Raw genomic sequence first — 144179 nt, 5'->3', positions numbered from 1 at the left:
CGGTTTTTGATGCGATTTTTAAACAAATTCTTTATTTTGGAGTGGGTTTGCACCACATGCGTTATGGGTTAGGGTTAGGGTTTTTTATGCGATTTTCTATGCGATTTTTAAACAAATTCTTGTTTTGCACCACATGCGGTTTTTGATGCAATTTTTAAACAAATCTTTTGTTTTATTGTTGTTTTGCACCACATGCGTTTTTGATGTGATTTTTAAGCAAATTCTTGTTTTGCACCACATGCATTTTTATGCGTTTTTGATGCGTTTTTGATGCGATTTGTAAACAAATATTTTGTTTTATTGTTGTTTTGCAAAACATGCGTTTTTATGCCGTTTTTTATGCGATTTTTAAGGAAATTCTTGTTTTGCACCACATGCGTTTTTTCATGCTTTTTTAATGCGATTTTTGATGCGATTTTTAAGCAAATTCTTGTTTTACAACACATGCATTTTTTTATGCATTTTTAGATGCGTTTTTTATTGCGATTTTTGATGCGATTTTTAAGCAAATCTTTTGTTTTATAGTTGTTTTGCACCACATGCGTTTTTCATGCGTTTTTGATTGGATTTTTTAATGCGATTTTGAAGCAAATTCTTGTTTTACACCACATGCATTTTTGGTGCGTTTTTATGCGGTTTTGATGCGGTTAGGGTTAGGGCTAGGGTTAGGGGTTAGGTATTAGTGTTAGGGATAAGGGTTAGGGGTTCGGGTTAGAGTTGGGGTTAAGTGTTAGGGTTAAGGGTTAGGGTTAAGGGTTATTTTTTTGGGTTAAGGTTAAGTGGTATGGTTAGGGGTTAGGGTTGGGGTTAGGGTTAAGGGTTAGGGGCTAGGGTTAGGGGTTAGGGGTTAGGTTCAGGGTCAATGTCAGGGTCAGGGTCTATAGCAAAAACAGTCACACTATGGAACCTCTACTGTAAGAGCAGTCACACTATGGAACCCTCTACTGTAAGAGCAGTCACACTATGGAACCTCTACTGTAAGAGCAGTCACACTATGGACCCTCTACTGTAAGAGCAGTCACACTATGGAATCTCTACTGTAAGAACAGTCACACTATGGAACCTCTACTGTAAGAGCAGTCACACTATGGAGCCTCCACTGTAAAAGCAGTCACACTATGGAGCCTCTGCTGTAAGAGCAGTCACACTATGGAACCTCTACTGTAAGAGCAGTCACACTATGGAACCTCTACTGTAAGAGCAGTCACACTATGGACCCTCTACTGTAAGAGCAGTCACACTATGGAATCTCTAATGTAAGAACAGTCACACTATGGAACCTCTACTGTAAGAGCAGTCACACTATGGAGCCTCCACTGTAAAAGCAGTCACACTATGGAGCCTCTGCTGTAAGAGCAGTCACACTATGGAACCTCTACTGTAAGAGCAGTCACACTATGGAACCTCTACTGTAAGAGCAGTCACACTATGGACCCTCTACTGTAAGAGCAGTCACACTATGGAATCTCTACTGTAAGAACAGTCACACTATGGAACCTCTACTGTAAGAGCAGTCACACTATGGAGCCTCCACTGTAAAAGCAGTCACACTATGGAGCCTCTGCTGTAAGAGCAGTCACACTATGGAACCTCCACTGTAAGATCAGTCACACTATGGAGCCTCTACTGTAAGAGCAGTCACACTATGGAACCTCTACTGTAAGAGCGGTCACACTATGGAACCTCTACTGTAAGAGCGGTCACACTATGGAGCCTCTACTGTAAGAGCAGTCACACTATGGAGCCTCTACTGTAAGATCAGTCACACTATGGAACCTCTACTGTAAGAGCAGTCACACTATGGAACCTCTACTGTAAGAGCAGTCACACTATGGAACCTCTACTGTAAGAGCAGTCACACTATGGAACCTCTACTGTAAGAACAGTCACACTATGGAACCTCTACTGTAAGAGCAGTCACACTATGGAGCCTCTACTGTAAGATCAGTCACACTATGGAACCTCTACTGTAAGAGCAGTCACACTATGGCTTTAATGCTGATTAATGCTGCGGTTTTTGATGCGTTTTAGGGTTAGGGGTTCGGGTTAGGGTTTTGCTGCGGTTTTTGATGCGATTTTTAAACAAATTCTTTATTTTGGAGTGTAAACAAATATTTTGTTTTATAGTTGTTTTGCACGACATGCGTTTTTTATACCGTTTTTGATGCGATTTTTAAGGAAATTCTTGTTTTGCACCACATGCATTTTTTCATGCTTTTTTAATGCGATTTTTGATGCGATTTTTTAAGCAAATTCTTGTTTTACAACACATGCATTTTTGATGCGGTTTTTGATGCGATTTTTGATGCGATTTTTAAGCAAATCTTTTGTTTTATAGTTGTTTTGCACCACATGCGGTTTTCATGCGTTTTTGATTGGATTTTTTAATGCGATTTTGAAGCAAATTCTTGTTTTACACCACATGCATTTTTGGTGCGTTTTTATGCAGTTTTGATGCGGTTAGGGTTAGGTTTAGGGGTTAGGTATTAGTGTTAGGGATAAGGGTTAGGGTTAAGGGTTAGGGTTAAGGGTTAGGGTTATTTTTTTGGGGTTAAGGTTAAGTGGTATGGTTAGGGGTTAGGGTTGGGGTTAGGGTTAAGGGTTAGGGTTTAGGGGCTAGGGTTAGGGTTAGAGTTTGGGTTAGGGGTTGGGGTTTAGGGGTTAGGTTCAGGGTCAATGTCAGGGTTAGGGTCTACAGTAAAAACAGTCACACTATGGAAAATCTACTGTAAGAGCAGTCACACCATGGAACCTCTACTGTTAGAGCAGTCACACTATGGAACCTCTACTGTAAGAGCAGTCACACTATGGAACCTCTACTGTAAGATCGGTCACACTATTGAATCTCTACTGTAAGAACAGTCACACTATGGAGCCTCTACTGTAAGATCAGTCACACTATGGAGCCTCTACTGTAAGAGCAGTCACACTATGGAACCTCTACTGTAAGAGCAGTCACACCATGGAACCTCTACTGTAAGAACAGTCACTCTATGGAGCCTCTACTGTAAGAGCAGTCACACTATGAAGCCTCTAATGTAAGCACAGTCACACTATGGAACCTCTACTGTAAGAGCAGTCACACTATGGACCCTCTACTGTAAGATCTGTCACACTATGGAATCTCTACTGTAAGAACAGTCACACTATGGAACCTCTACAGTAAGAGCAGTCACACTATGGCAGTCACACGATGGAGCCTCCACTGTAAACGCAGTCACACTATGGACCCTCTACTGTAAGAGGAGTCACACTATGGAACCTCTACTGTAAGAGCAGTCACACTATGGAGCCTCTACTGTAAGATCAGTCACACTATGGAGCCTCTACTGTAAGATCAGTCACACTATGGAGCCTCTACTGTAAGATCAGTCACACTATGGAACCTCTACTGTAAGATCAGTCACACTATGGAACCTCTACTGTAAGAGCAGTCACACTATGGAGCCTCTACTGTAAGATCAGTCACACTATGGAACCTCTACTGTAAGATCAGTCACACTATGGAACCTCTACTATAAGATCAGTCACACTATAGAACCTCTACTGTAAGATCAGTCACACTATGGAACCTCTACTGTAAGATCAGTCACACTATGGAACCTCTACTGTAAGATCAGTCACACTATGGAACCTCTACTGTAAGATCAGTCACACTATGGAGCCTCTACTGTAAGATCAGTCACACTGTGGAACCTCTACTGTAAGATCAGTCACACTATGGAACCTCTACTGTAAGATCAGTCACACTATGGAGCCTCTACTGTAAGAGCAGTCACACTATGGAGCCTCTACTGTAAGATCTGTCACACTATGGAATCTCTACTGTAAGAACAGTCACACTATGGAACCTCTACAGTAAGAGCAGTCACACTATGGCAGTCACACTATGGACCCTCTACTGTAAGATCAGTCACACTATAGAACCTCTACTGTAAGAGCAGTCACACTATGGACCCTCTACTGTAAGAGTAGTCACACTATGGCTTTAATGCTGATTAATGCTGTGGTTTTTGATGCGTTTTAGTGTTAGGGTTAGGGGTTCGGGTTAGGGTTTTGCTGTGGTTTTTGATGCGATTTTTAAACAAATTCTTTATTTTGGAGTGGGTTTGCACCACATGCGTTATGGGTTAGCGGTTAGGGTTAGGGTTTTTTATGTGGTTCTTTATGCTATTTTTGAACAAATTCTTGTTTTGCACCACATGCGTTTTTCATGCGTTTTTGATTGGATTTTTTAAATGTGATTTTGAAGCAAATTCTTGTTTTACACCACATGCGGTTTTTATGCGGTTTGATACGCGATTTTTGATGCGATTTCTAAGCAAATTCTTGTTCTACACCACATGCGTTTTTATGCGTTTTTGATGCAATTTTTAAAGAAATCTTTTGTTTTATTGTTGTTTTGCACAACATGCGTTTTTGATGCGCTGTTGATGCGTTTTTTATGGCGTTTTTTATGTGATTTTTAAGCCAATTCTTGTTTTCCACCACATGCGTTTTTATGCGTTTTTGATGCGTTTTTGATGCGATTTGTAAACAAATATTTTGTTTTATTGTTGTTTTGCACCACATGCGATTTTTATGCCGTTTTTGATGCGATTTTTAAGGAAATTCTTGTTTTGCACCACATGCGTTTTTCATGCTTTTTTAATGCAATTTTTGATGCGATTTTTAAGCAAATTCTTGTTTTACAACACATGCATTTTTTATGCGTTTTTGATGCGTTTTTTTATGCGATTTTTAAGCAAATCTTTTGTTTTATAGTTGTTTTGAACCACATGCATTTTTCATGCGTTTTTTTATTGGATTTTTAAATGCGATTTTGAAGCAAACTCTTGTTTTACACCACATGCGTTTTTGATGCGGTTTTTTATGCGATTTTTTATGCGATTTGTAAGCACATTCTTGTTTTACACCACATGCGTTTTTGGTGCGTTTTTATGCGGTTTTGATGCGGTTAGGGTTAGGGTTGGGGTTGGGGTTAGGGTTAAGGGTCAGGGTTAGGGTTAAAGTTAGGGTTAAGGGTTAGGGTTAGGGGCTAGGGTTAGGGTTAAGGGTTAGGGTTAGGGTTGTTGTTTTACACCACATGCGTTTTTGGTGCGTTTTTATGCGGTTTTGATGCGGTTAGGGTTAGGGTTTGGGTTGGGGTTGGGGTTGGGGTTAGGGTTAGGGTAAGGGTTAGAATGGAATCTCTACTGTAAGAGCAGTCACACTATGGAATCTCTACTGTAAGAACAGTCACACTATGGAACCTCTACTGTAAGAGCAGTCACACTATGGAGCCTCTACTGTAAGAGCAGTCACACTATGGACCCTCTACTGTAAGATCAGTCACACTATGGAGCCTCTACTGTAAGAGCAGTCACACTATGGCTTTAATGCTGATTAATGCTGCGGTTTTTGATGCATTTTAGGGTTAGGGTTAGGATTAGGGGTTCGGGTCAGGGTTTTGCTGCGGTTTTTGATGCGATTTTTAAACAAATTCTTTGTTTTGGAGTGGCATTGCACCACATGCGTTATGGGTTAGGGGTTGGGATTAGGGTTAGGGTTTTTAATGCGGTTTTTTATGCTATTTTTAAACAAATTCTTGTTTTGCACCACATGCGTTTTTATGCGTTTTTTTATGCGTTTTTGATGCGATTTGTAAACAAATATATTGTTTTATAGTTGTTTTGCACCACATGCGTTTTTCATTGGATTTTTTAATGCGATTTTGAAGCAAATTCTTGTTTTACACCACATGCGTTTTTTATGCGTTTTTTTTATGCGATTTTTTATGCGATTTGTAAGCAAATTCTTGTTTTACACCACATGCGTTTTTGATACGTTTGTTTACGCGATTTTTTATGTGATTTTTAAGCAAATTCTTGTTTTACACCACATGCGTTGTTGATGCGTTTTTTATGGCGTTTTTTTATGTGATTTTTCAGCCAATTCTTGTTTTCCACCACATGCGTTTTTGATGCGATTTGTAAACAAATATTTTGTTTTATTGTTGTTTTGCACCACATGCTATTTTTATGCCGTTATTGATGCGATTTTTAAGGAAATTCTTGTTTTGCACTACATGCGTTTTTCATGCTTTTTTAATGCGATTTTTGATGCGATTTTTAAGCAAATTCTTGTTTTGCACTACATGCATTTTTTATGCGTTTTTGATGCGTTTTTTTGATGCGATTTTTAAGCAAATCTTTTGTTTTATAGTTGTTTTGCACCACATGCGTTTTTCATGCATTTTTTAATCCGGTTTTTATGCGTTTTTGATGCGTTTTTGGTTGCGATTTTTATGCAAATTTTTTGTTTTATAGTTGTTTTTGCATCACATGCGTTTTTCATGCGTTTTTTATTGGATTTTTAATTGCGATTTTAAAGCAAACTCTTCTTTTACACCACATGCATTTTTTTTGCGGTTTTTAATGCGATTTTTGATGCGATTTGTAAGCAAATTCTTGTTTTACACCACATGCGTTTTTGGTGCGTTTTTATGCGGCTTTGATGCGGTTAGGGTTAGGGGTTAGGGTTAGAGATAGGGTTAAAGTTAGGGTTAAGGGTTAGGGTTAGGGGTTAGGGTTAGGGGCTAGGGTTAGGGTTAAGGGTTAGGGTTTGGGTTAGGGTTTGGGTTGGGGTTAGGGTAAGGGTTAGAATGGAATCTCTACTGTAAGAGCAGTCACACTATGGAATCTCTACTGTAAGAACAGTCACACTATGGAACCTCTACTGTAAGAGCAGTCACACTATGGAGCCTCCACTGTAAAAGCGGTCACACTATGGAATCTCTACTGTAAGAACAGTTACACTATGGATCCTCTACTGTAAGATCAGTCACACTATGGAACCTCTACTGTAAGAGCAGTCACACTATGGAACCTCTACTGTAAGAGCAGTCACACTATGGAGCCTCTACTGTAAGAGCAGTCACACTATGGAACCTCTACTGTAAGATCAGTCACACTATGGAGCCTCTACTGTAAAAGCAGTCACACTATGGAGCCTCTACTGTAAGAGCAGTCACACTATGGTTTTAATGCTGATTAATGCTGCGGTTTTTGATGCATTTTAGGGTTAGGGGTTCGGGTTAGGGTTTTGCTGCGGTTTTTGATGCGATTTTTAAACAAATTCTTGTTTTGCACCACATGCGTTTTTCATGCGTTTTTGATTGGATTTTTTTAATGCGATTTTGAAGCAAATTCTTGTTTTAAACCACATGCGGTTTTTATGCGGTTTTTGATGCGATTTTTGATGCGATTTGTAAGCAAATTCTTGTTTTACACCACATGCGTTTTTATGCGTTTTTGATGCAATTTTTAAAGAAATATTTTGTTCTATTCTTGTTTTGCACCACATGCGTTTTTGATGCGTTGTTGATGCTTTTTTTTAATTCCGTTTTTTTATGTGATTTTTAAGCAAATTCTTGTTTTGCACCACATGCTTTTTTATGCGTTTTTGAAGCGTTTTTGTTGCGTATTTGATGAGATTTGTAAACAAATATTTTGTTGTATTGTTATTTTGCACCACATGCGATTTTTATGCCGTTTTTGATGCGATTTTTAAGGAAATTCTTGTTTTGCACCACATGCATTTTTTAATCCAGTTTTTATGCGTTTTTGATGCAATTTTTGTTGCGATTTTTATGCAAATGTTTTGTTTTATAGTTGTTTTGCACCACATGCGTTTTTCATGCGTTTTTTATTGGATTTTTAAATGCGATTTGTAAGCAAATTCTTGTTTTACACCACATGCGTTTTTGGTGCGTTTTTATGCGGCTTTGATGCGGTTAGGGTTAGGGGTTAGGGATAGGGTTAAAGTTAGGGTTAAGGGTTAGGGTTAAGGGTTAGGGTTAGGGTTTGGGTTGGGGTTAGGGTAAGGGTTAGAATGGAATCTCTACTGTAAGAGCAGTCACACTATGGAATCTCTACTGTAAGAGCAGTCACACTATGGAGCCTCCACTGTAAAAGCAGTCACACTATGGAGCCTCTACTGTAAGAGCAGTCACACTATGGAACCTCTACTGTAAGATCAGTCACACTATGTACCCTCTACTGTAAGAGCAGTCACACTATGGAGCCTCTACTGTAAGATCAGTCACACTATGGAACCTCTACTGTAAGAGCAGTCACGCTATGGAACCTCTACTGTAAGATCAGTCACACTATGGAGCCTCCACTGTAAAAGCAGTCACACTATGGAGCCTCTACTGTAAGATCGGTCACACTATGGAACCTCTACTGTAAGAGCAGTCACACTATGGAACCTCTACTGTAAGATCAGTCACACTATGGAACCTCTACTGTAAGATCAGTCACACTATGAAGCCTCCACTGTAAAAGCAGTCACACTATGGAACCTCTACTGTAAGAGCAGTCACACTATGGCTTTAATGCTGATTAATGCTGCGGTTTTTGATGTGTTTTAGGGTTAGGGGTTCGGGTTAGGGTTTTGCTGCAGTTTTTGATGCGATTTTTAAACAAATTCTTTATTTTGGAGTGGGTTTGCACTGTCAGGTCCGTATTTCACACCGAATAACCACCTCTGTAAATTGAAAGCTGAAGGCATGCCTGGAGAGAAGTACACCACAAAAATGTCTGAGGTACAGCTTCAATGTCAGCCAGGAGGAACTGAACTTTATTCAGAACAAAGAAACACACACAGAGAAGACACATGCCCCTCCCTATAAGTTTTCCTATACATTCTTCTGCACACTCCTCTTTGCATTCCAGGGGGCGGTGTCTTCCATAGGTGTGTCCGACATGAACAAAGAACTTGTTATATATATCAGTATATTACACAAAGAACTGAAATGTATATACATATGTGTGAGGATAATATTTTTCAGACAATATACATAGTAATGATCCCTGACAGTCCCCCCTAAAAATATTATTCTATCCCTGAGTCTTGCCTAGCAACCTACCACTGACCACTCGAACCAGGCGGGTAGGGGTTTTGGATTTCTTCACCAGCTTGAGACGAGCTACTCCTGATGAGTAACCCCCCTTTGTACCTGGACTTCCAAGGTGTCGGAGTGGTCCTAACTTTCCCTATTCTCCTCTGGATACAGGATGGTTGTCTTGATATAATCTACAAACCGCTGCTGGTTGTAATATATATATATATATATTAATCCAGTCTACATTTTATTAATGGTAACAACTGTCGCCCTGTCACTTACTGTCCTGATGGAACTCTTACCCCTGCAGATATGACAGGTCATGGGCAGCACAGTGACCTTCACCTCACACCTCCACATAAAACTCCTCAGATTGTAATTTGCAGCACCGTGGCATATTTACACACATTATAATTATAAACCTCAGACATTATAAACAATAGGGCCTCAGCTAATAACATAATGCTATCACCAATCTCATGCTATCACCCTCAGGTCTCGGGTCCCATCAGTTCATTGCCAGTCCTGTACACCATCGTCTTCTTCTTCTCCTGTCTTCTGCTCTTCACTGACTGTCACCCTCAGGGTAACCCACACAATTGTGGAGTCAGACTACGTTGGTGTCCAGTGGGGGAGTTATTATTACCCCCTCCTGGTCACTTAATTATCAAAACACTTGATCCTGCTGACGGATTCACTCAGGTCTTTGGTCTTTACTTTGCTGATGTCATCAGGACTTGGTTTGGTCCTTCTCATCTGTCCGACACCGTCTCCTTTAGTTTACGTCATCAGGCTGTACATAGCACCTCATGTTGTGACCCTGGGGTGAGATCCCACGTAGGCGGATTAGTGGAGTTGTATTGTGACTATCAAACCCTCCGCATCTGTCCTCTTCCTCTGGCAAGTTACTTGTCTGGGCGGCCGCTTAGAATTGTGACACTGCCGTCAGTTCATGATAAACGCGTTGTACTGGCTCAGGCTGTGCCTGCCGCATCTCAGTGATGGAGTTCATCGTGTTAAAAGTCTTTTAGTTCATATTTACTGGCACTTGCTGGGGACCCCCAACTCTTGTCAATTGTTAAAATAAATACTAATCTGGTGATAACATCATCCGCATACGTTATAAACGTTGTTCTAAGTACATACAATAATGTCAGGCCCTTAAACAACATCAAACACCTTTATATATATATATATATATATATATATATATATATATATATATATATATATATATATATATATATATATATATATGGAAAAACTTCTCTGTTACAATGGACAGGGCACCTAGAAGATGTGTAATTATTGGGTACATTTCATTTGCACTTGGTGATACCCTTTCAGCAGGATTTGTACCTTGATCTCAGCTGATTGCCTGGAACATCTCCACCTCACAGAAAGATACACAGATTCCACATGTTTATCTGACAAGCGTCTTAAACCTATTTTTCTTACTCTAATCTGGTTCGTTCTACCTGGGAAGGCCTCTCAAGGTCTGTTCTCTTTGTGGGAGGCGGGTATGATAAGGTTGGCACCGGTCTGCCAGGACTGTTCTGTAGGCAAATCAAACAGCTCTAACAGAATTTAGCAGCAACAGCTGTAAAACCTGGGACATACCAATTAGATCTTACCAAATCGATCCTTGCAGTCTTGGGGCATATGTGAGGTCATGCACCATCAATGCAAGTGCCATCAAGAGTGCCTTGGGTGTTACCGGTTCATCTTCCCTTATCCGTCCACATTCTGTTAGAATCTGGTTCTCACGCCTTCCGCTCCCAGTTGGACTCTTCCTGTGAAGAACAAGCTTTTCATAGCCTAATCAGTAATTGATCTTAATCAGATAATTAACTTGAAGGAGAACATTAACAATGACAGATTTATTTTAAACGTTCACACTGGTCAGTAACTAAAACTTACAAACTGATTCTTCTTCTTTATATACATATCTATACTTACACATATACACTGCACAGAATTCTCTGCTCTAAAATTTCCCTTTCACAACAAAAATAAACAAATAAAAATGTTTTCTAATGGGAATATTCTGCTTCTGTACCTTTTATCTGACGCATGACTCTAATAGTCCAATGCTAAGGCTGGTCCAGAACTTTACATAAAACTTAACCTCAATATTTAATATTCCCACAACACTTGTTAAATACAGTTATTAAACAAACTAACCTTGGGACAATGTCTAGAGAACTGCTGACATCTTATCATTGTACAAACACCAGTTCAATACTTGGGATAACATTGTTCCCCCCGTCACTTACACACAAGGTCTGCAGTGGGAAAAATACAGGCCGGGCTTCAGGCCCCCCCTGAGAACAGGTCTACACACACGAGTACATGGTCATACACTTCTACCTCGGGTAGTTGTATGTTCTGTAGTCGCTGGGACGGGTAATCTGGCTGGGCTTCACTTTTCACAGGTACCTTTGCTGTTTTACCTATGTCATGTCGTGCGCACATCATGCCGGCTGCTACAAACCTAGTGGTGGCATTATTGTATTCAGGGACAAGCCAATTTACTGACACCTGGCCGCACATACTCTTATTGTCAGGTCTGTTTTCTCTTGCTCTCTCAATTGGCTTACCCGATGATCCAATAAAGTTCCTACTACCAATGGGCCCATAATTGTGGGCGATGCCAAAAGCGTACCTAGAGTCAGTGTAAATGTCGGCCGTCTTACCTTCTGCCAGGTTACAAGCCTCAGCGAGCACCTCCAGCTCCGCTCCTTGAGATGAACAAGAAGGTGAGAGTGGTTTCTGGGTAATTTACCTGGTGCCTCGTATCCTGTCTTGTACATACTGTATATGATAAAATATCTCTTTATTACAAATTTACATTAAAAACCAATGTCACATATAGATAGAACATCTCAAAGGGGTGGCGTCTTCATTCTCTAAAATAAAATCAAATGTTATACACTTCTCCACACTCATCTGATAATCACGAGCACTTTGAGAATCTCACTTTTATCAGATTCCGCAAATACTTGATTAATACAAAAACAAATAAAAAGAAAACATTCCTAAAAACTTTACATCAAATTAACAATGTCCAGACAATTTTTGTTTTGCCTTCTCCCTCATCTAAATCCATAAAGACTCGTGTGAGTGATGTCACCTCTGCCTCCTGTGTAAATTTGCTGGAGGGGGATGGTCTCTTACACAACCATCTACACAAACCTCAAAATGTATGTTACTCTCATACACATTTAATCTGGATTACTCATTGGGGTCTGTTACACATTTTTAGATCTTCTGAAACCAAATTAATTAACTCAAAAGAAACCAAAATTGTACCTGATCAGTTCCTTCACCCTTCCCCCCTTTGTGGACTCTGCGAAAGTAATGTAGCAGAGTTCAAAACTACATCTCAACATAACACTAATTTAACCCCCTGTAATGTACAACAGCCTGAAACAAAAATGACTTTTTCCTGACGAAAATACATTTGATCTTTACAATGACATAACTCATGTGTGAAATCAAAAACAAAACAATTGTAGTTAGTTATTCAATAAAACAAAAAATATTATCTCTGATAACATTAATTACTGCAAACCAATAAACTGTATATATAAATAGGGAACGGTGGGGGCACATACATTTTCAAAACCCCGTGTCTCACAGTATCTAAAGTTTAATACATCTGAATTAACATCAAAACACATGAAATCTGATCACATCAGAACACATAAATATCGTAACTTTTATAAACAACAGCGCATGCGCAAAAGAGAAGAAATTTATTTAGGTTTGTAGACATTACTGATATATATATCTCAGCAGTGCATATTGAAATCCCTTTGTCCCATCAGCACTGCAGACTGCACCCAGTCAGCCCCCCTCCTCCTCCTCCCAAACACAGCATACTACAGTATAGGGGGAGGGAGGGGGGTCACACACTCATTTCTCACAACTTCTAGTCTCACAATCTTAACACTTTCAATGCCGGCAAAACAACATACATATCTGCAATCATTTATCACACCATCGTATAGGAATTATCTACGTTCAAAACATCAAACATATAATTTGTAACCGTACAATCTGTCGGCCACCATCTCTATATTATGATGACGTGTTGTTTCATCAGTGAACTAGACTGGAACTTCTGTAAATAGAAAAAAACACTACAAATGACAAAATTAACAAGGTGATTATTTCATACTGATTTGGTTGGGCCGGGCGTGGCCACATCAGGGGCAGGGGGGGGGCAGCCTCTCCCATTGGAAACACAGTGCGCAGCTGTGAGGGCGGGTGGTTTCCCACCCACAATGAGGACACACTCAACATGAGGTATGGACACCATTACTGGGCGTCGGCTGGTCCTGTGTTTTCTAATACATACAATACCTTTCTTATTCCTAACTTCCATTCACTTCACCAAATCATGAATAGGATCGGGTGATCCTGATGATTTGAATATGGACCGTAAACCATCCATTCTAACAGTCCATATTATACACGTAATTTATATAACAATTTTCGATCTGCAACTCTTGGTCTGGCAGGAAATAATATAATTTCACAGTCTCCAACGCTAAGTCTCGCCGAAATAGTATCATCTCTAGTCTGCAATGTATTTATTATTACATCTCGCTAGAATTATTATCATCTCTAGTCTGCAATGTATTTATTATTACATCTCGCTAGAATTATTATCATCTCTAGTCTGCAATGTATTTATTATTACATCTCGCTAGAATTATTATCATCTCTAGTTACCCAGAGGATGGTTAGTCAGGCGCGACTAAGGTCTCACAGTTTTTTTTCCTCACAGCGGAAAATATCACCTCTGTCGCCTGAGATAATCCAGGAAATCAACAAAAGGGTTCTACAGATCGCCACAAGACTGCCCACTAACACAGATAAGACGAAGATTTATAAAAATCAATTCGCTTACCGTGTTATTGCGGAGGTGATCAAATTCCTTCAGTGGGCAACTTTGAGTCCTCTGTTTCACCCTGTGATTGTCGATTGTCCGGATTTTGATTTTTCCTCGAGTGAGATCCGGGTTTCGGCACCAAATGTCAGGTCCGTATTTCACACCGAATAACCACCTCTGTAAATTGAAAGCTGAAGGCATGCCTGGAGAGAAGTACACCACACAAATGTCTGAGGTACAGCTTCAATGTCAGCCAGGAGGAACTGAACTTTATTCAGAACAAAGAAACACACACAGAGAAGACACATGCCCCTCCCTATAAGTTTTCCTATACATTCTTCTGCACACTCCTCTTTGCATTCCAGGGGGCGGTGTCTTCCATAGGTGTGTCCGACATGAACAAAGAACTTGTTATATATATATCAGTATATTACACAAAGAACTGAAATGTATATACATATGTGTGAGGATAATATTTTTCAGACAATATACATAGTAATGATCCCTGACAGCACCACATGCGTTATGGGTTAGGGGTTAGGGTTTTTTATGCGATTTTTTATGCTATTTTTAAACAAATTCTTGTTTTGCACCACATGCGGTTTTTGATGCAATTTTTAAACAAATCTTTTGTTTTATTGTTGTTTTGCACCACATGCGTTTTTGATGCGTTGTTGATGTGTTTTTTATGCAGTTTTTTATGTGATTTTTAAGCAAATTCTTGTTTTGCACCACATGCATTTTTATGCGTTTTTGATGCGTTTTTGATGCGATTTGTAAACAAATATTTTGTTTTATTGTTGTTTTGCACCACATGCGTTTTTATGCCGTTTTTGATGCGATTTTTAAGGAAATTCTTGTTTTGCATCACATGCATTTTTTTATGCATTTTTAGATGCGTTTTTTATTGCGATTTTGGATGCGATTTTTAAGCAAATCTTTTGTTTTATAGTTGTTTTGCACCACATGCGTTTTTCATGCATTTTTGATTGGATTTTTTAATGCGATTTTGAAGCAAATTCTTGTTTTACACCACATGCGTTTTTTCATGCTTTTTTAATGCGATTTTTGATGCGATTTTTAAGCAAATTCTTGTTTTACAACACATGCATTTTTTTATGCATTTTTAGATGCGTTTTTTATTGCGATTTTGGATGCGATTTTTAAGCAAATCTTTTGTTTTATAGTTGTTTTGCACCACATGCGTTTTTCATGCGTTTTTGATTGGATTTTTTAATGCGATTTTGAAGCAAATTCTTGTTTTACACCACATGCATTTTTGGTGCGTTTTTATGCGGTTTTGATGCGGTCAGGGTTAGGGCTAGGGTTAGGGGTTAGGTGTTAGTGTTAGGGATAAGGGTTAGGGGTTCGGGTTAGAGTTGGGGTTAAGTGTTAGGGTTAAGGGTTAGGGTTAAGGGTTATTTTTTTTGGGTTAAGGTTAAGTGGTATGGTTAGGGGTTAGGGTTTGGGTTAGGGTTAAGGGTTAGGGTTAGGGGCTAGGGTTAGGGGTTAAGGGTTGGGGTTAGGGTTTAGGGGTTAGGTTCAGGGTCAATGTCAGGGTCAGGGTTAGGGTCTACAGCAAAAACAGTCACACTATGGAACCTCTACTGTAAGAGCAGTCACACTATGGAACCCTCTACTGTAAGAGCAGTCACACTATGGAACCTCTACTGTAAGAGCAGTCACACTATGGACCCTCTACTGTAAGAGCAGTCACACTATGGAATCTCTACTGTAAGAACAGTCACACTATGGAGCCTCCACTGTAAAAGCAGTCACACTATGGAGCCTCTGCTGTAAGAGCAGTCACACTATGGAACCTCTACTGTAAGAGCAGTCACACTATGGAACCTCTACTGTAAGAGCAGTCACACTATGGAACCTCTACTGTAAGAGCAGTCACACTATGGAGCCTCTACTGTAAGAGCAATCACACTATGGAGTCTCTACTGTAAGAACAGTCACACTATGGAACCTCTACAGTAAGAGCAGTCGCACTATGGCAGTCACACGATGGAGCCTCCACTGTAAAAGCAGTCACACTATGGACCCTCTACTGTAAGAGTAGTCACACTATGGCTTTAATGCTGATTAATGCTGTGGTTTTTGATGCGTTTTAGTGTTAGGGTTAGGGGTTCGGGTTAGGGTTTTGCTGCGGTTTTTCATGCGATTTTTAAACAAATTTTTGTTTTGGAGTGGGTTTGCACCACATGTGTTATGGGTTAGGGGTTAGGGTTTTTGATGCGTTTTTTATGCGATTTCTAAGCAAATTCTTGTTCTACACCACATGCGTTTTTATGCGTTTTTGACGCAATTTTGAAAGAAATCTTTTGTTTTATTGTTGTGTTGCACCACATGCGTTTTTGATGCGTTGTTGATGCGTTTTTTATGGCGTTTTTTATCTGATTTTTAAGCCAATTCTTGTTTTCCACCACATGCGTTTTTATGCGTTTTTGATGCGTTTTTGATGCGATTTGTAAACAAATATTTTGTTTTATTGTTGTTTTGCACCACATGCGATTTTTATGCCGTTTTTGATGCGATTTTTAAGGAAATTCTTGTTTTGCACTACATGCGTTTTTCATGCTTTTTTAATGCGATTTTTGATGCGATTTTTAAGCAAATTCTTGTTTTACAACACATGCATTTTTTATGCGTTTTTGATGCGTTTTTTTATGCGATTTTTAAGCAAATCTTTTGTTTTATAGTTGTTTTGAACCACATGCATTTTTCATGCGTTTTTTTATTGGATTTTTAAATGCGATTTTGAAGCAAACTCTTGTTTTACACCACATGCGTTTTTGATGCGGTTTTTTATGCGATTTTTTATGCGATTTGTAAGCACATTCTTGTTTTACACCACATGCGTTTTTGGTGCGTTTTTATGCGGTTTTGATGCGGTTAGGGTTAGGGTTGGGGTTGGGGTTAGGGTTAAGGGTCAGGGTTAGGGTTAAAGTTAGGGTTAAGGGTTAGGGTTAGGGGCTAGGGTTAGGGTTAAGGGTTAGGGTTAGGGTTGTTGTTTTACACCACATGCGTTTTTGGTGCGTTTTTATGCGGTTTGATGCGGTTAGGGTTAGGGGTTTGGGTTGGGGTTAGGGTTAAGGGTCAGAGTTAGGGTTAAAGTTAGGGTTAAGGGTTAGGGGTTAGGGTTAGGGGCTAGGGTTAGGGTTAAGGGTTAGGGTTTGGGTTAGGGTTGGGGTTGGGGTTGGGGTTGAGGTTAGGGTTAGGGTAAGGGTTAGAATGGAATCTCTACTTTAAGAGCATTCACACTATGGAATCTCTACTGTAAGAACAGTCACACTATGGAACCTCTACTGTAAGAGCAGTCACACTATGGAGCCTCCACTGTAAAAGCAGTCACACTATGGAGCCTCTACTGTAAGAAAAGTCACACTATGGCTTTAATGCTGATTAATGCTGCGGTTATTGATGCATTTTAGGGTTAGGGTTAGGATTAGGGGTTCGGGTCAGGGTTTTGCTGCGGTTTTTGATGCGATTTTTAAACAAATTCTTTGTTTTGGAGTGGCATTGCACCACATGCATTATGGGTTAGGGGTTAGGGTTAGGGTTTTTAATGCGGTTTTTTATGCTATTTTTAAACAAATTCTTGTTTTGCACCACATGCGTTTTTATGCGTTTTTTTATGCGTTTTTGATGCGATTTGTAAACAAATATATTGTTTTATAGTTGTTTTGCACCACATGCGTTTTTCATTGGATTTTTTAATGCGATTTTGAAGCAAATTCTTGTTTTACACCACATGCGTTTTTTTATGCGTTTTTTTAATGCAATTTTTTATGCGATTTGTAAGCAAATTCTTGTTTTACACCACATGCGTTTTTGATACATTTGTTTACGCGATTTTTGATGCGATTTTTAAGCAAATTCTTGTTTTACACTACATGCATTTTTGGTGTGTTTTTATGCGGTTTTGATGCGGTTAGGGTTAGGGCTAAGGTAAGGGTTAGGGGTTACATACATAGTTACATAGTTAGTACGGCTGAAAAAAGACACATGTCCATCAAGTTCAACCAAGGGAAGGGAAAAGGGAAGGAAAAATTTCTACACATAGGAGCTAATATTTTTTTCTTCTAGGAAATTATCTAACCCTTTTTTAAAGCCATCTACTGTCCCTGCTGTGACCAGCTCCTGCGGTAGACTATTCCATAAATTCACCGTTCTCACTGTAAAGAAGCCTTTTCGCCTCTGCAGCTTGAACCTTTTTTTCTCCAGACGGAGGGAGTGCCCCCTTGTTTTTTAAGGGGGTTTTACAAGGAACAGGATTTCACCATATTTTTTGTATGTGCCATTAATATATTTATATAAGTTAATCATGTCCCCCCTTAGTCGTCTTTTTTCAAGGCTAAATAGGTTTAATTCTTTCAATCTTTCCTCATAACTTAAATTCTCCATGCCCCTAATTAGCTTCGTTGCTCTTCTTTGTATTTTTTCCAACTCCAGGGCATCCTTTCTATGAACTGGAGCCCAGAACTGGACTGCATATTCTAGATGAGGCCTCACTAATGCTTTGTAAAGTGGTAATATTACATCCCTGTCCCACGAGTCCATGTGTAATGGCCGGAAGGAGGTGAAGGGAAAGTGAGCCCTAATCTACCCTATGCTGTCTAAGTGCACAGGAAAACAAACAGGGAACATGCAAGGGAAGGGGCAGTAGCGACGGAACGCCACGAGGAAACGGAGCGGCGAACGGACAGTCAGGACCAGGACGAAGTGAGTACACCCAAGCGGGCAAGGAGACAGAAGCAAGCCAGGGGCAAAGCAAAGCAGGTCAAGCAGAACTGCAGCAAGGCAGAAGCACGGCAGAAGCAGGCTGGAGCAAGCAGCAGTGGGGCCAGGAATCCAAAAGAATTACAAGCACTGAGGGAGAGAACAGGGCAGGTAATAAAGGACAGGGGGCGGAGCTAACTCCGACAGACCAGGCCGCGATAGGCTCTCCCACTCCTGAGCCTGCCACCCTGGTTGGTGGGAGATGGTGTCAGTCGAACAGGTCTGGCCTCAGGTGTGGATTGATTAATCCCAGGAGTATACCTAGATGAAGTACCTGGCAGATCCCTAACAGTACTCCCCCTTTTATGAGGGGCCACCGGACCCTTACTAAGGGGACCCGGTTTAGTGGGGAAGAGAAGGTGGAACCTCCTGATCAATACCCCAGCGTGAACATCACGGGCAGGTACCCAAGTCCTCTCCTCCGGCCCGTATCCTCTCCAATGGACCAGGTACTGGAGGGAGCCCTGGACCATCCTACTGTCCATAATCTTGGCCACCTCGAATTCCACCCCCTCAGGGGTGAGAACGGGAACAGGAGGTATCCTCGAGGGGGACCAGGACGGGGAGCAGCGTTTAAGGAGGGAGGCATGGAAGACGTCATGTATGCGAAATGATGGGGGGAGCTCCAGACGGAAGGATACAGGGTTGAGGACTTCAATGATCTTATAAGGTCCAATAAATCGGGGAGCAAACTTCCTGGACGGGACCTTAAGGCGCAAGTTCCTGGACGACAACCAGACCAAATCCCCGATGACAAACCGGGGGTTAGCAGAACGTCTACTATCCGCCTGAATCTTTTGTGCGCTCTGGGACGCCTCTAGGTTCTTCTGAACCTGGGCCCAGACGGTGCACATTTCCCGATGAACATCCTCTACCTCAGGATTATTGGAACAACCAGGGGAGACGGAGGAGAATCTTGGGTTAAACCCGAAATTACAGAAAAACGGGGAGACCCCTGACGAGTTACTGACCCGGTTATTCAAGGAAAATTCAGCAAGGGGAAGGAATGAGACCCAATCGAATTGACAGTCAGAGATGAAACACCTTAAATATTGTTCCAGGGATTGGTTGGTCCTTTCCGTTTGGCCATTAGTTTCGGGATGGAAGGCGGAGGAGAAGGACAGATCAATCTCCAACTTTTTACAAAAAGCTCTCCAAAATAAGGAAACAAATTGTACCCCTCTGTCAGAAACGATATTGACTGGGGCCCCATGGAGACGCAGGATGTGTTTCACAAACAAAGAAGCTAACGTCTTGGCGTTAGGTAGCTTCTTAAGGGGCACAAAGTGGCACATCTTGCTGAAGCGGTCGACTACCACCCACACCACCGACTTGCCCTGAGATGGAGGCAAATCGGTGATAAAATCCATGGAGATATGGGTCCAAGGTCTCTGGGGAATGGGCAAGGAACGTAGTAGGCCCGCAGGTCGGGACCTAGGGGTTTTGGACCTAGCGCAAACCTCACAAGCGGCGACGTAAGCCCTAACGTCTTTAGGCAACCCAGGCCACCAATAGTTTCTGGTAATGAGGTGTTTGGTGCCCAAGATGCCAGGATGACCAGATAGAGCGGAGTCATGGTTTTCCCTGAGTACCCTCAGCCGGTATTGCAGGGGAACAAACAGTTTGTCCACAGGGACGTTCCCGGGAGCTGCACCCTGATCAGCCGCGATATCAGAAGCTAAATCAGAATCCGTGGCAGAGACGATTATACCAGGGGGTAAAATACAAGCAGGATCCTTCTCAGAAGGAGGATTGGCCATGAAACTACGTGACAGAGCATCAGCCTTAATATTCTTGGACCCAGCCCTATAGGTAACCAAGAAATTAAATCTGGTAAAGAATAGTGCCCACCGAGCTTGTCTAGGATTAAGCCTCCGGGCCGATTCTAGGAAAACCAGATTCTTGTGATCCGTAAGGACCGTTACCTGGTGTCTGGCCCCCTCCAGGAAGTGCCGCCACTCCTCAAAAGCCCATTTAATGGCTAGAAGTTCGCGGTTGCCAATATCATAGTTACTCTCCGTGGGCGAAAACTTCCTAGAGAAGTAAGCACAGGGGCGGAGATGGGTGAGGGAGCTGGTACCCTGGGACAAGACGGCCCCCACTCCCACCTCGGAAGCGTCAACCTCCACAATAAATGGCTCCTCTTGGTTGGGCTGAATCAGCACGGGGGCCGAGATAAAGCACTTCTTGAGGGTCTCAAAGGCCTGGACGGCCTCAGGGGGCCAATGGAGGACATCAGCACCCTTGCGGGTAAGGTCCGTAAGAGGCTTAGCGACGACCGAGAAGTTGGCAATAAATCTCCTGTAATAGTTGGCGAACCCTAAAAAACACTGTAACGCCTTAAGGGAGGCAGGTTGGACCCATTCCGCCACAGCCTGAACCTTGGCAGGGTCCATGCGGAATTCATGAGGAGTGAGGATTTGCCCTAAAAATGGTATCTCCTGTACCCCAAAGACACATTTTTCAGTCTTAGCAAACAGATTATTCTCCCGAAGGACCTGGAGCACCTTCCTGACATGCTCCACGTGGGAGGACCAGTCCTTGGAAAACACCAGTATGTCATCAAGGTACACAACAAGAAAATTACCCAGGTACTCTCTCAGGATTTCATTAATAAAATTCTGGAAGACAGCAGGGGCATTACACAACCCAAAGGGCATGACCAGGTATTCGAAATGACCCTCGGGTGTGTTGAACGCAGTTTTCCACTCATCCCCCTCTTTGATGCGGATAAGGTTATATGCCCCCCGTAGATCGAACTTAGAAAACCATTGGGCTCCCTGAACCTGATTAAAAAGATCCGGAATCAAAGGAAGTGGGTACTGGTTCCTTACGGTGACCTTATTCAGGTTACGATAATCAATGCACGGCCTAAGACCACCATCCTTCTTCCCCACGAAGAAGAAGCCAGCACCTACAGGAGAAGTCGAGGGGCGAATGAAACCCTTGGCCAGGCATTCTTGGATATATTCCCTCATAGCTTTACGTTCAGGACATGAAAGATTAAATATCCTCCCCTTAGGAAGCTTGGCACCAGGCACCAAATCGATAGCGCAATCGTAATCTCTATGGGGGGGCAACACCTCGGAGGCCTCCTTAGAAAACACATCGGCGAAGTCCTGAACAAACTCAGGAAGCGTGTTTACCTCCTCCCAGGAAGAAATAGAGTTAACAGAAAGACATGACATAAGACATTCATTACCCCATTTGGTGAGATCCCCAGTATTCCAATCAAACGTGGGATTATGCAACTGCAACCAGGGAAGGCCTAAAACCAGATCAGACGATAATCCCTGCATCACCAGTACAGAGCACTGCTCCAAATGCATGGAGCCAACAAGGAGTTCAAAAACAGGAGTATGCTGAGTAAAATAACCATTAGCAAGGGGAGTTGAGTCGATTCCTACTACAGGGATAGGATAAGGTAAATCAATACAAGGCATCTTTAGAGACATAGCAAATTCCGCAGACATGATATTAGCAGATGACCCTGAATCCACGAAAGCACTGCCCGTGGCAGCCCGGCCAGCAAACGAGACCTGAAAGGGAAGCAAAATTTTATTGCGTTTCACATTAACGGGAAATACCTGTGCGCCCAAGTGACCTCCCCGATGATCACTTAGGCGCGGAAGTTTTCCGGCTTCTTATTCTTGCGCCTGGGACAGGTGTTCAGTAGATGCTTGTCGTCCCCACAGTAGAAGCAGAGACCATTCATTCTGCGAAACTCCCTACGTTGTCGAGGGGACATGGAGGCCACGAGTTGCATAGGTACCTCCGAGTCCTCCGTGGAGGGGCGAGGAGACGGGACCTCGGGGGGGATCGCAGAAAAGTCAGAGGGGAGCACACTGAAGCGTTCTAGCTGACGTTCCCTGAGACGTCGGTCAAGTCGTACTGCTAGGGCCATAACCTGGTCAAGGGAGTCAGACGAGGGGTAGCTAACCAGCAGATCCTTCAGGGCGTCAGATAATCCTAACCTAAACTGGCACCATAGGGCCGGATCGTTCCACTGAGAAGCTACGCACCACTTCCTAAAATCAGAACAGTATTCCTCAACCGGTCTCCTACCCTGACGTAAGGTCACCAGCTGACTCTCGGCTAAGGCAGTCCTGTCAGTCTCGTCGTAAATGAGTCCGAGGGCAGAGAAAAAACGATCAACAGAGGAAAGTTCAGGGGCGTCAGGAGCCAAGGAGAAGGCCCACTCTTGGGGCCCTTCCTGGAGTCGGGATATGATGATACCCACCTGCTGGTTCTCGGAACCTGAGGAGTGGGGCTTTAGGCGGAAATACAGTCTGCAACTCTCCCGGAAGGAGAGAAACGTCTTACGGTCCCCTGAGAACCGGTCAGGTAACTTGAGGTCGGGTTCTAGAGGTGAGGTGAGGGGTACTACTAAAGCAGCGTCACCCTGATTGACCCTTTGGGCCAGGGCCTGGACCTGTAGGGAGAGGCCCTGCATCTGCTGGGCCAGGGTCTCAAGGGGGTCCATGATAGCGTCAGCGTAGGAGAAATGGTAGACTAGGTAAGGGCTTGTAATTATGTAATGGCCGGAAGGAGGTGAAGGGAAAGTGAGCCCTAATCTACCCACCGCCCTGTCCCTGCCTACTTGCAACGACTCGCCCTAGGCGACGAGGTACAACTGGGCGGCGGTCCCTACGCTGTCTAAGTGCACAGGAAAACAAACAGGGAACATGCAAGGGAAGGGGCAGTAGCCACGGAACGCCACGAGGAAACGGAGCGGCGAACGGACAGTCAGGACCAGGACGAAGTGAGTACACCCAAGCGGGCAAGGAGACAGAAGCAAGCCAGGGGCAAAGCAAAGCAGGTCAAGCAGAACTGCAGCAAGGCAGAAGCACGGCAGAAGCAGGCTGGAGCAAGCAGCAGTGGGGCCAGGAATCCAAAAGAATTACAAGCACTGAGGGAGAGAACAGCGCAGGTAATAAAGGACAGGGGGCGGAGCTAACTCCGACAGACCAGGCCGCGATAGGCTCTCCCACTCCTGAGCCTGCCACCCTGGTTGGTGGGAGATGGTGTCAGTCGAACAGGTCTGGCCTCAGGTGTGGATTGATTAATCCCAGGAGTATACCTAGATGAAGTACCTGGCAGATCCCTAACACCATGCCTCTTTTAATACACGACAATATCCTGCTGGCCTTTGAAGCAGCTGATTGACACTGCATGCTGTTATTGAGTTTATGATTTACAAGTACACCCAGATCCTTCTCAACAAGTGAATCCGCCAGTGTAGCGTCCCCTAGGACATATGATGCATGCAGGTTGTTGGTACCCAGATGCATAACTTTACATTTATCTACATTAAACTTCATCTGCCAAGTGGACGCCCAAACACTTAGTTTGTTTAAATCTGCCTGTAATTCATGAACATCTTCCATAGTCTGAACTATATTGCATAGCTTGGTGTCATCTGCAAAAATAGAAATAGTGCTATTAATCCCATCCTCTATATCATTAATAAATAAGTTGAATAATAGGGGTCCCAGCCCTGAACCCTGGGGTACACCACTTATAACCGGTGACCATTCAGAGTAGGAATCATTGACCACAACTCTCTGGATACGGTCCTTGAGCCAATTCTCAATCCAATTACAAACTATATTTTCTAAACCTATAGTCCTTAAAGGAACAGTGTCATCACAAATTATTTTTTTATATGTTAAAGATGTTAGTGCTTTATTAAAAACGTTTATATTCATTTGTGTGTTTGTGTTTTACTTTTTCTTATTTTTACACTTTTTCTTCCCTATGGGGGCTGCCATTTTTTGTTCAATTTCTGTCTGTGTCGATTAACGACACATACAGACATGGAATACGGCAGCCACAGTCCCATAGGGACTGTGAACGGCTCCCGTCCCATTGACTTCCGTGTACGGCGTCTGTGTGGGAACTGCGCATGCGCCGCTCCCACACAGTCCAATTCGAAATTGGCGCCGTCCGGCGCCATTTTCCTGTGGACCGGAAGTCGCGGCCGGACAGTAATATTACTACTTCCGGTCGCGGCTTCCGGATTTGTGCACTTGGACCAGCGGCAGCAAACGGAGCGGACGGGCCGGAGGGAGCCGCGGCGGCAGGAGCAGGTAAGAGATTTCAATGTATGTTCGTGTTTGTGTGTGTTTACTACTGTATGTAAACCTACTACGCTGTGTGTTAGCTCAAAAAATGGCGACACACAGTGTAGGAGGTTACACCGTTCAAACCCCTCGTTTATCCCGGCACTAGCCAGGATAAAGGAGGGGGGGATGCTGAGAGCTCACTAGAGCGAGGGCTTTTAACCCAATGTTGCAATGCTGCAATTTTGGGAACTAGCTCCATCTAGTGACCAAAAATGGGTAGTATTATAAATTAGAAATAATTTATAATATTTCCTGACTCGCGAAAAAAAAAAATAAAATTTGAACAATGTTTAATCACCCACACACTAAATGTTTAATTTTTTAAAAAAAAACATGTTTTTCTGGCAACACATTCCCTTTAATTTACCCATTAGGCGTCTATGGGGGACAGTGTCAAATGCCTTTGCAAATGTAATGGCAGGAAGGAGGTGAAGGGAAAGTGAGCCCTAATCTACCCACCGCCCTGTCCCTGCCTACTTGCAACGACCCGCCCTAGGCGACGAGGTACAACTGGGCGGCGGTCCCTACACTGGCTAAGTGCACAGGAAGATAAACAGGGAACACGCAGGGGAAGGGGCAGTAGCACGGAACGCCACGAGGAAACGGGGCGGCGAACGAACAGTCAGGACCAGGACGAAGTGAGTACACCTGAGCGGGCACGGAGACAGAAGCAAGCCAGGGCAAGCAAAGCAGGTCAAGCAGAACTGCAGCAAGGCAGAAGCACGGCAGAAGCAGGCTGGAGCAAGCAGCAGTGGGGCCAGGAATCCAAAAGAATTACAAGCACTGAGGGAGAGCACAGGGCAGGTAATAAAGGGCAGGGGGCGGAGCTAACTCCGAGAGACCAGGCCGCGATAGGCTCTCCCACTCCTGAGCCTGCCACCCTGGTTGGTGGGAGATGGTGTCAGTCGAACAGGTCTGGCCTCAGGTGTGGATTGATTAATCCCAGGAGTATAGCTAGATGAAGTACCTGGCAGATCCCTAACAGTACTCCCCCTTTTATGAGGGGCCACCGGACCCTTACTAAGGGGACCCGGTTTAGTGGGGAAGAGGAGGTGGAACCTCCTGATCAATACCCCAGCGTGAACATCACGGGCAGGTACCCAAGTCCTCTCCTCCGGCCCGTATCCTCTCCAATGGACCAGGTACTGGAGGGATCCCTGGACCATCCTACTGTCCATAATCTTGGCCACCTCGAATTCCACCCCCTCAGGGGTGAGAACGGGAACAGGAGGTATCCTCGAGGGGGACCAGGACGGGGAGCAGCGTTTAAGGAGGGAGGCATGGAAGACGTCATGTATGCGAAAGGATGGGGGGAGCTCCAGACGGAAGGATACAGGGTTGAGGACTTCAATGATCTTATAAGGTCCAATAAATCGGGGAGCAAACTTCCTGGACGGGACCTTAAGGCGCAAGTTCCTGGACGACAACCAGACCAAATCCCCGACGACAAACCGGGGGTTAGCAGAACGTCTACTATCCGCCTGAATCTTTTGTGCGCTCTGGGACGCCTCTAGGTTCTTCTGAACCTGGGCCCAGACAGTGCACAGTTCCCGATGAACCTCCTCTACCTCAGGATTATTGGAACAACCAGGGGAGACGGAGGAGAACCTTGGGTTAAACCCGAAATTACAGAAAAACGGGGAGACCCCTGACGAGTTACTGACCCTGTTATTCAGGGAAAATTCAGCAAGGGGAAGGAATGAGACCCAATCGAATTGACAGTCAGAGATGAAACACCTTAAATATTGTTCCAGGGATTGGTTGGTCCTTTCCGTTTGGCCATTAGTTTCGGGATGGAAGGCGGAGGAGAAGGACAGATCAATCTCCAACTTTTTACAAAAAGCTCTCCAAAATAAGGAAACAAATTGTACCCCTCTGTCAGAAACAATATTGACTGGGGCCCCATGGAGACGCAGGATGTGTTTCACAAACAAAGAAGCTAACGTCTTGGCGTTAGGTAGCTTCTTAAGGGGCACAAAGTGGCACATCTTGCTGAAGCGGTCGACTACCACCCACACCACCGACTTGCCCTGAGATGGAGGCAAATCGGTGATAAAATCCATGGAGATATGGGTCCAAGGTCTCTGGGGAATGGGCAAGGAACGTAGTAGGCCCACAGGTCGGGACCTAGGGGTTTTGGACCTAGCGCAAACCTCACAGGCGGCGACGTAAGCCCTAACATCTTTAGGCAACCCAGGCCACCAATAGTTTCTGGTAATGAGGTGTTTGGTGCCCAAGATGCCAGGATGACCAGATAGAGCGGAGTCATGGTTTTCCCTGAGTACCCTCAGCCGGTATTGCAGGGGAACAAACAGTTTGTCCCCAGGGACGTTCCCGGGAGCTGCACCCTGATCAGCCGCGATATCAGAAGCTAAATCAGAATCCGTGGCAGAGACGATTATACCAGGGGGTAAAATACAAGCGGGATCCTTCTCGGAAGGAGGATTGGCCATGAAACTACGTGACAGAGCGTCAGCCTTAATATTCTTGGACCCAGCCCTATAGGTAACCAAGAAATTAAATCTGGTAAAGAATAGTGCCCACCGAGCTTGTCTAGGATTAAGCCTCCGGGCCGATTCTAGGAAAACCAGATTCTTGTGATCCGTAAGGACCGTTACCTGGTGTCTGGCCCCCTCCAGGAAGTGCCGCCACTCCTCAAAAGCCCATTTAATGGCTAGAAGTTCGCGGTTGCCAATATCATAGTTACTCTCCGTGGGCGAAAACTTCCTAGAGAAGTAAGCACAGGGGCGGAGATGGGTGAGGGAGCTGGTACCCTGGGACAAGACGGCCCCCACTCCCACCTCGGAAGCGTCAACCTCCACAATAAATGGCTCCTCTTGGTTGGGCTGAATCAGCACGGGGGCCGAGATAAAGCACTTCTTGAGAGTCTCAAAGGCCTGGACGGCCTCAGGGGGCCAATGGAGGACATCGGCACCCTTGCGGGTAAGGTCCGTAAGAGGCTTAGCGACGACTGAGAAGTTGGCAATAAATCTCCTGTAATAGTTGGCGAACCCTAAAAAACACTGTAACGCCTTAAGGGAGGCAGGTTGGACCCATTCCGCCACAGCTTGAACCTTGGCAGGGTCCATGCGGAATTCATGAGGAGTGAGGATTTGCCCTAAAAATGGTATCTCCTGTACCCCAAAGACACATTTTTCAGTCTTAGCAAACAGATTATTCTCCCGAAGGACCTGGAGCACCTTCCTGACATGCTCCACGTGGGAGGACCAGTCCTTGGAAAACACCAGTATGTCATCAAGGTACACAACAAGAAAATTACCTAGGTACTCTCTCAGGATTTCATTAATAAAATTCTGGAAGACAGCAGGGGCATTACACAACCCAAAGGGCATGACCAGGTATTCGAAATGACCCTCGGGTGTGTTGAACGCAGTTTTCCACTCATCCCCCTCTTTGATGCGGATAAGGTTATATGCCCCCCGTAGATCGAACTTAGAAAACCATTGGGCTCCCTGAACCTGATTAAAAAGATCCGGAATCAAAGGAAGTGGGTACTGGTTCCTTACGGTGACCTTATTCAGGTTACGATAATCAATGCACGGCCTAAGACCACCATCCTTCTTCCCCACGAAGAAGAAGCCAGCACCTACAGGAGAAGTCGAGGGGCGAATGAAACCCTTGGCCAGGCATTCTTGGATATACACCCTCATCGCTTCACGTTCAGGACATGAAAGATTAAATATCCTACCCTTAGGAAGCTTGGCACCAGGCACCAAATCGATAGCGCAATCGTAATCTCTATGGGGGGGCAACACCTCGGAGGCCTCCTTAGAAAACACATCAGCGAAGTCCTGAACAAACTCAGGAAGCGTGTTTACCTCCTCCCGGGGAGAAATAGAGTTAACAGAAAGACATGACATAAGACATTCATTACCCCATTTGGTGAGATCCCCAGTATTCCAATCAAACGTGGGATTATGCAACTGCAACCAGGGAAGACCTAATACCAGATCAGACGATAATCCCTGCATCACCAGTACAGAGCACTGCTCCAAATGCATGGAGCCAACCAGGAGTTCAAAAACAGGAGTATGCTGAGTAAAATAACCATTAGCAAGGGGGGTTGAGTCGATTCCTACTACAGGGATAGGATAAGGTAAATCAATACAAGGCATCTTTAGAGACATAGCAAATTCCACAGACATGATATTAGCAGATGAGCCAGAATCCACGAAAGCACTGCCAGTGGCAGACCGGCCAGCAAACGAGACCTGAAAGGGAAGCAAACGGGACGGGACCTCGGGGGGAATCGCAGAAAAGTCAGAGGGGAGCACACTGAAGCGTTCTAGCTGACGTTCCCTGAGACGTCGGTCAAGTCGTACTGCTAGGGCCATAACCTGGTCAAGGGAGTCAGGCGAGGGGTAGCTAACCAGCAGATCCTTCAGGGCGTCAGATAATCCTAACCTAAACTGGCACCTGAGGGCCGGATCGTTCCACTGAGAAGCTACGCACCACTTCCTAAAATCAGAACAGTATTCCTCAACCGGTCTCCTACCCTGACGTAAGATCACCAGCTGACTCTCGGCTAAAGCAGTCCTATCAGTCTCGTCGAAAATGAGTCCGAGGGCAGAGAAAAAACGATCAACAGAGGAAAGTTCAGGGGCGTCAGGAGCCAAGGAGAAGGCCCACTCTTGGGGCCCTTCCTGGAGTCGGGATATGATGATACCCACCCGCTGGTTCTCGGAACCTGAGGAGTGGGGCTTTAGGCGGAAATACAGTCTGCAACTCTCCCGGAAGGAGAGAAACGTCTTACGGTCCCCTGAAAACCGGTCAGGTAACTTGAGGTCGGGTTCTAGAGGGGAGGTGAGGGGTACTACTAAAGCAGCGTCACCCTGATTGACCCTTTGGGCCAGGGCCTGGACCTGTAGGGAGAGGCCCTGCATCTGCTGGGTCAGGGTCTCAAGGGGGTCCATGATAGCGTCAGCGTAGGAGAAATGGTAGACTAGGTAAAGGCTTGTAATTATGTAATGGCAGGAAGGAGGTGAAGGGAAAGTGAGCCCTAATCTACCCACCGCCCTGTCCCTGCCTACTTGCAACGACCCGCCCTAGGCGACGAGGTACAACTGGGCGGCGGTCCCTACGCTGGCTAAGTGCACAGGAAGACAAACAGGGAACACGCAGGGGAAGGGGCAGTAGCACGGAACGCCACGAGGAAACGGGGCGGCGAACGAACAGTCAGGACCAGGACGAAGTGAGTACACCCGAGCGGGCACGGAGACAGAAGCAAGCCAGGGCAAGCAAAGCAGGTCAAGCAGAACTGCAGCAAGGCAGAAGCACGGCAGAAGCAGGCTGGAGCAAGCAGCAGTGGGGCCAGGAATCCAAAAGAATTACAAGCACTGAGGGAGAGCACAGGGCAGGTAATAAAGGGCAGGGGGCGGAGCTAACTCCGAGAGACCAGGCCGCGATAGGCTCTCCCACTCCTGAGCCTGCCACCCTGGTTGGTGGGAGATGGTGTCAGTCGAACAGGTCTGGCCTCAGGTGTGGATTGATTAATCCCAGGAGTATAGCTAGATGAAGTACCTGGCAGATCCCTAACAGCAAAGTCCAAAAACACTAAATCCACAGCGGCCCCTCTGTCTAGACTTCTGCTCACCTCTTCATAAAAACAGATTAGGTTAGTTTGACAACTTCTGTCCTTAGTAAAACCGTGCTGGCTGTCACTTATAATGCTATTTATTGTCACATAATCCTGTATATAGTCCCTCAATAGCCCCTCAAACATTTTCCCCACGATGGATGTTAAGCTTACTGGTCTATAATTACCCGGGGAAGACATAGAGCCCTTTTTGAAAATACGCACCACATTTGCCCTGCGCCAGTCCCTTGGCACTATACCAGTCACTAGAGATTCTCTGAATATTATGAAAAGGGGGACAGAAATAACTGAACTAAGCTCTTTAAGAACTCTAGGGTGTAACCCATCTGGTCCCGGGGCCTTGTGCACATTTATTTTATTTAATTTAGCTTGGACCATCTCTACATTCATCCAATTCAGTATATCAACTGATATATTAACAGCACTAGCACCGGCTACATCAGCTGCTCCTTCTTCAGTTGTATATACAGAGCTAAAGAACCCATTTAGTAACTCTGCCTTCTCTTGATCCCCTGTGATCAACTCCCCATTACCATTATCTAGGGGTCCTACATGTTCAGACCTGGGCTTTTTTGCATTTATATGCTTGAAGAATTTTTGGGGATTTGTTTTACTATCCTTGGCCACCTGCCTTTCATTTTGTATTTTTGCTGATTTTATTACATTTTTACAGATTTTATTAAGCTCTTTATATTTTACAAAGGCTACAGCTGTACCCTCAGATTTGTATTTTTTAAATGCCCTTTTTTTGTCATGTATTGCCCCTTTCACAGAATGTGTAAGCCATGTGTAATTTGAGTCGTTTATACTTGTTACCTGTAGGAATAAATTTTGCACTATAATAACTCAAAGTAGATTTGAAAATCTCCCATTTATCATTTGTTCCATTATTTGACATTAGTTCTTCCCAGTCTATATCCTGAATTGCAGCCTCATCCTGGGGAAATTGGCTTTCTTAAAATTAAATGTTTTTGCCCTCCCGGCCTGCGTTTGTTTTTTACAGTATAGGTAAAATGTAACTATATTATGATCACAGTTACCGAGGTTTTCACGAACATTGACATTCCCAACAAGATCTGCATTATTAGAAATGACCAGATCCAACAGAGCTTCACCTCTAGTCGGGTCTTCCACAAACTGGCCCATAAAATTTTCCTGCAACAGGTTGAGGAAGTGTCTCCCCTTTGCAGTTGAAGCCGAACCATGACACCAATTAATATCCCGGAAATTAAAATCTCCCATTATCACTACAGTACCCGCCTGTGCAGCCCGCTCCATCTGTTTATATAGCTGAACTTCCATCTCCTCAGTTATATTGGGGGGTCTATAGATTACACCAAAAGTAATTTTTTCAGTGTTTACCTCCCTTTCTAGTTCCACCCACAAGGTTTCAACCTCCTCACAGTCTTCACCCACTATTGTCTCTTTCACACTCGCCTTCATATCACTTCTCACATACAGACATACACCACCGCCTTTCCTATTTGTCCTGTCTTTACGAAAAAGTGTAAAACCCTGTAGATTTACAGCCCAGTCATGTGACGAGTCCAGCCATGTTTCAGCAACACCAACTATATCTATATTTTCTTCCAGTATCAAGGCCTCCAGCTCCCCCATTTTGCTTGCTAGACTTCTGGCATTTGTGAACATACACTTTAACTTGCCTGTCAGTTTTTCACTTTTATTATCAGAAATGTGATTTGACATTAATCGGGCCTTTTTATTTACACTGATGTTTTGTAACGAAAGGATCTCCTTATCTTGTTGTCTAGTCCTCTCCCCACCGTCTGTTTCTCCCCCCACCAATATAGTCTGACCCCTCTCTAACCTGGCTACCCCTTTTTTTTCTACATTGACCTCCCTCCTCAGCCCTAGTTTAAATACTCCGCCACCCCAGCTAGAATTCTCTCCCCCAGCACAGCGGACCCCCTTCCATTTAGGTGCAAATCTTCTGCAGAATACAGTTTGTACCCCAATGAAAAGTCAGCCCAGTGCTCTAGGAACCCAAATCCTTCTCCTCTACACCAAGACTTCAGCCATGCATTTAACTCCCTGAGCTCCCGCTGTCTTTCCTGTGATGCGCATGGCACAGGCAGTATTCCTGAGAATACTACTTTGGAGGTCCTTCCCTTCAGTTTGTAGCCTAGTTCTTTAAAATTATTCTTAAGGCTCCTCCACCTACCATTTATTCTGTCGTTGGTACCGACATGGACCACGACAGCTGGATCATCACCAGCCCCTCCCAGCAATTTGTCCACCCGTTCCACCACATGCCGAACCCTGGCACCAGGGAGACAGCAAACCATTCGGTTGAGGCGGTCTTGGCGACAAATTATTCTATCCGTCTTCCTGATTATAGAATCCCCTACGACTATCAATTGTCTTGGCTTACCTGCATTACCATCCCGCCGACTACTAGCTGGGCTGTTCTCCCGGCTGTTAGGGAGATCAGTATCCACTAGGGCTGCCATTTCTGAGACTGACACCCTCGCATCATCACCCAACTTGGCAATTTTGCCTGGAATGTCAGAAACCGGATCGGCCTTCCTTGCCTTTGACCCCTTTCTACTGCCCCTAACTACATTAACCCAGCTGCTTACCTGATCCTGCTCACCCATGTCTTCACCCTCCAGTTGTAACCCACTAACTGCATGCTCTGTGAGCAGCAAGCTCCGCTCAAAATTGTCTATCCTCCTCAGTGTTGCGGTCAACCGCACCACCGATTCCCAGACAGTCTCCCACACTGGTACTAGCGAGGCCTTATGCTGTGTAACTTCTGCGATCTGACGAGAGCAGGGACATTCAGCTTACGGTTAGGGGTTATGGTTAGGGGTTAGGGTTTGGGTTAGGGTTAAGGGTTAGGGGTTAGGATTAGGGTTATGGTTAAGGGTTAGGGTAAGGGGTTAGGGTTGATTAGGGTTAAGGTTAGGGGTTAGGGTTAGGGTCTACAGTAAAAACAGTCACACTATGGAACCTCTACTGTAAGAGCAGTCACACTATTGAATCTCTACTGTAAGAGCAGTCACACTATGGAACCTCTACTGTAAGAGCAGTCACACTATGGCAGTCACACGATGGAGCCTCCACTGTAAAAGCAGTCACACTATGGACCCTCTACTGTAAGAGCAGTCACACTATGGAGCCTCTACTGTAAGAGCAGTCACACTATGGAACCTCTACTGTAAGATCAGTCACACTATGGACCCTCTACTGTAAGATCAGTCACACTATGGAGCCTCCACTGTAAAAGCAGTCACACTATTGCTTTAATGCTGATTAATTCTGCGGTTTTTGATGCGTTTTAGGGTTAGGGGTTAGGGTTAGGGGTTGAGGTTGGGGTTAAGGTTAGGGTTTCAGGTTAGGGTTAGGGTTTTGCTGCGGTTTGGGTTAGGGTTAGGGGTTCGGTTTAGGGTTTTGCTGCGGTTTTTGATGCGATTTTTAAACAAATTCTTTGTTTTGGAGTGGGTTTGCACCACATGCGTTATGGGTTAGGGGTTGGGGTTAGGGTTAGGGTTTTTATGCGGTTTTTTTAATGCTATTTTTAAACAAATACTTGTTTTGATCCACATGCGTTTTTAATGCGTTTTTGATGCGATTTTTAAGGAAATTCTTGTTTTGCACCACATGTGTTTTTGATGCGTTTTTTAATGCCATTTTTAAGCTAATTCTTGTTTTACACCACATGCGGTTTTGATGCGGTTTTTGATGCAATTTTTTTAAGCGTGGTTTTGCAGCACATGCATTTTTAATGGGTTTTTTATGCGATTTTTTATGCGGTTTTTGGCGTGGTTTTGCAGCATATGCGTTTTTAATGGGTTTTTTAATGTGATTTTTGCTGCGGTTTTTGGCGTGGTTTTGCAGCACATGTGTTTTTGATGGGTTTTTGATGCGATTTTTGCTGCGATTTTTAAACAAAATCTACGTTTTGGAGTGGTTTTGCACTGTAAGAGCAGTCACACTATGAAGCCTTTTACTATAAAAGCAGTCACACTATGAAGCCTCTAATGTAAGCACAGTCACACTATGGAACCTCTACTGTAAGAGCAGTCACACTATGGACCCTCTACTGTAAGATCTGTCACACTATGGAATCTCTACTGTAAGAACAGTCACACTATGGACCCTCTACTGTAAAAGCAGTCACACTATGGAGCCTCCACTGTAAGAGTAGTCACACTATGGCAGTCACACTATGGAGCCTCCACTGTAAGAGTAGTCACACTATGGCTTTAATGCTGATTAATGCTGCGGTTTTTGATGCGTTTTAGGGTTAGGGGTTCGGGTTAGGGTTTTGCTGCGGTTTTTGATGCGATTTTTAAACAAATTCTTGTTTTGCACCACATGCGTTTTTCATGCGTTTTTGATTGGATTTTTTTAATGCGATTTTGAAGCAAATTCTTGTTTTAAACCACATGCGGTTTTTATGCGGTTTTTGATGCGATTTTTGATGCGATTTTTGATGCGATTTGTAAGCAAATTCTTGTTTTACACCACATGCGTTTTTGATGCGGTTTGATACGCGATTTTTGATGCAATTTTTAAGCAAATTCTTGTTTTGCACCACATGCGTTTTTATGCGTTTTTGATGCAATTTTTAAAGAAATATTTTGTTCTATTGTTGTTTTGCACCGCATGCGTTTTTGATGCGTTGTTGATGCTTTTTTTTTATGCCGTTTTTTATGTGATTTTTAAGCAAATTCTTGTTTTGCGCCACATGCTTTTTTATGCGTTTTTGATGCGTTTTTGATGCGATTTGTAAACAAATATTTTGTTTTATTGTTATTTTGCACCACATGCGATTTTTATGCCGTTTTTGATGCGATTTTTAAGCAAATTCTTGTTTTACACCACATGCGTGTTTGGTGCGTTTTTATGCGGTTTTGATGCGGTTAGTGTTAGGGGTTAGGGTTAAGGGTTATGGTTAAGGGTTGGGGTTAGGGCCAGTGTCAGGGTTAGGGTTGGTAAGGGTTAGGGTTAATGTTAGGGGTTAGGGTTAGGGTCTACAGTAAAAACAGTCACACTATGTAACCTCTACTGTAAGAGCAGTCACACTATGGACCCTCTACTGTAAGAGCAGTCACAGTATGGAATCTCTACTGTAAGAGCAGTCAGACTATGGAACCTCTACTGTAAGAGCAATCACACTATGGAGCCTCCACTGTAAAAGCAGTCACACTATGGAGCCTCTACTGTAAGAGCAGTCACACTATGGCTTTAATGCTGATTAATGCTGCGGTTTTTGATGCGCTTTAGGGTTAGGGGTTGGGGTTGAGGTTGGGGTTAAGGTTGCGGTTAAGGGTTTCAGGTTAGGATTAGGGTTTTGCTGCGGTTTTTGATGCGATTTTTAAACAAATTCTTTGTTTTGGAGTGGGTTTGCACCACATGCGTTATGGGTTAGGGGTTGGGGTTAGGGTTAGGGTTTTTGATGCGTTTTTTATGCGATTTTTAAGGAAATTCTGGTTTTGCATCACATGCGTTTTTGATGCGTTTTTTAATACGATTTTTACGCAAATTCTTGGTTTAAACCACATGCGTTTTTTTATGCGGTTTTGATGCGATTTTTAAGCAAATTATTGTTTTACAACACATGCATTTTTGATGCATTTTTGATGCGGTTATTGTTGCGATTTTTGATGCGATTTTTAAGCAAATCTTTTGTTTTATAGTTGTTTTGCACAACATGAGTTTTTCATGCGTTTTTTATTGGATTTTTTTATGCGATTTTTAAGCAAATTCTTGTTTTACACCACATGCGTTTTTGATGCGATTTTTGATGCAATTTTTAAGCAAATTCTTGTTTTACAGAACATACAACTACCCGAGGTAGAAGTGTATGACAATGTGCTCATGTGTGCAGACCTGTTCTCAGCGGGGCCTGAAGCCCGGCCGGTATCTTTCCCACTGCAGAACATACAACTACCCGAGGTAGAAGTGTATGACAATGTGCTCGTGTGTGTAGACCTGTTCTCAGGGAGGCCTGAAGCTTGGCCTGTATCTTCCCCACTGCAGACATTGTGTGTAAGTGACAGGGGACCAGTGTTATCCCAAGTATTGACCTGGTGTTTGTACAATGATAAGATGTCAGCAGTTCTCCAGATGTTATTCCAGAGTTAGTTTGTTTAATAACGATATTCAAAAAGTTTTGTGGGAATATTAAATACTGAGATTACATTTTATGTAAAGTTCTGGACCAGCCTTAGCATTGGGCTATTGGAGGCATGCGTCAGTATTATGTTTGTGTAAATGATTACTTGCACTGTGAAGAAGATTCCCATTTGAAAATATTTTTGTTATGAAAGCAAAATTTTAGACCAGAGATTTCTGTGCAGTATATATGTGTATGAAAAGATATATACAAAGAGAAGAAGAATCAGTTTGTAGGTATCAGTTTTAATTACTGCCCAGTATGAACATTTAACATAAATCTGTCACTGTTAATGTTTTTCTTCAAGTTAATTATCTGATTAAAATCAATTACTGATTATACAATGAAAAAGATTGTTCTCCACAGGAAATGTCCAACTGGGAGCGAAAGGTGTGAGAACCAGATTCTAACAGAATGTGGACTGATAAAGGCAGGTAAACTGGTAGCATCCAAGGCACTCTTGATGGTACTTGCATTGATGGTGTATGACCTCACATATGCCCCAAGACTGCAAGGATCCATGTGGTAAGATCTAATTGGTATGTCCCAGGCTTTACAGCTGATGCTGCTAAATTCTGTTAGAGCTGTTTGATTTGCCTACAGAACAGTCCTGGCAGACCGGTGCCAATGAATATCATACCCGCCTCCAATGAAGAGAACAGATCTAGAGAGGCCTTCCCAGGTAGAATGAACCAGAGTAGGGGGGGGGGAATTGGTTTGAGACACTTGTCAGATAAACATGTGGAATCTGTGTATATTTGTGTGAATAGGAGATGTTCCAGCTAATCAGCTGAGATCAAGGTATAAATCCTGCCAGAAAGTGTAACACCAAGTTCAAATATAATGTACCCAATAATTACACATTGTCTAGGTGCCCTGTCCAGTGGATAATAAAGGTGTTTGATGTAGTTTAAGGACATGACATTATTGTATGTACTTAGAACAACGTTTATAGTTTATGCGGATGATGTTATCACCAGATTAGTATTTATTTTAACAATTGACAAGGGTTCCCGGCAAGTGCCAGTAAACATGAACTAAAAGACTTTTAATATGATGAACTCCATCACTGAGATGGGGCAGGCGCAGCTTGAGCCAGTACAAAGCGTTTGTCATGAACTGACGGCAGTGTCACAATTCTAAGCAGCCATGCAGACAAGTAACTTACCGGAGGAAGAGAATAGATACGGAGGGTTTGTGGTGTGACTACCACAAACCCTCCGTATCTATTCTCTTCCTCCACTAATCCGTCTACGTGGGAACTCACCCCAGGCTCACAGTATGAGGTGGTGTGTACATCCCGGTGACGTATAATAAGAGAGATGGTGTCTGACAGATGAGAAGGACCAAACCAAGTCCTGATGACATCAGTAAAGATCAAAGTAAAGACCTGAGTGAATCCGTCAGCAGTATCAAGTGTTTTAATAAGGACGTGACCAGGTGGAGGATAGTAATAAATCCCCCACTGGACACCACTGTGCAGTCTGACTCCACAGAAGACAGGAGAAGAAGAGGACGATGATGTACAGGACTTGCAATGAACTGATGGGACCCAAAACCTGAGGGTGATAGCATGAGATTGGTGATAGCATTATAGTATTAGTTGAGGCCCTATTGTTTATATTGTCTGAGGTTTATAATTATAATGTATGTAAATATGCTGCGGAACTGCAAATTACGATCTGAGGAGTTTTATGTGGAGGTGTGAGGTGAAGGTCACTTGTTGTTGTCACTCATATGTAAGAAGTACATGGCAGTAATGAGAGCCCAGAGGTTATGTTACCCGGGTGTCTTTAGGTTTGGGGAAGATGCTGCCCATGACCTGTTATATCTGCAGGGGTAAAAGTCCCATTAGGACAGTAAGTGACAGTGCGACAATTATTACCATTAATAAAAATGTAGACTGTATTAGTTATATATATTACAACCAGCAGCGGTTTGTAGATTATACCAAGACAACCATCCTGTATACTGAGGAGAATAGGGACAGTTAGGACCACTCCGAAACCTTGAAAGTCCAGGTACAAAGGGGGGTAGCTCATCTCAAGCTGGTGAAGAAATCCAAAACCCCTACCCGCCTGGCTCGAGTGGTCAGTAGTAGGTTGCTAGGAAAGACTCAGGGATAGAGTAATAATATTTTTAGGGGGGACTGTCAGGGATCATTACCATATATATTGTTTGCAAAAATATTATCCTTACATATATATATATCAGTGTATTTCACAAAGAGATTGGATCTATGGAACACAAAGGAGTCTGCATGACGGACACGCCTATGGAGACACCACCCCTGGAATGCAAGAGGAGTGTACAGAAGAACTTACAGCTGAGGAGCCAATGGGGCTTAAGCATGTCCCACATCTCTAGGGAGGGAACTTGTGTTTCTTTCTTTTGTTCAATAAAAAGTTCAGTTCACTTCCTACTCGACGGAGGTAGGATCTATACCAACTTGTCTCGTGGTATATTTTCTACATGCATGCCTGCTCTCAGTTTTCAATTTACAGAGGTGGCTATTCGGTGTGGAATAACAGGGAGAAGGAAGTTTAACCCTGACAATAGCAGCCTGGACATGCTGGGAGTTGTAGTGCTCTCCGCTTTTATCTCCTCCTGTAATGTCCTCTGATATCACATAGTAACAGTCTGGAAATGCTGGGAGTTATAGTCCTCTCCTCTTATACCTCCTCCTGTAATGTCCTCTGATATCACATAATAACAGTCTGGACATGCTGGGAGTTGTAGTTCTCTCTTATATCTCCTCGATGTAATGTCCACTGATTTCACATAATAACAGCCTGGACATGCTGGGAGTTGTAGTCCTCTCCTCTTATATATATATATATATATATATGCTCCTGTAATGTCCTCTGATATCACATAATAACAGTCTGGAAATGCTGGGAGTTGTAGTTCTCTCCTCTTATACCTCCTCCTGTAATGTCCTCGGATATCACATAATAACAGTCTGGACATGCTGGGAGTTGTAGTACTCTCCTCATATAACTCCTCCTGTAATGTCCTCTGATATCACATAATAACAGTCTGGACATGCTGGGAGTTGTAGTCCTCTCCTCATATATCTCCTCCTGTAATGTCCTCTGATATTACATAATAACAGTCTGGACATGCTGGGAGTTGTAATCCTCTCCTCATATATCTCCTCCTGTAATGTCCTCTGATATCACATAACAGTCTGGACATGCTGGGAGTTGTAGTTCTTATATCTCCACCCTGTAATGTCCTCTGATATCCCATAACAGCCTGGACATGCTGGGAGTTGTAGTTCTCTCCTCTTATACCTCCTCCTGTAATGTCCTCTGATATCCCATAACAGCCTGGACATGCTGGGAGTTTTAGTTCTCTCCTTTTATATCTCCCCCTGTAATGTCCTCTGATATCCCATAACAGCCTGGACATGCTGGGAGTTGTAGTTCTCTCCTCTTATACCTCCTCCTGTAATGTCCCCTGATATCACATAATAACAGCCTGGACATGCTGGGAGTTGTAGTTCTCTCCTCTTATACCTCCTCCTGTAATGTCCTCTGATATCCCATAACAGCCTGGACATGCTGGGAGTTGTAGTTATATTATTCCTCCTCCTGTAATGTCCTCTGATATCACATAATAAAAGCCTGGACATGCTGGGAGTTGTAGTTCTCTTATATCTCCTCCTGTAATGTCCTCTGATATCACATAATAACAGTTTGGACATGCTGGGAGTTATAGTTCTCTCCTCTTATACCTCCTCCTGTAATGTCCTCTGATATCACATAACAGCCTGGAAATGCTGGGAGTTGTAGTTCTCTGCTCTTATATCTCCTCCTGTAATTTCCTGATATCACACAATAATAGTCTGGACAAGCTGGGAGTTGTAGTCCTCTCCTCTTATACCTTCTCCTGTAATGTCCTCTGATATCACATAATAACAGTCCGGACATGCTGGGGGTTATAGTCCTCTTATATATCCTCCTGTAATGTCCTCTGATATCCCATAATAATAGCCTGGACATGCTGAGAGTTGTAGTTCTCTCCCCTTTTATCTCCTCCTGTAATGTCCTCTGATATCCCATAATAACAGTCTGGACATACTGGGAGTTGTAGTCCTCTCCTCTTATACCTCCTCCTGTAATGTCCTCTGATATCACATAATAACAGCCTGGACATGCTGGGAGGTTTAGTTCTCTCATTCCTTTTCCTATAATGTCCTCTGATTTCCCATAACTGTCTGGACATGCTGGAAGTTGTAGTTCCCTCCTCTTATATCTCCTCCTGTAATATCCTCTGATATCCCATAATAACAGCCTGGACATGCTGGGAGTTGTAGTTCTCTAATTTATTTTCCTGTAATGTCCTCTGATATCCCATAACAACTGTCTGGACATGCTGGAAGTTGTAGTTCCCTCCTCTTATATCTCCTCCTGTAATGTCCTCTGATATCACATAATAACAGTCTGGATATTCTGGGAGTTGTAGTTCTCTCCCCTTATATCTCCTCCTGTAATGTCCTCTGATATCCCATAACAGTCTGGACATACTGGGAGTTGTAGTTCTCTCCCCTTATATCTCCTCCTGTAATGTCCTCTGATATCACATAAAAGCCTGGACATGCTGGGAGTTGTAGTCCTCTCCTCTTATACCTCCTCCTGTAATGTCCTCTGATATCACATAATAAAAGCCGGGACATGCTGGGAGTTGTAGTTCTCTTATATCTCCTCCTGTAATGTCCTCTGATATCACATAAAAGCCTGGACATGCTGGGAGTTGTAGTACTCTCCTCTTTATATCTCCTCCTGTAATGTCCTCTGATATCACATAATAACAGTCTGGACGTGCTGGGAGTTGTAGTTCTCTCCTCTTAGATCTCCTCCTGTAATGTCCTCTGATATCCCATAATAACAGCCTTGACATGCTGGGAGTTGTAGTTCTCTCTTATTCCTCCTCCTGTAATGTTCTCTGATATCCCATAACAACAGAAGTTGATAGGGAAAATAGGGGGTAGGAGGAAACCTCCAGCTCACCAGCTCCACGTTTGTGTGTTCAGGTCTCGCCCAGATCTCCGCTCCGGCCCGCGGTAATAAGCACAAGAAAGAAGAAAGTAGGTTCCAGCGAGAGGAAAATACTGTGGGGAAACTCCGTTTACGCTTTATTCGTTTGTGAACAGCAAATAACGGACACAGGAACAAAATATTGTGGCAAGGTGGTTAAAAATGGCAGGTATAAAGCAGCCTACGCGTTTCAAGCACGATCTGTGCTCTTATTCATGGCTAGTTCAATTGTGCTGCTGTGAGCCTTAGGTGTAGTGATATACAAAACAGATAAAAGGCGGTGCCCAGGTAGTGACAATGCCCCAAGAATATAATGATGCAAGGGAAAAGTTTAACCCCTGCTGTCAGTGTCAAGAAATAACAAAAAAAGGGGAAAAAAGGATCAAATAGTGTGAATAAGTCTGGGCAATAGACGATAAATAGAATGAAAAACTGGCACTGGGAATATTATGGTCCCAGAGAAATAATAATGAGAACCTGAAGGGTGATGCAATGGTACATAAAACAATGTTACAAAAAATGTATAAATGGTAAATAAAAACTTGAATCGGCTCACAGGGCAACACTGATAAGTAACAATGAATAATAAAAAAATAATAAAAAGACAGGAAAAGAAAACCGAGAAAAGAAAAATATAAAATAGAACGAAAGATTGTAAATGGCATGAAAAGTAAATATTAACGATGATATTGTTGAATAGCAGAATACATTCGACACATGGAATAAAATATATGTACTAACTATACATAGTAAGCTGGTTGATATATCACAAAATACTGGCGTCTGTTCGTAACAAGCATAAAACATGACGGTACAAATAGAGTATCTATAATTGTGTCAAAAAAATGATTGAAAAAATATATAAAATAAAACATATGAATGGAAAAATGGGAAAATTAAGTAATGACAGAACAAAATGGATTGCTACAGTGAAAGTTAGTATCAAAAATTGATGATGACAAGCATGAGAAATGTACGCAGTAAAAATGGAGTATCTTTCGTTAATAGCATAAAAACGGATTATCTTCATGTAATGAAGAACTAAGTCTATCTAGCAAGTCACAGGAGAGAATAAAATTAACTATTGTATGCAGGGAAGTGTGTGCATAAGTGGACATATTTGATGATCGATTGGTGGATTTGGATAAGTATGTACAATGATGCACAATGAGTTCAAGAAGATGTGCGCATTGGTGTGCGCCTACAACAGTATATGATTGACAATGTGTGCATTATTTTGCAGAAAGATTGCCTGGATCCAGACAGTCACAACGGGAGAGCAGCCAGTGTGAACAGGACCCGACTGACAGGACAAGGAGAGCAAGAATGAAAAACAGCTACAAAGGTGATAATGCTGTATAGTAGCAAAAATAGACGACAGCAGAAATGTAGAGTCAAGAGATAGGAAATGAATTGTCGTAAGAAGTGTAGAAAATAGCAATTATAGTTAGAAAAGTAACATAGAATGTTAGCTAATGGCTTGCAAAAGAAAAGAAGGGGAGCTTGAAATAGGCTAGTATGTATGTCAATAAAGAAATGAAATTGAAGAGATGTCAATAATGAAACATAAGCTCCTTTTTATGATTCAGACCTGTAAGAAATCTTGTATTAAGGTGGTAGATCCAGAATGCTTCACGCGTTAGTAATCTATGTTTGGCATCACCACCCCTGTGACTTTTAGTTGATTTTTCAATGGCATAGCAATTGAAGGAATTAATATTTCTGTTGTGGCAGGTTATGAAATGTCTGCTAGCATTAGAAAAGGTTAACAATGGCCGGATTTCTTATGTAACTGAAATGCTCTAGGATTCTGATCTTAAATTTCCTGGTGGTGCAGCCAACATATTTCAAATTACAGTTAGTGCACTCAATAATGTACACTACATGGTCACTGTTACAATTGAGGTATCTTTTTATTGGGAAATTGGTTGTACCACTGGAATTGGAGAATTGCTTTGTAGTTTTACTGACAGTACACACTTTACAGGGATGAGACTCTCACCTGTAAAAGCCCGTATAGTGCAACCAAGTTGAAACGGTTTGATTAGGTGACAGATATGATGGGGACTGTAGTGCTATAGGTAAGATCATCAAAAGTAGGTTATTAGGAGGTCATTTCATAACTCCTTCTGACACAGAAGATACAACTGATTTACATAAGAAATGCAGATCTTTGGCCATCAAAGGATGTCCACTGTCTGACAAATGTTTAATTGGCCCTTTCCTCACCAAGGTGTGAGATGTGCTAATTAAGAATGTCACCAGGGCTTGTATCTGGCCTTAGATAGGATTCTCACCCAGAGTTAGAAATGATTGCCCCAAACATCCTGACCAAACATCTAAAGTTATGCAAATGGTTTCCTGGGGTGTGTCTGCCTGTGGACCAGGAGAAACATGTGACAATGGCTTATGTTCAAAGAAACTATGATACATCAAGGCAAACTCCATCATAATTGATATTTGTAGTGACCTACATAGCTAGTTATGATTAGGGGAAATAGCCCTCACATATATGTCAAATTCAAATCCATACGCCCAGAGGAAGTACCTGAAATTGGATATTGGCTAAAAACATGGGCCTATTATAGTGTTGTTTGCTATGCCCTGGTTGGTAAATGTCTGCACAGGTGAATGCAGGTAATATTCTATTTCTAGGGGATTCCTGCAAGGACACATGACCACTTTTATGTTTCTCTATAGAAATACAACTGTGTAATGGGAGGAGTATGCTTCATTATCATATGAACAGCCTCCTCTCAGTGACATCACCAGCCTCTCAGTGACATCACCAGCCTCCTTCCAGTGACATCACCAGCCTCTCAGTGACATCACCAGCCAGTGAACAGGAGGGAAAAACTGGGTTTAAAATGGCAGGAGAATAGAGGGTCAGTGTCGGTCTTTGGGGATCCATATCTCGGTTGGAGTGACTGCCCATATTTTCAGCTGTCCCCACAGCCAGGATATCGCCACTGTACATCAGTAAGGTTTTGTTCTGTTTCTTTTATCCCTTTTATTTTCATAAACGGTTTGATTGCATTGTAACTGTATGTATATTTTTTATCTTTTAATCTGACATCTATTTTATGTATTGCACTGCACTATTGTGTATTAAATTAGAAATATTTATAAGTCTCTTCCTTGTAGTCTTACAGAACTTAATCTTCCGAAGGTGAGGAACGTTACCTGTATTTTATGTTCCATTTAGATAATCTGGTATTGTAACTGGTGTTAAGGGAACATAGAGACGTAAGCCCCTATTGCCTAGATAAGTATAGGTGGTGGTAGCATACTGTGGTATAAATTATTGGGGTGTTGGAAACCTATGTGAGTAATTTAGCATAATCCTGTCATCTAGAGTAGGTGGGCGTGGATTTATGGGGTAAATTAATAAGCTCAGTAGTGTAGTTCACCCCTGTGACGTGACCTGAGATCGGCGATTGTCACAGGGACAAAATGTTTCCTACAATTCGACAGCCATTCTTGAGTATCATCTCGAGTTTAGCATCCTCGAAGAGTATGGGAATATAACAATGTACCATGTCCCTTATTTCGTTAAATTGGTTGCTAAATTGAAGGACAAGTCTGGGTTTTTGTATTCCTTGAGCAGCAGAGTGGTTGCTTTTTGACCTAACATTATCAATAGATAATGAGTCCCTCCTGTCCTTAGAGCAGACTATAGCTTGTGCTCTATTGAGAGTCCACTTCTTGTACCCCCTATTTGATAGTTTTTTTTACAAATTTTACGTTGTTCTAGTAAAAAGCTCTGATTGTTAGTACAGTTTCTCTTTGCCCTAGTCAGTTCCCCGACCGGTATTGAAGAAATGGTGTGCTTGGGGTGACTGCTGGAGGCATGGAGGATGGTATTGCCAGAAATGGGTTTATGAAAAATCTCGGTCTGAATGATTTTACTAACAGTACCCGTCAATGTCAGATCGAGGAAATTGATGGTAGTATGATGAGATGTATGAGTGAATCTCAAATTGAATTTTTTTTTAAATTAATGTACCTCAAAAATTCAGGTATGGCAGATACATCACCTCCCCATATGAACAGGAGGTCATCGATGTATCTGCCATACCAATGGAGCAACGGATTGAGAGCAGAAAATAGAGTACATTCCTCCCACCATGCCATAACCAGGTTGGCTAAGGACGGTGAAAATTTGGCACCCATAGAAACCCCTCTATTTTGGAGAAAAAAGCTACCTTCATATTGGAAATAATTGTGGGTCATTAAGAACTGGAGCACATCTAACATGAATAGCTGTAACGTATTATCATATGAGCTGTACTTGAGTAAATGATGTTCTAGGGCTTGGGTGGCTATGAGGTGGGGTATAGATGTGTATAATGACACCACATCGCAACTAAGCCAGGTGTGATTATGGCCCCAAACTTTATTGTAGAAAATTTGTAAGCCATCCTTGGTGTCTCTGAGGTGACCAGGGGTTCTCTGTACAAGAGGCTGTAACAGGAAGTCGAGCCACTCCGATAATTTTTCAGTCAGTGACCCAATGCCAGAGACGATGGGACGCATAGGTGGGGGGATGATTCCCTTATGCGTCTTGGGTAGAGCATAGAGGATAGGGGTGATAGGATTTTTAACTGACAAGTAATCGTATTGTTTCTTTGTAATTGTGCCACTACCGAGGCCTCTGTCAAGCAGGTTCACAAGGAGCTGCTGGAAGTCAGAGGTCGGATTGTGATCCAATTTAGTGTAGGTGTCAGTGTCAGATACTAGCTCCGTCACTTGGCTGACATATATGTCTCCATCCATGACGGTCACACTACCTCCTTTATCAGACATGCGGATGATAATATTTTTGTTGTCCCTGAGGGATTTAATTGCACTCTTTTGACTTTCCGTAAGATTGTGTTGGAATTTACTCTTTCTGCTGCGACTAGCGATTTTATTTAGTTCCCTTTCTATTGTAGACTGAAATCTGTCCATGGACTCAGTCCTGGACTGGATGGGATAAAAAGTGGGGATTGATGTAGGAAATTCTGCTGCTAGCGGACATACAAATGATTTATCCTGCTCAGCTAACTCTACCAGATTTGACAGAGCGACTTGCTCTTGAAACATAAATGGACGAAATATGTTATAGCTGGTTGAGTTCCTATCTGGGGTTAAAGGATCAATGTCTGTGTGGGCATCTACGTCTAGATAAAAATGCCATTTTATAGTCAGATTTCGTATGAATTTATTAATGTCTAAAAGGGTGTGAAAAATGTCAAAATCCTTGTTGGGAGCAAAATTAAGGCCAAGAGCGAGTACTTCGATTTGTGTAGGGGTGAGAGACAGTTTAGACAGATTGATCACGTCCATAGTATTCGTTAAAGTCTCTGGTTCCGTAATCGGCGTGGTAGTATGGCATCCGTCTTTCCGATGTTTCCTGCCCCCCCCTCCTCCCCCGTTTTTTGAGGGGCCATGTCTGGCAGGAAAAGAATGTCTGAATGAACCCGAATCTCTGGATGAATCCATGTCTGATACCCCCTCTGCTCCGTCAGTTGTCTCCTGCTCTGTGGAGCTTAAACTGACTCTGCGTTGGCTAGTGTATCATTGTCTAGGTCTCCACCGATCCTTCAGAATAGATTTGGCTCTATAATGGGAATTATCCCTCTGGCTCCAGTTATAAACCTCTCCTTTGGCATAATCCTCCGTATCCCTTTGGAATTTAGCTCTCTTGGTATCCATAATGGACTTTTCAAGTTGGTCTACATATTTTTGTGTCCTGGCTTCCAGAGTGCAAAAGTCGGGTGAGCTGGTCGATTTATTGATTTCCTCCTTAAGTTTGTTGATGTCCATATGTAGTTCAGCCAATTTTATTTCCTCATGTTTAGTTAGAAGGTTCAGTGAACATTCAGATAGGATGGTATTCCACTCTTGTGAAAATTCGGCTGAATACTTAAAAGTGGGAATTTTCCGTAGGCGTAAGCCTCTTGGGATTGTGAAGGATGGAGTGGACAGAAGTTAATGTTTATAATAATTTTCTTTTTTTAATAAAATATAGACTTAGGAGTTGTGTACATAATTGTGATGAAGCAATAGTAGGATTAGATAAGTATACGTGGCAAGATGGCCCCTGAACAGGGACTACGCCCTAATACAATAACAAGTCACATCCTGGTATGAACGAACTATGAACTATGAAAACATATCCAAAGGACCATATAAGGGTGAACCTATCCAAGGATGACACAAGTAACAAGAGGCTTATAGTGATACGTGCTTTTATAAAAGTGTGATAACATGTACCCACCCCCAGGAGAAAGGAGATATAGAACAAATGTGTGTAATAAAAAACTGCTCTCCTGACACTGAGTAAGGAGCTTTGTACCAGACTTTGTGTGGTGTGATTCCTTTCGTACGAACTCAGCGTATTATCCCTGCCGGTTGAGACTGATTAGTACCCGAACATTTTGGAGCCCAACGTGGGGCCACACTCGAGGGACAAGCCGTGTCCGTGATCGACGACCCCCAGACGCCTCAACATCGAATCGCCAGCCACGCTCCCAGGAAGTCTGATCAGCTTCAAATAAAACACGGTAAGGTTAAGTTCATGTTTATGAATATTGGCTCTTATTCGTGTGGGAGAGTGAGCAGGTGATAAGGTACCGAGGTATTTGTAGTCGATCCCGGCCACACTCTCAGCGACAGAGAGTTGACCCGCTGTGTGGCTCCAAGAATCATAGTATGAGATAGTCGCGTCTCGCCGGCATAGGTGATAAGTATAAGTGTAATAATTCAATTAGTCGCAGGGTATAGTTTGATACCATTAAGACGACAGAGACAGACAGTCAGTTATAATTGTGTTCAGAAACATCGAGAATAAGGTTTCATTCTCAGGACGGTGTTAGATATAGAACAGTATGTTTAATGTGTTTAAAACAAAGAGACAGGCAAAGGAAGGTGGTCCATTAACCGCAAAAGAGATAGTAGAAAAAAGAGAAGGCAAGAAGAATGTAGAAAATAGTAAGAAAGTTATGCACATATGTGGCATATTTATAGATGGAAGGTTACAACCAGGAGAATGGGCTGCAGCTCTTAGGGAAAACAAGGGAAGATTAAGTGACGAAGGAAAGTTAGATGAAGCATTAGCTTGGCAAAGAACAGCCATAGTCATAACTAAAGACAAGTTTACTGAGCAAGAAATACGAGACAGAAAGGGTAAAATCATCAAATATGTGTATTACAAAGAACGTGTCCAGCCACCGCCCTATAATGGCGACGGTGGAATTCTAACTTCGTGGGAGTGTCCCAATTGTGGTCAACAGAACCCGCCCCAAGTTGAATATTGTGTATCATGTCACTTTCCACGCCCCGATCCTCCCATATATGCCACGCCTTCGGCACCACTCCCCGCCCCAGGAGGCCATCTTGGTACACCTAAACCCGTTGCTCCGTTATGTCCGGTACTCACACAAGAAGGTGGATTTTATAAGCCCCCTCCGGAGGATAAGGTCACAGCTGACGTTCCTCTAATGCCAGTGACCACCCGTAGCGCCAACCCCCTTATATCCACTACACCCATCGCCCATCAATTAGCGGCCAGAAGGAGACGTATCCATCCTAATGATGATTCCCAATCCGAACATTCGGAGGGAGAATGGGGGGAAGAGATTACAATTATAATCCCGCCTGCTATACCTCCTTCACAGTCACCACCTCCCCCTAGTCGTCCACTACCCCTCCCTCTGGCTGTACGGCCACCCGTGGCCCCCCGACCACAATTCCCAGAATGGCCAGTGCCACCCCCTCCACCCCCTGAATCCATTCCGGAACAATGGAATCCCCAGATACAGCGTATGATATGGGAAGGGAATTCACTTTTATCAGTGGGACACGGGAATATGGTCACCCAAAGGGTAGACGCCATAGTGAACGCTGCCAATATGAATCTACAACATAGGGGTGGATTGGCAAGAGCCATCATCGAACATGGCGGTGCTTCCATTCAATCCGATTGTGATGACATTGTCCAGCTTTTAGGGCCACTCCCAACAGGACACGCTGTTCTCACGGGTCCGGGCCTTCTCCCCTGTAAAGTTATTATTCATGCAGTAGGGCCCCTGTACAACACTGCTAAACACTCCGAATGTGTAGCCTTGTTAAAACAAAGTGTCTGTTCAGTGCTTGACCTTGTTGAAAATAAAGTTTTCACTACGTTGGCCCTGCCCCTCCTTGGTGCAGGCATATTTGGATTTCCCCTCTATCAGTGTGCCGAGACTATAATCACCACAATAAAAGAACACGACCCCGTGCGCTCCAATCAAGAAATCCGAATCGTTAGTACTGACCCCTCAGCGGTAGCGGCCGCAGTAACTGCCCTTAAATCCCCATTTTCGCCATCTCTACTGTTCGGGTACTAATCAGTCTCAACCGGCAGGGATAATACGCTGAGTTCGTACGAAAGGAATCACACCACACAGAGTCTGGTACAAAGCTCCTCACTCAGCATCAGGAGAGGCGTCTGCTTTATTACACACATTTGTTCTATATCCCCTTTCTCCTGGGGGTGGGTACATGTTATCACACTTTTATAAAAGCACGTATCACTGTAAGTCTCTTGTTACTTGTGTCATCCTTGGATAGGTTCACCCTTATCTGGTCCTTTAGATATGTCTTCATAGTTCATAGTTCGTTCATACCAGGAAGTGACTTGTTATTTTATTAGTGCGTAGTCCCTGTTCAGGGGCCATCTTGCCACGTATACTTATCTAATCCTACTATTGCTTCATCACAATTATGTACACAACTCTATAGTCTATATTTTATTAAAGAAAGAAAATTATTATAAACATTAACTTCTGTCCACTCCATCCTTCACACTACCCGTAGACCCTCCTTCTAATCCCTGTGATACTCCAGTTCTAGCCCACGAACCTACCTCCCCCGAATGTCCTAAACCTGGTGTCTTGACCCGAGCATCCCCGGTCCCCCTTCTCAATCACATACCCCCAACGACCTATGCCCCGTTCACCCCACCCCAAGTCCAAAGCATATGTGCAATCCTAGAAGACCCAGAGAAAAATCCTATGGGATTTTACCGAAAGCTACGCCAAGTGCAGCAAACTTATTCCCCCACTTGGAAAGATTTGCTACACGTATCCAGTATTAAAGCCGGGGATAGGTTCTGGCCAATCATTAGCTCCGCTCTAGACACCGATAGAGTAGGTGACGACTGTACGTACCACTCCGGTGTTGAATTCACCCGCCAAATAAAAGCCTGGGCGCAGGACAGAATTGGGGACTCTACCACCAATATATCCGATTGCACTCAGGAAGAGATAGAATCTGTCGAGAAGTTTTTTACACGTATCCAAATGCTGTTTCAAGACCAAGGATATGACATGCAGAAGAAAGTACAGAAGACGCTTATCGTATCATCCTTCGTTACAGGACTCAGAGATCCTGTAAAAACCAAACTTTGCACCACCCGCCCAGAATACCCCGACATGGAACCCCGTCAAGTTCTTCTCATTGCCAAGGCTATAGATAGACAACTACAAGCTTCCTTTCAACACCCGACACCCAAGCCCGGACCCCTTATGCTTGCGGACATCGGTCCCCATCCCCTTTCGTCAGTACCTACCCCTATGTATACTCATCCACCACCACAATTTCCTCGCCCATCATTACAGAATTACCCATATTTGCAGGAACATCGCCCCTCACCCCGAAGACGGGATGATATCGTTTGTTACAATTGTGGGCGACCAGGACATTTCCGTAGCCAATGCCGTTCTCCTAGAGAAACTCAAGACACAAGCCGCAACCATCCCCCACCACATAGGTATCCTCGTCCACCTCCAACCTTTAACGGACCAGATAGGCATCCACCACTACAGCCAGACAGACCATAGGATAAAGGCAAGCCCGCAGAACTCATGGCCCTAACCAACCCCCGTATTGGACCCATTTCCTCCATCTATCTCACTGTAGACGGCCATGAGCTTCCTTTTCTAGTAGACACGGGTGCAGCCACCTCCGTAATCAAGACTTCTGACCTACCCTCCTCCTGTGCTCTTTCTGAAGACTTTCTTTCCTGCGTTGGAGTCGATGGAGTCGCCACTACGTCACGTCTTACGCAGCCTCTACCTATTGGGAAAAGTCAGAAATACGTCTCTCAATTTATAGTGTCAAAGACTTGCCCATTAAACCTTTTAGGAGCCGACCTCTTACACAAGCTCAAAGCCCATATTATATACGATGAATTGGGAATGCACCTTTCTACCAGTATCTCTCTTACGGACGAAGATACCTGTCTCCTCCGAACTGTACCGTTGTTTTTATCTCAACTGGCACCACACTCCTCAACCTCGGATATTCCACCGGATGTAGCCAGTTCTTTACCCCCCTCCCTCTGGTCCACCGGACCTGACGATATAGGCAAGCTACCTGTCCCTCCTGTCCGTGTTTTACTCAAAGATCCTACGGTGCCCCCGCCTCGTATTCCCCAATACCCCTTACGTCGTGACCAAGAAACAGCTACAAATCCAAGCCCTTCTGGACAAAGGTGCGCTAGTCCAGTGTATTTCACCAGCCAACACTCCACTTTTTCCTGTCATAAAGAAATCAATACCGGGTTCCCCTACTGTTTATAGATTAGTTCAAGACTTACGCGCTATCAATGCAGTAACTATCATGGAAACTCCAGTGGTGCCTAACCCACACACGCTCCTCAGTGACATTCCCCCTTCACATTCGTCCTTCACCGTTATTGACCTAGCCAATGCATTTTTCAGTGTACCATTACATCAAGACTCCCAGTATCTTTTCGCTTTCACTCATCAAGGCGCCCAGTACACTTGGACTGTCATGCCTCAAGGTGCGCAGAACTCCCCAAATCACTTCACTCAAGCCCTCACGTCTTCTCTTCTACCATGGATAGCTGCACATCCGGAAGCCACCCTTCTCCAATATGTCGACGACTTACTCCTATCAGCACCAAACACCTCCTTGTGTTCAGTTCTCTCTCTAAGTCTTCTCACATTTCTCGCACAAATTAACTGCAAAATCTCCAAAAAGAAACTGCAATGGTGTGCCCCAAAGTTATCTTTCTAGGACACTGTATTTCACAAGGATCACGACATCTCACCTCGGAACGAGTCTCTACTATTCTTGCCATACCTCTCCCTACTGGCCTTACGCAATTGCAGGCCTTTTTAGGAATGGTAACCTACTGTCGACAATGGATTCCCAACGCATCTCAACTCATGCATCCTCTATACGCCTGCGTTTCTGATCCCTCCTGGATGCCCAATCTCCCCCTTATTGCTGTACAATCGTTCCGTGAACTACAACATACCATTTCTACAGCCCCAGCCCTGGGCATCCCCAACTACCAACTACCTTTCCAACTATACATCTCAGAAAACCAAGGCCATGCATCTGCTGTCCTCACTCAAGCACATGGAGGAAAACCTAGACCTATTTGGTACTTCTCGGCGAAACTGGACCCTGTATCGCAAGCCGCACCCATGTGCCTACGAGCTGTGCTGGCTGCACAGATATTACCGGACAAAACATCACCCTTTATTCTCGGACATCCAGTCACCATTTTAGCTCCACATGACTTATCCGCAATCATACTTCAAAGTCAACAAAAACAACTTTCCTTACAACGACGTATGCGTCTTCAATGTTCTCTTCTCCTTCCAGACAACGTCACTTTACAGCGCTGCCATACGCTTAATCCGGCCACCCTTCTGCCCCTTGTAAGGGGGGATCAAGACCAAGAACCCCATACAGAATCAGATCATGCACAATCTCATGACTGCTTACAACTTATGCAGCAGCAAGCAACATCTCCCTGCACGGTATCTGACACTCCACTTGACAACCCGGACCTCATTCTTTTCACTGATGGATCACGTTATGCTGATGAACAAGGTAAATTCCACACTGGATACGCTGTGGTATCACTGCACGAAACCATCCGAGCAGGCCGGATGCCACCCCAAAATCTGCACAAGAAGCTGAATTAAAAGCCCTCACAGAGGCATGCTACGAAGCGGCCAACCACACAGCTAACATATATACGGATTCCAGATACGCCTTCGGTGTGGCTCACGACTTTGGACAGATCTGGGCAATCAGAGGTTTTGCAACAGCTGCTGGTACCCCAATCAGGCATGCGCAAGCTGTGGCTGAATTACTTGAAGCCTTGACTCGTCCAGAAAAAGTGGCCATACTCAAGACCAAAGCCCATGGAAAAGCCCAAACAGAAGAAGCACAAGGAAATAAGCTGGCAGACGAGACGGCAAAATGGGCAGCAACTTACGGAAAAGAGTCAGAAGGGAGTCCGGATAAAACAAGCTACCTTCAGATTATGACTAGGTCACGGGCCAGAGAACAGATACCAAATGTGGAAGGGACCGACGCCATCAACCAAGTTACCATCTTCCAGAACAATAGTACCCCTGAGGACAGACAGCAATGGCAGACGGAAGGAGCAAATGTGGATAAACAAGGAATATGGAGAAAGGACAAACGAGTTGCCCTCCCGAGAGCCCTGTACCCAGCAATTGTACAGTGGGCACACGGTCCTACCCACCGAGGGAAAAACCAGATGGTAACGGCAATCAACAAACTATACCTGGCCCCAGGAATATCCACCCCTGTCACCCAGTATTGCCGGACATGCATAATCTGCAATCGATGCAACCCTGGAAGGACTATGACCACTCCTGCAAAACACCTCGCCAGGACATCCTATCCGTTTCAAAGAATTCAAATAGATCACACACAACTGCCTAAAAGTGGCAAATACGAATATCTACTAGTGGTAATCGATATGTTTTCAGGATGGCCCGAGGCTTACCCGGTCACCAATATGACAGCCAGGACTACGGCAAAGAAACTTATGAAAGAAGTAATATGCAGATTCGGAATTCCAGAAGTAATAGAAAGCGATCAAGGACCAGCCTTTACTGCAGATATCACATCGGCGATTTGGAAATTAGTCAGGGCTGATCTAGGACTACATACTCCATACCATCCTCAAAGTAGCGGGAAAGTAGAAAGACTTAATGGTACCCTAAAAAACAAACTTTTGAAAGCCAGCCAAGAACTGAACATGGCATGGCCAGAACTATTACCTATAGCATTATACTCGGTTAGGAACACCCCTAGAGCCCCTACAGGATTGACGCCTTATGAAATACTATTTGGTGGTCCCCCAAGGTTAGGCCACTACTACCCCCAGCAGCTTAGCATGGGAAATGACAATCTAGTGAACTTTGTAATTGCATTATGTAAGGAACTGACAATAACACATTCTGCAGTATACTCCTCTTTTCCAGATCCGGAAGCAGATACTACCACCCACGACATTAAACCTGGAGAATTTGTGGTAGTCAAGAAGCATGTCCGAGGATCTCTAGAATCACGATTCGAGGGCCCATACCAAGTCATACTGACCACCCCTACCGCTGTGAAAGTTGAGGGTCGCCCTACTTGGATTCACGCTTCCCATTGCAAACGAGTGGAAGTTCCGAAATGATCCAGTATATCCTTTTGTGTGATACAGCATGGGTAGTAACCGGACAGGTAGCGGTCACTAAGATCGACGATATGACTGTCCTCTGGTTTAATTCAAGCAACACCCATGTAGCCACTTACACATTCGATTGTCAAATAATAGACTGTAACCATAGACAGTGGGGACACGGGTTGAACTATGATTGGGGAAGACACTGGATCAAAACCATAGGAGAAGGAGAACAATATATATGTGTTACGGATGATAATTGGGGAACTCAGGGTAAATACTGGGGCTCCGTGGGATGGAACACTGGAAGAGATTGGGGATATCAACCCCCTAGCGCTTTAAACAAAAAGGATGATAGCGGAAAATCTCTAATAACTAGGATGACCCTTACTAAGACCGCATTTCGTAGCCAGTGTCAAAATGTAGGTAGCTGTAATCCACTGATTCTAACAATAGAAAATCCCAAACACACAGAAGGGGGACAGTATTGGCTGTCGTCTTATATAGGAAATCTCGGCTATGTGGGACCTGAGGGTCCATTTAGAATTATGGATATGGTAAATTCCACAGAATGGGAAAAATTGATTATTGAACAGCCAAACCCTGTTGCCCCTAGGATCCGAACCATCTCACAAATAGTTGCAATCGCGAACCCAGGATTCGAAGACACTATGGCTATAGAAACTGGATTTGGGGATACAAATCTATGGTTGGAATGGATGAAATATTCCGCCACTAAAGTAAACAAAAGTAATTGCTATGTTTGTGCTGGGGCTAGACCCCATTTAGGTATGGTACCTTTAGGAATCCCAAAACAAATTCAGCCATGTTTTTTTAGTTTATTCACCAATACTACTACTGAACAAAATGAGTGTGAAAATTGGAAGAAAGAATATCCTATCATAACTGAGACCCCCAAGAATCGAGAGGGACTTACTATATACCCCGGGAACTACACCTGCTATGTAAATTATGAGGGAGAAGGGAGATTTGTAGGAAACTTTAGTAACCAGTGGTGTGGGACGTATAGCTCAATAAATGGAAGCCTCCTTCAGAACCAGGTCCAGTCATTAGGGGATATATATTGGATCTGTGGGGACATGAAAATTAGAACTCGGATCGAAGGGAACTGGAAGGGAGAATGCACCCTGGCGAAAGCGATCATGCCTTTTCATATACTCTCTGAGACCCAAGAGACCACCTCTCAAAATAGTCACATATTAACAAGGGAAGATAGAGATTTGAAAGGAAGTTTTGACCCCCATGTGTATATAGATGCTATAGGAGTCCCAAGGGGGGTCCCAGATGAATTCAAGGCCCGGGATCAGGTAGCAGCTGGATTTGAATCATTAATCCCTATGATCACAGTTAACAAAAATGTAGATTGGATAAATTATATCTATTACAACCAGCAACGGTTTGTTAACTATACTAGGGACGCTTTACAAGGTCTAGCTGACCAGTTAGGACCCACATCTACTATGACTTTCCAGAACCGTATGGCCCTTGATATGATACTAGCAGAAAAAGGAGGCGTTTGTGCCATGATAGGTACTACCTGTTGTACTTTTATTCCAGATAACACAGGACCAAACGGCAAAGTAACCATGGCAATCAAACAGATTGTTTCTTTATCCGAGGAATTAAAACGAAATTCAGGTTTCACAGACCCATGGGATCAGTATTTCTCATGGTTAACCGGATGGCAGAAAATTCTGGCCCAAATTGGGATTGTAATCTTAATTTTTCTAGTGCTTTTCGCAGTTATTGCTTGTTGTGTATTACCATGTATGAAGAAATTAATGACTAAAACTATAACTGAAGTAACTCCCACTTTTATGTTTTCTTCAGAAATTGAAGGACTTTTACCAACTCCATCCATGAAAACAACCACCCTTTATCGAGACTATTGTTCTGAAGATGAATAGATAGTGTAGGGTGTGCACCGACTCTTTAAGTCCAGCTACAAAGGGGGGTCTCCTAATAGGGGAGGCTCGTCTCAAACTGGTGAAAAAATCCTTTTACTCCCCTTTCCCAGAGCACGGACACACTTAGGTTAAGAAATGAAGAAAATAATGATAAAAGGGGGGACTGTGAAGGATGGAGTGGACAGAAGTTAATGTTTATAATAATTTTCTTTCTTTAATAAAATATAGACTTAGGAGTTGTGTACATAATTGTGATGAAGCAATAGTAGGATTAGATAAGTATACGTGGCAAGATGGCCCCTGGACAGGGACTACGCCCTAATACAATAACAAGTCACATCCTGGTATGAACGAACTATGAACTATGAAGACATATCCGAAGGACCATATAAGGGTGAACCTATCCAAGGATGACACAAGTAACAAGAGGCTTATAGTGATACGTGCTTTTATAAAAGTGTGATAACATGTACCCACCCCCAGGAGAAAGGAGATATAGAACAAATGTGTGTAATAAAAAACTGCTCTCCTGACACTGAGTAAGGAGCTTTGTTCCAGACTTTATGTGGTGTGATTCCTTTCGTACGAACTCAACGTATTATCCCTGCCGGTTGAGACTGATTAGTACCCGAACAGGATCATGCTTTTAGAGATATAATTTTGCAATGTAGTCAGGTCCCACCAAACTCTGGCTTCATGAGCGGATAATTTCTCCAATTTTCTGAATTGGTTATTTAACGCTGTATTAAAATTTTTGTGAGAGACTTATGTCTCCAAAAACTGCTGCTGCCCTCACGGCTCTAGATCTAGTGAAGTCCCGTGACATGTTGGAATTCAAAAACGTTCGAAGATAGCCGTAATAGGAGAGTCAATCGCTGACCATACACGTAATGTATATTTGATCCTTTTTCCCCTTTTTTCTTATTTCTTGACACTGACAACAGGGGTTAAACTTTTCCCTTGCATCATTGTCACTACCTGGGCACCGCCTTTTATCTGTTTTGTATATAACTACACCTAAGGCTCACAGCAGCACACTTGAACTAGCCATGAATAAGAGCACAGATCGTGCTTGAAACGCGTAGGCTGCTTTATACCTGCCATTTTTAACCACCTTGCCACAATATTCTGTTCCTGTGTCCGTTATTTGCTGTTCACAAACGAATAAAGTGGAAACGGAGTTTCCCCACAGTATTTTCCTCTCGCTGGATCCTACTTTCTTATCCCATAATGACAGTCTGGACATGCTGTGAGTTGTAGTTCTCTCCTCTTATACTCCCTCCTGTAATGTCCTCTGATATCACATAACAGCCTGAACATGCTGGGAGTTGTAGTTCTCTCCTCTTATACCTCCTCCTGTAATGTCCTCTGATATCACATAATAACAGTCTGGACATGCTGGGAGTTGTAGTTCTCTCTTATATCTCCTCCTGTAATGTCCTCTGATATCCCATAATAACAGTCTGGACATACTGGGAGTTGTAGTCCTCTCCTCTTATATCTCCTCCTGTAATGTCCTCTGATATCACATAATAACAGTCTGGACATGCTGGGAGTTGTAGTTCTCTCCTCTTATACCTCCTCCTGTAATGTCCTCTGATATCACATAATAACAGTCTTGACATGCTGGGAGTTGTAGTCCTCTCCTATCTCCTCCTGTAATGTCCTCTGATATAATATAATAATAGCCTGGACATGCTGGGAGTTGTAGTTCTCTCTTATATCTCCTCCTGTAATGTCCTCTGATATCACATAATAACAGTCTGGACATGCTGGGAGTTGTAGTTCTCTCCTCATATATCTCCTCCTGTAATGTCCTCTGATATCACATAACAGCCTGGACATGCTGTGAGTTGTAGTTCTCTCCTCTTATACCTCCTCCTGTAATGTCCTCTGATATCACATAATAACAGTCTGGACATGCTGGGAGTTGTAGTCCTCTCTTATATCTCCTCCTGTAATGTCCTCTGATATCCCATAATAACAGTCTGGACATACTGGGAGTTGTAGTCCTCTCCTCTTATATCTCCTCCTGTAATGTCCTCTGATATCACATAACAGCCTGGACATGCTGTGAGTTGTAGTTCTCTCCTCTTATACCTCCTCCTGTAATGTCCTCTGATATCACATAATAACAGTCTGGACATGCTGGGAGTTGTAGTCCTCTCTTATATCTCCTCCTGTAATGTCCTCTGATATCACATAATAACAGCCTGGACATACTGGGAGTTGTAGTCCTCTCCTCTTATATCTCCTCCTGTAATGTCCTCTGATATCAGTACGCTTATTTAAATATATACATAGAGTGAAAATCCACACTAAATAAAGAAATTCCTGTTCAGAATGTTTGAGTCAACTTTAATATAGGGCGTATTTGGAATTGTTTAATTTTATTATTAGAATAATTTTCAATGGCGCGATACAACCGCAAAACATTGCGACAAGCACCCCCTCCCCCACGGCGCGTATGTCTTGGGCGTCCTAGTGGAGGGAGCGTCCTGGTGGAGGGAGCGTCATGGTGGGGTGGAGCGTCATGGTTTGGGGCTGCTTTGATACCTCAGGGTCTGGATTCCTGGAGATCATTGATGAAAAATGGATGCTACAAGACAATGCTATAAAGCACACAAGTAAAGAACGGTGGAAAATAAAAATATTGTGTTTTGGAATGACCAAAGTCCTGACATTTCCTGTGTAGTGAAGTCTGTATATGTCTGACCCTGGCCAATCCCTCTTTTATACAGCTGTCAATTGGGGGCTATCCTGGGGACTACAACTTTTAAATTCTCCCTTCAGCAAAGTATACAACTCATTGAAAGGTCAAAGAAAAATTAAGATTACAATCCCAATTTGGGCCAGAATTTTCTGCCATCCGGTTAACCATGAGAAATACTGATCCCATGGGTCTGTGAAACCTGAATTTCGTTTTAATTCCTCGGATAAAGAAACAATATCACATAATAACAGTCTTGACATGCTGGGAGTTGTAGTCCTCTCCTCTTATATCTCCTCCTGTAATGTCCTCTGATATAATATAATAATAGCCTGGACATGCTGGGAGTTGTAGTTCTCTCTTATATCTCCTCCTGTAATGTCCTCTGATATCACATAATAACAGTCTGGACATGCTGGGAGTTGTAGTTCTCTCCTCATATATCTCCTCCTGTAATGTCCTCTGATATCACATAACAGCCTGGATATGCTGTGAGTTGTAGTCCTCTCCACTTATAGCTCCTCCTGTAATGTCCTCTGATATCACATAATAACAGTCTGGACATGCTGGGAGTTGTAGTTCTCTCCTATCTCCCTGTAATGTCCTCTGATATCACATAATAACAGCCTGGACATGCTGGGAGTTGTAGTCCTCTCCTCTTATACCTCCTCCCTGTAATCCACTGACCTTCATTCAGAACCCTTTCAATGAGTTGTATACTTTGCTGAAGGGAGAATTTAAAAGTTGTAGTCCCCAGGATAGCCCCCAATTGACAGCTGTATAAAAGAGGGATTGGCCAGGGTCAGACATATACAGACTTCACTACACAGGAAATGTCAGGACTTTGGTCATTCCAAAACACAATATTTTTATTTTCCACCGTTCTTTACTTGTGTGCTTTATAGCATTGTCTTGTAGCATCCATTTTTCATCAATGATCTCCAGGAATCCAGACCCTGAGGTATCAAAGCAGCCCCAAACCATGACGCTCCACCCCACCATGACGCTCCCTCCACCAGGACGCTCCCTCCACTAGGACGCCCAAGACATACGCGCCGTGGGGGAGGGGGTGCTTGTCGCAATGTTTTGCGGTTGTATCGCGCCATTGAAAATTATTCTAATAATAAAATTAAACAATTCCAAATACGCCCTATATTAAAGTTGACTCAAACATTCTGAACAGGAATTTCTTTATTTAGTGTGGATTTTCACTCTATGTATATATTTAAATAAGCGTACATACATACCCACACATTATATTAAACTCACCCATTACGTATAGACCTATATGCGCACATTCAATATCCTAAGTTTGCTCAGCCCATTTAGTTACACTGTGCACATGAGAAGGGTGGAGGACAGTGCGGCGTGCACAGTAAGCCACCACAGATCTCCCAGCTAATGCACAGATATAGTGCCAGCACCAAGCTCAATACATATATATACTGCACCAGAACCAAGCTCATACATATATACATCGCCAGAACCAAGCTCATACATATATACAGCGCCAGAACAAAGGTGAGTACATATATACAACACCAGAACAAAGCTCAATACATATATACTGCACCAGAACAAAGCTCATACATATATAAAGCACTAGAACCAAGCTCAGTACGTATATATACATCCCAGAACCAAGCTCCTTACATATATACACCAGAACCAAGCTCATACATATATACAGCACTAGAACCAAGCTCAGTACGTATATATACATCCCAGAACCAAGCTCCTTACATATATACACCAGAACCAAGCTCAGTACATATATACAGCGCCAGAACCAAGGTGAGTACATATATACACTACCGTTCAAAAGTTTAGGCGCACCCAGACAATTTTGTGTTTTCCATGAAAACTCACACTTATATTTAACAAATGAGCTGCAAAATAACTAGAAAATATAGTCAAGACATTGACAAGGTCAGAAATAATGATTTTTATTTGAAATAATGATTTTCTCCTTCAGACTTTGCTTTCGTCGCTCCATTTGCATCAATTACAGCATTGCAGACCTTTGGCATTCTAGCTGTTAATTTGCTGAGGTAATCGGGAGAAATTTCACCCCGTGCTTCCAGAAGCCCCTCCCACAAGTTGGATTGGCTTGATGGGCACTTCTTGCGTACCATACGGTCAAGCTGCTCCCACAACAGCTCTATGGGGTTGAGATCTGGTGACTGCGCTGGCCACTCCATTACAGATAGAATACCAGCTGCCGGCTTCTTCCCTAAATAGTTCTTGCATCATTTGGAGGTGTGCTTTGGGTCATTGTCCTGTTGTAGGATGAAATTGGCTCCAATCAAGCGCTGTCCACAGGGTATGGCATGGCGTTGCAAAATGGAGTGATAGCCTTCCTTATTCAAAATCCCTTTTACCTTGTACAAATCTCCCACTTTACCCCAGACCATCACATTACCTCCACCATGCTTGACAGATGGCGTCAGGCATTCTTCCAGCATCTTTTCAGTTGTTCTGCGTCTCACAAATGTTCTTCTGTGTGATCCAAACACCTCAAACTTCCATTCGTCTGTCCATAACACTTTTTTCCAATCTTCCTCTGTCCAATGTCTGTGCTTTTGCCCATATTAATCTTTTCCTTTTATTAGTCAGTCTCAGATATGGCTTTTTCTTTGCCTCTCTGCCCTGAAGGCCAGCATCCCGGAGTCGCCTCTTCACTGTAGACGTTGACACTGGCGTTTTACGGGTGCTATTTATCCATCAATATTTTAATTGAAAATTTTTCAAAATGACAAATATAATACACAATAACCACAAACACATGGTTGTACAAAAACGCAGTATAGCACGTGATATACTTAGTACATAGAACTGGCATAGTGTCGTAAATGGGCAACTCAGAATCATTCTAAGCACCCCCACATTTATACAAAGTACTAACCCTGCGAAGAGAGAAAATACATTAAAACGCGTTGCATGTGGTCAACACGCACAGAAAGGCCCTGAAAATAGGGCAAAAACATATATACAGAAAACCAAAAATAGAGTTTCAGGTTTAAATATATCGGTTTCAAACATGCATTACGGGGATATACAATTTTGAGGAAAAAGATGCCAATTCTTCCAGGTCTCTACATACTGCGGGTATCTGTGATCTTTATATTCCATCATTTTTTCGTAAGCACATGTAGTATTTAGCATGTCATATATTTCCCCCACAGAGGGATGGTTCACCCTCTTCCAATACCTAGTTATCCCTAATTTAGTAGCCAAGAGGATATGTGCCACAAGTACCCTATTTTCTATAGGTATCTTATTTATTCCGAGAAAAAGAAGTGCTAAAGATGGTGATAGCGGAATGACCCTATTGCACAACCCGGAAAGCAGTTGAAAAATCAATGACAATAGACAAGCAAGACAAGGGCAAGACCATAGTATATGTATGAGAGTACCTCTGTGCCCACAACCCCTCCAGCAAAGATCAGAAGAACCCGGGTACATACGGCTCAATTTATCGGGTGTATAATACCATCTGAGGGCTGTTTTGATAGCGGCTTCATAATGAGATACACATTTAAAAGTAGAAACAAGGAATTTCAAGGAGTATGTCCATTGGGATACAGCGAAGGTCTGGCCTAGGTCCCTCTCCCAAGCAAGGAGGGGGGAGGTTTTAACAAACGAGGATTTAGAGCCAATACAGAATAAAGGGGTTTAAGGCGGACTGGGGTATCTGATGGGGCTGACCATAATTGGAATACGTCCGCATTGGCTGAAAGTACGCTCAAATCCATAGTGGGTAAGAAATGTCTAATTCGTAAGTATTTATAAAAATCTCTATGTGCAATACTATATTTATGGGTCAGTTCCGAATACGGGGCTAACTTCCCGCCATCCAATAGATCCGTTAAGTATACTATGCCTCTCTCTTTCCAAGAGTCCAGTTTCATGTCTAGAAGAGCAATGTGAAATATCTCAATAGGCGTTACATGCTGTAAGGAAATTTGGGAAAATTCGCTACCAGAGTGAAATTTTTTCCAGTAAAACAGAGAAGTAGACAAAAAATAGGGAAGACGTGCTGGTAAAGCTATTGTAGTCAGAGCCGCTATTAGTAAAGCCCTCAAGTTTTGACCCAGAGCTAAAAAGGTCTCTTTGTGTATCCAGTGTTGAGACACATCCCCAATCCACCAATTCCTTAATAACGATACTTGAGTTGCGTAATAATAATAATCTGAAATGTTAGGCAAACTTAAACCGCCAAACTTTTTATCTCTGTTAAGAATTGAAGAGGCAATTCTAGGTTTGCCCGGTTTCCAAATGAAGTTGTTTAACAGTTTCTGTATTTTATTAAAGAAGGAGGCTGGTAGACGGATAGGGACGGTTCTGAAGATATACAAAATTTTGGGCAGAATTAACATTTTGAAGGCTGCTATACGACCCACCCATGAGCTTTCAGATTTATTATACAATTGCATATCTTGTTCTATAATTTTCAACAAAGGGATGTAATTATATTTATATAAATCCTGTACCGATTTAGTAACCTCTATACCAAGATACCTCACATGTTGTGACTGCCAATCCATCAGGAATTTAAATTTTAGCTAAGCCAGTGCTTCCGCCTGGATATTAAAAGGCAAGATTTGGGATTTATGCTCATTAATTTTGTATAGGGAGAGAGATCCAAATTCCTTAATTACCGCCATTGCTACCTCCAAGGATGTCTCCGGCTGCTCCAGTGTCAACAAAATATCAACAGCAAATAACGAAATACAATGCTGTCTATCACCTATCCGGACTCCTCGAATTTCTGAGTGTGACCTAAGCGCTTGGGCCAATGGTTCTATAGACAATACAAATATCAAAAGGGGTACTATTTAATGAAGCTGCCAGTTGAGGACCTGTGAAGCGTCTAGTTCTCAAACTAGAGACTCTAATGTACTTGTCTTGTTGCCCAGTTGTGCAGCGGGGCCTCCCACTTCTCTTTCTACTCTGGTTAGAGCCTGTTTGTGCTGTCCTCTGAAGGAAGTAGTACACACCATTGTAGGAAATCTTCAGTTTCTTGGCAATTTCTCGCATGGAACAGCCTTCATTTCTAAGAACAAGAATAGACTGTCGAGTTTCACATGAAAGCTCTCTTTTTCTAGCCATTTGGAGAGTTTAATCGAACCCACAAATGTAATGCTCCAGATTCTCAACTAGCTCAAAGGAAGGTCAGCTTTATAGCTCCGCTAAACAGCAAAACTGTTTACAGCGGCGCTAACATAATTGCACAAGGGTTTTCAAGTGTTTTCTAATCATCCATTAGCCTTCTAACACAGTTCGCAAACACAATGTACCATTAGAACACTGGAGTGATGGTTGCTGGAACTGGGCCTCTATACACCTATGTAGATATTGCATTAAAAACCAGACGTTTTTGCAGCTAGAATAGTCATTTAGCACATTAAAGGGATCCTGTCATCAACATCTTACCTGTCAAACTAGCCTGACCCCTCAATGGCTGCAGCTGTCCAGAGTTCGTTCCTGTCGCTCTTCTTTCCTGAAGTCCTCCTCTGTCGGTAAATGTAGTCGTTTAAACTCTTCCCGCCTTTTATGGTAATTAGTTTTCCCTCTGGGATGCAGCTTCTTAAAGAGGCTCTGTCACCAGATTTTGCAACCCCTATCTGCTATTGCAGCAGATAGGCGCTGCAATGTAGAGAAAAGTAACGTTTTTATTTTTTTAAAAACGAGCATTTTTGGCCAAGTTATGACCATTTTTGTATTTATGCAAATGAGGCTTGCAAAAGTCCAAGTGGGCGTGTTTAAAGTAAAAGTCCAACTGGGCGTGTATTATGTGCGTTACATCTGGGCATTTTTACTACTTTTACTAGCTGGGCGTTCTGACGAGAAGTATCATCCACTTCTCTTCAGAACGCCCAGCTTTTGGCAGTGCAGACACACAGCGTGTTTTCGAGAGATCACGCTGTGACGTCACTCACTTCCTGCCCCAGGTCCTGCATCGTGTCGGCCACATCGGCACCAGAGGCTACAGTTGATTCTGCAGCAGCATCAGCGTTTGCAGGTAAGTAGCTACAGACTTACCTGCAAACGCTGATGCTGCTGCAAAATCAACTGTAGCCTCTGGTGCCGATGTGTCCTCGCTCGTCCGACACGATACAGGACCTGGGGCAGGAAGTGAGTGACGTCACAGCGTGATCTCTCGAGAACACGCTGTGTGTCTGCACTGCCAGAAGCTGGGCGTTCTGAAGAGAAATGGATGATACTTCTTGTCAGAACGCCCAGCTAGTAAAAGTAGTAAACACGCCCCGATGTACGCACATAATACACGCCCAGTTGGACTTTTACTTTAAACACGCCCACTTGGACTTTTGCAAGCCTCATTTGCATAAATACAAAAATGGTCATAACTTGGCCAAAAATGCTCGTTTTTAAAAAATAAAAACGTTACTGTAATCTACATTGCAGCGCCTATCTGCTGCAATAGCAGATAGGGGTTGCAAAATCTGGTGACAGAGCCTCTTTAACACCGGCCACCACCGGCACCTGTCCGGCCCTGACTGGCTAAGGAGCTGTCAATTGAAAAGAAGGAGGTGGAGTCCACTCTGAGACGCTGGAGGAATGAAAATCTGACTCTTTTCAGATGAAGATTTGACTCTTTTCTGCTCATTTGCATACGGCGTGGGACCACTGAAAAACGGAATACTAAAGGTACAGAGCTTACTTAGAACATATTTATAGCTTAGATGACAATGATTTTTCACCCACTTTCACCAGGTATTGCTGGCTTTATAGCTAAAATGCTGGTGACAGGTTCCCTTTAACAATGTATAGAGTGTATTTCTGATTCATTTAATGTTATCTTCATTGAAAAAAACTGTGCTTTTCTTTCAAAAATAAGGAAATTTCTATGTGACCCTAAACTTTTGAACGGTAGTGTACAACACTAGAACCAAGCTCATACATATATACAGAACCAGAACAACGCTCTGTAGATATATACAACACCAGAAACAAGCTCAGTACATATATACATCCCCAGAACCAAGCTCATACATATATTCAGCCCCAGAACCAAGCTCAGTACATATATACACCAGAACCAAGCTCATACATATATACAGCACCAGAACCGAGCTCAGTACATATATACAGCACCAGGACAAAGCTCAGTACATATATACAACACCAGAACAAAGCTAAGTCCATATATACAGCATCAGAACAAAGCTCAGTACCGTCCTGCTGGAAAATGAAATCAGCATCTCAAAAAGCGTGTCAGCAGAGGGAAGCATGAAGTGCTGGGAAATGTCCTGCTAGACCAGACATGGGCAAACTACGGCCCGCGGGCCACATACGGCCCGTTAGGCTTTTTAATCCGGCCCGCCGAACTTGTCCAAGATATATCCGTCCTCAGCAGCTGCTAGTTCGCGCAGGAGGACGGATATATCCGTCCTGTGATCGCGCGGGTACTGACAGTTTACCCACGCGATCAGCGGCAGGAGCACGGCTGTTATACACAGCCTGGCTCCTGCTGCAACTGCCGGAATCGAAGCACGCGCCGATTCCGGCAGTTTAACCCATTAAATGCCGCTGTCAACAGTGACAGCGGCATTTAATGTGTTTGACAGAGGGGGGAACTCCCTCTGTCTCCCGATCGGCGCCCCCGCAAACAAATCGCGGGTCGCCGTCGGGTTTCCATGACAGCCGGGGGTCTAACAAAGACCCCCAGGTCTGTCTTCAGCATCTGCCTGTTAGGCGATGCCAGAGGCATGACCTAACAGGTTGCCTGTCAGTTTTACACTGACAGGCAATAATGCTTTGGTATACGAAGTATACCAAAGCATTATATATGCGATCGGCACATCGCATAGTGAAGTCCCCTGGTGGGACTAAAAAAAAAAAAGTAAAACCGTTAAATAAAGTTTGTGAAAAAAAAAATAAAAAAAATTACAGTCAAAGTCAAATAAAACTACTTTTTTGCCCCAAAAAGTGGTTTTATTTAATAAAACGGTCAAAACAAATCACACATACACATATATGGTATCCCCGCGATCGTAACAACTTGACCAATAAAATGAACACATTAATTAAACCGCCGGATGAACGGCGTCCAAAGAAAACGCAAAAAACAACGGCAAAATTCTCTCTTTTCTCCCATTCCCCCCATAAAAAATAAAATAAAAGTTCATCTATAAGTCCTATGTACCCCAAAATAGTACTAATGAAAACTACACATTGTCCCGCAAAAATCAATCCCACGTACGGCCACATCGACGGAAAAATAAAAAAATTACTCCTCTTGGAACGCGGCGATGCAAAAACAAGTAATTTTTTTCTAAAAGGGTTTTTATTGTGCAAACGTAGAAAAAACATATAAAACCTTTACACATTTGGTATCCCTGTAATCGTGCCGACCCATAGAATAAAGGTAACATGTTATTTACGCTGCATAGTAAACGGCGTAAATTTATAACGTGAAAATTAATGCTGGAATAGCTGCTTATTTTCAATTCTCTCCTAAAATAAAGTTAATAAAAGTTAATCAATATGTTATAAGCATCTAAAAATGGTACAATTACAAAATACAACTCGTCCCGGAAAAAACAAGCCCTTATACGGCTATGTCGACGGAATAAAAAAAGAGTTACGACTCTTGGAATGCGACCGTGGAAAAACAAAAAATAATCCTTGGTCATTAACGTGCAAAATGGCCCGGTCATTAAGGGGTTAATGTGGCGCGTATTTCTCTTTATTTCACTTTAATTTTCACTTCGTTTCACGTCACCATTAAGCCCTTCGGTTTTCAAAGAGTACAATATCAGCCGTCACTTTGCCACGAAGCATGAAAACTATGCTAGCAAGCAGTCAACACAAGAACGGGCGGCTACTGCTCAGAGGTTGGCAGCTCATTTACAGAGTCAACAGAACTTTTTTCTTGATAAATCACAGTGCGTATGTTATTTTAATCTATTTACATTTCCTTCTCCCAGTATCTGCGAAATAGTATGTAAATGCCATATCTTGCATATTCCTTGAGACAAATTTATTAACTGATAAGGGCTATTTTTCACATTTGAAAGACAGTTAATAAATTGGGTTGTAGTGTTCTTACTGTGCTATGAGGTTTGCACACACTACATTTAATGCTTTAGTATATCCGGCCCAAACACTCCCTCCAAATGCTCCTGGCCCGGCCACTCTGTCAAATTTTAGAACCCATTGTGGCCCGCGAGTCAAAAAGTTTGCCCACCCCTGTGCTAGACGCTGCACTGACTCTGGACTTGAAATAACACAGTGACCAACACCAGCAGATGACCTGGCCCCCAACCCATCACTGACTGTGGAAACTTCACACTGGACCGCAAGACACTTGGATTGACACCTCTCCACTCTTCCTCCAGACTCTGGGACCGAGATTTCCAAATAAAATGCAAAATTTACTTTCATCTGAAAACAGGACTTTGGACACTGAACAGCAGTGTTAGTCCACTGTGTTCTATGAAGTCCACAGTTAACGCAGCCGTCAACAAGGACATTTCCCAGCATTTCATGCTTCCCTCTGCTGACACGCTTTATGGAGATGCGGATTTCATTTTCCAGCAGGACTAACCACAGTATCACTGCGCCAGATTGGCCAGCAAACTGGCCCGACCTAAACCCCAGAGAATCTATAGGGTATTATCAAGAGGAAGATGAGACACCAGACCCAACAATGCAGACGAGCTAAAGGCCGATATCATACAACCTGGGCTTCCATAACACCTCAGCAGTGCCACAGGCTGATCGCCTCCATGCCACGCCGCATTGATAACACCTCAGCAGTTCTACAGGCTGATCGCCCCATACCACGCCGCATTGATAACCCCTCAGCAGTGCCACGGGCTGATCGCCTCCATGCCATGCCACATTAATAACACCTCCGCAGTGCCACAGGCTGATCGCCCTCATGCCACGCCGCATTGATACCTCAGCAGTGCCACAGGCTGATCACCCCCATGCCATGCCGCATTGAGGCAGTAATTCATGTAAAAGGAGCCCTGACCAAGTCTTGAGGGCAGATACTGGACAGACTTTTCAGTAGAGCGACATTTCAGTATTAAAAATAATTTTTGAAGTTGAGCTTATATAATATTCTCATTTTCTGAGACTAAGCTTTGGGTTTTCATTAATTGTTCCCATAAACTTCAACATTAACCCTTTAGTGACCAAAAATACGCCTTTTCACGTTGGTCACTAAGGGGCCTTAGGCTAGGCCGTCGCCTTTTCATGGTGGCCCAGTCTAAGTCCTGCGCGGGTGTCCCGTGCAGGCTGGAGCCGGTGCTCTGCTGTCTGATGACAGCTGGGCTCCTGCTCCAACGCCCGCGTTAGAAGTTTATTTCGACCACGGCCGTTTAACCTGCTAAATGCCGCCGTCAATAGCGACTGCAGCATTTAACTTGTTTACAGAGGGAATGAGCTCCCCCTGTCACCCATCGGCGGACCGCAAATGCAATCGCGGGTCTCCGATGGGGTGTCAAGGCAGCCGGAGGCTTGATAAAAGCCCCCAGGTCTACCCTGGACATATGCCTATTAGGACGCGCCGGAGGCACGTCCTAATAGATTGCCTGTCAGATTTACACTGACAGGCAATAATGCTCTGGTATACTAAGTATACCAAAGCATTATAGCAGCGATCTGAAGATCGCACAGTAAAGTCCCCTAGTGGGACTAATAAAATAAGTAATAAATGTGAAATAAAGATGAATAATAAAAATTACAGTAAAAAAAAAAATAAAACCATTTTTTTTCCATAAAAAGTGGTTTTATTTAGTAAAAGTGTAAAAAAATAAATAAAACTACACATATATGGTATCGCCGTAACCGTAATGACGCAATTAATTTTTTCCCATTGCCCCCCAAAACAGTCATAATAAAACTGAATCAATAAGTCCCATGCACCCCAAAACAGTACCAATAAAATCTATGTCTCGTCCCCCAAAAAACAAGCCCAAAAAATCACTACATTGATTGAAAAATAAAAAAATTACGGCTCTTGGAAAGCAACGATGCAAAAACAAAAAATTTTAGTACAAGTGTTTTTATTGTGCAAAAGATGTAAAAAATAAAAAACCTTTACATATGTGGTATCGTCGTGATCGTACCGACCCATAGAATAAAGGTAACATGTTATTTACGCCGCACAGTGAACGGCGTCAATTTAAAACGCATATAACTGTGAAAGGAAATGTATTTTTTCCACAGTGTTTTATACCTACTGTATACCTTATATACTCATATCCTTATATGCTTGTACAAGTTAGTTATATTAGAAGGTAGATGCTCTGGGACTTTAAGGCAGTAGTGCCGTGTGCAAAACACTACGCAGAAATAATAATAAGTAAAATGGAGAATCATAGTGCCGTGTGCAAAACACTACGCAGTAATAATAGGTAAGATGAGGGAACATCCCCTCTAAGAGCCAATTGAGTTGTGGAACTATATCTAAACTTTGACTCATTTGTTATTGTCATTGTCTGACTATAAATATCTGCTGCTGATAAGAATAAAGTAGAAGCATTTCCATACAGTAAACTTTGTCTGTGTGTTTTTGTTACTCCGAGCTGCTCGTATTCATAAATTGATTTTTAAAAGCTAATTTGGAGCTGGATGGAACTCAAGGCGTAGTGGGATGCTAGATTGCACTCACATAACAATGGTGGAATTTCACATTTTTTTTTATAATCCCCCCAAAAAAAGTTAATAAAAGATAATAAAAAAATTATATGTACCCTAAAATGGTGCTATTAAAAAGTACAACTAATCCCGGAAAAAACAAGTTCTCGTACAACTATGTAGACGGAAAAATAAAAAAAGTTATAGCTCTTTGAATGCGACTATAGAAAACTGAATAAAATAGCTTAGTCATTAGGGCCTAAAATGGGCTGGTCACTAAGGGGTTAAAAGAAAAAAACTGCTGGAAATAAATCCATCTGTGTGTAATGAATCTATAGAATATATGAGTTTCACTTTTTGAATTGTATTACTGAAATAAATAAACTTTTTGATGATATTCTTATTCATTGAGGACTAGTAAAATGACCCAGTGCTGATATCTGGGTCTCCGGTACTTCTTTATGCTGCCCTCGGATAGGGCAGCAGTAACCTGGTGACCGTTTCTCTATAATGTCTGTTAAAAACCGGATGTGTTAAAAATATTTTTTTAGCATTTATACAATTTCCAATATTTCAAACAAGAATATAGTTTTGTCTCTATGTAAAATCTTTGATGAGTTTTAACAGATTTTATTGTAAAACATTTTCCACATTCTGAACATTAATATGGCTTCTCTCATGTATAACAAGACGTTATTTATCTAGAAAACATTTCCCACATTCTAAACAGGAATATGGCTTTTCCCCTGTGTGACTTCTTTTATGTATAACAAGTTCTGATTTATTTGTAAAACATTTTCCACATAGTAAACATGAATATGGCTTCTCTATTGTGTGTCTTCTCTCATGCTTAACAAGATTTGATTTTTTTGTAAAGCATTTCCCACATTCTCAACAAGAATACGGCTTCTCACCTGTGTGACTTCTCTGATGTATAACAAGGTCTGATTTATTTGTAAAGCATTTCTCACATTCTGAACAGGAATATGGCTTCTCACCTGTGTGACTTCTCTTATGTACAAAGAGGTCTGATTTATTTGAAAAGCCTTTCCTACATAGTGAACATGAATATGGCTTCTCTCTTGTGTGACTTCTCTCATGCTTAACAAGCTTTGATTTACTTGGAAAGCATTTCCCACATTCTGAACAAGAATATGGCTTCTCACCTGTGTGACTTCTCTTATGTACAAAGAGGTCTGATTTATTTGAAAAGCCTTTCCTACATAGTGAACATGAATATGGCTTCTCTCTTGTGTGACTTCTCTCATGCTTAACAAGATTTGATTTACTTGGAAAGCATTTCCCACATTCTGAACAAGAATATGGTTTCTCACCTGTGTGAGTTCTCTCATGTGTAACAAGAGCGGATTTAGTTGTAAAACATTTCCCACATTCTGAACATGAATATGGCTTCTCACCGGTGTGACTTCTCTCATGCCTAACAAGACTTGATTTATCTGTAAAGCATTTCCCACATTCTGAACATGAATATGGCTTCTCTCTTGTGTGACTTCTCTCATGTTTAACAAGATTAGATTTATTTGTAAAACATTTCCCACATTCTGAACACGGATATGGCTTCTCACCTGTGTGACGTCTCTCATGTACAACAAGGTCGGATTTACTTGTAAAGCTTTTCCCACATTCTAAACAGGAGTATGGTTTCTCCCCTGTGTGACTTCTCTGATGAAACCGAAGTCTGTTTTTAGCAATAAAACATTTCCCACATTCTGAGCAGGAATACGGCTTCTCACCTGTGTGAGTTCTCTCATGTGTAACAAGACTAGATTTTCTTGTAAAACATTTTTCACATTCTGTACATGAATATTGTTTCTCTCCTGTGTGAATTCTCTCATGCCTAACAAGACTAGATTTACATGTAAAGCTTTTCCCACATTCTAAACAGGAGCATGGTTGCTCCCCTGTGTGATTTCTCTGATGACGCCTATGTTCGTCTTTAGCAATAAAACATTTCCCACATTCTGAGCAGGAATACGGCTTCTCCCCTGTGTGAGTTCGCTCATGTGTAACAAGATGTGATTTTCTTGTAAAAAATTTCCCACATTCTGAACATGAAAATGGTTTCTCTCCGGTGTGAATTCTCTCATGTATAACAAGATTTGATTTATTTGTAAAACATTTTCCACATTCTGAACATGAATATGGCTTCTCCCCTGTGTGATTTGTCTGATGAGTCCTAAGTTTGACGTTAGTAATAAAACATTTCCCACATTCTGAACATGAATATGGTTTCTCTCCTGTGTGACTTCTCTTATGTTTAACAAGAAGTGATTTATATTTAAAACATTTCCCACATTCTGAACATGAATATGGCTTCTCCCCTGTGTGACTTCTCTTATGTGTAAGATGACATGACTTTTGAGTAAAACATTTTCCATATTCTGAACAGGAGTATGGCCTTTCTCCTGTGTGAATTCTGTGTGAAAAAAGATCTGAGCTTTTTGTAAACTGTTTTCTACATTCACTACCTTGAAATCTTTTACCCCTTTTCTGACCTGTACTTGTGGTAACAATCTGTAATTGGTCAGGAGAAGGTTCCTCATGATTAGGGGGATTATAGGATAGATCTGTGCTGTGAACTCCTGGATGTACATTAAGGGTAAAGTTGTTTTCTCCTGAAGACTGCTGCATGAGATCTTCATTTTCTACTTTATAATTTAGCGATAACATGAAGCTTCCCTCAAAGTTCTTACTGGGATTTCCTGTAAGGATTAAATAAGTTTTGTTTTTTTTAAAGCCGCAAACTAGACAAATTTAAATCATTCACATTAGACTGAAAACACACAAGCAGTTTTTAATGCAGTCTGATGAGTTTTTTTTTATGCAATTTTTTGAGTTACAACCAGAAGTGGATCTAGCAGGAAGGAGAAGTTCTTCATTTATATTTCCCATTCCTTTTGAATCCACTCATGGCTTTGGCTATAAAAACTGCACCAAAACCCGAGTAATTCTAGCTTTATAAAGCTTTGTATAACACTTTACACCGTATTAATGACAAAGTCCAGGATTCTGGTCTGCACTCAGAGACCACATGTATTAGATAAGCCTAGACTCGATAAAATTATAGAATCTGAACAGCACGATCTTGTCTGACAATCACGCCTGTCCCTTGTCCACACATTTGGGTCTCCACTACCCATTGGGCATCACTTTAATACAACTTCATATTGTTATGGACAATCTCATGATCACCGCAGTCTACCTTATACAAGATATAAGTAGTATGTCATAGGGAGTGGGTCGTTTCTGTGAATTGACTAACCGTTATGTCACGGTGATGGCACAGAGACAGGAGTTGTGCCAGGGCTATCACCAGCGTGTGCAACTTACAGCCAACATTCTGCTGTAACAGTCAGGACTGGAGATAACTCAGATTCCGAACGTTTAACCCATTAGATGTCGCAGTCAATAGCAACCGTGGTACTTCAGAAATTTAACCGGGAAAAGGTTCCATCTGTCACCTCATCAGCGCCCGCACGATGAGTTGCCATTGCAGCCAGAGGCCTTAGGTTATATTCACACGACAGTTAAAAAATGGCTGTGAATACCCTCGGTCCAAAAAATATATATAACATGTACAGTTTTCGGCCGTTTTCCCGACCTGACAACCCCCATAAAAGTCATGAGTCCGATTTTACGGGCCGTTTTTTATAAACCCATTCTTGTGACTACCAGTAAAAACTGATCCTGGCCCTCACAAGGCTTTGTGAGAATCCCCAGCCAAAGCATCGGCAATGCTCTGGCCAGGGATTCCGCTCCTGAAGGAGCCCCTGCAATCACTGTCCATATATGTACAGTGACGTTAAGGGCTTTGTAATGCGAGAATCCCTGGCTACAAGATCGGCAACGCTCTGGCCAGGGATTCTGCTCCTAGAGAGAGTCCCTGAAGTCACTGTCCATATATTGACAGTGATGTTAGGGGCTTCGAGATGCCGAAATCCCCGGCCAGAGCATCATCAATGCTCTGGTCAGGAAATCTACTCCTAGAGGGAATCTCTGAAGTCCATATATAGAGAGTGACGTTAGGGGCTTTGAGATGCCACAATCCCAAGCCAGAGCGTCAGCAACTCATTGGCCGGGGACTCTGCTTCTGGAGGTCAGGGTCTCCCCCAGGAGCGGAATCCCTTGCCAGAGCCTTGGCAACGTTCTTGTCGGGTAATTTGCTCTTAGAAGGAGCCCCTATTGGCGCTATCTACATTGGGCAGTTTGCGGCTTTGCGTGTGGCATGCGTTTTTCAGTTGCATGCAAGTATTTTATTTTTTTATTTCTCTACATTTGATGCGTTAAAACACGGACAGCACACGGATAGACTTCAGTGGGCCCCATTGAAACGCATGGGTCCGTATGCTGTCCGTTATTTTAACGGACAGCAGACGAACGAGGATTAAATTGAAGCTTTTTTTCCCCCAATTTTGTTTATTACACTTTTTGAATAGGGGGCACAGAAATAAAAAGGGGAAGAAAAATGAAAACAAACAAAAATAAAAGGGGAGAGGGAATCGCCAGAAGCAAATTTAGGTACAAGAGATGACAGATGTTATATAATACACAGCAATCAATCAGAACATCTTGTTTAAGTTTGTTCCCCCCCTTCCCCTGACTAATAATACAAGTCAGCCTGTCTCCAGAACCAAATCTCCTGCTGCATTAATGGCATACAAAAAATGGAAAGCGTGCTTCTCCTCCTCTTAAAGGGAATGTGTTGCCAGCAAAACATGTTTTTTTTTTTTTTAATTAAACATTTAGTGTGTAGGTATTTAAACATTGTTCAAATGTTTTTGTTTTTTTTCACGAGTCAGGAAATATTATAAATTAGATTCTAATTTATAATATTTCCCATTGCTGGTCACTAGATGGAGCTATTCCCAAAATTGCAGCATTACATGTGGTAAAGCAACCACATTGCTTTTTGCTGCAAAATTGGGAAAAAAGCACTCGCTCTAGTGAGCTCTGAGAATCCCCCCCCTCCTTTATCCTGGCTAGTGCCGGGATAAACGAGGGGATTGAACGGTCTAACCTCCTACACTGTGTGTCGCCATTTTTTGAGCTAACACACAGTGTAGTAGGTTTACATACAGTAGTAAACGTACACAAACACGAACATACATAGAAATCTCTTACCTGCTCCTGCCGCCACGGCTCCCTCCGGCCCGTCCGCTCCGTCTGCTGCCGCTGGTCCAAGTGCACAAGTCCGGAAGCCGCGACCGGAAGTAGTAATCTTACTGTCCGGCCGCGACTTCCGGTCCACAGGAAAATGGCGCCGGACGGCGCGCATTTCAAATTGGACTGTGTGGGAGCGGCGCATCCGCAGTTCCCACACAGACGGCGTACACAGAAGTGGATGGGACGGGAGCCGTTCGCAGTCCCTATGGTACTGTGGCTGCCGTATTCCATGTCTGTATGTGTCGTTAATCGACACATACAGAAATGGAAAAAAAAATGGCAGCCCCCATAGGGAAGAAAAAGTGAAAAAATAGAAAAAAGTAACACACAAACACACAAATAAATAAAAACTTTTTAATAAAACACTAAACATTAAACTGACATGAAATTTTTTTTTGTGGTGACACTGTTCCTTTAATCAAGGCTTAATGCAACCATGGACAAAGAGATGGGACAGGGACCAGCCAACCGCCCATCTCCGTCCACGCCACTGTAGATGCTGAAGGGACGTCTGAGAGAAGAGAACACGCCAACTGAGTGCACGACTCTCACCAACACCTCGACAACTCCAGAATCCTGTGCCCCCTCACTCTGGTGTGTTTCCTAGAAGTATCTGTTCCTGAAACCAGATAACGCGTGAAAGTAGTTCCTAATATCCGTCCTCACTCTCTGTGGAAGTAGGAGATGAAGGTTTCCCATGTGGCAAAGAACTGCTCCACCTAGATTTCCTTATGGAGAGACGCCTCCATCCAATCCATCTTGAATAAATATAAGAGTTTGTCCAGAAAAAGCCTAAATGGTGGGGCCTGGTCATGTAACTAGGTTTGTAAAATGGCCTTCACACCCGCCGCTGTCACATAATGTAATAGTCTATATGCCCCCTGGGAGAACCAGTGTGTGTCCGGGTCCATATAGCTAAATATTGCCCAAAGTGCTGTGTCAGGGGTGTAGTTCGTGAGGTTCTGAGTTGTGTAAGACCGTCTATGGGACTACAAAATCGGAAAATATTAGGGCAGGCCCAGAGACAATGATAGAGATTGGCCTCCATGGTGCGGCATTTAAAGAATTGGTGTAATGAATCGGGGTAGGGAGACGGACAGGAGAGCCCTAATCTACCCACAACTCAGTCCCTGCCTACTTGCACGGCCCGTCCTAAGTGACGGCGTACAACTGGGCGACGGTCCCTACGCTCAGTAAGTGCAAGACAGACAACACAAGACAAGGGCACACAGAAGCAAAAGGGGGGAGTAGGGACAGTTGCCCATGGAAACACCGTGAGCAACAGGCAGTGGTGAACGAGCCGAATCAAACCAGGAGAGTACGTAGTAGCAAATCAGAGCAGGAGAATAGTCAGGCAAGCCAGGGTCAATAAGTAACAGCGGTCAATCAGGTAAATAGCAGGAATCGCAGAGCCAGGAAACCAGACAATCACAGGCAAGGAACATGCTGAAAGTGAGGGCATAAATAGACCAAGGGTGGGAGCTAGAACCGTCAAGCCAGACTGTGATAGGTTCTCCCTCTCCTCAGCCTCCAAGCCTGAGTGGTAACAGATCGCGTCACTCTAGCAGACCTGGGAGCTGATGAAGGCTGATTAACCCCGGTAGTCGACACAGAACCTGTGTCTGGCAAACCCTTTACAATTGGGAGGTGGGATATAAAACTATTCTGTGGCCTACAAGTGGAGTTAGATAGGATCTGTGTGCTATTTTAAGTTTCATCTCTTAACCCCTTAAGGACACAGCCTAGTTTGGGCCTTAAGGCTCAGAGCCCATTTTTTCAAATCTGACGTATTTCACTTTATGTGGTAACAACGTCGGAATGCTTAAACCTATCCAAGCGATTCTGAGACCGTTTTCTCGTGACACATTGGGCTTTAGGTTAGTGGTAAAATATATATATTGACGATATATTCAGTGTTTATTGGTGAAAAATTGCAAAATTTATAAAAAATTGCATTTTTCAGAATTTAAATGCATCTGCTTGTAAAACAGACGGTTATACCACCCAAAATAGTTACTAGTTCACATTTCCCATATGTCTACTTTAGATTGGCATCGGTTTTTGAACATTCTTTTCTTTTTCTTGGACGTTACAAGGCTTAGAACATAAACAGCAATTTCTCATATTGTAAAGAAAATTTCAAAAGCCCTTTTTTTAAGGTACATGTTCAGTTCCGAAGTGGCTTTGAGGGGCCTATGTATTAGAAACGCCCATAAAACACCCCATTTTGAAAACTAGACCCCTCAAAGTATTCAAAACAGCATTTAGAAAGTTTATTTAACCCTTCAGGCATTTCACAGAAATTAAAGCAAAGTAGAGATGAAATTTGCTAATGTAATTTTTCTTGCTGAGTTTTATAGTTACATAGTTACATAGTAAACTATACACGCCCAGTTGTACTTTTGCAAGCCTCATTTGCATAAATACAAAAATGGTCATAACTTGGCCAAAAATGCTCGTTTTTAAAAAATAAAAACGTTACTGTAATCTCCATTGCAGCGCCTATCTGCTGCAATAGCAGATAGGGGTTGCAAAATCTGGTTACAGAGCCTCTTTAAGGCATTTATCTAGAGTTGTAGTGAGCATTTTTACCGGAGACATACACCCCATAAACTGTAATGTGGGTTCTCACGGGTACGGCAATACCCTACATGTGGCTGTTATCAGCTGCCTGGGCACACAGCAGGGCTCAGAAGGGATAAGATGTGCGGAGTGCATCAGGGTAAGTAAAACTGGCGTAGATTAAAAATCAAGGGATGTATGATATATTTTGAAGCACTCTTTCATACGGTGCCTTAGTTTTTCGGGACACGTGTCACATTGATATATTGTGTCCTCCCTTATCCCCCTCTTATAGCAGACTCTCTACCTCTTTTGATTTTTTCCCTTCTTGCCAGTTTGGGGAACTTCTCCTGGAAAGTGTTGCCCTGGTACGATGCGTGTGACCCCGCTTCCAGAAGTACTGTGTGCCGCCCCCGCTTCCTGGTCCCTAAAGAATAGGTTCTTGATAACCACCTCTTGAAATTCCAGGAAAGTTCCGCTCTGGCCTGCACATCGACGTAGCACGTACACATTGTACAAAGCCATCTGTATGATGTGCCCCGGCCAGCTTCTTATACCACACCGCATGGCGCTGTAGGGCCTCCGGATCTGACAATTCCACCCCTCCCATGTACCTATTGTAGTCCAGGATGCAGTCTGGTTTGGGGGTCTCTGTACTGGTACCTCGTACAGGTACATGGGTACTGGCGTGGCATCTCTCTTCTCTTGTACTTGACACACAATATGTTGCTGCTAGATTGTGCCCTGATCTCACCCCTTCTGAGTGTTTGCCCTGTAGAATCTTAGGGAGGCCTCTCAGATTTCTTCTAGCAGTGCCGCAGGACTTCTGGAAGCGAGGCAGCTGAAGAGTGGGACGCTGGTATAAAAATGATCCAGGTAGAGGTAGTAACCCTGGTCCAGCAGTGGGTGCACCAAATCCCACACAATTTTTGCATTAACTCCCAGTAAGGTGGGGGCATTCTGGGGGCTGAGCACTGGTGAGCTTCCCTTCATATATCATAAATTTGTAGGTACACCCTGATGCACTCTCGCACAGCTTATACATCGTCACGCCATACCTTGCCCTCCTACCCGGCTGGTACTGGCGGAATTGAAGCCTCCCTTTAAAATGTACCAGGGACTCATCAATAGAAATACACGTCTCGGTGGTGTATGCTTGGGAAAACCGGGCACTGAAACGATCTAATAAGGTTCTCTGTTTATACAAACGGTCAAAACTGGGGTCGTCTTGGAGTGGGCAATGCTCATTAGGAGAAGCGAAGTATTGCCTCATTTTTATTGTTTTTTAGTTTCCAGTTCAGTTCTGAAGTTGCTTTGACGGGCCTATATATTAGAAACCCCCATCAAACACCCCATTTTAGAAACTAGACCCCTGAAAGTATTCACAACAGCATTTAGAAAGTTTATGAACTCTTAAGGGGTTTTATAGGAATTTAGAGCAAAGTAGAGGTGAAATTTACATATTTATTTTTGTCAGAAAATCCTTTTTATACCATTTTTTCCTATAACACGAAAGGTTTTACCAGAGAAACACAACTTAATACTTATTGCCCGGATTCTACAGTTTTGAGAAATATCCCACATGTGGCCCTAGTGTGATAATGGACTGAAGCACCGGCCTCAGAAGCAAAGGAGCACCTGGTGGATTTTGAGGCCTCTTTTTTTATTAGGCACCATGTACGGTTTGAAGAGGTCTTGTGGTGCCAAAATAGTGGAAACCCCCAAAAGTGACTCCATTTTGGAAACTAGACCCCTTGAGGAATTCATTGTAGTTTTCTTGGGGTGCATGCAGCTTTTTGATACGTTTTTATTCTATTTTTAGGTGGCGTGGTGACTAAAAAACAGCAATTCTACTATTGTTTTTTCATTCTATTATTTTTACAGCGTTCACCGTGCGCTATAAATGACATATTCACTTTATTCTGCTTGGCGATACGATTACGGCGATACCAGATGTTTATAGTTTTTTTTTATGTCTTATGGCGTTTGCACAATAAAATACGTTTTGTAAACAATTATTCACTTTTTTTGTTTTGCCTTATTCTAAAAGCCAGAACTTTTTTATTTTTCAATCAATAAAGCCGTGCGAGGACTTATTTTTTGCGTAACGAACTGTAGTTTCGATCAGCACCATTTTTAGGTACATGCGACTTTTTGATCTCTTTTTATTCCATTTTTTGGGAGGTGAAGTGACCAAACAATTGTGATTCTGGTACGGTTTATTATTATTTTCTTTTACGGCGTTCACCGTGCGGGATAAATAACGAAATCATTTTGTAGTTCAGGCCGTGACGGACACGGCGATACCAATTATGTATAATTTATTTATTTTTATTAATAATAAAGGACTGATAAGGGAAAAAAGGGGGATTTTTACACATCTTTTTTTAACTTTCTTTTTACTTTATTACTTTGTCCCACTAGGGCACATGGGGGCAGGAGGCCCTGAACGCTATTCTAATACACTGCACTACATGCGTAGTGCAGTGTATTAGAACTGTCAGCTACTCACTGACAGCAAGTATAGTGGGTCCTGACTTTGTCAGGACCCACTAGGCTTCCGTCGATGGCATAGCCGGACGCCAATGTTTGGTGTCCGGTTGCAATAGTCACCATCGCCGGCCGCTATCGTGTAGCAGGCCAGCGATGGCAGCTTAACCCCTAAAAAGCCGCAATCGGTCCCCGCTGTAGGAGCTGCGGGAGCTGCTGTACGAGACAGCAGCTGTCACAGCTCCTGTATGTGTCGGGAGGACGACCGAAATGGCCGTTACTCCCGAGATGTACTATTAGGACATGGAGAGCGAACGATACAGCTACCATGACCTAATAGTACCTCCAGGAGCGGGAAGGGGTTAAAATTGGGCCGAGGGAAGAAATTTATGGGCTTTTACCAAATTTTTCAAAATGACGGAGTGAGTGAGTGATTGATCATCAATCTGCCATTTAGTCAGTGGTGTCTGAGTTGCGGCGTTGTCCACTGGTAGCTGTAAGAGCTGGTAGTTCCTGGTTATTTGACCTTTTGTGTATGTTTTGTCTAGGGAAGCCTTGGAGATGATGGGGGTTCCATTCCCGCTCTGGCAATTGCTTCAAGACATTTGTGATGTAGCTTTTGGCTTGTGAATAATGGAAGGAATCAATGGGTACGGTTGGGAACTTCTACCGCATCTCAGACAGTGTAAGTCCCCTCCTCTCCAATATGTGGACAAAGTGCGAGGTCAGACCGATTGCATGCCACCTATGAAAGATGCCTTGGAGGTCGCCATCTTGGAAGTTAGGGTTACCGGTAATGACCAGTAGAGAGACAGCGAAGGGGACAGCTGAAAATGTGCTCTGAGCTTTTGCCATGCCCGCCAGGTCTTAAAGAGTAAAGGGTTATTTCTAGTGTCAATGGATAAACTGTTTGTAAGGAAGGTGTAGAAGAGCTGCAAGTGCCCGACCCGGGACGAGTGTCATGGAGCCAGCTAGAGACAAATCGAAGCAGTGCCGCCAATATATATTGCTTGATATTGGGGAAATGAATCCTCCCATTAGCCCTCGGCTGCTGCAGGATGTGGCAGTCTATACGTGATTTTTTCCCTCCACATATAAAAGTCCTATAAAGGAAGTTAATCAGTTTTTCATCCGCTGGTGTGAGGTAAATTGGCAACGTGTGTAGGCGATAGAGGAGTCTAGGAAATTCCGACATCTTAAATCAGATTCGCCCTCCCCAAATAGGAGAGAGTGAAGTGTTTCCAAGTGATTAATCTCTTCTCTAATTGGGAGATATATTGGGACATGTTAAGCCTATATAATTTACCCGGGTGTTTGGAAATTTGTACCCCCAAATATGTTAATGCTGAAGATCTTCACCGGAACGGGAAAGCCGAGGACCACAGCGGTACAGAAGGTCTCTTTAGTAAAAGGGATTCCATTTTGTCCATATTCAGCACATAGTCTGACAATTTCCCCAGTCTATCCAGGTCCTGAAGGAGCAGGGCAAGCACCTGTTTAGGATCAGACACCACTAACCAGATATCATCCGCGAATGCGGCCACCTTCAACTCTAAATTGTGTGATTCAATTCCCTTAAAAATCTGAGTTTGCATCAGATAACACAACAGGGGATCGATGGAGCGATTATAGAGTAACGGGAAAAAAGGGCAGCCCTGTTTTGTGCCCCTAAATATATCTATAAGAGGGGATTTCAGCCCATTGACCGTCACACACGTCGTAGCACCAAAGCGCAGAAAATGTACAATTTGAGATAAAATGGTGCCAAATTGTAATTTGGAGTGGACAGCGTCTAAAATAGGCCATGCCACTGTGTCAAAGGCATTCTCAGCATCCAGGCTCATGGGCATGGTGACCGGTCATGTCGGGTCCTGAGGCAATAGTCGCAGCCACCGCCGTTCTAATATTTTTTTATGCTGGTCCTAGTCTTCGTGAACCCAGTCTGGGCCTCACAGAGCAGACTAGGGAGAAAGCATTGGAGTCTGTCCGCCAATGCTTATAATCTTGATTTAGCAGTGATATCGGGAGAGAAGATTGGGGTAAAAACGGGTCCTTATCTGGTTTCGGTATAAGCACCGTGCGAGATTCTGTGAAGTGGTTAATGGGCTTATTATGTATGAAGGTTTCATTAAAGAGACTCGTCAGGATCGGTACAATTTTGGGGCACAGCATTTTGTAATATTCTTCTGAAAATTCGTATGGACCCGGCGTTTTCCCCATTAGGGGGTCAAAGAATTTGCCTGTCTCACCTCTTCCTCCTGTATCTCAGAGTTCAACAAATCCTGTTGTTCTGAAGAGAGAGAGTGGGCAAACGAACCGAGTCCAGAAAGGAATCCATGTCAGAAAGATAATTCGGGGTGGCCCTATAAAGGTCCTCATAATATCCTGTGAAAATTTGTGCAATCTCAGTAGGGTCTGTGGAAATGTTTTTTGTGGAGGGGTTAAGCAAGGAGGGGATAGGTGTAAAAGGGGTCTCTGTTTAGTAAGTGTGGCCAGGAGTTTGCCTGTCTTATTACCCCACCTATAAAACGTCTTATCTGTGTTCCTCATCTGCCAGTGAGATTCATCATGGATGAAAGTGTCCAGTAGGTGCTTAGCTGTCTGATGCACTAGATAACTTTCCGGGGTAGAATCATTAGCATTGGTTCGTTGGGTCAATAACAGAGAGTTATGTAAGGCAGTGAAACGATCTCGCCGTAATCTCTGCCTCCGAGACAGAGAACTGATGACATGTCTCCGCATCACAGCCTTCGATGCAGCCCGCAATAGAGGGATATCATCAGACTGAGATATGTTGTCATCCAAGTAATTACCCCAGTGCATGTGAAGGTATTGCTGGAACTCAAAAGGAATCGGTCAGGTAGGCAGGAAATCTCCAGAATTTAGATCTCTCAGTCGGGGAGGACAAGGCTGTAGTCAAGGTAATCGAGGCATGGTCCGAAATAGTAATCGGATAGATACGGGAATTAAACAATGAGGTGGAGATTAGGAAATAGTTTATTCTTGAGAATGTGCCATGTGAACTGGAGTGACACATGTATTCCCTAGCCCAGTGTCAACTACTCTCCAAGGGTCACACAAATTAAGAGAGTCAACGAAAAACTCCAAGGAAGACGCAGCCATGTGGGATTGAGTGTTTGGTGGGGAGCGATCCATAGAGACATTTTGGACTAGATTAAAGTCCCCGCCAAGGATTAAGTCGCAGCGCGGGAGAGCCAGAATTACTTGAAGGACCTCCGTGTAAAACACGTGCTGGTCCTGATTAGGGGCGTATACGTTGACTAATAAGTAGGGAGTGCCTTGCACCGTGATGCGTAAGATGATATATCTGCCTTGGGGGTCACTAATGGATTGTTCTAGCGTGAATTGTAGGGTTTTTCTGAAAAGAATCGCCACCCCCCCCCCCCCCTTGAGAAGTGCAAGTCGGAATGCCATTCGCCCAACCAGGGGGGCGTCAATTTCCCTTGGGTACCCAGTCTCCAGCGAGTCTCCTGCAGAAAGAGGACATCAGGGGAGAGTCTCTTGAGGAGGTTAAGCACTTTCCGTCTCTTCAGAGGCGTGTTTAGGCCTGCAACGTTCCATGAGAGGAATTTTAAATGTGGGAAGTCTAGTAGGAAGTTCTGGATCAGTAGAGTCGTAATCCAATCACGAGCCCACACGGTTCCAGCGAGCCGCATGTGTAGCCTAAATAGAGCGGTCAGCAAATTCAGGAGTCGTGCACCCAGGGGTCTGAAAGAGGAGAGAATACATCAAAGACCAGCAGTAACAGCAATAAAGGCAAAACAGGTGATCGATAAGATGAACAACAGTAACAGCAATCCTAGGCCAAGAACAGCGAGGTTACTACCAATAATACTAACTGAACGTTGTCTGCATCACTTCCCAACCGTGGGTGAAGTGTGCGCATGTCCAATGAAAGTCGGGCACATTCCCTGGTAACACAGGTGCATATCACCCGGCGTCGCGGTCCTCTAGGTGAAGCGGTCGCCAAGCCAGAACCGGATCTTCAAAAATTCGAATGTATTCACCATCTTGGACTCTCAGCCTTGCCAGGAACAAAAGTTGAAAGCGAGTGTTCCTCTCATGAAGCAAGCGGCAAACAGGCGCAAAGGCTTTTCTTTTCAGAGACAGCTGCAGAGTAGTCACGGAAAATCAGGATTTTGGAACCGTTGATCAATAGGTTCCTCTGGTTTCGATAGGCTCTCACAACATTTTTTTTTTATATAGCCCATTGGAGGTACTTGGCTATGACAGGACGTGGTCTAGTGTCCGCCGCATCTCTATTGGACCTAGGAGGGCTGTGTGCTCTCTCAGTCATGACGGGGTCACCCCCAAGATCTAGGTTAAGCGCTTGTGGAAGGGATTTGCTGAGATCTGTCAGTCAGCCGTCACCGTTTCAGGGATACCCACAAATCTCAGGTTGCTGTGTCTGTCCCTGTTCTCCAGATCCTCCAGCTTGTTCCCCAGTGCCCGAGTCGTGGCTTTGCTCTGGCGCAGGATATCCTCCAGACCGGAAATGGCGAATCTAGTCTCCAAGTCAGCAATCTTCTGAGAGTTGGAGGCGATCTGGGCTAACGCCGAGTTGATGAACGTGTGTAGGACATCCAGGCGTTTATCAAAGAGAGGCAGCAATAACTTCGAGACCTCCTGCACCACCAGGGTGGCCTGATGTGAGACCATGGCAGAGCCGTGTTGAGGACTGTTTTGTGGGGACAGCTGAGGGGAGGGGGTCAGGTCATCTCCTGTAAGTAGCTCCAGAGAGAATTGTGGTTGTGGAGAGCACACTTTAGCGGGTGCGATTTTAGGTGATTTTTCCCCTTTAGCGGTGCCCTTGTTTTTCTGCATAGTGGAGGAACGCGGGGAGTCCAGTACTGGGGCGTTCTGAGAGCGAGTCGATTTGCCTTTTGACGACTTTGTGAGGTATCTGTCCATGACAGAGTTCCCTATGTCAGGGGTAACGGGTCAAAAGTGCATAAGCAGAGTAACAGGTGGTTAGACGGGAAAATTGCCTGACGGCATTCAGACGATCACTAAAACATCAGAGGCAACATGAGCCAGATCCAAACAGGAGACATTAGAATACAAATATGGCAATGGTGTTCCGCCAGGGTCCCGTTCCCAGACAGACACGAGGCACGGTTAGTCACCCTCGTTCGTTATCCAGTAAGGGGGAGATGGTCACAGCACAAGCCAGTCACCAGGCAATGCGGTCTCTGGAAGGTCAGGGTGAACAGCGGGGTCCTCAGGGAGTTGCGAGAAGGGGACCAGGATCCCTCCGGGGCGTTTGCACTAATCCCCAGTGTGCGGGAGGTGTAAATACTCGTGGGATATGTACCCCACTTCGGGCAATCTGCAGGACTCAGGGAGAGCGATGAGGTCTCCAGGAGTCTGTAGGGGTATTATCCCTGTGGGAGTCCACTCACCTGAGCCTGCAGGCAGGAGAGGCCGTCCCGTGGCCTAGTACAGTCGCGGCCGCCCTCGCACCTCCACCTGTGAATTCTGGTCAGGCATTTCTGCCAGGGAGAAATGCGGCCTGCCCAGGACTTTAGGGGTACTTCCCCAGGGGAATGCCATTCACCCTGAATTGCCGAGGGTGGTCACCGCTGTCCGGATCTTCAATATGGCGGCGGAACTTCCGTCGCCGCTCCTTCTTTGGTGTTACACCGCCTGTGACTCCAGGGGAAAAGAAAGAAGGGGCTCCTTCATCACCGCATTCATGGGGAACAGAGAAGATTGAACCCAAAACTGTTCCTACAAAGTTGGAAGGTACAATCATCCAAAATGCCTTATGTCTGTCACATCCTATTACAGGACCGCGCTGGAATTCAGTGAGCTCCTTACGACGACCCGTTCGATTACTAATGCCTGTGTGAAGGATGGTAAATTATGAATTATCAAGCAGGATGCCAAATTAATTACGAAGATGTGTATTCTCCATTATTTTAACGACCTTTCCTCTACATAGTTCTGCTCGAGGCCCAAAGAAATGTGTTATCTTTATGTGTTCATCGTGTGGCCTTCATACATCCCATTGTAGCGGGTTGGCTGAACACCCAGACACAAAATGCAGCGGTTTGTTGTTATCTCGCTCATGGGAAAGAACAGTTAACACCACCCCCTTGTATGTTTGTCTCCAGGGGTTACCTGATGTCAGCATTTTAATGAAGAATTATAATTATGTACTTGAAATATTCTTATGGTCGGCTATTGGCTGAAGAAGAAATATTGTCACATTGCCTCGCATTGGTTAACCTCAAGCCTACATGCCTTCTGAATGATATTAGTGTAATTGAGTTTGGCAATAAACCCCCAGAGGAGTATTTTGAGCTACCAGCAGCGTCTGTGTTTGATTTCTCCTCTCTCCATATATATCGGTATGAAATCTCCTGATTCGGATGCTGGATCAGGTTCCTGGCGTGAGAGTCTATTGGACTCGTCTAAATTTCAGTCTAATATATTTTGAGCCATTGACTTCCCCAACACCCTACACTAAATAAAAACAAAAAAAACCTACACATATTAGGTATCTAAACGACCGTAATAACCTGAAGAATTAATCTAATGGATTACTTAGCGTGAAACGTGAACGGGATAAAAAATAGAGACACTATGCAGAGAATTGCTTTTTCTTATATTCACACCGTAAAAATAATTATTTTTTCTACCTGCAAACTACGGAAAAAAAATAAAATTTCTCCCGCATAAAACAAAGCTTCATACGGCCACATCAATGAAAAAATAAAAAAGTTATGGCTGCTGAAATGCAGAGAGGTAAAAACTGAAAAATGTAGCTGGTCATCAAGACCTTTTCAGGCCCGGTCATTAAGGGGTTAACCCTTACCCGCTCCTGGACGTACTATTAGGTCATGGCAGCTGTATCATTCGCGCTCCATGACCTAATAGTACGTCTCGGGAGTAACGCCCGTTTCGACACATACAGGAGCTGTGACAGCTGCTGTCTTGTACAGCGGCTGTCACAGCTCCTACAGCGGGGACCAATCGCTGTGTCCCTGCTGATTAACCCCTTAAAAGCCGCGTTCTATAGAGATCGCGGCTTTTTTGGGGTTAAGCTGCCATCGCCGGCCTGCTACACGATAGCGGCCGGCGATGGTGACTATGGCAACCGGACACCAAACAATGGCGTCCGGCTATGCCATAGACGGAAGCCTAGTGGGTCCTGACAAAGTCAGGACCCACTATGCTTGCTGTCAGTGAGTAGCTGACAGTTCTAATACACTGCACTACGCATGTATTAGAATAGCGATCAGGGCCTCCTGCGCTCAAGTCCACTAGTGGGACAAAGTAATAAAGTTTAAAAAAAAGATGTGTAAAAATAAGAAAATAAAAGTTTTAAAAGTATTAAAAGTAAAAATCCCCCTTTTTACCTTTTCAGTCATTATTAATAAAAATAGATAAACAAATAAATTATACATAATTGGTATCGCCACGTCCGTAACGGCCTGAACTACAAAATTATTTTGTTATTTATCCCGCACGGTGAACGCCGTAAAAGAAAATAATAAACCGTACCACAATCACAATTGTTTGGTCACTTCACCTCTCAAAAAATAGAATAAAAAGAGATCAAAAAGTCGCATGTACCTAAAAATGGTGCTGATCGAAACTACAGTTCGTTACGCAAAAAATAAGTCCTCGCACGGCTTTATTGATTGAAAAATAAAAAAGTTCCGGCTCTTAGAATAAGGCAAAACAAAAAAAGTGAATGATTGTTTACAAAACGTATTTTATTGTGCAAACGCCATAAGACATAAAAAAACTATAAACTTATGGTATCGCCGTAATCTTATCGCCACGCAGAATAACGTGAATATGTCATTTATAGCGCACGGTGACGCTGTAATAACTATAAACATCTGGTATCACCGTAATCGTATCCCCTGCAGAATAACGTGAATATGTAATTTATACCGCACGGTGAACGCTGTAATAACTATAAACATCTGGTATCGCCGTAATCGTATCGCCCCGCAGAATAACGTGACTATGTAATTTATAGCGCACGGTGAACGCTGTAATAAATATAAACATCTGATATCGCCGTAATGGTATCACCCCACAGAATAATGTGAATATGTCATTTATAGCGCACGGTGAACGCTGTAATAAATATATACATCTCATATCGCCGTAATCTGGTATCGCACGCAGAATAAAGTGAATATGTCATTTATAGCGCACGGTGACGCTGTAATAACTATAAACATCTGATATCACCGTAATGGTATCACCCCACAGAATAACGTGAATATGTCATTTATAGCGCACGGTGAACGCTGTAATAAATATATACATCTGATATCACCGTAATCGTATCACCGCAGAATAACGTGACTGTCATTTATACCGCACGGAGACGCTGTAATAACTATAAACATCTGGTATCACCGTCATAGTATCACCCCGCAGAATAACGTGAATATGTCATTTATAGCGCACGGTGACGCTGTAATAACTATAAACATCTGGTATCACCGTAATCACATCACCGCAGAATAACGTGAATATGTCATTTATAGCGCACGGTGAACTCTGTAAAAATAATAGAATGAAAAAACAAATAGTAGAATTGCTGTTTTTTAGTCACCACGCCACCTAAAAATAGAATAAAAACTGATCAAAAAGCCGCATGCACCCCAAGAAAACTTTCCAAATTGGGGTCACTTTTGGGGGGTTTCCAATGTTTTGGCACCACAAGACCTCTTCAAACCGGACATGGTGCCTAATAAAAAAAGAGGCCTCAAAATCCACTAGGTCCTCCTTTGCTTAGGAGGCCAGTGCTTCAGTCCATTACCGCACTAGGGCCACATGTGGGATATTTCTCAAAACTGCAGAATCTGGGCAATAAGTATGAAGTTGCGTTTCTCTGATAAATCCTTTTGTGTTATAAAAAAATGGTATAAAGAGGATTTTCTGACAAAAAAAATAAATGTAAATTTCACCTCTACTTTGCTCTAAATTACTGTGAAACACCTAAAGGGTTCATAAACTTTCTAAATGCTGTTGTGAATAGAGGGGTCTCGTTTCTAAAATGGGGTGTTTGATGGGGGTTTCTAATATATGGGCCCCTCAAAGCAACTTCAGAACAGAACTGTAACCTAAAAAATAAATAAATTAGGCAATACTTGGCTTCTTACATTATACTGATAATGAGCCGTGCCCACCCCGAGATGACCCCAGTTTTGACCGTTTGTATAAACGGAGACCCCTATTAGACCGTTCCAGTGCCCGATTTTCCCAAGCATTCACCCCCGAGAAGTGTATTTCTATTGATGAGTCCTTGGTAGATTTTAAAGGGAGGGTTCAATTCCGCGAGTACCTGCCGGGTAAGAGGGCAAGGTATGGCATGAAGATGTATAAGCTGTGCGAGAGTGCATCAGGGTATACCTACAGATTTAGGATATATCAAGGAAAGGCCACCCCCAAACCAGACTGCATCCTGGACTACAATAGGTACATGGGAGGGGTGGACTTGTCAAATCAAGTCCTGAAACCCTACAGCGCCATGCGGTGAGGTATAAGAAGCTGGCCGTGCATATCATACAGATGGCTTTGCACAATACGTACGTGCTACATCGATGTGCAGGCCAGAGGGGAACTTTCCTGGAATTTCAAGAGGTGATTATCAAGAACCTAATCTTTAGGGACCAAGAAGGGGGGGCACCCAGTACTTCTGGAAGCGGGGGCCACACGCATCGTACCAGGGCGGCAACACTTTCCAGGAGAAGTTCCCCAAACTGGCAAGAAGGGAAAAAGTCAAAAGAGGTGCAAAGTCTGCTATAAGAGGGCGATAAGGGATGACACAATATATCAATGTGACACGTGTCCCGAATAACCAGAGCTCTGTATGAAAGAGTGTTTTAAAATTTATCATACATCCCTTGGTTTATAATTTACCCCAATTTTACTTACCGTGATACACTCCGCACAGCTTATCCCCCCTCGTCTTTCCCCTCTGGGCCCTGCTGTGTGCCCAGTCAGCTGATAACAGCCACATGTAGGGTATTGCCGTACCCAGGAGAACCCACATTACAGTTTATGGGGTGTAGGTCTCCGGTCAAAATGCTCACTACACCTCTAGATGAATGCCTTAAGGGTGTAGTTTTTAAAACGGGGTCACTTCTTGCGGGTTAATAATAATCTTTATTTATATAGCGCCAACATATTACGCAGCACTTTACAATTTAGAGGGGACATGAAACAAACAATATCAGACATTACATAGTGACAAAGTTCATTTACAATTCAAACCTGGGGAGTGAGGACCCTGCTCGAAAGAGCTTACAATCCATCAGGACATAAGGGAGACACAAAGTGTAACAGTGTTTGTTCTGTACAATGGTCCGGCCATTTTTATACACATGCGGTGGTAACATAAAGCTGCATGAGCCGGTCACCAGCCAGTATCGTGTATGACGGAAATGAAGAGAAGGAGTGTGAGGGAATCTTATTCTGACGACTAATCTAAAAAGGAGGGCCATGGAAAGGAGTCAGATTAGGGAATGTTATAGGCCTGTCTAAATAGTTGTGTTTTCAGGGCACGTTTAAAACTGTGGATATTGGGAATTAATCGGATTGTCTGGGGTAGCACATTCCAGAGGACGGGTGCAGCATGAGAGAAATCCTGGAGACGGTAGTGGGAGGTTCGGATTATGGAGGATTTTAATCTAAGGTCGTTGGCAGAACGTAGAGCGCAAGTAGGGTGGTAGACCGAGATGAGGGAGGAGATGTGAGGAGGTGCAGCATTGTGGAGAGCTTTGTGGGTAAGAGTAATAAGTTTGAATTTTATTCGGAAGGGGATGGGCAACCAGTGCAGTGACCGGCACAGATTAGAGGTGTTGGTGTAGTGACTGGCACAGGGTAGAGGCGTTGGTGTAGCGGTACAGTGACTGGCACAGGGTAGAGGCGTTGGTGTAGCGGTGCAGTGACTGGCACAGGGTAGAGGCGTTGGTGTAGCGGTGAAGTGACTGGCACAGGGTAGAGGCGTTGGTGTAGCGGTGCAGTGACTGGCACAGGGTAGAGGCGTTGGTGTAGCGGTTGGTCATAAAGATGAGCCTGGCTGCTGCATTGAGGATAGATTGGAAAGGGGAGAGTTTAGTGAGGGGAAGACCGACTAGTAATGAGTTACAGTAGTCAAGACGAGAGTGAATCAGAGCAACGAGAGTTTTGGTGGTTTCCTCCGTAAGAAAAGAGCGGATTCTGGAGATGTTTTTGAGATGAAAATGACAGGAGCGTGAAAGTGATTGTATGTGAGGAGTAAAGGAAAGATCTGAGTCAAAAATAACCCCGAGACAGCGGGCGTGCTGCTTAGTAGTGATGGTAGTGCCACACACAGATGGAGACATCAGGTTTAGGGAGGTTAGTAGATGGTCGGAACACAAGGAGCTCAGTTTTAGAAAGATTCAGTTTCAACTATTTAGCCTTGAAAAAAGACGACTAAGGGGGGACATGATTAACTTATATAAATATATTAATGGCACATAAAAAAAAATATGGTGAAATCCTGTTCCTTGTAAAACCCCCTCAAAAAACAAGGGGGCACTCCCTCCGTCTGGAGAAAAAAAGGTTCAAGCTGCAGAGGCAACAAGGCTTCTTTACCGTGAGAACTGTGAATCTATGGAATAGCCTACCGCAGGAGCTGGTCACAGCAGGGACAGTAGATGGCTTTAAAAAAGGGTTAGATAATTTCCTAGAACAAAAAAATATTAGCTCCTATGTGTAGAATTTTTTCCTTCCCTTTTCCCGTCCCTTGGTTGAACTTGATGGACATGTGTCTTTTTTCAGCCGTACTAACTATGTATGTAACTGTACTGGTACCTCAGGGGCTTCTGCATACATGACTTCGCACTAGAAAATCCCCAGTAGGCCAAATGGTGGTCCTTTCCTTCTGAGCCCTCCCCTGGGCCCAAACGGCAGTTTATCACCACAAATGTGGTATTGCGGCACTCAGGAGAAATTGCGCAACAGAATGGGGTATTTTGTTTCTTGTGAAAATAAGACATTTTCAGCCAAAACGACCTATTATTTGAAAAAAATAATTTTGTTTTAATTCCCAGCCCAATTCAAATAAGTTCTGTGAAGAAACTATGGGGTCTAAATGGTCACATTACCCATAAATGAATTCCTTGAGGGGTGTAGTTTCCAAAATGGGGTCACTTCTGGTGGGTTTCCATTGCTTTGATACCTCTGAGGCTCTGCAAATGAGACATGGCAGCCGAAAACCAATCCAGCAAAATCTGGACTCCAACAAACTCCTTTCCTTCTGAGCCCTCCCATGGGCCCAAACGGCAGTTTATCACCACAAATGGGGTATTGCCGCACTAAGGACAAATTGGGCAACAAAACGGGGTATTTTGTTCCCTGTGAAAATAAGAAATTTTGATCACATATGACATTTTATTGGAAAAAATGAAATTTTTTTCATTTCACAGCCCAATTCAAATACGTGCTGTGAAAAAACTGTGCGGTCAAAATGGTAACAACCATAAATTAATTCCTTGAGGGGTGTGGTTTCCAAAATGGGGTCACTATTGGGGGATTCCTACTGTTTTGGCACCTCAACACCTTTTCAAACCTGGCATGCTGCCTAAAATATATTCTAATAAAAAAAGAGGACTCAAAATGCACTAGGTGCTTCTTTGCTTCTAGGGCTTGTACTTCGGTCCACGAGCCACTAAAGCCACATGTGGGACATTTCTAAAAACTGCAGAATCTGGACAATACATATTTAGTACTGTTTCTCTGGTAAAACCTTCTGTGTTACAGAAAAAAAATTGAATAAAATTGAAATTCAGCAAGAAAAATAAAATTTGCAAATTTCACCTCCACTTTGCTTTAATTCCTGAAGGGTTAAAAAACTTTCTAAATGCTGTTTTGAATACTTTGAGGGGTCTAGTTTTTAAAATGGGGTGTTTTATCAGGGTTTCTAATACATAGGCCCCTCAAAGCCACTACAGAACTCAAGAGGTACCTTAAAAAAAAAAAGGCTTTTGAAATTTTCTTAAAAATATGAGAAATTGCTGTTTATGTTCTAAGCCTTGTAACGTCCAAGAAAAATAAAAGAATGTTCAAAAAACGATGCCAATCTAAAGTAGACATATGGGAAATGTGAACTAGTAACTATTTTGGGTGGTATAACCGTCTGTTTTACAAGCAGATGCATTTAAATTCTGAAAAATTCTATTTTTTCAAAATTTTCACAAAATTTTGCAATTTTTCACCAATAAACACTGAATATAAATCGACCAAATTTTACCACGAACATGAAGCCCAATGTGTCACGAGAAAACAAACTCAGAATCGCTTGGATAGGTTTAAGCATTCCGACGTTATTACCACATAAATTGATATATGTCAGATTTGAAAAATGGGCTCTGAGCCTTAAAGGGAATGTGTTGCCAGAAAAACATGTTTTGTTTTTTTTAAATAAAACATTTAGTGTGTGTGTGATTAAACATTGTTCAAATTTTTTTTATTTTTTTCACGAGTCAGGAAATATTATAAATTAATTCTAATTTATAATATTACCCATTTCTGGTCACTAGATGGAGCTATTCCCAAAATTGCAGCATTGCAAAATTGGGTAAAAAGCCCTCGCTCTAGTGAGCTCTCAGCATCCCCCCCCCCCTCCTTTATCCTGGCTAGTGCCGGGATAAACGAGGGGTTTGAACGGTGTAACCTCCTACACTGTGTGTCGCCATTTTTTGAGCTAACACACAGTGTAGAAGGTTAACATACAGTAGTAAACGTACACAAACACGAACATACATTGAAATCTCTTACCTGCTCCTGCCGCCGCGGCTCCCTCCGGCCCGTCCGCTCCGTCTGCTGCCGCTGGTCCAAGTGCACAAGTCCGGAAGCCGCGACCGGAAGTAGTAATATTACTGTCCGGCCGCGACTTCCGGTCCACAGGAAAATGGCGCCGGACGGCGCCAATTTCAAATTGGACTGTGTGGGAGCGGCGCATGCGCAGTTCCCACACAGACGCCGTACACACAAGTGAATGGGACGGGAGCCGTTCGCAGTCCCTATGGGACTGTGGCTGCCGTATTCCATGTCTGTATGTGTCGTTAATCGACACATACAGAAATGGAACACAAAATGGCAGCCCCCATAGGGAAGAAAAAGTGTAAAAATAAGAAAAAGTAAAACACAAACACACAAATAAATATAAACGTTTTTAATAAAGCACTAACATCTTTAACATATAAAAAAATAATTTGTGATGACACTGTTCCTTTAAGGCCAAAATTAGGCTGCATCCTTAAGGGGTTAAAGAGGTAATCTTTCAAGGAACTGGCGCGGCCGCGTCTTCTAAATGCGATATTCTCGTTCTAGCCTTCTGGACGCGATCATGAAGACTGTGCAGATCCTGGCAGAGGAGGCCAATGTCCACTTTGACCACCCTGTTAGATATTATACATAGGCTGCAGCGGTAACACGTGTCTACAGGCTTGTCATCGCCACAGCCGGGAGTAAATAAAGAAGACTGCTGATCGCATCGGAGCGCTGGTTATTTCATTATTCTTATATATTTTCTGCTCTTACGCTATTTTCCTGCACGCAGAAAACCCCTTTAACCCCTTCCCTCCGCAGCTATTTTTGGTTAATTTATTTTAGCTTTTTTTCTCCCCACCTTTTATTTTTCCGTTGATAAAGTCGTATGAGGGCTTGTTCTTGTTTGCGGGACGAGTTGTAGTTTTACACGCCACCATTTATTGTACCATATAATGAACAGGAAACTGAAAATCTAAGATTTCTCCATAGTTTTTGGATTTCGTTTTTTTACGGCGTTCACCGTGCAATAAATCCGACATGTTATCTTTATTCTGCGGTACATACGATTACAGTGATGACAAATTTATATTTATTTTTATGTTTTACGACTTTTACAGGGAAAAACTGAGTTGTCGCCACATTCTGAAAGCCATCATTTTTTGTATATTTCCGTCGATTGAGCGGCATGAAGGCTTATTTTTTGTAGGATGAGCTGTCGTTTTTAATAGTAGCATTTTTGAGAACGTCCGGTTTTGATCACTTTTAATAAAAAATTTTGTGGGAAATGAGGTGAAGAAATAACAGCGACTGGCGGTGTGTTTAAAATTAGTAATTTTTTTTTAAATAATTTTTTTACTGCGTTCAATGTGCAGGTTAAATAATGTGATATTCGAATAGTTCAGACTTTTAGGGACGCGGCGATACCAATTATGTTTATTATTTTCCCACAGTGCTTCAGGGGAAAATGGGAAAAAGACGGTTTTTTGAACTTTTAATATTTTTTTGTACATACAAAATCACTTTATTCTTTTTCACGTAATATTTTTTTTTTTTATTAGTCCCCCAAGGGTATTTGAACTAATGTATTGCAGTAAATCATACCTCTGGCAGGGCACCAAGAAGGCAGACCTGGGGGCCATCATTTAACCCCCAGGCTGCCATGACAAACATGGTCACCCAGCGATCGCTTGATGGAAGGGGCAAGGGGTTGTCAGAGTGGGCCTCCCCTTCTCTAATGGCTTAGATGCCACAATCGCATTTGACCTCGGCATCTAAGGGGTTAAAACGAGTGGGATCCAGCTAGTTAAAGTGACGTGTACACCCAAGTAGTATGGAGCAGGCTTAGCATGTAAACCCGCTACTAATGCCCTCTACCCGGCAAAGATGTATGTATACCTCAAAGGTCGGGAAGGGGATAAAAAGAGTAATTGTCATTTAAAATTTCCCAATAAACAATAATGCAAGCGAAGATAAGAAACTATATAATAAATCATATTACAGAAAAATGTACAACATTACTAAAAGCAGCAAAGTTCTACTATCTCACCCCAGTGCTGGGAGACACAGCTACACTGCTCATCACTGCTGTATAATCTCCTCCATGCTGCTTCCAGTAAGTGTTCTCTCTCACCCAGTGCTGGGAGTCACAGCTACACTGCTCATCACAGCTGTATAATGTCCTCCATGCTGCTTCCAGGAACTGCTCTCTCTCACCCCAGTGCTGGGAGTCACAGCTACACTGCTCATGACTGCTGTATAATGTTCTTCCTGCTGCTTCCAGTAAGTGTTCTCCCCCAGTGCTGGGAGTCACAGCTACACTGCTCATCACTGCTGTATAATGTCCTCCATGCTGCTTCCAGTAAGTGCTATCTCACCCCAGTGCTGGGAGTCACAGCTACACTGCTCATCACTGCTGTATAATGTCCTCCATGCTGCTTCCAGTAAGCGTTCTCTCTCACCCCAGTGCTGGGAGTCACAGCTACACTGCTGTATAATGTCCTCCATGCTGCTTCCAGTAAGTGCTTTCTCTCACCCCAGTGCTGGGAGTCACAGCTACACTGCTCATCATTGCTATATAATGTCCTCCATGCTGCTTCCAGTAAGTGTTCTCTCTCACCCCAGTGCTGGGAGTCACAGCTACACACCTGTATAATGTCCTCCATGATGCTTCCAGGAACTGCTCTCTCTCACCCCAGTGCTGGGAATCACAGCTACACTGCTCATGACTGCTGTATAATGTTCTCCATGCTGCTTCCAGTAAGTGTTCTCTCACCCCATTGCTGGGAGTCACAGCTACACTGCTCATCGCTGCTGTATAATGTCCTCCATGCTGCTTCCAGTAAGTGCTCTCTCTCACCCAGTGCTGGGAGTCACAGCTACACTGCTCATCACTGCTGTATAATGTCCTCCATGCTGCTTCCAGTAAGTGAAATCTCACCCCAGTGCTGGGAGTCACAGCTACACTGCTCATTACTGCTGTATAATGTTCTTCCTGCTGCTTCCAGTAAGTGTTCTCTCACACACAGTGCTGGGAGTCACAGCTACACTGCTCATTACTGCTGTATAATGTCCTCCATGCTGCTTCCTGTAAGTGCTCTCACCCCAGTGCTGGGAGTCACAGCTACACTGCTCATCACTGCTGTATAATGTCCTCCATGCTGATTCCAGTAAGTGCTCTCTCACCCCAGTGATGGGAGTCACAGCTACACTGCTCATCACTGCTGTATAATGTCCTCCATGCTGCTTCCAGTAAGTTACCTCTCACCCCAGTGCTGGGAGTCACAGCTACACTGCTCATTACTGCTGTATAATGTCCTCCATGCTGCTTCCAGTAAGTGCTTTCTCTCACCCCAGTGCTGGGAGTCACAGCTACACTGCTCATCATTGCTATATAATGTCCTCCATGCTGCTTCCAGTAAGTGTTCTCTCACCCCAGTGCTGGGAGTCACAGCTACACACCTGTATAATGTCCTCCATGATGCTTCCAGGAACTGCTCTCTCTCACCCCAGTGCTGGGAATCACAGCTACACTGCTCATGACTGTTGTATAATGTTCTCCATGCTGCTTCCAGTAAGTGTTCTCTCACCCCATTGCTGGGAGTCACAGCTACACTGCTCATCACTGTTGTATAATGTCCTCTATGCAGCTTCCAGTAAGTGCTCTCTCTCTCTCACCCCAGTGCTGGGAGTCACAGCTACACTGCTCATCGCTGCTGTATAATGTCCTCCATGCTGCTTCCAGTAAGTGAAATCTCACCCCAGTGCTGGGAGTCACAGCTACACTGCTCATCACTGCTGTATAATGTTCTCCATGCTACTTCCAGTAACTCTCTCACCTCAGTGCTGGGAGTCACAGCTACACTGCTGTATAATGTCCTCCATGATGCTTCCAGTAACTGCTCTCTTTCACCCCAGTGCTGGGAGTCACAGCTACACTGCTCATTACTGCTGTATAATGTTCTTCCTGCTGCTTCCAGTAAGTGTTCTCTCTAACCCCAGTGCTGGGAGTCACAGCTACACTGCTCATTACTGCTGTATAATGTTCTTCCTGCTGCTTCCAGTAAGTGTTCTCTCTAACCCCAGTGCTGGGAGTCACAGCTACACTGCTAATCACTGCTGTATAATGTCCTCCATGCTGATTCCAGTAAGTTACCTCTCTCACCCCAGTGCTGGGAGTCACAGCTACACTGCTCATTACTGCTGTATAATGTCCTCCATGCTGCTTCCAGTAAGTGCTTTCTCTCACCCCAGTGCTGGGAGTCACAGCTACACTGCTCATGACTGCTGTATAATGTCCTCCATGCTGCTTCCAGTAAGTGAAATCTCACCCCAGTGCTGGGAGTCACAGCTACACTGCTCATCACTGCTGTATAATGTCCTCCATGCTGCTTCCAGTAAGTGCTCTCTCACCAGAGTGCTGGGAGTCACAGCTACACTGCTGTATAATGTCTTCCATGCTGCTTCCAGTAAGTGTTCTCTCTCACCCCAGTGCTGGGAGTCACAGCTACACTGCTGTATAATGTCCTCCATGCTGCTTCCAGTAAGTGTTCTCTCTCACCCCAGTGCTGGAAGTCACAGCTACACTGCTCATCACTGCTGTATAATGTCCTCCATGCTGCTTCCAGTAAGTGCTCTGTCACCAGAGTGCTGGGAGTCACAGCTACACTGCTAATCACGGCTGCAGAATGTCCTCAATGCTGCTTTTGAGAGTGTGCTATTGAGAGATACAGGAGCAGCATCTCCCCTTCACTGTATGTGCTGTGTAAGGGAGACATCATAGCAGCTAGTGAGTGCCCCCTCTGGAGTTCAGGGAAAAATGACAACTACAAATAGAGCCTGCAGAGGAGAAACCTGATAAATGAATTACAAAACTCATAATGGCCAGAAATAGTGTTATTACTCATGTACACACACATAGTAGATTATTCTGTGAAGTCACCTGAAATGACATTATAATGATATTATTTATATATAGTTTTACCTTGTGATCTGCGCGGTCGATAGTCCTCCATCATGACCTCCTTGTACAGATCCTTGTGTTCTTCTACATACTCCCACTCCTCCATGGAGAAATAGACAGCGACGTCCTGACACCTTATAGGAACCTGACACACACAATGATACAGTCATTAACCAGACTCCTCCAGTGCGGATACTGTATAATTTCACAGCATTCCCAGAAGTGTCACCTCTCCAGTCAGCAGCTCGGTCATCTTGTGGAGAAGTTCTAGGATCTTCTGCTTATTGTTCTTCTCATGTATCCTGGAGTGAGGAGAGGGCTCTGTGATGGGGCTCCGGCTCCATCCCCCTGACTCATGACTGCTGGTGGCCACACAGTCACCCGATGTCTTCTTCACTCTTGTGTAATTCTGTGTATGGAGTGAGTGAGTGAGAGATACTTGAAGAACTTATTTTGTTGAACTTAAAGAAAAAGGAGAATGGGACATGATGGAAAACTTTATATGTTACAGGAGGAAAGAAACTAAAACACAAGAACACGAAGGCACAATCTGACAGCGTGGGGGTAAATCAGAAAATATTATTTCACTGACTGAGTAGTAGATGCTCGGAACAACCTTACAGCAGATGTGTTTGGAAAATCAAAAGTAAATGGACCATGTGATTCTCCTCCTGCCGTCATCTTCTATGTTTCTATACAGATGTCAGACTAGTGGTAGAAATCCTCGTCTCCAGGACAGACTCCGGCCATGTGATTCCCCTGCCGTCATCTTCTATGTTTCTATATAGATGTCAGACTAGTGGTAGAAATCCTCATCTCCAGGACAGACTCCAGCCATGTGATTCCCCTGCCGTCATCTTCTATGTTTCTATATAGAGGTCAGACTAGTGGTAGAAATCCTCATCTCCAGGACAGACTCCGGCCATGTGATTCTCCTCCTGCCGTCATCTTCTATATTTCTATACAGATGTCAGACTAGTGGTAGAAATCCTCATCTCCAGGACAGACTCCGGCCATGTGATTCTCCTCCTGCCGTCATCTTCTATGTTTCTATACAGATGTCAGACTAGTGGTAGAAATCCTCATCTCCAGGACAGACTCCGGCCATGTGATTCTTCTCCTGCCGTCATCTTCTATGTTTCTATACAGATGTCAGACTAGTGGTAGAAATCCTCGTCTCCAGGACAGACTCCGGCCATGTGATTCTCCTCCTGCCGTCATCTTCTACGTTTCTATATAGAGGTCAGACTAGTGGTAGAAATTCTCGTCTCCAGGACAGACTACAGCCATGTGATCCTCCTGGTCCCTGTGCTCCTTCTCCTCCTGGTCCCTGTGCTCCTTCTCCTCCTGGTTCCAACGTGACTACTTACTATTCTCATCACTCTACATTACTATCACCATGAGACATAACTGACCATATTGCTGGCTGATGTTCACTTCTTCCCGTCACTTGGAAGGTCTCGTAGATGGTATACAGGACTCTGGCTTCTTCCTCTTATGTGTGACTTGTTACATAATACAATAAAGAACATAGAAATATAGAAACGTTTACCTCTCCGCTCAGCAAGTAGATGATCTCCAGGGTGAAGTTTAATATTCTTGTGGTCATCTCATTGCTGTCCTTGTCCATCGTTGGTGGGTCATTCAGGAGAAGGAACGTTCTGGATGAGAACATGAATCCACTGGAGGTTGTAGTACAGCAGGCGTCTTTATGAAAAGAGGAGAGAATCATACAGGGGACGACGTCATGTGGGAAATACAGAACCTAACTTATTGAAAGAAACCGGTTCTCCGAGCCTCCACCACAGGGAATAAAGGGACATGACCGGCACCGACAATTATCTACTAGATATATCATAAATATCTGATTGATGAGAGGTCCGAGTCCCAGAGGCGTGACCCGTAGCCATGTGGACGAGGGGGGGACCCCTACCCATGTGGACGAGGGGGGGCCCGTACCCATGTGGACGAGGGGGGGGGGCCCGTACCCATGTGGACGAGGGGGGGGGCCCGTACCCATGTGGACGAGGGGGCTGCTGGTGACTGATTCAGGCAGAGAATGAATAAAGAGGTGGTCACACAAGTACGACTCGTTCTATTCAATTCTACGGGTGTAAAGGAAACACACGCAGCAGCCACCTCTCCAGGCGGGTCGGGGTCCCCGCCTTCTCTACATTGGTGTGGTTCCCATAGGAGGGACCTGAATCTATCAGACATTTATGGCAAATCCTGTTGATAGGTTATAAATTTGATGAAAATACCTCTTTAATTTATTTATTTTTCGCAGTAGCACGAGCTACATGCGGCCTAGCGTTGTCCTGTAGAAAAAACGGCTTCTGTGATTTTTGAGATTTCATGTGGCTAAAAACCGCTGCTTTCAATCTGGCTTTTATGCTGCCACAGAATGGAGCGAGGTGCTTGAAAACGTCATCATTCGCAGATCATAGCGACACCTGATACTTCCTCGATTGGCATATACTCACGGCTTGTCCTTCTTCGTGCTGCAATTTCAATGTTGAGGAGCGGCACTTGTAATGCTGGTCACGTCCTATTACAGGACCACGCTGGAATTCAGCGATTTACGACCCGTTCTATCACTGTCTGTATAGTGACTACATGGCGAGTGCCAGAGGTTATACACCTGTGGTAACGGTGACTACATGGCGAGTGCCGGAGGTTATACACCTGTGGTAACGGCGACTACATGGCGAGTGCCGGATGTTATACACCTGTGGTAACGGCGACTACATGGCGAGTGCCGGAGGTTATACACCTGTGGTAACGGCGACTACATGGAGAGGGCCGGATGTTATACACGTGGTAACGGCGACTACATGGCGAGTGCCGGATGTTATACACCTGTGGTAACGGCGACTACATGGCGAGTGCCGGATGTTATACACCTGTGGTAACGGCGACTACATGGCGAGTGCCGGATGTTATACAGCTGTGGTAACGGCGACTACATGGCGAGTGCCGGATTTTATACACCTGTGGTAACGGCGACTACATGGCGAGTGCCGGATGTTATACACCTGTGATAACGGCGACTACATGGCGAGTGTCGGATGTTATACACCTGTGGTAACGGCGACTACATGGCGAGTGCCGGATGTTATACATCTGTGGTAACGGCGACTACATGGCGAGTGCCGGATGTTATACACATGTGGGAACGGCGACAACATGGCGAGTGCCGGATGTTATACACCTGTGGTAACGGTGACTACATGGCGAGTGCCGGATGTTATACATCTGTGGTAACGGCGACTACATGGCGAGTGCCGGATGTTATACACATGTGGGAACGGCGACAACATGGCGAGTGCCGGATGTTATACACATGTGGTAACGGCGACTACATGGCGAGTGCCGGATGTTATACACCCGTGGTAACAGCGACGACATGGCGAGTGCCGGATGTTATACACCCGTGGTAACGGAGACTACATGACGAGTGCCGGATGTTATACACCTGTGGTAACGGCGACTACATGGCGAGTGAGGGATATCCGAACTTCTTCCCATTGAAACTTTATTGTTAATGCATCAACATCTAATAACAGGGTTACTTACCGATAGTGCTACGGACCAAACGTACGGGAATATAATTAGGGCTAACGACCAACACATGTAAACGGAAGTATATATGGCAGTCTCCTTACTTCAGTCAGTCAGCTTCAGCCATGATTAAGGACGCTCGCAGCGTCTGAAACGCGTAGGCTTTCAACCATCATCACAATTTTTCCTTACACTAACAGGATGTCACGCTGTTTACCCAGATCCTGATTTTTAAATTATTGGCCCATTAAACTTGGAAATTCTTTTCCATTTTATCTCATGCTTCGTGCTGGATCCAACCCTGCTTCTCCGAGTGAGGGATGTTATACACTACACTCCTGAATATAATAGCACTATACACTGTACTCCTGAATATAATAGTACTATACACTGCACTCCTGAATATAATAGCATTATACACTGCGCTCCTGAATATAATAGCACTATACACTGTACTCCTGAATATAATAGTACTATACACTGTACTCCTGAATATAATAGTACTATACACTGCACTCCTGAATATAATAGTACTATACACTGCACTCCTGAATATAATAGTACTATACACTGTACTCCTGAATATAATAGTACTGAATATAATAGTAATTCACTGTAGTTTCGATATATGATGTCGTTCATAAACATTCATTAATTAATAGATTCACCGCCTGAAAGAACGATTAAAATAATTGTGTCCACTTTCCTTCTGACATCCCCTATGTGGTCGCGAATCCTCCTCCTGAACTCCCTGCCAGTCTTACCCACGTATTGTAGACCACACTTACATGTGATAAGATAGACAATTCCTTTCGTCTTACAATTAATGAATGACCTGTTGTCAAATTAGGAAATTTACGAACACTAAAACTGGAAGAACATTTGACAACAGGTCATTCATTAATTGTAAGACGAAAGGAATTGTCTATCTTATCACATGTAAGTGATAAAAGCCCATGATTTCTCCGGCGCGTGTGCGGCCAGTACATCAGAGCCGTATACGTGGCTGGAGGTTAAAATAAGCACATAAACAGTGCTATCCAGTGTTCTACCTTTAGAATTTAACTACCTATGTATATCAATCCCTGATGAGGTATTGCTTTAGTGACAATGCTGAAACGCGTAGGATCTTGATACATTGACATTTTTGGCAAGAGTGTAGCGAATCAATATATCATAAATAGGGAGAGTTAGTCCTGTGTGTTTTGAAATATACCACTACCCTGGACACTTCCCTTTTCGCCTAGCACTTGCTTATGCCTGTTTTCTTGGCAGTAGTGGCTGGTTGAGCCATTTTTAACAAATTGATAATAAAATTATTTTAATCGTTCTTTCAGGCGGTGGATATAATAGTACTTGACTTAAGGTATGTTTGATGACTTTCGCTATCTACGGCCTTACACCCCAAACCCCAATAAGAGACGACACATGAATTTTGAAGTAAAGGCCACAGCAGCCATTTATTAAACACACACCTTTTTATGTGATAAAAGAGCATAACCATAAAACACATCATAAACTCCATAATAACATCCTGCTCTATTTCCCACATTCTCCAGATAAAGGATCCTTGAAGGCACTTCAATCATTAAATAACAACTCCATCGTTTCCTTATTAGGTCTGGACTTCTTACCCTACAGCCGTTCTACACCTGACCCGAGGGCACCAATCATGTCCAAGACCTCTCTCTCCCTTCCTGGGGACCCTGCCCATCAGGAATATATGCCATATCAGCTGGGTAACCACTCCCCAGCCCCTCCAATACTATCCAGGGTTAAACGCCCCGAGTTCTCTTCCAACAATCTCCATTGTTGCTTCTCCTTCTTGCCATTACGTGCCTCCAAAGACCCCTCCTCCTACCGCCACGACAATCATGTGTGACCCCTTACACATGATTGTCCCTCCACAACTGCAGGGCTTTCTCCATGCCCTCCTTGATGTCCAGGGTCCACATATCAAGACCCACCTCGTTCAAATGAACGCCATCCGCCCTGAGGAAACCTACCTCTCTGCCCTCCAACTCCTTATGCCGCACCACAACACCGCCATTGCGTGCCACAAACCTGCCAACCACCTTGTTCACCTTTGCTCGTGCTTTATTCAGACTATGGACGGAACGGGCCTGCCGCCACACCTTGCGAGCCACAATATCCGACCATACGATCACCACTCCTGGAAAAGACGACCATAACCGCAACAGATCGATCTTAACATCCCTCACCAAATCCCTGGACGACCGAATGCCCAAATCATTGCCACCAAGGTGCACCACCAAAATATCTGGCACCCTGTCCAAACCTGCATAGAAATGTACCTCTGGTAACAACCTACACCACAGCATGCCCCGCAGACCCAACCATCTGAACTGAACCTCTGAGTGATCCAGGCCCAACTGCCGTCCGGCCGGACGAACATCTGCACGCACACCTCCCCAGTGCACGTAGGAGTGCCCAATAATCCAAATCAAGCAGGGACCTGCACCTAAAACAACACAAAACAGTAATGTAACAACTCCATATTCACCTCCAGCACAACTTATCACCACCACCTCAAAGCAAGTGAGGCCGCACATACAACATATCGGTCTGACTCCCACCTACCGATCTTCTTAACCATCGCCGGGGATAAACCCCACCTGGCTGCTTCCGTAGCTGCGCCAATTCTGAAAGAGTGAGAGCTAAAACCTGCTCCACCTCTGCCAGACAACAGGATACATTACTTGAACACCTGTGAAAACTGGAATTTAGACAAAGACAGCCCGTCTGCATGAACCAACAAGGACTCCGGCCCCTCAGGCCTCACTGCAACAAACTCCCGAAAACAGTGGACCGGGCACACCCGAGACCCTGGTAACTCATACAAACGCACCACAAAACCTCTCCCCTCCTGATCTGTCTTAGATCTACGAAGCAAACAAGAAAGGCAGGAGCCATCCAAATCCACATACAATAAACCCCCTGCCACACTCTTACTGGCCGACACCAACTCCGATATCCGGAACGCCCCAAAGAACGCCAAAGAAAAGGCCAGTGTAAATAGCCGCGCTTCAAACGCCGAAACACAAACATCCCCCAATAAATCACAAATCGCTACCAACAGCTCAAATGACACCGGCTTCCTGTGGTCCCTAACTGCGGAACCCCTCCGGAAACCCTTCATTGCCTGCCTGACCAGAAAGGACTTGGTCACGTTCTCCTCACCTTTTTTTTTAAACCAAAAAGCCAAAGCCGACAAACTCCGAGCAACCGTTGCTGCAGATGCCCCTTCACTGTACGCATTTCCTATATAATGCAACAAACACGCCGTCCGATCTGCAATACCTGCCTGCGCATTTTCCAACAAAGCCTCCCATACCTGCCATACCGCACTGTACCTCTGGCATGTAACCGCACTAACAGACCTTTCCACGAGCGACATCGCCATTGTCACACCACCTTCCACAGATGCTCTGGACAAGGCAGGCCATGAGACTCCGCCCCCGGCGCCAGCAGACGAAACCTGTCCCACTGTTGACAAGAAAGGGAATCAGCCACAGAATTCAGCACCCCAGGAATATGCACTGCCACAAAATGCGCATTCAACATCAAACCTCTCTAAACTAAATGCCGCAATAGTCGCACGACTGGCGGAGAATTAGCTGTCTGCGCATTAACCGCCTGAACCACACCCAGATTGTCACATACGAAACGCACTCTCCGGTCCCACAGACAATCCCCCCACAACTCCGCAGCCACCACAATCGGGTACAGTTCCAGCAGAGCCAAATTACGGACAAAACCACATTCATGCCAAGCATCTGGCCAAACTCCTGAACACCACTGCCCCTGGAAATAAGCCCCAAATCCGCATGCACCTGATGCATCAGTATACAGCTCCAAGTCCACACTAGACACCGGCTGATACATGAGCACCGACCGCCCATTATAGGTCTGCAAAAACTCCCCCCACACCAACAAATCAGCTTTCAATTCCGCCGACAACCTAATAAAATGATGGGGGGAATGCACCCCTGCGGTCGCACTTGCCAATCGCCTGCAAAACACCCGCCCCATGGGCATAATCCTACAAGCAAAATTCAAATGCCCCAACAAGGATTGCAAGTCCCGCAACTGGATCTTCTTCCTGCGCAGCGCACTCGCCACCAACCCTCTCATCTCCAGCAACTTATCATCAGGCAAGCGACACTCCATGTTATCTGAATCAATCATGATTCCCAAAAACTTAATGACCGTCATGGGTCCCTCAGTGTTTTCAGGCGCCAGAGGTACCCCAAAGTCCTTTGCCACTCGCTCCATAGTATGTAGCAATCCTGCACACACATAGGTACCCGGCGGCCCGATAAACAGGAAATCGTCCAGATAATGCAGTGCAGATTGCACCTGCGCCTCCCGACGGACCACCCACTCCAAAAACGTGCTAAACATCTCAAAATAAGCGCATGAAATGGAGCAGCCCATCGGGAGGCAACAATCTACAAAATATTCCTCCTGCCAATAACATCCCAGCAAACAAAAACTATCCGGATGCACCGGCAATAAACGAAAAGCGGCCTCAATGTCAGTTTTCGCCAGAGAGCCCTTCCCGTACTTGCGAACCCAAACAACCGCCGCATCAAAGGAAGTGTAACTGACCGCACACAAAGCCGGATCAATGCCGTCATTCACCGACTCGCCTTCCGGATACAACAAGTGATGAATAAGGCGGAATTTATTCACCTCCTTCTTTGGAACCAAACCTAACGGGGAAACCCGCAAACTCTGAACAGGCGGGAAGGAAAACGGACCCGCTATGCGGCCCAAAGCCACCTCCTTCAGCAGCTTATCAGTAACCAGATCAGGCCGCGCCAAAGCAGACGACAAATTACGGACTACCCCGTCACGTCCAGCTGACGTACAAGGAATCCGAAAACCTTCTGAAAAACCTAACCACAACTCTGCCACTTTCTTATTTGGATAGCCCCTTAAAAACGGGAGCATCCTTTCCACCCTCACCGGAGTCGCCCCTCTTCTGCTCAGCATCTCCCTGCCTGCCCTTATGCTTCTTGAAGCATCTGGACAAACCATGGGCGCCTCCGCAACCGGAGCACTCGTGCTTATATCTACAGTCTGGGCCGAACTTGCAATGCCCTTCATTATACTGCCAGCAACACCCCTTTCCTGAGGATCCTGACCGACCCGCTGCTGACCCCTGACCGCCGGCCGCATCCCGAAAGGGCTGCTGCCCCTGTTTCGGCGCAGACATCAGACGCATCCACAAACTAATATCTTTATGGTCCCATCGCAGCGACGGGCGCACCGACTTCCGCTGACGAAACGGTTTGTCATACCGCAACCATGCATTACCACCGTATACGCGATACGCCTCCCCTACTGAATCCATATAACAAAATAGCGCCGAACAGTTCTCCGGCGCCTTCTCTCCCACCACACTAGCCAAAATAGCGAAAGTCTGCAGCCAATTCGCAAAAGTCAGAGGAATCAAGCAATACCGCCGCCGCTCCTCCTCCTCCTTACTTTCATCCGGTTTCCACCGGTCCAAATTAAACTTCTCTAAAGGCAGCAAAGAATAAATCTCCACATATTCATCTTTCCAGATCTTTTCCCTAATCTCCACCTTCAAATGTGCCCCCAGCGGGCCCTCAAAGCACACATAAACCTCGCCTTTAGCCGCATCAGCCAACCGCACATCCTCTACCACTTTCTTAGCTGTACCAGCCGCCGCATCAACCGCTTTTTCCACCGCCACTACGGCACCCACCACCGGCACCACTTCACTAACATCCGCAATCCCTGCCGCAGCTGCACTAGAAATCGCCTCGCTAGCAACCGCACTCCCTGCCGCACTAGCAGACGCCTCACTAGCAGCGCCCCATACCCTCGCTGGCGACTGCTCTACACCTGGCAAAAATCTCAAAATATTCCTGCATCCCTCTAAACATCAAATGCATTTGAGACATTGACAACATCCCCCCCCACCACATCCGTGGTAGACTCACGCGGCCGTCCCTGAGGTGACCTCCCAGCGGACGCGTCCACCACTCCGGATGAGCCCGGCCTCGGTCCTGACGATCCTGGGGAGTGGTGCTCCTGCACCCCACGCTCCCCGTAGCTCCACGCACTTTCGGTCGCTGAAGTTCTAGGCCCAGCGGAACGCGGCCCGTCCACGGTCCTGCCACCCGCTGGTGGCGCGGCATATTCAGACCGACAATAAATCTTCTTGTCGCTGCCTGTATAGCAGACCGCTGCCCCCCTTCGTCCGGATGGGGCCCGGCGTCATTACCCGAAGCTGCCCGCACGCACGCCTCCCTGCTCCTGCAGGAGGCGATCTCGCTCCCCATCTGGAGGCCGCCCGCCTCTTCCTCCTTCTGAAGAGCTCCTCCGGCACCTGGAACACCGTCGTCGGAGAAAGCCGTCACTTCCGGTCCCGCGTGCACTTCCGGTCTTGTCGTTGAAGACAGGAGGGGGGAAGATGGCTGCCGCGGCCCCCCCTCCTGTCACCTCCGGTCTTGCCCGTCTGATGGGATTCCTCCCAGACCTCCGCGGACCGTCGCCAGGGTGCAGCTCCGGACCAGCAGGAGGAGGAGGGTCCCTGGAGGGGCTCCCTCGGCGCCGAACAGACCGAGGTGTTTCCATAGATGAAGGCCTCTCCTGAGGCCTGGAACACCCACTGCTGCGTCCCTCGCTCTCCTCTCCAGCCGCTGGAACCGGAGGAAGAGCCCCGGCAAACAGCGAATCCAGCCATCCTACGCCGTGCTGCATCCCGGATCCTGGCCATCGTCATCTCCATCGCCGCGTCCATCAGGTAGGTGTAAAATATTATTATATTTTTTTTAAATATAATGACAGGACAAATATTTCTCCTGTTGTCCAGCGGGAAAGAGGGCTGCCTCTTCCCCGCATGGACTTATATACTTTACTCTCCACCCACCACATATAGATACATTTTGCCCCATGCCCCCTTTCCCTTAGCCCTCCAATCCCTATAACATAGCCTAAAACATAGTAGCCTAAAACTCCCAAACACCTAGTCATGCGCTTCCTTCATTACGCTGCGCCTACATTACGCTGGGCTTACTATACACTGTACTCCTGAATATAATAGTACTATACACTGTGCTCCTGAATATAATAGTACTATACACTGTACTCCTGATTATAGTAATATTATACACTGTACCCCTGAATATAATAGTACTATACACTTTACTCCTGAATATAATAGTACTATACACTGTGCTCCTGAATATAACCGTACTATACACTGTGCTCCTGAATATAATAGTACTATACACTGTACTCCTGAATATAATAGTACTATACACTGTACTCCTGAATATAATAGTACTATACACTGTACTCCTGAATATAATAGTACTATACACTGTACTCCTGAATATAATAGTACCATACACTGCGCTCCTGAATATAATAGTACCATACTCTGCGCTCCTGAATATAATAGTACCATACTCTGCGCTCCTGAATATAATAGTACCATACACTGCGCTCCTGAATATAATAGTACTATACACTGCGCTCCTGAATGTAATAGTGCTATACACTGTACTCCTGAATATAATAGTGCTATACACTGTACTCCTGAATATAATACTACTAAACACTGCGCTCCTGAATATAATAGTACTATACACTGTACTCCTGAATATAATAGTGCTATACACTGTACTCCTGAATATAATTGTACTATACACTGTACTCCTGAATATAATTGTACTATACACTGTGCTCCTGAATATAATTGTACTATACACTGTGCTCCTGAATATAATTGTACTATACACTGCTCCTGAATATACTAGTACTATACACTGTACTCCTGAATATAATAGTACTATACACTGCTCCTGAATATAATAGTACTATACACTGCTCCTGAATATAATAGTACTATACACTGTACTCCTGAATATAATAGTACTATACACTGCACTCCTGAATATAATAGTACTATACACTGCACTCCTGAATATAATAGTACTATACACTGCACTCCTGAATATAATAGTATTATACACTGCGCTCCTGAATATAATAGTACTATACACTGCGCTCCTGAATATAATAGTACTATACACTGCGCTCCTGAATATAATAGCACTATACACTGTACTCCTGAATATAATAGTACTATACACTGTACTCCTGAATATAATAGTACTATACACTGTACTCCTGAATATAATAGTACTATACACTGTACTCCTGAATATAATAGTACTATACACTGCTCCTGAATATAATAGTACTATACACTGTACTCCTGAATATAATAGCACTATACACTGTACTCCTGAATATAATAGTACTATACACTGTATTCCTGAATATAATAGTACTATACACTGTATTCCTGAATGTAATAGTACTATACACTGTAATCCTGAATATAGTATTATACACTGCGCTCCTGAATATAATAGTACTATACACTGTGCTCCTGAATATAATAGTACTATACACTGTACTCCTGAATATAATAGTGCTATACACTGTACTCCTGAATATAATTGTACTATACACTGTACTCCTGAATATAATAGTACTATACACTGTGCTCCTGAATATAATAGTGCTATACACTGTACTCCTGAATATAATAGTACTATACACTGTACTCTTGAATATAATAGTACTATACACTGTACTCTTGAATATAATAGTACTATACACTGCGCCCCTGAATATAATTGTACTATACACTGTGCTCCTGAATATAATAGTACTATACACTGTACTCCTGAATATAATATTACTATACACTGTGTGCTCCTGAATATAATAGTACTATACACTGTACTCCTGAATATAATAGTACTATACACTGTACTCCTGAATATAATAGTACTATACACTGCACTCCTGAATATAATAGTACTATACACTGTACTCCTGAATATAATAGTACTATACACTGCACTCCTGAATATAATAGTACTATACACTGTACTCCTGAATATAATAGCACTATACACGGAGATGGAAGCCTGGACTTTATCATCCATTTTACATATTTATTCTCTAACTCTTGAATATTTTGACGTTTTTGCTACTGACTTTTGTAACATTTTAACTTTTGTTCTTCTTTTGATATGTCTCACTGCAAGCTGAAAAGATTCTTACGCTTTCTTAGACAGACTATGAATCTGCTGCATAGCTAAAAATATGAGGAACCTGAGCACGTAGCTAAAATATATGAGGATTACAATTATGACAAAACATGGGATATGATGCGATATGGTGGGACATGAAGGGACATGGTGGGATATGGTGGGACATGGTGGGATATAATACGATATGATGGGATGTAATGCAATATAATGCGATATGATGGGATATAATACGATATGATGGGATATAATGCGATATGATGGGATATAATACGATATGATGGGATATAATGCGATATGATGGGATATAATGCGATATGATGGGATATAAACGCGATAGAATGTATACGTGTTCTTTTCTGATGACTCCAGGTCAAAATCCCTTGTGATTTAGAGAAGGAGGAGACCTGGTCAATATTGATTGGATAGACTGAAGGCCATGGCCCCTCTTATGTGATTGGAGGGGGAGACATGGCCAACACCCCTTTTAATGATATATAATCTATGTATTGTTTCCTAAGAAACTAGAGCGTCAGATTCCACTCACAAAACGTGTGTAGTTTCTCTCCGATGCATCGTCATGCTCTCCCACACACATGAAAGCAGATAAGAGACTACGAGGTCCAGATGATGACCTGCCTAAATTGATGTCCATAACACAGCTATAGTGGCTGCTACAGGGCACGTGGCAGGAGGGGGGTGGGCTGCCCGCCATCACTGGCCCCCTCATAAGCCTGGTGGTGCCGCTACCAGTTGCTATGGCTGCTACAGCGGTAGCGACGCCACATTCAATAGTATCTGCGTCATTGGGATGCAGATACTTTTGAACACTATGGCAGAGCAGGTAGGTATCTCCAGCCGCCGGGTCTCGTGCCTCTCTCGGCACTTCCCGTCTTCTGCGACTTATGGCCACAGAAGCATCTCTAGTGTTCGTGCTCTGGTCGCCTCTTAAAAGGGCCAGTGCGTGCGAAATTCCAGAAGTTACCCAATTAGTCCTGTGTCCCAGGACTATTTAAGGCACCTCCTCCATCTCCAAAGAGCCTGAGCAATGTTTTTTCTAACCAAGTGTTCATTTGCAGAGGTTCCGTAACCTGTTCCTGAAACCTGTGGTTGTGATTATTCAGTAACCGTGTCCAGTATCCATGTTTAGTGCTCGTGTCAAGTCCAGCGTCCATGACGACTTCAGCATCCGGCGTTCGTGGCAAGTCCAATGTCCGTGACGACTTCCATATCTGTGTCCAGTGTCTGTGAGAAGTCTAGTACCACCGTTTGAGACCAGTTCGGTTTCCGATAATCCAGCACGAGCCAGCTTCCAATAATCCGGTACAAGCCTGCCATCATCCAGTGACCGCTATATATTGCTTGGCCAGCTGCTACTCCATTATGGCAGAGTGGCCCAGTGGATCCACAACCCCGGACTACGTGACAAGCACCCAGCATTACATATAACGTGAGAACTCTCCCCACAGTTTAGTCAAGACACGTTGTCCAGGGATCATCTCTCGTCCGAGGGTGAGAAAATGCAGCACCAAGCAGGGTCTTACGCCCCCAGGCAGCCTCCTATGACCCTGAAACAATTCAGGTATGGAGGTTCTGCAGCTAACTTGTAAAACCCAGTGGAATCCAGGAATTCCGATGAAGTCCCAAAAAAAAAAAAAAACAAGAGAACAACAGAGGTGGTTAAGGGCCTTCCCCCTTTGATGGCATTCCCAGAGTTTTCCTGTTCTCGATGGGTGCAGGTCTCTCATGGTCCTGTCATCGGCAAAGGGAAAATGATGCTAAACCCCTTCCTTCACAAAGATTTGGTTGTAAGATCATTGGCGGTGTGTCGTTCATGCACAGTGCAATTCATGTACTTCATCATGATTACACGGGCACAAAAGCCGAATCTTGTGTGTTAATGCCCGTTTTATACAGCAGTGATGTGCAGTGTAGGTGCGACTCCAACACTGGGGTGAGAGAGAACACTTACTGGAAGCAGCATGGAGGACATTATACAGCAAAAGTGAGCAGTGTAGCTGTGACTCCCAGCACTGGGGTGAGAGAGAACACTTACTGGTAGCAGCATGGAGGACATCTGGGGCACTGTGGATTAACATAAAGGTAACTACTCCTTGTAACGTCCGTGGTCGCTGACGAACTCCTCCCATCCTGTCGACGCCATTCTCTCCAGAGATGTCTGCACATTCGGCCGTCCTGTTCCACAGTGACCACTAGGGTGCGCTCACGAGCTTAGTCCAGCCTTAAGGAGCCAGGGCACACACGTGTGAGATTGAGCCGATTGCTCCCAGATCACCCCGGACTATAAGGGCTCTGCCCCTCCCTGCATTGCCTGAGCTTGTTTGTATCTACCCGTGTCTTTCTTTGCAAATGGTTCCTTGAGTGTTTTCCAGCTCCAGTGTTTCCGTTCCTGCTACCTGTATCCTGTTTTCCGTGCTACCGTATTCCTGTACTATACGGAGTTGGAGTCGTGTTGTGTCGCCTACTACACCCACTGTGTTTCACCGCACCTGATGTCTGCCTGCTGCCAGAGTTCCATCCTAGCCTAAACCATCGCTACTGTCTGTATTGCCACAGGTACCTTTATCCAAACAATAGACATGGACTTTGTACCTTGTTTGGCCAGCTGCTATACCGCAATGGCCCAGTGGGTTCACATACCCACAGATCGTGACACTCCTTGACAGTTAAGCGAGTGGTAACATTTATAAAGTCTTACAATTACAAATCGGCCCTTTGAAGGCAACCAGAAGGCTGATGTGGACCTCTGGGAAAATTAGTTTGACACTCCTGGTCTAAAGGTAACACTTATTTTCAGTCGGGCCATATTCCTGATATTAGAAAATCGCTTGCCATTGAAGTAACCCTCTAAATAAGACCAAGGGAGTCTCGGTGGATTTCCAGAATTTTCTTTCCCACAAGATATTAGATACATGTTTTTATGACAATGCGCATGATTTCTTAATCCAATACAAGATTGAAGATCACATCTTTACAAAAGCTTATGTGTGTGTGCGCCCAACAAAAGCCAGGTACCTCCTTCTCTTGAAGATATTAGATGACCTTATACAGTGCATGTAGGGTGCCCGATTCGTTGTGGAGACTTTAATCTCTCCTTGAGATGTAGTTATTGACTGGTCCCACCATGAACAGGCCAAGCTTTGGGTTGGCTTAGAAGCTCCAATTTCACAGGTTCCTTTAACTGTGATCCCTTGGACTAGCAAAGCGACTTGGACAGTATGTCACAATTCATCACTTCCCTTTATAACAAATCATTTGGGTGCGTACATGTAATTCTTCTTCATCTTAAACAAGGCACTTTTCAATGGATTGCCCTCTACCCCTTGTCTCTAGAAATCTGGTATTTCCTTCAGGCCTGACCACGTCATTTCGATCACTGTCCAACGTGCCTGCCTTTGCTCTTCTGAGCTGTCTAGACTCAAACCGTATGTGTTTCTAGTGCCGGAATCTGACCGATCGTCCTGGAAATGATTGTAATACCTTCATACGAGACATTTCTACCATCGTCAAGGAAATGATTGGAATACCTTCATACGAGACATTTCTACAATCGTCCAGGAAATGTTTGTAATATACGAAACATTTCTACGATGGTCCAGGAAATGATTGGAATACCTTCATACGAGACATTTCTACAATGCCAAAAAAGCTAGTTTGAAAATGCATCGTTTTCTGACTCCTTATGAGAAGTTTTGCACATAGAACACCCACCCAAAGTCATTTGCAATCATTGGTAAGATCATGGTTTTCCATCTCTAATGATCCGGCAGTTTTACTGCGATCTATAATTCCTTTATGGCTTCTAAGAGCCTTCTCAGATTACTGTTGATAGAAGCCAGGACTAAAATCCCCTAAGGAAAAACTCATGCCCCCCTTAAATCACTGAATGCTTCCAGGAAATACTCCACCTATAAAGGATGGGGGAACAAGTGGCAGACACACAGGCCTCCTCAAAAAGACAGCTATATGGTGTCCACAATTGTGTTACAGTACTAAAAGAAGCAATATTTTACGCTCTCACCCCAGTGCTGGGAGTCACAGCTACACTGCTCATCACTGCTGTATAATGTCCTCCATGCTGCTTCCAGTAAGTGTTCTCTCTCACCCCAGTACTGGGAGTCACAGCTACACTGCTCATCACTGCTGTATAATGTCCTCCATGCTGCTTCCAGTAAGTGTTCTCTCTCACCCCAGTGCTGGGAGTCACAGCTACACTGCTCATCACTGCTGTATAATGTCCTCCATGCTGCTTCCAGTAAGTGAAATCTCACCCCAGTGCTGGGAGTCACAGCTACACTGCCCATCACTGCTATATAATGTCCTCCATGCTGCTTCCAGTAAGTGCTCTCTCTCACCCCAGTGCTGGGAGTCACAGCTACACTGCCCATCACTGCTGTATAATGTCCTACATGCTGCTTCCAGTAAGTGTTCTCCCCCAGTGCTGGGAGCCACAGCTACACTGCTGTATAATGTCCTCCATGCTGCTTCCAGTAAGTGTTCTCTCACCCAGTGCTGGGAATCACAGCTACACTGCTCATCACTGCTGTAGAATGTCCTCCATGCAGTTTCCAGTAACTGCTCTCACCCAGTGCTGGGAGTCACAGCTACACTGCTCATCACTGCTGTATAATGTCCTCAATGCTGCTTCCAGTAACTGCTCTCTCTCACCCAGTGAGGAGTCACAGCTACACTGCTCATCACTGCTGTATAATGTCCTACATGCTGCTTCCAGTAAGTGTTCTCCCCCAGTGCTGGGAGCCACAGCTACACTGCTCATCACTGCTGTATAATGTCCTCCATGCTGCTTCCAATAAGTGTTCTCTCTCACCCCAGTGCTGAGAGTCACAGCTACACTGCTCATCACTGCTGTATAATGTCCTCCATGCTGCTTCCAGTAAGTGTTCTCTCTCACCCCAGTGCTGGGAGTCACAGCTACACTGCTCATCACTGCTGTATAACATTCTCCATGCTGCTTCCAGTAAGTGTTCTCTCTCACCCCAGTGCTGGGAGTCACAGCTACACTGCTCATAACTGATGTATAATGTACTACATGCTGATACTTCTCCTAGTAAAGTTTTATTATCTTCACCCGGTGTTGGAGTCATAGGTACACTATATCCTTCGTGCTGCTTCTGAGGGTGTGCTACTGACAGAGGAGCTGGATCTCCCCTTCCCTGTATGTGCTGAGTAAGGGAGACATCACAACAGCTAGTGAGCGCCCCCTCAAGAGTTCAGGGACAAATGACAATTAGAAATAGAGATTACAGACGGAAAACCTGATAAATGAAATACAGATGTCATGGCCAGAAATAGTGTTATTACTCATGTACACACATATAGTAGATTATTCTGTGAAGTCACCTGAAATGACAGATATTATTTATATATAGTTTTACCTTGTGATGTGAGAGGCCGGTGGTCCTCCATCATGACCTCCTCGTACAGATCCTTGTGTCCTTCTACATACTCCCACTCCTCCATGGAGAAATAGACAGCGATGTCCTGACACCTTATAGGAACCTGACACACACAATGATAGTCATTACCCAGACTCCTCCAGTGCTGATACTGTATAATTTCACAGTATTCCCAGAAGTGTCACCTCTCCAGTCAGCAGCTCAGTCATCTTGTGGAGAAGTTCTAGGATCTTCTGCTTAATGTTCTTCTCATGTATCCGGGAGTGAAGAGGGGGCTCTGTGATGGGGCTCCGGCTCCTGCTCCGCCCTCCTGACTCATGACTGCTGGGGGCCACACAGTCACCCAATGTCTTCTTCACTATTGTGTAATCCTGTGTATGGGGAGAGACACTTACAGAACATAATTTATATAACAAAGGAGGAAAGAAACTACAAACACAAGAACACGAGGGAACAATCTGACATTAATGTGGGGGAAGATCAGAAATGTAAACCTGCCCGGTGTAATCCTAGATCTATCCTAAGAGAAATATAAGAAGGAAATAATATAAATGTCAACTAGATGGACCATGTGATTCTCCTCCTGCCGTCATCTTCTATGTTTCTATATAGATGTCAGACTAGTGGTAGAAATCCTCCTCTCCAGGACAGACTCCGGCCATGTGATTCTCCTCCTGCCGTCATCTTCTATGTTTCTATATAGATGTCAGACTAGTGGTAGAAATCCTCGTCTCCAGGACAGACTCCGGCCATGTGATTCTCCTCCTGCCGTCATCTTCTATGTTTCTATATAGAGGTCAGACTAGTGGTAGAAATCCTCCTCTCCAGGACAGACTCCGGCCATGTGATTCTTCTCCTGCCGTCATCTTCTATGTTTCTATATAGAGGTCAGACTAGTGGTAGAAATCCTCATCTCCAGGACAGACTCCGGCCATGTGATTCTCCTCCTGCCGTCATCTTCTATGTTTCTATATAGAGGTCAGACTAGTGGTAGAAATCCTCCTCTCCAGGACAGACTCCGGCCATGTGATTCTCCTCCTGCCGTCATCTTCTATGTTTCTATATAGAGGTCAGACTAGTGGTAGAAATCCTCGTCTCCAGGACAGACTCCGGACATGTGATTCTCCTCCTGCCGCCATCTTCTATGTTTCTATATAGAGGTCAGACTAGTGGTAGAAATCCTCGTCTCCAGGACAGAATCCGGCCATGACATTCTCCTGGTTCCTGCCGTCTTCTTCTATGTTTCTATATAGAGGCCAGACTAGTGGTAGAAATCCTCCTCTCCAGGACAGAATCCGGCCATGACATTCTCCTGGTTCCTGCCGTCTTCTTCTATGTTTCTATATAGAGGTCAGACTAGTGGTAGAAATCCTCATCTCCAGGACAGACTCCTGCCATGTGATTCTCCTCCTGCCGTCATCTTCTATGTTTCTATATAGAGGTCAGACTAGTGGTAGAAATCCTCATCTCCAGGACAGACTCCAGCCATGTGATTCTCCTCCTGGCGTCATCTTCTATGTTTCTATATAGATGTCAGACTAGTGGTAGAAATCCTCGTCTCCAGGACAGACTCCGGCCATGTGATTCTCCTCCTGCCGTCATCTTCTATGTTTCTATATAGATGTCAGACTAGTGGTAGAAATCCTCGTCTCCAGGACAGACTCCGGCCATGTGATTCTCCTGGTCCCGGAGGCACTTCTCCTCCAGGTCCCGGTGGCCCGTCTCCTCCAGGTCCCGGTGGCCCGTCTCCTCCAGGTCCCGGTGGCCCGTCTCCTCCAGGTCCCGGTGGCCCGTCTCCTCCAGGTCCCGGTGGCCCGTCTCCTCCAGGTCCCGGTGGCCCTTCCTCTTATGTGTGACTTGTTACATAATACAATAAAGAACATAGAAATATAGAAACGTTTACCTCTCCGCTCAGCAGGTAGATGATCTCCAGGGTGAGGTTTAATATTCTTGTGGTCATCTCATTGCTGTCCTTGTCCATTGCTGGTGGGTCATTCAGGAGAAGGAAGGTTCTGAATGAGAACATGGATCCACTGGTGGTTGTAGTACTGCAGGCGTCTTTATGAGAAGAGAAGAGAAACAGAGGGGACGACGTCATGTGTGAAATACAGAACATCACTTTTGGAGAGAAACCGGTTCTCCGAGCTTCCCCCATATGGAATAAAGGGGCATGACCAGCACCGACAATTATCTGCAGGATATAGAATAAATGTTTAATTGATAATAGGTCCGGGTCCCAGAGGGGTGACCTGTACCCATGCGGACGAGGGGGGGGGGGGGGGGGACACCGACCCGTACCCATGCGGACGAGGGGGGGGGGGGGGACACCGACCCGTACCCATGCGGACGAGGGGGGGGGGGGGGGACACCGACCCGTACCCATGCGGACGAGGGGGGGGGGGGGGGGAAGACACCGACCCGTACCCATGCGGACGAGGGGGGGGGGGGGGGAGACACCGACCCGTACCCATGCGGACGAGGGGGGGGACCGACCCGTGCCCATGCGGACGAGGGGGGGGGCCCGACCCGTACCCATGCGGACGAGGGGGGGGGGGGGGGTTCGGCACCGACCCGTACCCATGCGGACGAGGGGGGGGGCGGCACCGACCCGTACCCATGCGGACGAGGGGGGGGGGGCGCGACACCGACCCGTACCCATGCGGACGAGGGGGGGGGGGCGACACCGACCCGTACCCATGCGGACGAGGGGGGGGGGGCGGCACCGACCCGTACCCATGCGGACGAGGGGGGGGGGGCGACACCGACCCGTACCCATGCGGACGAGGGGGGGGGGCGACACCGACCCGTACCCATGCGGACGAGGGGGGGGGGGGCGACACCGACCCGTACCCATGCGGACGAGGGGGGGGGACGGGGGGACACCGACCCGTACCCATGCGGACGAGGGGGGGGGGGGGGACGGGGAGACACCGACCCGTACCCATGCGGACGAGGGGGGGGGGGGTCGGGAGACACCGACCCGTACCCATGCGGACGAGGGGAGGGGGGGGGGGGGGAGACACCGACCCGTACCCATGCGGACGAGGGGAGGGGGGGGGGGGGGAGACACCGACCCGTACCCATGCGGACGAGGGGGGGGGGGACGGGACACCGACCCGTACCCATGCGGACGAGGGGGGGGGGGGGAGACACCGACCCGTACCCATGCGGACGAGGGGGGGGGGGGAGACACCGACCCGTACCCATGCGGACGAGGGGGGGGGGGGGGAGACACCGACCCGTACCCATGCGGACGAGGGGGGGGGGGGGGGAGACACCGACCCGTACCCATGCGGACGAGGGGGGGGGGGGGGGGAGACACCGACCCGTACCCATGCGGACGAGGGGGGGGGGGGACCGAGCCGTACCCATGCGGACGAGGGGGGGGGGGGGGACCGAGCCGTACCCATGCGGACGAGGGGGCGACCGAGCCGTACCCATGCGGACGAGGGGGCGACCGAGCCGTACCCATGCGGACGAGGGGGCGACCGAGCCGTACCCATGCGGACGAGGGGGCGACCGAGCCGTACCCATGCGGACGAGGGGGCGACCGAGCCGTACCCATGCGGACGAGGGGGCGACCGAGCCGTACCCATGCGGACGAGGGGGCGACCGAGCCGTACCCATGCGGACGAGGGGGCGACCGAGCCGTACCCATGCGGACGAGGGGGCGACCGAGCCGTACCCATGCGGACGAGGGGGCGACCGAGCCGTACCCATGCGGACGAGGGGGCGACCGAGCCGTACCCATGCGGACGAGGGGGCGACCGAGCCGTACCCATGCGGACGAGGGGGCGACCGAGCCGTACCCATGCGGACGAGGGGGCGACCGAGCCGTACCCATGCGGACGAGGGGGCGACCGAGCCGTACCCATGCGGACGAGGGGGCGACCGAGCCGTACCCATGCGGACGAGGGGGCGACCGAGCCGTACCCATGCGGACGAGGGGGCGACCGAGCCGTACCCATGCGGACGAGGGGGCGACCGAGCCGTACCCATGCGGACGAGGGGGCGACCGAGCCGTACCCATGCGGACGAGGGGGCGACCGAGCCGTACCCATGCGGACGAGGGGGCGACCGAGCCGTACCCATGCGGACGAGGGGGCGACCGAGCCGTACCCATGCGGACGAGGGGGCGACCGAGCCGTACCCATGCGGACGAGGGGGCGACCGAGCCGTACCCATGCGGACGAGGGGGCGACCGAGCCGTACCCATGCGGACGAGGGGGCGACCGAGCCGTACCCATGCGGACGAGGGGGCGACCGAGCCGTACCCATGCGGACGAGGGGGCGACCGAGCCGTACCCATGCGGACGAGGGGGCGACCGAGCCGTACCCATGCGGACGAGGGGGCGACCGAGCCGTACCCATGCGGACGAGGGGGCGACCGAGCCGTACCCATGCGGACGAGGGGGCGACCGAGCCGTACCCATGCGGACGAGGGGGCGACCGAGCCGTACCCATGCGGACGAGGGGGCGACCGAGCCGTACCCATGCGGACGAGGGGGCGACCGAGCCGTACCCATGCGGACGAGGGGGCGACCGAGCCGTACCCATGCGGACGAGGGGGCGACCGAGCCGTACCCATGCGGACGAGGGGGCGACCGAGCCGTACCCATGCGGACGAGGGGGCGACCGAGCCGTACCCATGCGGACGAGGGGGCGACCGAGCCGTACCCATGCGGACGAGGGGGCGACCGAGCCGTACCCATGCGGACGAGGGGGCGACCGAGCCGTACCCATGCGGACGAGGGGGCGACCGAGCCGTACCCATGCGGACGAGGGGGCGACCGAGCCGTACCCATGCGGACGAGGGGGCGACCGAGCCGTACCCATGCGGACGAGGGGGCGACCGAGCCGTACCCATGCGGACGAGGGGGCGGACCCGGGGGCGGACCCGTACCCATGCGGACGAGGGGGCGGACCCGTACCCATGCGGACGAGGGGGCGGACCCGTACCCATGCGGACGAGGGGGCGGACCCGTACCCATGCGGACGAGGGGGCGGACCCGTACCCATGCGGACGAGGGGGCGGACCCGTACCCATGCGGACGAGGGGGCGGACCCGTACCCATGCGGACGAGGGGGCGGACCCGTACCCATGCGGACGAGGGGGCGGACCCGTACCCATGCGGACGAGGGGGCGGACCCGTACCCATGCGGACGAGGGGGCGGACCCGTACCCATGCGGACGAGGGGGCGGACCCGTACCCATGCGGACGAGGGGGCGGACCCGTACCCATGCGGACGAGGGGGCGGACCCGTACCCATGCGGACGAGGGGGCGGACCCGTACCCAGGTGGACGAGGGGCGGACCCGTACCCATGTGGACGAGGGGGGGGGGGACCCGTACCCATGTGGACTAGGGGGGACCCGGACCTATGTGGACGAGGGGGCTGCTGGTGACTGATCCAGGCAGAGAATTAATAAAGAGGTGGTCACACATGTACGACTTGTTCTATTCACTTCTACGGGCGTAAGGGAAACAGATGAGCGCGGCCCCCTCTACATTCATTCTCCTCCTGGATGCACCGACCACCTCACCAGGCGGGTCAGGGGACCCCTCTTCTCTACATAGGTGGGGTTCCCATTTTAGGGACCTGCATCTATCAGACATTTATGGAATATCCTGTTAAAGGGACACTCCAGCCTAAACTAAACTCTGCCATGTGCTCCATTCTGGTTTTCCATGTGTCCGTCCCTCACCTGTTATTTATCTATATATATCAGACCCAGTCGGTTGCTTAGCAGCAGTGTGGATCGGGCTCGGTGACACGCTTTCTGTACTGGAGTCTATGGTGATCTATGTGTCACCCATCAGCAGTTCCTGGACAACACACGTTCTCTACGGGGGGGGGGGGGGGGAACTTCTATGTCCATTCCAAAATCAAGTCCCTGCGACATCGAAAACAGCGACAACTGTGCGGGTGGGGAATGGGACAGGCTCAAGGTATCCTGCTGCTGTGTGTCGCTGAGGCCTGACTATGGCTGCTGATGGTGGGCCATGTGACCCGATCCATCCATTATAGGCCAATACAGGCGTAGCTAGGAGTTTAGTACAGGGGGTGATACACATATCTGAGTGGCTCCCACACCGTATAATCCTCCTATAGCTTCCCCCACACAGTATAATGACCCCTAAATGGCCCCCACACAGTATAGTGACCCTATAGTGCCCCCGCACAATAGAATGACCCTATAGTGCCTCCCCACACAGTATAATGCCCCTAAAGTACCTCCCCACAGAGCATAATGCCCCCATAGCTGCCCCCACACAGTATAATGTCCCCATAGCTGCCCCCACACAGTATAATGCCCCCATAGCTGCCTCCACACAGTATAATGTCCCCATAGCTGCCTCCACACAGCATAATGTCCCCATAGCTGCCAGCACAGTATAATGTCCCCATAGCTACTTCCACACAGTATAATGCCCCCATAGCTGCCTCCACACAGTATAACGCCCCCATAGCTGCCTCCACACAGTATAATGCCCCCATAGCAGTCACCACACAGTATAATGTCCCCATAGCTGCCACCACACAGTATAATGTCCCCATAGCTGCCACCACACAGTATAATGTCCCCATAGCTGCCTCCACACAGTATAATGCCCACATAGCTGCCCCCACACAGTATAATGTACCCATAGCTGCCCCCACACAGTATAATGCCCCCATAGCTGCCTCCACACAGTATAATGTCCCCATAGCTGCCCCCACAGTGTAATGTCCCCATAGCTGCCTCCACACAGTATAATGTCCCCATAGCTGCCCCCACACAGTATAATGCCCCCATAGCTGCCCCCACAGTATAATGTCCCCATAGCTGCCCCCACACAGTATAATGTCCCCATAGCTGCCTCCACCCAGTATAATGCCCCCATAGCTGCCCCCACAGTATAATGTCCCCATAGCTGCCCCCACAGTATAATGTCCCCATAGCTGCCCCCACACAGTATAATGTCCCCATAGCTGCCTCCACACAGTATAATGTCCCCATAGCTGCCCCCACATAGTATAATGCCCCCATAGCTGCCCCCACATAGTATAATGTCCCCATAGCTGCCTCCACACAGTATAATGTCCCCATAGCTGCCTCCACACAGTATAATGTCCCCATAGCTGCCTCCACACAGTATAATGTCCCCATAGCTGCCCCTACACAGTATAATGTCCTCATAGCTGCCCCTACACAGTATAATGTCCTCATAGCTGCCCCCACAGTATAATATCCCCATAGCTGCCTCCACACAGTATAATGCCCCCATAGCTGCCACCACACAGTATAATGCCCCCATAGCTGCCTCCACACAGTATAATGCCCCCATAGCTGCCCCCACACAGTATAATGTCCCCATAGCTGCCTCCACACAGTATAATGTCCCCATAGCTGCCTCCACACAGTATAATGTCCCCATAGCTGCCTCCACACAGTATAATGTCCCCATAGCTGCCCCTACACAGTATAATGTCCTCATAGCTGCCTCCACACAGTATAATGTCCCATAGCTGCCTCCACACAGTATAATGCCCCCATAGCTGCCTCCACACAGTATAATGTCCCCATAGCTGCCTCCACACAGTATAATGCCCCCATAGCTGCCTCCCCACACAGTATAATGTCCCCATAGCTGCCTCCACACAGTATAGTGTCCCCATAGCTGCCTCCACACAGTATAGTGTCCCCATAGCTGCCTCCACACAGTATAATGTCCCCATAGCTGCCTCCACACAGTATAATGTCCCCATAGCTGCCCAATACAGTATAATAGCCTCTCCCCTCACATAGAACATGTCACCGGCAGCCTCTCTCCTCACATATAACACGTCACCGGCAGCCTCTCTCCTCACATATAACACGTCACCGGCAGCCTCTCTCCTCACATATAACACGTCACCGGCAGCCTCTCTCCTCACATATAACACGTCACCGGCAGCCTCTCTCCTCACATATAACACGTCACCGGCAGCCTCTCTCCTCACATATAACACGTCACCGGCAGCCTCTCTCCTCACATATAACACGTCACCGGCAGCCTCTCTCCTCACATATAACACGTCACCGGCAGCCTCTCTCCTCACATATAACACGTCACCGGCAGCCTCTCTCCTCACATATAACACGTCACCGGCAGCCTCTCTCCTCACATATAACACGTCACCGGCAGCCTCTCTCCTCACATATAACATGTGTCACCGGCAGCCTCTCTCCTCACATATAACACGTCACCGGCAGCCTCTCTCCTCACATATAACACGTCACCGGCAGCCTCTCTCCTCACATATAACACGTCACCGGCAGCCTCTCTCCTCACATATAACACGTCACCGGCAGCCTCTCTCCTCACATATAACACGTCACCGGCAGCCTCTCTCCTCACATATAACACGTCACCGGCAGCCTCTCTCCTCACATATAACACGTCACCGGCAGCCTCTCTCCTCACATATAACACGTCACCGGCAGCCTCTCTCCTCACATATAACACGTCACCGGCAGCCTCTCTCCTCACATATAACACGTCACCGGCAGCCTCTCTCCTCACATATAACACGTCACCGGCAGCCTCTCTCCTCACATATAACACGTCACCGGCAGCCTCTCTCCTCACATATAACACGTCACCGGCAGCCTCTCTCCTCACATATAACACGTCACCGGCAGCCTCTCTCCTCACATATAACACGTCACCGGCAGCCTCTCTCCTCACATATAACACGTCACCGGCAGCCTCTCTCCTCACATATAACACGTCACCGGCAGCCTCTCTCCTCACATATAACACGTCACCGGCAGCCTCTCTCCTCACATATAACACGTGTCATGTCACCGGCAGCCTCTCTCCTCACATATAACACGTCACCGGCAGCCTCTCTCCTCACATATAACACGTCACCGGCAGCCTCTCTCCTCACATATAACACGTCACCGGCAGCCTCTCTCCTCACATATAACACGTCACCGGCAGCCTCTCTCCTCACATATAACACGTCACCGGCAGCCTCTCTCCTCACATATAACACGTCACCGGCAGCCTCTCTCCTCACATATAACACGTCACCGGCAGCCTCTCTCCTCACATATAACACGTCACCGGCAGCCTCTCTCCTCACATATAACACGTCACCGGCAGCCTCTCTCCTCAAATATAACACGTGTCATGTCACCGGCAGCCTCTCTCCTCACATATAACACGTCACCGGCAGCCTCTCTCCTCACATATAACACGTCACCGGCAGCCTCTCTCCTCACATAGAACACGTCACCGGCAGCCTCTCTCCTCACATATAACACGTCAGCGGCAGCCTCTCTCCTCACATATAACACGTCAGCGGCAGCCTCTCTCCTCACATATAACACGTCAGCGGCAGCCTCTCTCCTCACATATAACACGTCACCGGCAGCCTCTCTCCTCACATATAACACGTCACCGGCAGCCTCTCTCCTCACATATAACACGTCACCGGCAGCCTCTCTCCTCACATATAACACGTCACCGGCAGCCTCTCTCCTCACATATAACACGTCACCGGCAGCCTCTCTCCTCACATATAACACGTCAGCGGCAGCCTCTCTCCTCACATATAACACGTCACCGGCAGCCTCTCTCCTCACATATAACACGTCACCGGCAGCCTCTCTCCTCACATATAACACGTCACCGGCAGCCTCTCTCCTCACATATAACACGTCACCGGCAGCCTCTCTCCTCACATATAACACGTCACCGGCAGCCTCTCTCCTCACATATAACACGTCACCGGCAGCCTCTCTCCTCACATATAACACGTCACCGGCAGCCTCTCTCCTCACATATAACACGTCACCGGCAGCCTCTCTCCTCACATATAACACGTCACCGGCAGCCTCTCTCCTCACATATAACACGTCACCGGCAGCCTCTCTCCTCACATATAACACGTCACCGGCAGCCTCTCTCCTCACATATAACACGTCACCGGCAGCCTCTCTCCTCACATATAACACGTCACCGGCAGCCTCTCTCCTCACATATAACACGTCACCGGCAGCCTCTCTCCTCACATATAACACGTCACCGGCAGCCTCTCTCCTCACATATAACACGTCACCGGCAGCCTCTCTCCTCACATATAACACGTCACCGGCAGACTCTCTCCTCACATATAACACGTCACCGGCAGCCTCTCTCCTCACATATAACACGTCACCGGCAGCCTCTCTCCTCACATATAACACGTCACCGGCAGCCTCTCTCCTCACATATAACACGTCACCGGCAGCCTCTCTCCTCACATATAACACGTCACCGGCAGCCTCTCTCCTCACATATAACACGTGTCATGTCACCGGCAGCCTCTCTCCTCACATATAACACGTCACCGGCAGCCTCTCTCCTCACATATAACACGTCACCGGCAGCCTCTCTCCTCACATATAACACGTCACCGGCAGCCTCTCTCCTCACATATAACACGTGTCATGTCACCGGCAGCCTCTCTCCTCACATATAACACGTCACCGGCAGCCTCTCCTCACATATAACACGTCACCGGCAGCCTCTCTCCTCACATATAACACGTCACCGGCAGCCTCTCTCCTCACATATAACACGTCACCGGCAGCCTCTCTCCTCACATATAACACGTCACCGGCAGCCTCTCTCCTCACATATAACACGTCACCGGCAGCCTCTCTCCTCACATATAACACGTCACCGGCAGCCTCTCTCCTCACATATAACATGTCACCGGCAGCCTCTCTCCTCACATATAACAAGTCACCGGCAGCCTCTCTCCTCACATATAACACGTCACCGGCAGCCTCTCTCCTCACATATAACACGTCACCGGCAGCCTCTCTCCTCACATATAACACGTCACCGGCAGCCTCTCTCCTCACATATAACACGTCACCGGCAGCCTCTCTCCTCACATATAACACGTCACCGGCAGCCTCTCTCCTCACATATAACACGTCACCGGCAGCCTCTCTCCTCAAATATAACACGTCACCGGCAGCCTCTCTCCTCACATATAACACGTCACCGGCAGCCTCTCTCCTCACATGTAACACGTCACCGGCAGCCTCTCTCCTCACATGTAACACGTCACCGGCAGCCTCTCTCCTCACATATAACGTGTCACCGGCAGCCTCTCTCCTCACATATAACGTGTCACCGGCAGCCTCTCTCCTCACATATAACACGTCACCGGCAGCCTCTCTCCTCACATATAACACGTCACCGGCAGCCTCTCTCCTCACATATAACACGTCACCGGCAGCCTCTCTCCTCACATATAACACGTCACCGGCAGCCTCTCTCCTCACATATAACACGTCACCGGCAGCCTCTCTCCTCACATATAACACGTCACCGGCAGCCTCTCTCCTCACATATAACACGTCACCGGCAGCCTCTCTCCTCACATATAACACGTCACCGGCAGCCTCTCTCCTCACATATAACACGTCACCGGCAGCCTCTCTCCTCACATATAACACGTCACCGGCAGCCTCTCTCCTCACATATAACCTGTCACCGGCAGCCTCTCTCCTCACATATAACCTGTCACCGGCAGCCTCTCTCCTCACATATAACACGTCACCGGCAGCCTCTCTCCTCACATATAACATGTCACCGGCAGCCTCTCTCCTCACATATAACACGTCACCGGCAGCCTCTCTCCTCACATATAACACGTCACCGGCAGCCTCTCTCCTCACATATAACACGTCACCGGCAGCCTCTCTCCTCACATGTAACACGTCACCGGCAGCCTCTCTCCTCACATATAACCTGTCACCGGCAGCCTCTCTCCTCACATATAACACGTCACCGGCAGCCTCTCTCCTCACATATAACACGTCACCGGCAGCCTCTCTCCTCACATATAACACGTCACCGGCAGCCTCTCTCCTCACATATAACACGTCACCGGCAGCCTCTCTCCTCACATATAACACGTCACCGGCAGCCTCTCTCCTCACATGTAACACGTCACCGGCAGCCTCTCTCCTCACATATAACACGTCACCGGCAGCCTCTCTCCTCACATATAACACGTCACCGGCAGCCTCTCTCCTCACATATAACATGTCACCGGCAGCCTCTCTCCTCACATATAACATGTCACCGCCAGCCTCTCTCCTCACATATAACACGTCACCGGCAGCCTCTCTCCTCACATATAACACGTCACCGGCAGCCTCTCTCCTCACATATAACACGTCACCGGCAGCCTCTCTCCTCACATGTAACACGTCACCGGCAGCCTCTCTCCTCACATATAACACGTCACCGGCAGCCTCTCTCCTCACATATAACACGTCACCGGCAGCCTCTCTCCTCACATATAACACGTCACCGGCAGCCTCTCTCCTCACATATAACATGTCACCGGCAGCCTCTCTCCTCACATATAACACGTCACCGGCAGCCTCTCTCCTCACATATAACATGTCACCGGCAGCCTCTCTCCTCACATATAACATGTCACCGGCAGCCTCTCTCCTCCCATATAACATGTCACCGGCAGCCTCTCTCCTCACATATAACATGTCACCGGCAGCCTCTCTCCTCACATATAACACATGTCATGTCACCGGCAGCCTCTCTCCTCACATATAACACGTCACCGGCAGCCTCTCTCCTCACATATAACACGTCACCGGCAGCCTCTCTCCTCACATATAACACGTCACCGGCAGCCTCTCTCCTCACATATAACACGTCACCGGCAGCCTCTCTCCTCACATATAACACGTCACCGGCAGCCTCTCTCCTCACATATAACACGTGTCACCGGCAGCCTCTCTCCTCACATATAACACGTCACCGGCAGCCTCTCTCCTCACATATAACACGTCACCGGCAGCCTCTCTCCTCACATGTAACACGTCACCGGCAGCCTCTCTCCTCACATATAACACGTGTCACCGGCAGCCTCTCTCCTCACATATAACACGTCACCGGCAGCCCCTCTCCTCACATACCGGCAGCCTCTCTCCTCACATATAACATGTCACCGGCAGCCTCTCTCCTCACATATAACGCGTGTGACGTCATCTTACCTTACACTGCAGTCACACGCCGCGTCTTCTTCTACTAATAATGTAAGACAGGGGAGAATACAGCTTAGTAGCAGGTAATATATATATATCCTCTGTATACACCGCTGTGAATCATGGGAAATCTTCTACTGACTGATAACAGAGAGAAGAACACAACAGCAGTGACTACCAGTCCTCCACCGACCAGGACCTGCTACGTATCTGTAATAGGACTATGTCTGAAGGACCTGTGATGACGTCACCGTCATGTGATCAGCACCGGAGGGGGCGGAACTCAACTGTGCAGCAAAGTGGACCAAGGACCTGTGATGACGTCACCGTCATGTGACCAGTAACAGAGGGGGCGGAGCTTAGCTGTTTGCGGAAAGAAGCGCAAATAATACTTAAACGCGTGCCATGAAGGGCGGGGCTGTGAGGGGCGGGGCTATTTGACGTGTGATCAGGTGATGATTCAGTGTTTTCTCTTCTATATGTTGTCAGCAATTGTGTGTGAGGAGGAGCCAGAGGAATGCTGGGAGTTGTAGTTCTCTCCTCTTATATCTCCTCCTGTAATGTCCTCTGATATCACATAATAACAGTCTGGACATGCTGGGAGTTGTAGTTCTCTCCTCTTATATCTCCTCCTGTAATGTCCTCTGATATCACATAATAACAGTCTGGACATGCTGGGAGTTGTAGTTCTCTCCTCTTATATCTCCTCCTGTAATGTCCTCTGATATCACATAATAACAGTCTGGACATGCTGGGAGTTGTAGTTCTATCCTCTTATACCTCCTCCTGTAATGTCCTCTGATATCACATAATAACAGTCTGGACATGCTGGGAGTTGTAGTCCTCTCTTATATCTCCTCCTGTAATGTCCTCTGATATCACATAATAACAGTCTGGACATGCTGGGAGTTGTAGTTCTATCCTCTTATACATCCTCCTGTAATGTCCTCTGATATCACATAATAACAGTCTGGACATGCTGGGAGTTGTAGTTCTATCCTCTTATACATCCTCCTGTAATGTCCTCTGATATCACATAATAACAGCCTGGACATGCTGGGAGTTGTAGTCCTCTCCTCTTATATCTCCTCCTGTAATGTCCTCTGATATCACATAATAACAGCCTGGACATGCTGGGAGTTGTAGTCCTCTCCTCTTATATCTCCTCCTGTAATGTCCTCTGATATCACATAATAACAGTCTGGACATGCTGGGAGTTGTAGTTTTCTCCTCTTATATCTCCTCCTGTAATGTCCTCTGATATCACATAATAACAGTCTGGACATGCTGGGAGTTGTAGTTCTCTCCTCTTATATCTCCTCCTGTAATGTCCTCTGATATCACATAATAACAGTCTGGACATGCTGGGAGTTGTAGTCCTCTCCTCTTATACCTCCTCCTGTAATGTCCTCTGATATCCCATAATAACAGTCTGGACATGCTGGGAGTTGTAGTCCTCTCCTCTTATATCTCCTCCTGTAATGTCCTCTGATATCACATAATAACAGTCTGGACATGCTGGGAGTTGTAGTCCTCTCCTCTTATATCTCCTCCTGTAATGTCCTCTGATATCACATAATAACAGTCTGGACATGCTGGGAGTTGTAGTTCTCTCCTCTTATATCTCCTCCTGTAATGTCCTCTGATATCACATAATAACAGTCTGGACATGCTGGGAGTTGTAGTCCTCTCCTCTTATATCTCCCCCTGTAATGTCCTCTGATATCACATAATAACAGTCTGGACATGCTGGGAGTTGTAGTCCTCTCCTCTTATACCTCCTCCTGTAATGTCCTCCGATATCACATAATAACAGTCTAGACATGCTGGGAGTTGTAGTTCTCTCCTCTTATACCTCCTCCTGTATTGTCCTCTGATATCACATAATAACAGTCTGGACATGCTGGGAGTTGTAGTTCTCTCCTCATACCTCCTTCTCCTGTAATGTCCTCTGATATAAGAGGAGAGGACTACAACTCCCAGCATGTCCAGACTGTTATTATGTGATATCAGAGGACATTACAGGAGGAGATATAAGAGGAGAGAACTACAACTCCCAGCATTTCCAGACTGTTATTATGTGATATCAGAGGACATTACAGGAGGAGATATAAGAGGAGAGAACTACAACTCCCAGCATGTCCAGACTGTTATTATGTGATATCTCCTCCTGTAATGTCCTCTGATATCACATAATAACAGTCTGGACATGCTGGGATTTGTAGTCCTCTCTTATATCTCCTCCCTGTAATGTCCTCTGATATCACATAATAACAGACTGGACATGCTGGGAGTTGTAGTTCTCTCCTCTCATATATCCTCCTGTAATGTCCTCTGATATCACATAATAACAGTCTGGACATGCTGGGAGTTGTAGTTCTCTCCTCTTATACCTCCTCTTGTAATGTCCTCTGATATCACATAATAACAGTCTGGACATGCTGGGAGTTGTAGTCCTCTCCTCTTATACCTCCTCCTGTAATGTCCTCTGATATCACATAATAACAGTCTGGACATGCTGGGAGTTGTAGTCCTCTCCTCTTATACCTCCTCCTGTAATGTCCTCTGATATCACATAATAACAGTCTGGACATGCTGGGAGTTGTAGTTCTCTCCTCTTATATCTCCTCCTGTAATGTCCTCTGATATCACATAATAACAGTCTGGACATGCTGGGAGTTGTAGTCCTCTCCTCTTATATCTCCTCCTGTAATGTCCTCTGATATCACATAATAACAGTCTGGTCATGCTGGGAGTTGTAGTTCTCTCCTCTTATACCTCCTCCTGTAATGTCCTCTGATATCACATAATAACAGACTGGACATGCTGGGAGTTGTAGTTCTCTCCTCTTATATCTCCTCCTGTAATGTCCTCTGATATCACATAATAACAGTCTGGACATGCTGGGAGTTGTAGTTCTCTCCTCTTATATATCCTCCTGTAATGTCCTCTTATATCACATAATAACAGTCTGGACATGCTGGGAGTTGTAGTCCTCTCCTCTTATATCTCCTCCTGTAATGTCCTCTGATATCACATAATAACAGTCTGGACATGCTGGGAGTTGTAGTCCTCTCCTCTTATACCTCCTCCTGTAATGTCCCCTGATATCACATAATAACAGTCTGGACATGCTGGGAGTTGTAGTCCTCTCCTCTTATATCTCCTGTAAGGGGAGATGCTGGGAATAGTATATATATATATATATGTGTGTGTGACTGTAGAGAATAGATAGTAAGTGATTATATATCAGCCTCCTCTATTCCAGTATACAGGGGGATGCTGGGAATAGTATATATATATATGTGTGTGTGACTGTAGAGAATAGATAGTAAGTGATTATATATCGGCCTCCTCTATTCCAGTATACAGGGAGATGCTGGGAATAGTATATATATATATATGTGTGTGTGTGACTGTAGAGAATAGATAGTAAGTGATTATATATCAGTCTCCTCTATTCCAGTATACAGGGGGATGCTGGGAATAGTATATATATATATATGTGTGTGTGACTGTAGAGAATAGATAGTAAGTGATTATATATCAGCCTCCTCTATTCCAGTATACAGGGAGATGCTGGGAATAGTATATATATATATGTGTGTGTGTGACTGTAGAGAATAGATAGTAAGTGATTATATATCAGCCTCCTCTATTCCAGTATACAGGGGGATGCTGGGAATAGTATATATATATATATGTGTGTGTGACTGTAGAGAATAGATAGTAAGTGATTATATATCAGCCTCCTCTATTCCAGTATACAGGGGGATGCTGGGAATAGTATATATATATATATATATGTGTGTGTGACTGTAGAGAATAGATAGTAAGTGATTATATATCAGCCTCCTCTATTCCAGTATACAGGGGGATGCTGGGAATAGTATATATATATATATGTGTGTGTGTGTGACTGTAGAGAATAGATAGTAAGTGATTATATATCAGCCTCCTGTATTCCAGTATACAGGGGGATGCTGGGAATAGTATATATATATATATGTGTGTGTGTGTGACTGTAGAGAATAGATAGTAAGTGATTATATATCAGCCTCCTCTATTCCAGTATACAGGGGGATGCTGGGAATAGTATATATATATATATGTGTGTGTGACTGTAGAGAATAGATAGTAAGTGATTATATATCAGCCTCCTCTATTCCAGTATACAGGGAGATGCTGGGAATAGTATATATATATATGTGTGTGTGTGTGACTGTAGAGAATAGATAGTAAGTGATTATATATCAGCCTCCTCTATTCCAGTATACAGGGGGATGCTGGGAATAGTATATATATATATATGTGTGTGTGTGACTGTAGAGAATAGATAGTAAGTGATTATATATCAGCCTCCTCTATTCCAGTATACAGGGAGATGCTGGGAATAGTATATATATATATATGTGTGTGTGTGACTGTAGAGAATAGATAGTAAGTGATTATATATCAGCCTCCTCTATTCCAGTATACAGGGGGATGCTGGGAATAGTATATATATATATGTGTGTGTGTGTGACTGTAGAGAATAGATAGTAAGTGATTATATATCAGCCTCCTCTATTCCAGTATACAGGGGGATGCTGGGAATAGTATATATATATATGTGTGTGTGTGACTGTAGAGAATAGATAGTAAGTGATTATATATCAGCCTCCTCTATTCCAGTATACAGGGGGATGCTGGGAATAGTATATATATATATATGTGTGTGTGTGACTGTAGAGAATAGATAGTAAGTGATTATATATCAGCCTCCTCTATTCCAGTATACAGGGGGATGCTGGGAATAGTATATATATATATATATATATGTGTGTGTGACTGTAGAGAATAGATAGTAAGTGATTATATATCAGTCTCCTCTATTCCAGTATACAGGGGGATGCTGGGAATAGTATATATATATATATATGTGTGTGTGTGACTGTAGAGAATAGATAGTAAGTGATTATATATCAGCCTCCTCTATTCCAGTATACAGGGGGATGCTGGGAATAGTATATATATATATATGTGTGTGTGACTGTAGAGAATAGATAGTAAGTGATTATATATCAGCCTCCTCTATTCCAGTATACAGGGAGATGCTGGGAATAGTATATATATATATGTGTGTGTGACTGTAGAGAATAGATAGTAAGTGATTATATATCAGTCTCCTCTATTCCAGTATACAGGGGGATGCTGGGAATAGTATATATATATATATGTGTGTGTGACTGTAGAGAATAGATAGTAAGTGATTATATATCAGCCTCCTCTATTCCAGTATACAGGGGGATGCTGGGAATAGTATATATATATATATGTGTGTGTGACTGTAGAGAATAGATAGTAAGTGATTATATATCAGTCTCCTCTATTCCAGTATACAGGGAGATGCTGGGAATAGTATATATATATATGTGTGTGACTGTAGAGAATAGATAGTAAGTGATTATATATCAGCCTCCTCTATTCCAGTATACAGGGAGATGCTGGGAATAGTATATATATATATATGTGTGTGTGTGACTGTAGAGAATAGATAGTAAGTGATTATATATCAGTCTCCTCTATTCCAGTATACAGGGGGATGCTGGGAATAGTATATATATATATATGTGTGTGTGACTGTAGAGAATAGATAGTAAGTGATTATATATCAGTCTCCTCTATTCCAGTATACAGGGAGATGCTGGGAATAGTATATATATATATATGTGTGTGTGTGACTGTAGAGAATAGATAGTAAGTGATTATATATCAGCCTCCTCTATTCCAGTATACAGGGGGATGCTGGGAATAGTATATATATATATATATGTGTGTGTGACTGTAGAGAATAGATAGTAAGTGATTATATATCAGCCTCCTCTATTCCAGTATACAGGGAGATGCTGGGAATAGTATATATATATGTGTGTGTGTGACTGTAGAGAATAGATAGTAAGTGATTATATATCAGTCTCCTCTATTCCAGTATACAGGGGGATGCTGGGAATAGTATATATATATATATGTGTGTGTGTGTGACTGTAGAGAATAGATAGTAAGTGATTATATATCAGCCTCCTCTATTCCAGTATACAGGGGGATGCTGGGAATAGTATATATATATATATGTGTGTGTGTGTGACTGTAGAGAATAGATAGTAAGTGATTATATATCAGTCTCCTCTATTCCAGTATACAGGGGGATGCTGGGAATAGTATATATATATATGTGTGTGTGACTGTAGAGAATAGATAGTAAGTGATTATATATCAGCCTCCTCTATTCCAGTATACAGGGAGATGCTGGGAATAGTATATATATATATATGTGTGTGTGACTGTAGAGAATAGATAGTAAGTGATTATATATCGGCCTCCTCTATTCCAGTATACAGGGAGATGCTGGGAATAGTATATATATATATATGTGTGTGTGACTGTAGAGAATAGATAGTAAGTGATTATATATCAGCCTCCTCTATTCCAGTATACAGGGAGATGCTGGGAATAGTATATATATATATATGTGTGTGTGACTGTAGAGAATAGATAGTAAGTGATTATATATCGGCCTCCTCTATTCCAGTATACAGGGAGATGCTGGGAATAGTATATATATATATGTGTGTGTGACTGTAGAGAATAGATAGTAAGTGATTATATATCAGTCTCCTCTATTCCAGTATACAGGGGGATGCTGGGAATAGTATATATATATATGTGTGTGTGTGTGACTGTAGAGAATAGATAGTAAGTGATTATATATCAGTCTCCTCTATTCCAGTATACAGGGGGATGCTGGGAATAGTATATATATATATATGTGTGTGTGACTGTAGAGAATAGATAGTAAGTGATTATATATCAGCCTCCTCTATTCCAGTATACAGGGGGATGCTGGGAATAGTATATATATATATATGTGTGTGTGTGACTGTAGAGAATAGATAGTAAGTGATTATATATCAGTCTCCTCTATTCCAGTATACAGGGGGATGCTGGGAATAGTATATATATATATGTGTGTGTGTGACTGTAGAGAATAGATAGTAAGTGATTATATATCAGCCTCCTCTATTCCAGTATACAGGGGGATGCTGGGAATAGTATATATATATATATGTGTGTGTGACTGTAGAGAATAGATAGTAAGTGATTATATATCAGTCTCCTCTATTCCAGTATACAGGGAGATGCTGGGAATAGTATATATATATATGTGTGTGTGTGTGACTGTAGAGAATAGATAGTAAGTGATTATATATCAGTCTCCTCTATTCCAGTATACAGGGAGATGCTGGGAATAGTATATATATATATATATGTGTGTGTGACTGTAGAGAATAGATAGTAAGTGATTATATATCAGCCTCCTCTATTCCAGTATACAGGGGGATGCTGGGAATAGTATATATATATATATATATATGTGTGTGTGTGTGACTGTAGAGAATAGATAGTAAGTGATTATATATCAGCCTCCTCTATTCCAGTATACAGGGGGATGCTGGGAATAGTATATATATATATGTGTGTGTGTGACTGTAGAGAATAGATAGTAAGTGATTATATATCAGTCTCCTCTATTCCAGTATACAGGGGGATGCTGGGAATAGTATATATATATATGTGTGTGTGTGTGTGACTGTAGAGAATAGATAGTAAGTGATTATATATCAGCCTCCTCTATTCCAGTATACAGGGGGATGCTGGGAATAGTATATATATATATGTGTGTGTGTGTGACTGTAGAGAATAGATAGTAAGTGATTATATATCAGCCTCCTCTATTCCAGTATACAGGGAGATGCTGGGAATAGTATATATATATATATGTGTGTGTGTGTGACTGTAGAGAATAGATAGTAAGTGATTATATATCAGCCTCCTCTATTCCAGTATACAGGGGGATGCTGGGAATAGTATATATATATATGTGTGTGTGTGTGACTGTAGAGAATAGATAGTAAGTGATTATATATCAGTCTCCTCTATTCCAGTATACAGGGGGATGCTGGGAATAGTATATATATATATGTGTGTGTGTGTGACTGTAGAGAATAGATAGTAAGTGATTATATATCAGTCTCCTCTATTCCAGTATACAGGGAGATGCTGGGAATAGTATATATATATATGTGTGTGTGACTGTAGAGAATAGATAGTAAGTGATTATATATCAGCCTCCTCTATTCCAGTATACAGGGGGATGCTGGGAATAGTATATATATATATATGTGTGTGTGACTGTAGAGAATAGATAGTAAGTGATTATATATCAGCCTCCTCTATTCCAGTATACAGGGGGATGCTGGGAATAGTATATATATATATATGTGTGTGTGTGTGACTGTAGAGAATAGATAGTAAGTGATTATATATCAGCCTCCTCTATTCCAGTATACAGGGGGATGCTGGGAATAGTATATATATATATATATATGTGTGACTGTAGAGAATAGATAGTAAGTGATTATATATCAGCCTCCTCTATTCCAGTATACAGGGAGATGCTGGGAATAGTATATATATATATATATATATGTGTGTGTGACTGTAGAGAATAGATAGTAAGTGATTATATATCAGCCTCCTCTATTCCAGTATACAGGGGGATGCTGGGAATAGTATATATATATATATGTGTGTGTGACTGTAGAGAATAGATAGTAAGTGATTATATATCAGTCTCCTCTATTCCAGTATACAGGGAGATGCTGGGAATAGTATATATATATATGTGTGTGTGTGACTGTAGAGAATAGATAGTAAGTGATTATATATCAGCCTCCTCTATTCCAGTATACAGGGGGATGCTGGGAATAGTATATATATATATATGTGTGTGTGACTGTAGAGAATAGATAGTAAGTGATTATATATCAGTCTCCTCTATTCCAGTATACAGGGAGATGCTGAGAATAGTATATATATATATGTGTGTGTGTGACTGTAGAGAATAGATAGTAAGTGATTATATATCAGTCTCCTCTATTCCAGTATACAGGGGGATGCTGGGAATAGTATATATATATATATGTGTGTGTGACTGTAGAGAATAGATAGTAAGTGATTATATATCAGCCTCCTCTATTCCAGTATACAGGGAGATGCTGGGAATAGTATATATATATGTGTGTGTGTGACTGTAGAGAATAGATAGTAAGTGATTATATATCAGCCTCCTCTATTCCAGTATACAGGGGGATGCTGGGAATAGTATATATATATATGTGTGTGTGTGACTGTAGAGAATAGATAGTAAGTGATTATATATCAGTCTCCTCTATTCCAGTATACAGGGGGATGCTGGGAATAGTATATATATATATATATGTGTGTGTGACTGTAGAGAATAGATAGTAAGTGATTATATATCAGCCTCCTCTATTCCAGTATACAGGGGGATGCTGGGAATAGTATATATATATATGTGTGTGTGTGTGACTGTAGAGAATAGATAGTAAGTGATTATATATCAGCCTCCTCTATTCCAGTATACAGGGAGATGCTGGGAATAGTATATATATATATATGTGTGTGTGACTGTAGAGAATAGATAGTAAGTGATTATATATCAGCCTCCTCTATTCCAGTATACAGGGGGATGCTGGGAATAGTATATATATATATATGTGTGTGTGACTGTAGAGAATAGATAGTAAGTGATTATATATCAGCCTCCTCTATTCCAGTATACAGGGAGATGCTGGGAATAGTATATATATATATATGTGTGTGTGTGACTGTAGAGAATAGATAGTAAGTGATTATATATCAGCCTCCTCTATTCCAGTATACAGGGGGATGCTGGGAATAGTATATATATATATATATGTGTGTGACTGTAGAGAATAGATAGTAAGTGATTATATATCAGTCTCCTCTATTCCAGTATACAGGGAGATGCTGGGAATAGTATATATATATATGTGTGTGTGTGACTGTAGAGAATAGATAGTAAGTGATTATATATCAGCCTCCTCTATTCCAGTATACAGGGAGATGCTGGGAATAGTATATATATATATGTGTGTGTGACTGTAGAGAATAGATAGTAAGTGATTATATATCAGCCTCCTCTATTCCAGTATACAGGGAGATGCTGGGAATAGTATATATATATATGTGTGTGTGACTGTAGAGAATAGATAGTAAGTGATTATATATCAGCCTCCTCTATTCCAGTATACAGGGAGATGCTGGGAATAGTATATATATATATATGTGTGTGTGACTGTAGAGAATAGATAGTAAGTGATTATATATCAGTCTCCTCTATTCCAGTATACAGGGGGATGCTGGGAATAGTATATATATATATGTGTGTGTGACTGTAGAGAATAGATAGTAAGTGATTATATATCAGTCTCCTCTATTCCAGTATACAGGGAGATGCTGGGAATAGTATATATATATATATGTGTGTGTGACTGTAGAGAATAGATAGTAAGTGATTATATATCAGTCTCCTCTATTCCAGTATACAGGGGGATGCTGGGAATAGTATATATATATATGTGTGTGTGTGACTGTAGAGAATAGATAGTAAGTGATTATATATCAGTCTCCTCTATTCCAGTATACAGGGAGATGCTGGGAATAGTATATATATATATGTGTGTGTGACTGTAGAGAATAGATAGTAAGTGATTATATATCAGCCTCCTCTATTCCAGTATACAGGGAGATGCTGGGAATAGTATATATATATATGTGTGTGTGACTGTAGAGAATAGATAGTAAGTGATTATATATCAGCCTCCTCTATTCCAGTATACAGGGAGATGCTGGGAATAGTATATATATATATATATATATGTGTGTGTGTGACTGTAGAGAATAGATAGTAAGTGATTATATATCAGTCTCCTCTATTCCAGTATACAGGGAGATGCTGGGAATAGTATATATATATATGTGTGTGTGACTGTAGAGAATAGATAGTAAGTGATTATATATCAGCCTCCTCTATTCCAGTATACAGGGAGATGCTGGGAATAGTATATATATATATATATATATATATATATGTGTGTGTGTGACTGTAGAGAATAGATAGTAAGTGATTATATATCAGTCTCCTCTATTCCAGTATACAGGGAGATGCTGGGAATAGTATATATATATGTGTGTGTGTGTGACTGTAGAGAATAGATAGTAAGTGATTATATATCAGTCTCCTCTATTCCAGTATACAGGGGGATGCTGGGAATAGTATATATATATATATGTGTGTGTGTGACTGTAGAGAATAGATAGTAAGTGATTATATATCAGCCTCCTCTATTCCAGTATACAGGGAGATGCTGGGAATAGTATATATATATATATGTGTGTGTGTGACTGTAGAGAATAGATAGTAAGTGATTATATATCAGCCTCCTCTATTCCAGTATACAGGGAGATGCTGGGAATAGTATATATATATATATGTGTGTGACTGTAGAGAATAGATAGTAAGTGATTATATATCAGTCTCCTCTATTCCAGTATACAGGGAGATGCTGGGAATAGTATATATATATATATGTGTGTGTGTGACTGTAGAGAATAGATAGTAAGTGATTATATATCAGTCTCCTCTATTCCAGTATACAGGGAGATGCTGGGAATAGTATATATATATATATGTGTGTGTGTGACTGTAGAGAATAGATAGTAAGTGATTATATATCAGTCTCCTCTATTCCAGTATACAGGGAGATGCTGGGAATAGTATATATATATGTGTGTGTGTGTGACTGTAGAGAATAGATAGTAAGTGATTATATATCAGCCTCCTCTATTCCAGTATACAGGGAGATGCTGGGAATAGTATATATATATATATATGTGTGTGTGACTGTAGAGAATAGATAGTAAGTGATTATATATCAGCCTCCTCTATTCCAGTATACAGGGAGATGCTGGGAATAGTATATATATATATATATGTGTGTGTGACTGTAGAGAATAGATAGTAAGTGATTATATATCAGCCTCCTCTATTCCAGTATACAGGGAGATGCTGGGAATAGTATATATATATATGTGTGTGTGTGACTGTAGAGAATAGATAGTAAGTGATTATATATCAGTCTCCTCTATTCCAGTATACAGGGGGATGCTGGGAATAGTATATATATATATATGTGTGTGTGTGTGACTGTAGAGAATAGATAGTAAGTGATTATATATCAGTCTCCTCTATTCCAGTATACAGGGGGATGCTGGGAATAGTATATATATATGTGTGTGTGTGTGACTGTAGAGAATAGATAGTAAGTGATTATATATCAGCCTCCTCTATTCCAGTATACAGGGAGATGCTGGGAATAGTATATATATATATGTGTGTGTGACTGTAGAGAATAGATAGTAAGTGATTATATATCAGCCTCCTCTATTCCAGTATACAGGGAGATGCTGGGAATAGTATATATATATGTGTGTGTGTGTGTGTGACTGTAGAGAATAGATAGTAAGTGATTATATATCAGCCTCCTCTATTCCAGTATACAGGGAGATGCTGGGAATAGTATATATATATATATGTGTGTGTGTGTGACTGTAGAGAATAGATAGTAAGTGATTATATATCAGTCTCCTCTATTCCAGTATACAGGGGGATGCTGGGAATAGTATATATATATATATGTGTGTGTGACTGTAGAGAATAGATAGTAAGTGATTATATATCAGCCTCCTCTATTCCAGTATACAGGGGGATGCTGGGAATAGTATATATATATATGTGTGTGTGACTGTAGAGAATAGATAGTAAGTGATTATATA

The 144179-nt window shown here is 44.5% G+C and overlaps 1 protein-coding gene across 1 annotated transcript; it reads right to left on the bottom strand.

Moving 5' to 3' along the window:
- Window positions 1–71905: 71905 nt before the first annotated feature.
- On the bottom strand, window positions 71906–131654 carry LOC142707546 (uncharacterized). The gene is made up of 8 exons (XM_075848317.1): window positions 131427–131654; window positions 120274–120428; window positions 118556–118741; window positions 118350–118473; window positions 101796–101950; window positions 100473–100652; window positions 100265–100388; window positions 71906–73976 (listed from the first exon to the last, which is right to left on the bottom strand). Exons 2-8 carry the CDS (start codon window positions 120394–120396, stop codon window positions 72145–72147), a joined length of 2724 nt encoding a protein of 907 aa, XP_075704432.1. The 5' UTR covers window positions 120397–120428; window positions 131427–131654; the 3' UTR covers window positions 71906–72144.
- Between the last annotated feature and the right edge of the window lie 12525 nt (window positions 131655–144179).

The sequence above is a fragment of the Rhinoderma darwinii genome, unplaced genomic scaffold, assembly GCF_050947455.1.
Source record: "Rhinoderma darwinii isolate aRhiDar2 unplaced genomic scaffold, aRhiDar2.hap1 Scaffold_3472, whole genome shotgun sequence".
NCBI lineage: Eukaryota > Metazoa > Chordata > Amphibia > Anura > Rhinodermatidae > Rhinoderma > Rhinoderma darwinii.
The sequence above is the reverse complement of the archived record's forward strand: the minus strand, read 5'-3'. Positions and strand labels throughout refer to the sequence as shown.

What these genes read in the sequence shown, in the direction of transcription:
- LOC142707546 (XM_075848317.1), bottom strand. Translation starts at nt 120,396, where the DNA reads ATGTTCTCATTCAGAACCTTCCTTCTCCTGAATGACCCACCAGCAATG. An exon ending in CCGAGCTGCTGACTGGAGAG is followed by an intron (nt 100,389 to 100,472) that starts GTGACACTTCTG and finishes TGTGTGTGTCAG; the next exon opens with GTTCCTATAAGGTGTCAGGA. An exon ending in TCGACCGCGCAGATCACAAG is followed by an intron (nt 73,977 to 100,264) that starts GTAAAACTATAT and finishes TAATCCTTACAG; the next exon opens with GAAATCCCAGTAAGAACTTT.